The following is a 144,179-nucleotide window of genomic DNA, read 5'->3' on the forward strand; positions in this document are numbered from 1 at the left end:
GAGGACTATGTAGGTGCTCCTCTGAGAACTACCTGGTTAGCTGGTGGGCCTCCCAAGGCATCTCCTGTTGCCTTAGACACCATCACGATTGCAGACAAGACAGCAAAGCTTCCCGTCCTGGTTCCGGACAACGTACCTGCTAACATTTTATTGGGGAATGATCTAGTGGAGTTGGGGTTGATCTCTGATGGTCTGCCCCTGACTGCTGCTGCAGTCACTAGATCACAGGACGCACCGGGTCTGACTGCTAGTCAGGCACCAAAGACAAAGGGGAGACCCAAGGCAAGACGGAAGAGTAAGAAGACCACCTCTGCGAAGGGGGCTCCTTCTCTTCCTGCTGCTTCTGCAGCACCCACTGGGTTTCAGGCTCCGGACGGGCTGAGTCCAGTGTTAACCCGAGACTCAACACCTGAGGGAGAAGAGTCAGAAGACCCTCCTACGGGAGAGGTACTCAACCCGGAGGTTCACCCTGACCTTCAATGCCTTCAATGACCTTCATTCCCCTCGGGGAGACTTCGGTAAGGGTCAGAGAGAGTGCCACTCTCTCGAGGATCTAAGAAAACAAGCCCAGGCCCAGGCACAAGGTGAAGTGCCTAGGTCGTTCAGGATTTTATGGGACGGTGAGCTCCTTTGTAGTGAGCCCACTAAGCCTGAACCTGGTGCCTGTAGTTGGTGCATGAGGCGCCCTTAGCTGGTCATCTTGGGACCAAGAAGTCTAAGCAAAGGCTCTCTGCCCATTTCTACTGGCCCCAGATGGGTGTAGAAGTGGAGTCCCACTGCCGGACCTGCCACACTTGTCAGTTGTCTGGCAAGACTGGAGGCAATGTCATTGCCCCACTGCAACCTTTGCCAGTGGTTGGCACACCATTTGAGAGGGTTGGCATCAACATTGTCGGTCCCCTTGACCCTCCCACATCAGGTGGGCGTCGGTTCATCCTGGTCCTGTTTGATTATGCCACCAGGTACCCTGAGGCTATACCCCTTCGGCCCATTACAGCCAAGATGGTTGCCAGGGCACTCCTGGGCATTTTTACCAGGGATGGATTCCCTAAAGAGGTGGTCTCTGACAGAGAATCCAACTTCATGTCGAGTTACATGCAAGCGATGTGGAAGGAGTGCAGAGTAACATATAGTTTCTCCAGCTACTACCATCCCCAGACCAATGGTCTGGTTGAGAGATTGAATAAAACTCTCAAGGGCATGCTGGGTGCTTTGGAAGAGCCCCTGAGGAGGAAATGGGATCTCCTCCTACCATGCCTGCTCTTTGCTTACAGAGAAGTGCTTCAAGAGGGTGTTGGTTTCAGCCCTTTTGAGCTTTTCTTTGGACATCCTGTGAGAGGGCCCTTTGCCTTCATCAGAGAAGGTTTGGAAGCCACCCATCCAGGTCCTGCCAAGCAAGTGGGGGACTATGTGTTAGGCCTCAGACGGAGGATCACACAGATGATGTTATGTTATGTTATTTTGAATTTATATAGCGCCTTATGTACCATTGATATGGTCTGAAGGAGCTGGTAGGTTGAACGCCCTTGGGAACCGAAGTTCAAGTCAGTAGAGAGAGAGGAGAGAGTCAAGGTGCATGTGAGCACCGGATATGTGTGCAGCTGGTGTGGCATTCGTGTAGTAGCTGCTTCTTAGCGGTAGGTGTGGTGGTTGAGAGATCAGTAGTATGTGTTCGTTCTGGCAGGATTTATCCAGATCGTTTGTGGCTGCGTTAGGCCTGAGGAGAACGCCTGACCGGGGGTGTGTAACCAGCGGTGTTTAGTTAGAGTGATGGGGAATATGAGGCAGATGTTTGGTATGAGAACAGCTATACCGAATGGTGTCATAGTATCTCTGTGTTCTAGTTGAGTGGTGGTGTAAAGAAGAGAGTAAGCGTGGTGATGTGATATGATGGGTTACATGCTCTTCCAAACCATTCCATGCATTCCAAACCATTCCATGTCAGTCGCGCAATTCCATGCACTCCCGTCCGCTCCAATCACTCCCGTCCCCTCCATGCACTCCCATCTGCTCCACGCACTCCCGTCTGCTCCACGCACTCCCGTCTGCTCCACGCACTCCCGTCCGCTCCACTCACTCCTGTCCGCTCCATGCACTCCAGTGTGTTCCACGCACTCCAATCCGTTCTGTGTATTTCTAAGTTGTTTTATGCACTCCATCCACGTATTTCACCCGTACTATCCACATATTCCTCGTACCATTCACATATTATACCAGTACCATTCGCATATTAGACCAGTACCATTCACATATTACGTGTCAAACACGCAAAAAAACAAGCTCAATTTCCCCTCTTTTAGTCCACCTCAGACTTGGGTCTGGGAAAAGGAGATAAGGATAGATTATCTATTTTATCTAGAGACACATAGAACAAATGTTATTTTCAAAAGAGTAAGCAGAATGCAAAACACATTTTTAGTCGCATCAATTTAGTAACACAAAAAACATGGTGGGTGCTTTCCACAAGACACCTCCCAAGTTTAAAACACATTCAAAGAATTCAGATATTAAAAAGTCCAGCAAAAACACATTTTTCCTACTGTTGTAACAGATCACCTTGCTAAACTGTTTTCAAAATGTTGGTTATCTCACACAATATTTTAGGGGAATGAACTAAATATACACAGCGTGGCAGTTCTAATGCTGTAGGGGAGAGACACATAGATTGTGGTGTCTACAGGATGTCTACATATGTTTAGGCCCACAGATTTACATCAACACCATCCCTGGTGTTCTGCTGTTCTAGTTATGGCCCTCTTCAGGACAGTATATTGCTTCTAGGGTGACATAGAAGTTCACAGAAACAAATCCCCGGGTTTTTCACAGTTTTTCAGGTACTATAAAGAATGGAAAAACAGAATTTGTGTTAGTGCTAGGTCTACAGAAGTACATGATTAAAAACTCTTTTGATAGAGGTTTGTGTGTATTTGGGCTCTTTTGTTGCCCATCATTCATCTTTTCACTGACCTTTATAGACTCTTGTGGTTGGACTAAAGATCGATTACTGTAGCAGAGGAAATGAAGGATCACTTTCTCTTTGTGCGTTACGATACGCAACTTAAACGATCAAATTTTCGGCTTGTGACAGGCATCATGCCGTTGTTGTTTCCTTTAGTCAAGGGGTTTCCTTTTTTTCCGTTTTCTGGACCTATTTATGAGAAAGGATCATATATGTAATAATGGAATATATCCTAGGGTAAAGGGGAACACAAGTCATCTGACATGTGTACTGACCTGGTGCTTCTTAGGCTGTTTGTTTCTAAAGTTGGTGCCGGATGGACAAATAGCCTGCACGCGTAACCAGAGTACGGCTTTGCAATTCAATGTTTTTTCTTTCGTGGTCCGTCTCGCCCACCGGCCTGGGGGGACAAAGGTGGGAGGGACGTTAGTAGAACTCTAACTTCATTACTTTTGAGAGTTACATGCATTTGTCGAAAGCAAAAGGGAGGGGGCATGTGGCTCTTTCAATGCCTCGGTTCTCCCCACTTTCTGGGATCATCAATGTACTATTTTCGAAGTGGATTTACCTTGTGGTCAGTTCCAATGGGTTTGGTGATCCTTCGGTTCACAGCGGCTTCTTGCTGTCTGCGCGCAAGAGGAATGATTTGTCTTTCGCGATGCTGCAGCAAGTTATTTTTCTGTTCCGTGTTCGCGTGTCACGTGACTAAACGTAAACGCATCTGTTCTGCGTTTCACTTTAGATTTGGTGTGCGTCTGGTCCCTGTGGCCATCTTGAGATGGCATCAGTTTGTCTGTTGAGTGATAGTTAAACAATGCTTGGAAAAAAATACTTCGAAAAAATACTTAGAAAAAAATACCCCATTCAACCGCTGAGTTTAAGCCATTTTTTACTGTGTCCAAATCGAAAAATCCATTTCTGTTCACATTTACGTAGTGCCGGATCTCTATCTCCTCCTCTCTTTGAGATCTGGACTGTTTGGATAATGAACCAGAATATTTCACATGGTTTGTGTTTCAGACTGAGATAGTGAGCAGCCAGGGGTTTGTTCGGTGTATGATTTCTGATGTTGGTTCGATGTTCCACTATGCGTGTTTTTATATTTCTTTTTGTTTTGCCGATGTAAAGAAGTTGGCACGGGCACTGGATTGCATATACTACCCATTGGGAGCTGCAATTTGTAAAAGATTTAAGTTGCCATGTTCTTCCTTTCAGATCAACACTTTGCAAGTTTTTTGTTAATGAACAGACAGAACAGTGGTGGCATATAAAATGCCCCATAACAGGTGGTAGATTGCAAAGTGTTTTTTGTGCACCCACTTTCTTGGTTGCCTGTGGGTACGTATGGACAAGATTGTCTCTTAGGTTTTTTTGTCTTTTGAAGGCAAATCTCAGGGCGGCTGGGTTGAAGTCTTCTGTTTTTATAATGTGCCAGTTTTTTAGAAACAGTTTCCGTAAGTCGTGGCTGATAGGGCTAAAGGTCGTGACACATGTCAGCTTTTCCAAAGTTGTTTTGTTCGGTGGGTTTAGGCATGTTTCTCGATTTCTATTTTTCGCTCTTTTGTATGCCATATTTCTTTGTTTCTTAGGGTAACCTCTTTGTTCTAGGCGTTTCAAAGAGAGGAAGAGTTAGAGATCTGGCACTACGTAAATGTGAACAGAAATGGATTTTCGATTTTGACACAGTAAAAAAATGCTTAAACTCAGCGGTTGAATGGGATATTTTTTTCTAAGTATTTTTTCTAAGTATTTTTTTCTAAGCATTGTTTAACTATCACTCAACAGACAAACTGATGCCATCTCAAGATGGCCGCAGGGACCAGACGCACACCAAATCTAAAGTGAAATGCAGACCAGACGCGTTTACGTGTAGTCACGTGACACGCGAACACAGAACAGAAAAATAACTTGCTGCGGCATCGCGAAAGACGAATCATTCCTCTCACGCGCAGACAGCAAGAAGCCGCTGTGAACCGAAGGATCACCGAACCCATTGGAACTGACCACAAGGTAAATGATCATGATCCCAGAAAGTGGGGAGAACCGAGGCATTGAAAGAGCCACATGCCCCCTTCCTTTTGCTTTTGACAAATGCATGTAACTCTCACAAGTAATGAAGTTAGAGTTCTACTAACGTCCCTCTCACCTTTGTCCCCCCAGGCCGGTGGGCGAGACGGACCACGAAAGAAAGAACATTGAATTGCAAAGCCGTACACTGGTTACGCGTGCAGGCTATTTGTCCATCTGGCACCAACTTTAGAAACAAACGGCCTAAGAAGCAAGCACCAGGTCAGTACACATGTCAGATGACTTGTGTTCCCCTTTACCCAAGGATATATTCCATTATTACATATATGATCCTTTCTCATAAAAAGGTCCGGGAAACGGAAAAAAAGGAAACCCCTTGACTAAAGGAAACAACAACTGCATGATGCCTGTCACAAGCCGAAAATGTGATTGTTTAAGTTGCGTATCGTAACGCACAAAGAGAAAGTGATCCTTCATTTCCTCTGCTACAGTAATCGATCTTTAGTCCAACCACAAGAGTCTATAAAGGTCAGTGAAAAGTTGAATGATGGGCAACAAAAGAGACCAAATACACACGAACCTCTATCAAAAGAGTTTTTAATCATGTACTTCTATAGACCTAGCACTAACACAAATTCTGTTTTTCCATTCTTTATAATACTTGAAAAACTGTGAAAAACCCGGGGATTTGTTTCTGTGAACTTCTATGTCACCCTAGAAGCAATATACTGTCCTGAAGAGGGCCATAACTAGAACAGCAGAACACCAGGGATGGTGTTGATGTAAATCTGTGGGCCGAAACATTTGTAGACATCCTGTAGACACCACAATCTATGTGTCTCTCCCCTACAGCATTAGAACTGCCACGCTGTGTATATTTAGTTCGTTCCTCTAAAATATTGTGTGAGATAACCAACATTTTGAAAACAGTTTAGCAAGGTGATCTGTTACAACAGTAGAAATAATGTGTTTTTGCTGGACTTTTTAATCTCTGAGTTCTTTGAATGTGTCTTAAACTTGTGAGGTGTCTTGTGGAAAGCACCCACCATGTTTTTTGTGTTACTAAATTGATGTGATTAAAAATGTGTTTTGCATTCTGCTTACTCTTTTGAAAATAACATTTGTTCTATGTGTCTCTCAGATAGATAAAATAGATAATCTATCCTTATCTTCTTTTCCCAGACCCAAGTCCGAGGTGGACTAAAAGAGGGGTAATTGAGCTTGTTTTTTTGCGTGTTTGACACTCCATAACCAGTCCCTAGTCTAGCCCCCTGTAACAAAAAATTGGGACTCACCCTTTGCTTACGCCCATTCACATATTACACCAGTTCCATTCACATATTACACCAGTACCTTCCACATACTTCATCCGTTCCATCCACATATTTCATCCGTTCCATCCACATATTTCATCCGTTCCATCCACATATTTCACCTGTTTCATCCACATACGTCACCCGTTCCATGCACATACGTCACCCGTTCTATTCACATACATCACTCGTTCTATCTACATACATCACCCAATTCCATCCACATACTTCACCTGTTCCGTCCGTTCTACGCATTCATTCGCTCTAGGCACTCATCCGTTCTACATGTTCTACGCACTCATCTGCTCTACACACTCGTCTGCTCTATGCACTTGTCTGCTCTACGCAGTCATCCGATCTACGCAGTCATCCGCCCTACACAGTCCTCCGCCCTATGCACTCGTCCACTCTAGGTATTTGTCAGCTTTGTGCCATCGCATGCTCTACGCACTCATCTGCTCTACGCACTACCCGCTCTTACGCACCCCTCCGCTATTTAGGCGCTCATTTGCTCCATGCACTCGTCCGCACTACCCACTAGTCTGTTCTATGCATTCATCTACTCTACACATTTCTCTGTTCTTACACACTTCTCCATTTATTTATTTATTTATTTAAATTTATATAGCGCGCAAGCAGCCCAGGGGCATTGAGGCGCTGTTACTTGCAATAACTTAGTTACATGGTACATATGATAGCGATTGTTGACACATTATGAGTAGTACAGGAAATCATACTGTTGTTACAAATATTGCATTTGGGCGTAAATTACAAACATAAATGATAAGTATTTGTGCTGATGTGTCGGTCCTTATGTGAAGAGGGTAGTTTTCAGTGTTTTGCGGAAGGTGGTGAGGGAGTCCTCGCCACGGATGGTGGGAGGTAGGGCATTCCAGAGGGTGGGCGCGAGGTAGGGGAAGCTGGATCCACCCGCTTTTACTCTTTTTACTAGTGGCACAGAGAGCATGTTGGTGTACGGGGATCTGGTTGGCCTGGTGGTGGAGACGGGGTGGATCCTTTGAGAAAGGTAAGCATGAGCAGTGAAGTGAATGCACTTGTGGGTCAGTGTCAGGGCTTTGAATACGATCCTTTCCTTTATTGGGAGCCAGTGGGCTAGTTTTCTGGCTTCAGAGATGTGTTCTCTTTTAGCAATGCCTTGGGCTGCCCGGAGAGCATTGTTCTGTATTACTTGTAGTCTCACTAAGTTTTTGTTGGAGGTTCCTAGAAAGAGTACATTGCAGTAGTCTAGCCTGGAGCCGGTGATGGCTCTGGCTATGTTGGTGCAGTTCTCTTTGGATAGAAAGGGCCTGATTGCGTTGATAAGTTTAGCATGATATGCAGCTGCGGATGCTATTGCGTTGACTTGTCTATCCATGGATAGGCTGGAGTCCAGATAGACTCCCAGAGTTTTGACAGAATCGGAGACCGGGATTTTAATGGAGTCAATGGTGAAGTGGCTAAATTGGACATCTAGGTTTTTTAGCGTGTCGGGGGAACCTACCAGGAGGAGTTCCGTCTTGTCAGAGTTGAGGCATAGTCCGTTGTCAGCCATCCAGGCTTGGATGGTGTTGTAGAGGTTGTTTAGGGTCAGGGAGTCGGTGTCATAGTTACCTGTGAGAGTGAGGAGGATCTGGGTGTCGTCGGCGTAGTTGGTGTATGAGATGCCCATAGCGTCGAGGATGAGGAAGAGGGGTCGTGTGAAGATGTTGTATAGGGTGGGGGAGAGACAGGAGCCTTGGGGTACACCACAAAGTATAGTAGTTGGGGATGCGGCGGCTAGGTCAGAGAATACTTGCATGGTTCTGTCTTGTAAGAAGGAGATGATCCAAGCTGTGGCCTCTGGGGAGAATTTGGCAGTGGAGGAAAGGTGGTGGCATAGGACGCCATGATCCACGAGGTCGAATGCCGCGGATAGGTCAAGGAGTAGGAGAAGTGCTGGTTTACCCATGTCTCTAGCATCGTCCATTTGGTTCTTCAAGTCAAGTAGGGCGGTTTCGGTCCCATGTCTAGGGCGGAAGCCAGATTGGCGGAGTCCAAGGAGTTTGTTCTCTTCAATGAAATGCTGGACCTGCAAGTAGGCTGCTTTGTCCAATATTTTGAGGAGGAATGGGACAGTGGTGATAGGTCTGTAGTTGTTGGGGGAGGTGGGATCGAGAGTTGGTTTTTTCAAGAGAGGTCGGACCCAAGCTTCCTTGAGGGAGGCGGGGACTTTCCCTGTGGTAAAGGAGGCATTAACGAAGGCTGTTAGGAAGGGCGCTAGCGCTTCCGTGCAGTCTTTGATAATGGAGGCTGGGCATGCATCACCTTTGCAGTTAGAGGGCTTGATGTTCCTCATAATGTTGATGATGTCTTTTTCTTGGATGGGTTTGAAGGAGAAGGGTAGGGGGGGATCCGGGGCGGGTGATGGGATAGGGATATGCCTACTGGGTAGGGCTTGTTTAGTGGCTAGTATTTTGCTTTTGAGGAGGCTTAATTTGGTTTGCATGGCCGTTTGTATTTTGTCACACCAGTCTTTGTCTTTGGTGAGATTCTGGGGGGCGGGAGTGGGTGTCTTGAGCTCTCTGAAAATGGCGAAGATTTCTTTGGTGCTAGATTGGGCTTCCGAGATTCTGGATTCAAAGGATTTGGCCTTTGCTTGGGTGATTGCCTTTTTGTATTTGGTGGATAAGGCTTTAAAGATCATCTTGTCTTTTTCAGAGTGGGACGTTTGCCACTGTGTGAGTGCAGCTTTTTTCTCGTTGCGGAGTGTGAGGAGCTCCGGTGTGAACCAAGAGTTGGAATGGGTAGTGGGTTTGGATTTGCGTGGTTTGAGAGGGGCAATGGAGTTGATAGCTGCTTTGATGGCAGTATCATAGGTTGTTGCGAGTGTTTCTGGGTCTGATGAAAAAGGTGGTCTGAAGGCTGGGCCTTGGAGGAAGGGCAGTAGCCTTTCCTTAGTGAGCTGGCGGGAGCTTCTGGCGAGGCAAGGTGGGAGCGGTTGAGGCAAGGGGGCAGCAGGGGAGCTAGTGGTGAGGATGCTAAAGGTGATGATGTGGTGGTCAGACCACGGGGTGGGATTGTTACCTGTAATGATGAGTGGGCAGTTATGCTGTGCTATCCAGTCAAGCGTTCTGCCCTGAGTGTGAGTAGGGCTAAGGATGGTGTTCTTGTAGCCTAGAGCATTGAGGGCAGAGTCAAGGGATTTGGCTGCTACGTCCTTACTATCCCAGAGCCCTAGATTGACGTCCCCGAGGAAAATGGCTTTAGACTGTTTTTGAGGTTGTCAGAGAGGAGGTGGATGAGAGAGGCTTGGAAGTCTCCTGTTGGGCCTGGAGGGCGGTAAATGGTGTGCACAGTAATGGTGCAATGGGGAGAGAGGGTTATTTTAACTTGGAGGTAGTCGCTGTTGTTGTTGGTCAGGGATTTCTCTATCTTTCTGATAGAGAGCGAGTCTCTGGCAATAATTGCTACACCTCCACCTTTGGAGAGTCGGTCTTGTCTAGTTATGGAATAGCCAGGGGGTAGGGCGAGGGATAGTGCCGGGCCGGATGCCTCATGTAGCCGTGTTTCTGAGATCATGAGTAGATCTAGGTTGTGGGAGGTTAGGAGGTCGTGTATGTCTAGGGCGTGGGCATTGATGGACCTGGCGTTAATCATGGCGCATTTCATGTGGGGTTCAGTAGTGCCTGAGAGGGGGTTCATGATGAGAGAGGGTTTGGTGGAGGGGGGGGTTGAGCTCTGGGTGTTAGGGGAGATGCAAATCACAGATTTTACATTGGGGCTCACATTTTCGGAGGTGGTGGACACATGTGGTATAGCATTTGGCACACTACCATTCAAAATGGTGGTAGAAGAATTGCAAATCACAGATTTTACACTGCGGGTCACATTTTCAGCGGTGGTGGACACATGTGGTATAGCATTTGGCACACTAGCATTCAAAATGGTGGTAGAAGAATTGCAAATCACAGATTTTACACTGGGGTCACATTTTCGGAGGTGGAGGACACATGTGGTAAAGCATTTGGCACACTAGCATTCAAAATGGTGGTAGAAGAATTGCAAATCACAGATTTTACACTGGGGGTCACATTTTCAGCGGTGGTGGACACATTTGTAATCACATTGGTTATGGAGGCGGTATAATTGTACGAAAAGTTAAGTACTTTATTGGTGGCTGTGTAGGTAGTACTTGAAGTGGATGCAGGCTTTGAGGTTTTGCGGGGGTGCCTGGCCTTATCAGCGAGTGAGGAGGGTTGTACCATTCTTACACACTTCTCCGTTCATACACACTTCTCTGTTCTTACACATTCCTCCGTTCTTACACATTTCTCCTCACTGCGCACTCTTCGGTTCTGCGCGCTCATCCACTCTGCGCACTCATCCGCATTATCAATTTAGGCCATGTCACTTGTCATACGCACTGGGTCCGTTCCGTGCTCTCTATCTGTTTCATGCACTACACCCGTCTCATATACTTGAATTGTCTATTCTGCACTTTCCATTTATGCCATGCACTCATACAGTATGTGCCATCTGTCTGTGTACTCATCAGTCTCACAAGAATAAATTCATCTTTCCATCCTCTTCTCTTTATTAATTTCACTGATTTTGTACATTTTGTCCATTGCACTCATTACATCCATTGCTTTAATTTAAACCTCATTACTGTTGTTTTCGTACGATTTATTCCTTTTTATCCATTTCACTGCTTTGATCTACTTTGCTCGCTCTATTCTGTTTGTGCTTTTAGTTTACATTAGTGATTTTTAGTTGTCGATTTCTTGCATGGATCTTGATGTTGTATTGTTATTTGTCTTATTGTTATTCAAGATCTAGTGGTTTGTTGAGTCGGTGTCATTGAGATGCTATTATTCAGATTGGGTTAGTTTGCGTACGGGTTGGTTTTAGGGGAACACCCAAGTTTTCAGTAGTTTGCGGAAAGACTTTAGATCTTCAGTTAGGCAGATGTGGGGTGGGAGTGCGTTCCACAGTGTGGGGGCCAAGGCTGGGAATGATGACCCGCCTAACCTGACTGAGTTTGTTTTAGGTATGACTAGGAGGCCGGCTGAGCTTGATCTTAGAGTACGTGGAGAGTGATAGGGTTTTATCTTACCCTTGGAGCCACTGGAAGCCAGTGCAGAGTTTCAAGGGCTGGGGAGATGTGGTCTCTCGGACTGAGCGCTAGTAGCAGTTTGGCTGCAGCGTTTTGTGCTCTTTGACGTTTATTCAGTTGGTAAGCGTGGACTCCGAGGTAGAGGGGGTTAGCGTAGTCCAGTCTTGATATAACAATTGATTGGACCGTGGAGAGTCTGTTGGGAAAGGAGAGATATGGAAAGATGCACCTAAGAGTTTTAAGGTGGTAGTGGCAGGACTTTGAGACATTGTTGACTTGGCGTTAGGTCAGAGTCAAGGGTGCATCCAAGGTTTTTTACTGAGTTAGAGGGTGTCGGTGAGTTGCCCATGGCAGATGGCCAGGGTAGTGGGTGTGGAAGAAGTTCAGAGTTGCCAAATACCCTGATTTCAGTTTTGGAGGGGTTTAACAGGAGGTGGCTTTGGGTCATCCAGAGTTCTATGTCAATGAGGCAGGAGGCGAGGTCCGGTCGGTAGTTGGATTTTGAGTTCAGGAGTTTTAGAATTAGTTGAGTGTCATCAGCGTAGGATGTTGTTCACACACAGGATGTTGTGTGAACGAATTATTGGTGGGAGGGTGATCAAGTAAAGATTGGGCACGAGGGCAGATAGGCATGCTCCTTGTGGAACTCCCGTGTCGACTGGTCAGGCTTGGGAGGAATAGACGGAGAGTAGCGTTATTTGGTAGCTATCTTTGAGGAATGAGGCTATCCATTTGAGAGCGGTTCCACAAATCCCTAGGGAGCGGAGGCGGTCAAGGAGGATTGAGTGATTGATTGTGTCGAAGGCAGCAGATAGGTCAAGAAGGATTAATGCGGTGCAAGCCGCGGAGTCTGCCGTGATTTTAAGGTCATCCCAGATTGAGGTTAGGGTGTTTTCAGTTACGTGTCGGGCTCTGAAACCTGATTGTGCGGGGTCTAGGAGATTGTTGGCTTCGACAAAAGCATTTAGTTGGGAGTAGGCGGTTCGGTCAATGAGTTTGGCAAGGAACCTGGTGTTTGAGATGGGGTGGTAGTTTTTGGGCTTGAGAGGGTCGAGGGAAGGTTTTTTTATTAGAGGTTTGACATGGACTGATTTCAATGCGTCAGGAAAAATACCTGAGGAAAGGGAGTCATTTATGATGGATCCTGCATGTTCTCCTACGCAGGTAGAAGCGAACATTTCTTTGAGGGTTATTGCCGGGCAAGGGTCTAGCGGAGAGACAGATGGTTTGCGGGCAGAGAGAAGTTTGAGAAATTGGTTGGGTGATATTGGAGTAAAGGAGTCGAACATTGGTTGCGCAGTGGTCGCAGGCAGAGGGTTGGCCGGAATGGGGGTAGGGTTTCCTGGTGGTTGTAAGAGAGCCAGTTTGGTGGTTAGCGCATTTGTTCTTACGAGGGCTGTGGCGTAAAAGTGGAGAGAGAGTGAGTCGCTCAGTGATTGTGAGGGGGTCGGGACGGTGGTAGTGCATGCTGGTTTGGTGAATTCGTTGATGATTTTGTGAAGTTCTTTGCAAGGGTTTTTGGAGTTTAGGATTCGGGAGTTGTAGTGGGATTTTTTTGCTTTCCGGATTTCGGCCTTGTACTGATGCAGGTGTCGGGCCAAGGTGGCTCTGCTCTCTTGGGTTTTGTCTTTCTGCCATTTGCGTTCTAGGTATTTATATAGTTGTTTAGTGGTCTTCAGATCAGGTGTGAACCATCTAGGGAACAGGCTGCGGCGGCCTGATGTTTTGCAAGAGGGAGTGAGCCGCATTAGTGAGGTGTTGAGCAATGAATCAACGGTTTCGGGGGTTAGTTGTTTATTGAATTGGTAGGTAGGTGGAGGAGACTGGAGGAGTGCGTTGGCTAGGTCAGGAACGATTATTAGTTTTTTCCAGCATTTGCGTAGATTCAGAGGTTCAGGTTTGAGTACGGGAAGCAAGTCGGGTGAGAGAATGGTGAATGAAACAATGAAGTGATCGGACCAGATGATAGGGGTGGGGGGGTTTAGATGTATCTGGTTGTGGGAGCTAAAGATGGCATCAAGAGTGTGTCCTTTACAGTGAGTCGGGCCGTTTATGTGGGGTTGGAGGTTAATCGCGTCTAGGCCGTCAACCAGAGAGTGTGTCATAGGATTGGTGGGGATGTCGAGCCATATGTTGAAATCACCAAGAAGGGTGAGGTTGGGATGGTTTAGTTGAAGGGTGGCAATAGAGTCGCAGAAGTTGTTTGAGAATTGTCTATCATAAGCAGGGGGTTTGTAGATTATTAGGAAGCTGTGTGAGAACGACGGGGAGACGGATAGTTTAACGAGGAGTGATTCGAAGGCAGGAATGGAGGGTTGATTGTCAATGATTGAGGCATGGAAGTGAGACTTGAAGACAAATGCTATTCCCCCTCCTCTAGAGGGACGATTCAGTGGGGTGAGGGAGTAGTCCGGGGGGGAAGGCTTCATTGGTGATTTGGGCGAAGTCGTCAGAGAACCAAGTTTCGGTGATGAAAACCAGGTCTGGTTTGTCAGAGGCGAGGAGGTCAAAGATGCTGTGTCTGTTATTTGCTACGGATCGGGCATTAAATAGGATGCAGTTCACTTCGGTAGGTGAGGTTGTTGTCGACGCTGCAGCAGAGTGGGGTGTGATGGGAGAGGGTGGAGACTGGAGAGGGAGAGGGGTGGGATAGTTGATGATCGATGGGAAAAGTGGGCGAGAAACAGCAAATCTTAAGACCAGCCAGGAATTGAACAAGTACTGGCATGACATTAAAGCATCACAAGTGGATTGGACTCCAGGACAGGAGATCCTTGTGATGGAGCCTACCAAGCCTCGAGCTTTGGCAGATAAGTGGACTGGACCCTTCAGGATAATCACCAAGATGGGTGAAGTCAATTATCTGGTTGACATGGGAGTCCCTGGGGTAGCCCCTCGGGTATTCCACGTCAACAGACTCAAGCCTTTCCACAGGCAAGAAGAAGTCTCATGTCTTCTGCTAGCTTCGGAGCAAGTGGGGGATGAGAGTGACACCCTTCCTGATTTACTGCATAGCAACCCTCAGGATGGCTGAGTGGGGGGAGTGCATCTCTCTCCAGATCTGACACCAGAGCAGCAGAGGGCCAGCAGGGCTTTGCTCCGGTAGTATGCCCCTCTGTTCTCACTGACACCAGGCCTCACCCCATGGTGCAGGCATGACATTGACACTGGTGACAGTGTGCCTGTCAAAAGCAGGTGCTATCGAATGTCAGATACCGTGAAGAACCACAACCGGACTGAGGTCGCCAAGATGTTAGATCTGGGTGTTATTGAACCCTCAACCAGTCTGCGGTCCAGTTGAGTGGTCCTTGTCCCCAAGGCAAGTTCCCAGGCAGATACCAAGGATTGGTGTTTCTGTGTGGTCTAGAGACGGGTCAATGCTGTCACCAAAACTGACGCACACACATTGCCCAGGGCTGATGAGCTTGTGGACACCATAGGTGTTGCCAAATTTGTGAGCACCTTTAACCTTACCTCAGGCTATTGGCAAATAGCTCTGATGGACCATGCCAAGGACAATACTGTGTCCTCAACACCTGAGGGGCTCTACCAGTTTAGAGCCATGCCTTTTGGGTTGACAAATGCACCTGCCACCTTCCAAAGATTAGTCAACCATGCACTCAGTGAGCTGGAGGCCTTTTATGTGGCCTACTTAGACGACATTGCTGTCTACAGTTCCTTCTGGGAAGAGCATTTGATTCATTTGGATAAGGTGTTGCAGGCCTTGAAAAGGGCTAACCTCACTATCAAGGCCACCATGTGCCAGATAGCTCAGGGGAAAGTCACTTATCTTGGTCATGAGGTAGGAGGGGGTTCAATCCAACCTCTCCCCAGTAAAGTACAGGATTTACATGAAAGGGAGACTCCCACTACTCAAACCTAGGTGAGAGCTTTTTTGGGCCTATCTGCGAATTACCCTAACTTCATGGCGGACTATGGAACCATAGCTTCTCCACTGACGGCTCTGACTTCGCCCAAGCAACCAAGGAAGGTTAATTGGACGGAAGACTGTCAGAGGGCCTTTATTGGTTTATAGGAAAGTCTGCGCCTGACTACAGCAAGTCCTTTATCGTTCAGACTGATGCCTCTGACACCGGAATTGGAGCTGTCTTGTCCCAGTTAGTTGACAAATGGAGAGAATATCCTATCATATTCATCACTAGGCAACTCAAAGGTAGAGAATTTAGGTGGGCTACTGTTGAAAAGGAATGTTTCAGTATAGTTTGGAGCCTTAGGCATTTTAGGCCCTACCATACAGGGTCTACCTTCAAGGTCCAAAAAGACCATTAGCTCTTAAAGTGTCTTATGCAGATGAAGGGTGAAAACCGGAAACTGCTCAGATGGTCCATTAGCCTGCAAGTGCTAGACTTCACCATTGAGCATAGGCCAGGGAAGAGTCATGATAATGCAGATGGCCTTTCCAGAAGGTATGTTGACCATCTGGATGAGGGTGTCAATCTCGTGGGAGATTAGACCACCCTAACCTCAGTCTGAGGGGGATGAATGTGATGCTGGAAATGCACTGGAGGGACAGGGCCTCCATGTCCTTGTACTGTACTCCCTTATCATGTGTGTTCTGTGTTGTTTTCTGCACAGGAGTCCATGTGGGACTCCTCACAGTGCAGCTCTTCCTCTTTTTGGTTGTGGTGAACAGACCCTTGGGATACCCTTATGACACCCATGGGTTTAGGTACAACCCTGTACCCCTAGTATATGTGTTTAGGCACCTGTGTGTGACCCACACTGCAGGGTATGGGCTGGTGGCAGCTCCATGCTGAATTTGACAGGTGCTCTGACTATCCTCCATTTTGGTAATCCCAGGCCCTGCCATTGGAATCAGTTGATTCCTGATAGGAGACAAGATGGCCCCTGTGGCCTCTTGCTTTCTATTGCCTGTTACCTTGTTTTCCCAAAGTCCTAGGAAGCCCTGACTCTGTCCCTTCCCCTGACTGGCTGTTGGGTCGAAGTTCCATATATGGTATTCTGGGGAAGTCCAAGCCAGAATGGCTGGAGCCTTCCCAATGACTGTATGTTGTGGGTACGTACTTGGGGTGGAACCTGGGTGAATGGAGTGTGTGACCAATATAGATTTCATGTTATGGGTGTTTGGTTTCTGGTGTGACACAATGACTGAGACAGCCCTGCCCGAAACTGGTATGAATGCAGTGTGGTGTGCTGAAACGCTGGGTGCTTGCCCCAATCCACATTCCTTGTTGTGAGTGTCTGGATGGAAAAGAATGGCCTGAATGCAATGTGAGCCTGATTGGCTGCCAGCCTGCTGAATGGGCTTCTGAATGATTGGTTGCCTGAGCTTGGCCAAGCATGGTGAATGAGAGACAGAACAGTATATCTGGTGACCACTTACTCACTGGAATTGTTCAGACGCTGATGTCGAAACTTGATGCTTAACATTGAAGCCCAGCTAGAAGAAGAAGGTTTTGCTGCTGCTTTCCTTCGACGCAATCTGAAAGCTGTCGTGTCTCCAAGAAGTGATCCAAGAGAGGACCTGGCTAGGAGACCTCTTCCCGAGGTACGAGGGAACACCGTGCACCTGCTTATCTTTATCTTGTCACCCTGGTAGTCAGACACAAACAGGTGTCAACTGCAGACAGGGTCCGCCAAGAAACATTGAAGTAAGCACCAGGACGTCAAGGCTGTCGACGACCATAACCGTCGACCAAGTTTCAGAGGACTGCTGTAACCACATCGACCGGAGCCGCAACGCTCCATTGTCTAAGACACTTTGAAATAAAGGACTCCCTTGCTATCACTGTAACCGCTTTGTTCCGCTGGAGGAAGTCGAGGTCGCTGATGAACTGAGGATAATCTGCTGATGGGTTTCCCACCACCCGAAGTCCACAAAGATGCTGACGAAGATCCAAAAGCCAGCCGTGGTTGAGTACTGATCGTCGACGCCAACGACCCAACGCCCTTGCTGGGCCTACGTTCTTCATCAATCTGCTTTGTGGCAACAAACTCTCATAATCGAGGTGTACTGCATGCCTCATCTTCACAGGACGTCCACGACCGACCGTCGACGACAGGTCGAAACTGCTCTCTTGATAACATTGTTCACCTTTCCTTTGTAGGAATCTCAACGACCTGTGGCTCCTGGTTTAAAGGGAGTCCACTCAAGAAGGGCCTCTTTGACGAGCCATCGAAAGAACTCTGCTAAACTCAGGTACATTGGGGTAGTAGAACATTTTAGCAGGAAGCAAGACTATCTTAAACATATATGGAAAGGGCTTGTTGATGCACTTTATTTACAAGTTTCCCAGGTGGGGGGATCCTCACACAGAACTGTGTCTTTGGTGGGGACAAAGTATTCTGCCATTTGTTTAAGCCAACTTGTCTTCCTTCCTATGTCTATTGTTGATTCACATTACTGTTTGATTTGTATGCCATTGAGACTGTCATGCAGTTGGTGCATTTTAAAGGAGTCAAGAGAGAACTGTGATACCACATAGACATTGTACATATTTACCATAGTAGAATTGCCAGAGTACAAAGTGTATTATTGATATATATATTGAACCTTATTTATATAAAGAACTGTGTTATCACCTAAAATAGTGTGTGGACATTCCTTTGTGGGGGCTTGAGGACTACACTGTACATAAGAACCAGCCTGCATCCCCTCCTGAGAGCTAAGCCTTGATTGCTCGTCCATTGCTACCACAATAGAGAATTTTGTCTGGGGTGCTCTGTGCTTCTACTCTGCCATATAGAGGGCAGGAGTACAGATAGCCACCCTCCAGTCTTTACAACCTGACATTATTATATCTGACCATGGACCACAGTTCTTGTCACAATTTTGCAAGACATTGAATCAACATTTGGGAGTGAACATCCCTCTGTCTACCGGATACCACCCGCAGAGCAATCAGCAAACAGAAGGAATACACCGAAATCTTGAAGAATAGTTTGTTGTTACTACAGCCAAAGAAAAGAGGAGTGGACAGCTTATATGCCTCTCATAGAGTTTATTTATAATAATTCCATCACTCCAACACTGGTGTTTCACCTTTCTTTGCATATACTGCGCGACATCCTAAAGTGTTACCGATGGAACCATGGAAACCCACCAATATTCCCACTGCTGTTTAATGGATCAACACCATACGAAAAGAACAGCAACAGATCTCTGACCACCTCTATCAGATCTGGGGTCTGAGCATGTCTGCCAAAAAATATGCTGATCATCATAGAAGACGAGAGGCTTGTTATACTCTTGGGCAAAACATTTGGTTATCCATAAAAAACATTGTAATTCCAGGCACATCAAACCCTGTTAGATAGGGCCATATCCTATACAGAAGATTATCAATCCAGTTGTTCTTAAACTTCAACTACTCCACCACTACATAAAACAACATTGTAATCTCCCTGTGGGCTTATATTACACTGCTGACCACGTTTGCCGTTACTTGTTCCAATTATTCTCAATTGACTCATTTATATCCTGGCACTTCTAGGCTGCAGAGGAACAGAGAGCTTCAAGTCCAAAGCAGCCTGGCAAATATAACGTTTATTAAATTCTAACCTCTGCGCCAGTACCCATTAATTGAATGCAAAATCCAAATATTAAACTCACATTTTTAAATTGTACATTAGATATTTTTTAATTTCCATTTGTCATGTGGACATCATCAACATGTGTTTCGACCTTGAACACAATGGTCCTAACGGTAATTATTCAGTAAACATTGATAATTGGATCACACACAGGTGATTGTAGAATCATGTCATCAGGTGGAATGCAATAATATAATACCTTTAAATAATGGAATACAGAGAGTGCTGGTTGTGGACATTGATATAGTGTTAGGCTAAAACAGTCAAAGGTTTATTTCAACAAAGATATACTGAAAATGACTCAGACCTATATATGAAATGTAAGGAATTGTAGAGTTGTGGACTAACAGTGGAAATGTATTTATCGTTTCTCTGTATTCATGTACTATACATTTATTATTTCTTTGCTCCCCTACTTTGTGACTCATCGCTGGCTTGCCACCGGTCTGTATATAATTTTAATTTAATCGTGTTTGTTTCTAAATTGCGATTGTTTTGTGGGAGGTAAAGCCCTGATGAAGACCATTGTGTTCAAGGTTGAAACACATTTCGGCGATGTCGACATGACAATGGAAATTAAATAAGATCTATTGCACAATTTAAAAATGTAAGTCTAATATTTGGATTTTGCATTCAATTAATGGGTACAGGCCCAGAAATTAGAATATAGTAAACACTTCAAAATACACCCTGTATTGCATGTGTCCTTGTTCCATTCTTATCATCCTGATTCATTACAAACATCCATCTCTAACAATAGAGGCAGAAGAGGGGAATGCCATTTCTCATATCATAGATTCCAGTTGGCAAAGTAATACATTGTTTATCTAACTGGAGTGGGAAGGTTATGGCCATGAAGACAAAACTTTGGAACATGCATCTCATTTAAACAAACCTCAAATACTGAGAGAGTAGCACAACGAATATCACTGCTAACCTGGACCCCAATAGGGATCTAAGAGGGGGAAAAACTGTTAGGAATCCCCCACGCTCTTCTCTTAAAAGGTGGCTATGTCTCCTGCAACGAGGGCTGCATGAACGTCCCGTAGCCAGGTGTCTCTACCCATGATGATGACTGCAGGGACAGCACCAGGCTCTCAATCGCAACACGTTTTCCTGGAAGGAGGAGCTTGTAAATTCCAGGATGCCGGCTTAAAGACAGGTGGACATGGCGGGAGCAGCATCTGATTTATCAGATGCACCCCACTGCATAGAGTAGGCTTGCATGTGGATACCTTCTCCAGTAACAGCCAGGTTTCTGACTCACAACACCAGTTCATGTTATTGTTACTTTTAGATAGGGATAGCAGGAGATTTTAGTATCTAATAGAGAGGGTTTCACCCCTTCCACAGTACATCCTAAAGTAATTATGTTCCCCCAAAGTCCCCTCCTGCTATCCTCTTTGATATGATCTATGTTCTGCTTATGCTCTAATACACCTCATATTCCGAGAAGGGATCTTTGGGTCTTTTGTCTGGTGCAGATTGCTTTACAGTAAGTGTACTAACCTTGGGTACTGCTAAAGGGAGGGTTCTCTTACTTAACAGAAATAGGTTATTAACCCATGTCCTTACTCTTTTACAGCAGGGGAATCCCTACTCAAGTTTTGAATCCAGTGAGCCATTCCGACCTGCTTCCTCTTAGCTGTTGACCGAGGGAGGGTGTGTCTTCTGGTAGGTTGCCGGAACTGTTGCTCCTCGATCTATAGCCTATAGCCTATTTCACCTATTGCAGTGATCCACTATGCTACAGAATATCAGGTACTGACACCAGGTCTACAAAGTGTTAGATAGCGGGGGACCTCCGGGGACCCGCGGACACTCACACGCAGTCACACACGCACAGCTTAAGGAAGCACACGGGACGCATGTGGCCTGCTCAGGTCCCAGCTGCAACTGCCAGCCGGGACCATCTTTATTAACTACGCGCATGCGCGAGATTCGTTAATGGCCACGCATGCGCAACATTGCGTAATCACTACGCAACATCCCTCCTTTTTCCCCAAACAAGAAACGTTATAACATTTGCACACAACATTACCAACTTGAAAGTTCACGAACAGTTCTCCGCCTGTTATGAGGCAGGGTCCATGATAAAGTCCTGGAACCTCTGCGGTGGTTTACGCCCCGCTCGGCTCGGGTCCCTTCTAGACTCCTCTGGAGGTAGCTCTGGCATCACTGTCACTACTGGCAGTCCACTGTCCCTTGCTGGGGATCCTGCCCAGGGTCCGGGCCCGGCACATCATGCATCCCCTGAGGAGGTATCACCTCAATCCGCTTGAAGAATGACGCATTCAGCGTGACAGTGCCTCTGTCGTTTGCCGCAGTGATCGTGGAACCCTTGACGTGGGTCCCTCCCAGTGGCTGTGCTTCATATGGGAGGGACAGCTTCCCTTCCGGCCTGCGATTTCGGACCAACACAGTGTCCCCTACGGCGATCAACTTCTCCAGCAGGTTCCGTCGGGTGCTCTCTCGCTCATTGTGGATGGCCTGCTCCGCACGTACTCGGTTGTTGTCAATCACTCCAGGGCTGCGTCCTTCTACTTCGGGCAGCGATCCTCTGGGTGCAGCTTGAAAAGGGCCACGGCTGGCGCAACTCCGGTGGACTGATGCGGGGTCGTGCGGTACTCGCGCAGAAATTCGAACAGGTTTCGGCGGAGCTCCTCGCCTCCATTCAACGAGATGCGGAATACTTTGTTGAGTGTCCTCATAAAACACTCCACCGCCCCATTTGCCCTGGGCCACAGCGGGGTGATCTTTCGGTGCCTGATCCCCCTCTCCTCACAGTACTGGGCGAACTGCTGCCCCTGGAATGGCGATCCGTTGTCGGAGCAGATTTCGATGGGGAACCCATGGGTGGCGAACATCTTATCCAGGGCCAGAATGGTGGAATCACTGGCCGTGGACTCCACCAACTCCACCTCGGGATAGCACGACCACTGGTCAATAACAGCAAGAAAATACATTCCTCGGCCCATGAACCCGCAGTCGGCGTGCACCATCCCCCATGGTTGTTCACTTCTCTCCATCGCCTGGATGGGTGGCCCTCTTTCCGCTGGACTTGCCGCCTGGCACAGTATGCATGCAAGCACAAATTTGTCCGCCCTGCTCTCCAGGTCCGGGAACCACACATTTAGCCTTAGGCGTGCCTTTGTTTTTGCCGTCCCCTGGTGACCTGTATGGGCGAGCTGCAGCACCTTTCCCACCAGCACTCGCGGAACGACGATCTGACATCCCCGCAACAGGAGACCATCATCAGCGACCGACAGTTCGTTGCGCACCTTCCATAGTGCCTGGAGATCTCTACGTGCCCCACTATCCCTTCTGGAATTGTTCGTGAGCACTTCACACCATTCTCCACTGTCCATGTCTGCCTTAATGACCAGGAATACCTCGTCCACACTCGACGCTTCCGCTATCTCTTATCGCGCCAGGGCTACCGGCAGTGCTGCCTCCACCACGTGTTGCACCACTTCCACACAGTCAACCACCTCGTCAGAGTCTCGAGGGTGTCCCGCTCCCGGGTGACGGGACAGGTAGTCCGCCAGATTATGAGTGCCCGGGCGATACAGTAGTTTGACTCCGTACTCCATGAGTGATAACATCCACCTCTCGATGCGCGGTGGGGGCTTGGACGAGGCACCAGCCATAATTGGAATCAGTGGTTTGTGGTCGGTAATCACAACCACACGCTTCCCCAGGATGTAGATCCGGAAGTGTTTGCAGCCCCATAGGATGGCCAGGGCCTCGCGCTCAATTTGCGAATACCGCTTCTCGGTCTCCGTCAGCGCCTTGCTGGCATAGGCGATAGGGCGCATGGTCCCCTGCGGATCGGCCTGCATGAGCACTGCTCCCAACCCCACCGGGCTGGCGTTTACCACTATTTCCGACTCCCTGTCTGGTCTGAAATACGCCATGGTCTCCTGACCTGACAAGGCGTTCTTGATCTTAGCGAACGCCCTCTGTTCCTTCGCGGTCCAGGCCCAAGCGGCGTCATTCCTAGTCAGCGCCCGCAGTGGTTCTGATAGCAATGCCAGGTCGCGAATGAATCGTCCACAATAGTTGACCATGCCGAGGAAGCTCCTTATCTCCGCCGGAGTCTCTGGCGGGACCGCCTCTCGAATGTCTCTTACTTTCTCCGGATCCGGCGAGATGCCCCCTGCATGGAACACGAACCCGAAAAATTCTGTTCGGTCCTTCAGAAACTTGCACTTCTTCCGGTGCAGGGTCAGCCCCAGGCTCTTGAGTCTCTCCAGTGTCCGCTCGAGACGCTTGAGATGTTCTGCCTCCGACTGTGCGAACATCAGAATGTTATCCGACATGTTGATCACCCCTTTCAGCCCCACCAGGGACCCTCGTATGCCATTCTGGAAAACTTCCGCAGCCGACAAGACTCCGAAGCTGAGCCTCTTAAACTGGTATAGCCCTTCGTGAGTCGTAAAGGTGGTAATGTATCTCGACTCCGGGTGAAGTTCCAGTTGATGGTAGCCAGACCTCAGGTCCAGCTTGGAGAAGACCTTCGCACCTTGTAGTTCGCCGACGATGTCATCCAGCATGGGCAGGAGGTGACGCTCCCTCTTGATTGCGATGTTCGCCAACCTCATGTCCACGCAGATGCGGACGGCTTCTGGCTGTTTGGGCTTTGGGGCAATGGCAATCGGGAGACCCATGGGGTCGGGCCTTCAACCCTCTCAATATGTCCAAGTCAATGAGTGACTGAAGCTCCTTCTCCACTTGGGCCCGTAAGTGGAAGGGTATCCTCCGGTGTTTGAGGGCTGTCGGCCTCACAGACCCATCAATGTGAAGCCTAATGGATCCCGCTTTAGTTTTCCGACCCCTGAAAAACACTGTCAAAACGCTACAGGAGGTGGTCTATGTCCGTGTGGTACATGGCCAGTGTAGAATGTACTATGTCAAGGGCTTCTGAGACAGCACAGCTTAGGAGGGAGTGCGGGATTACACTCGTCACGAAGAATCTTGCCGTGATCTTATTCTGCCCATGGGACACTGACGTCACAAACACTCCTTGAATCGGTAGCGGCGTGTCCCCCCCAAACGAATATATCCGGGCCTTTGACTCCGGCAGCATGGGAGGGCCTGGGAGAGCTTCATAGTGTTCTGCTGCTAGCATGCAGACTGAAGCGCTCGTGTCTATCAGAACTGGAGTGGGCACCTCACCAATGTTCACTGTGCACGTCGGCTGCCTGCTTCCTCTGGGGCCAGTAGCAACACTAGAGATGAAGAAGGTCTCCTCTTCCTCTTCTTCCTCTTCGGCCAAGTCCAGATCCTGCATACCTTGATCAACCAACGACACGCCCCTCACTCTCCGGGCATTACTCCTGCCAAGCCTCGCTGGCCCCCTCGACGCCATCACTGGGGTGGAAGCTCTGCACACTCTTGCATAGTGTCCAGGCGTGCCACACCGACCACAGACCCTCGTCTTCGCCGGTCATTCCCCCACATGCAGCAGGTCATACCCACAATATGGACATGACTGTGGGGTACCAGTCACAGGGGGACCATCCACCTTCCTAGGTGTCCATCGTACCCTCCCTGGGGAAGAGCATCCAATTGCAAAAGCATCCTCGCCCTTCCCAGGGTGTCCATTTTCGCTCCTCTGGAGACTCCGCCAGTTCATATTCTCTTCCTGTGTCGAGGATCTGTTGTAGCGTCAGGCCCGGCTCCCTCAGTACCTGCCTTCTCAGCTTCTCCGAGCTACACCCTTGAAGCAGCTGATTCCGTACCATATCCTCTTCATTCACCCACCTGCAGGTGCTTGCGAGGTGCCTCAGCCATGCACATAACTGGTTCAGTGACTCCCCTTCCTGTTGCCTCTCCGCACACATAACAAATCTGTCGAAGTTGACATTCGCCATAGGAAGAAAATGGTCTTGGAGGGCCTGTTTTACTGCATCATACGTGACCACCTGGAGGTTTAGAGAGTCATAAATTCTGTGGACCTCCGTGCCCGCTGAGTACACCATGGTGGCAACCTTCGTATCATCATCTGCCTCCCCTGAAGCCCTGAAAAAACATTTCCAACTTCTTAATCCATAGAAGCCACTTCGGCCCTAGCTTGGATGGTGGGCCAGTAGTGTCAAATTCGGGCATAGGTGCCAATGTGCTGTGCACTCTGTGTGGTACAGGCGCAAGGGCTCCCTCTTCTTCTCCCCCCTCACCCATGGTGACAACAGGGTGGAGTACTCACAGTCAGGAAGCCAGCACAAGCAACCCAGTTCCAGGACATATGCACAGGTTCCCAGCACCAGACTGAAAGGGCTTTGGAATGTTCCAAAAATTGATCTTTCTATCAAAGGGTCGCAGCCGGTGCATGAGCACCCTCCTGGGCCACAACAGCTGCGATCCGCGGTGAAGATAAGATGGCCACCGGCCGTGTGTGTAGGTCCGTGCCGACACAGAGAATAGCCACTCTCTCCTATGCACTTGGAGCAATGGCTCTTGTCTCCTGTGCCGTCCTCATTGCCAGTGTTAGATAGCGGGGGACCTCCGGGGCCCCCGCGGACACTCACACACGCACAGCTTAAGGAAGCACATGGGATGGTTGTGGCCTGCTCAGGTCCCGGCTGCAACTGCCGGCCGGGACCGTCTTTATTAACTACGCGCATGTGCGAGCCTTGTTATCGGCAGCGCATTCGCAACATTGCATAATCACTACGCAACACAAAGCGCTATGAATGGTTGTACCGCTTGGTAACTATCTGATTGCATCTCTGTCTACTCACTATCTGGTTCCTGCTACTCTACACTCAACCTTACAGTCCATTTTCACCCAACCCTGTGACTTCTCTCACTTTCGGTCTTTCTCCCAATTTGCAGCACTCCATTGGAACCCTCTACCCATCACAATCAAAGCAGCCCAACTGTGGATCTTTTCAAAGCACAGCTTAACCTTTACCAACTTTTCAAAGAAGGAGCTACCATTCTCGCTAGCTAACCCCATTACTCCCTCCAGTGTCATGCAATAATGTAGTTTTGTATATTTGTAGAATACTCCTCTTCAGTTTGAAGCATATATTATTACAGGGTCGGTGGCAGCAACTCTCTAGTTATGGTTATGTTGTCTTGGCCATAGCAAGAGCAGTTTTGGGGCATTTTATAACTTTGGCACTGTTTCACGAATCTGCATGAAACTTTGCAAAAGAATATAAACCAGACGCTAAGTTATTTCACAGAGTTTGGTGTGGTTTTGTTAAGGAGGGGGGAGGAGTTGTAGATGGGGACTAAAAATGTATGCAAATCATATAGATTTTTACTTGAGGCTGCTGCCCAAATGGTGGGACGGATTTGCACCAAACTTGTACAAGAAGTGGCGTCCTCGTCTGAAAGTGTGCTTTTTCAAATTTGTTGTTATTCCGTCCAGTGGTTATTTTTAAAATGAGCAAATAATTGGTCTGAAAAATGTAGTGATATCTCGGACCCATCCGCTGACTCACTTCCTGATTTGGTGTCCCTGAACGCCTATGTAACAATCAGAAAACCAGGTAACAAAAACAGACATCCTACATGGTCGCTGATTGGTTAACCAAAGAACGTGATGTGCGTCAACGTGTTTTTAAACAGCTGCCATGTTGGATTTGAGATCCACACCGTATGTCTGTGGAGACCACGGTAGAAAGAGGGTTACAAAAGCGCAATTGCACTTGTCTTATTCGGGAAAGAGTCCATGGGAAGGTTAGGAGTGGGGGGGAAGGTGCAGATTGTATATGTGTTTTACAAAAAAACAGGCTTTTGTTTTCAGAATACTTTGAATACTTCACTGCAGAAAACATTGAGGACGAAAACCTCAAATTGTTTTCACCAAATTTCAGCACAAATATATGTGGGGTGTGTTAGGGTTTTAATTACTTTGGGGGGAGCAGAGTGAGGGATTGTGGGGGTTTCCCCATGCAGATACTTGCATTCAAATTACCTAAAAGGAAAAGGAACTTGAACTTTTCATCCTCATTGTTTTTTTCTGTGTAATCCCACCAATCCATGGTTTCTACGGTGTTCGCAGACTCATTTTCTGTCAGTGAGACCCTCGCTTTACTCATTGCGGGGGTGTGTGACATACTTATCGTGATTTATTTAAAGTATATTGATTATATGTATGTTGCCCTGGGTCTTACTATGTTATAGCTTGGGACAAGTGAGTGTTGGTTGTAGTTCTCTCCTGGGTGTGCTGAAGTGTGGGTATGCTAGTAGTCAGATTAAGTGAGACAGTGGCCGGCCATGCCTTTAGCAATCTGGCCACTGGCCATGGTCATGAGGGATGATATGTGGGATTGATGTTGGTAGTGGCCCAAGCCTGAATTATCTGGTCATTAGCCATAGCAATAAGGGATTATTTGTTTGATTGACTTTGGTAGTGGACCTGGGCTGTTGGCCATGAGGAAAGATATGTGGGATTGACATTTGCAGTGGGCCAGGCCTTCAGTGGCCATGGGCATGAGGTATGATATGTGGGTTTGTTCGTCTACAAAGAAAAGAAAATATAGTTAGTTGTAGAACATAATATGGAAAATACTTTACATTTTGTACATATGATTATTTTACCCTTCTAAGTAGTACATTATATGTATTATGTTTTCTGCAACATTTGTGTCTGCTACACTGTTGTTGCATTAACATATTCTATTGATTGGGCCTTTGAAAAAAATACAAGTTGGATAGAAAAAAACAATAATTTGTTTTCAGGTTTTGTACATTGTATTAAATATGGTAAGTATAATGGTAGATTATTATGAGCATACATATTAATGTGCCTCCTTTCAGAACGTCTACTGCCATTTTTATTTATTACATCCAAATCTTTGAAGTGTTTTTCTTTTTTTCCAGTCTGCAACATTTGTGCTAAGGGAAGAGACTTGTGAATAGTGAAGGAAATGGCACTATTAATTTCTTCAATGAATTCTGAAACCGATTCTGAACCTGAAGAGAAGAGAGACATTTTAGCAGCATCTACAATTATGGTATTAGTGATGTTTATTACTGTCTTTAATGGCATACTACCACCGTTAGAATTATGATTTGGAGGACATGGAGTGGGAATATTAGAGGCAATGGGATAATTAACGATGCTTGGTTTAGGAATTAGAAGAGGTTACGCAAGTGTTGCCCCCTATGTTTAAAATGGCAAAGTTCTAGCACCAATATTTGTTGAACGTTTTTGTGTGGGATAGTGTTGTTTTAACATATTTCTAATGATTGGATTATGGGACAAACAATGAGATGGATTTTAAAAGCATATATTGTGGTGTGAGTGTTAGTTTTATTTTTAGAGAGTAATAATCACGTATATGTTGTACACTATGTTTAAAGTAGCTAGATGCCTGATGGTGTATTTTAACTGTTATTTAAGAAATATATTTTGTTGGTATAAAACAGATTTTTTTGATTAATGCCTAATTTTGTGAGATTCGTTTTTTTGTGTCTTCCTTTAGGTTTGATACCCATAGGCATACTCTGACCATATCTCCATTACACAGCCCACGGTAGCGGGCGTGTAGTTATGGTTAAGTTGCTAAACTCATAGGAAGAGCACTTTTTCAGCAGCTTATAACTTCGCTCCCCCTGGACGAATCCTCACCAAACTTTGTAAAAAAAAGTATATGGCCGGATCTGAATTTTTTTGCCAAGTTGGGTAAGGTTTCATGCAGAGGGGGGCAAGGTGATAGTGGGTCACAAACATTTTTTTCCATAGACTGAATGGGGATAAACTTTGCGCACGGCTACAGGCCAAACGACTGGATGGATTTTCACCAAATGTGTGGCAGGAGCAGGGGCTTGGGTCAGAAAGCGTGCTTTTGTGTGTTTGGTGGGAATCAGACCAGTACTTTTGTTGCAAAGAACTGAAATGCATGTCCCAAAAAATTAGTGATATCTGGGTCCACTCTGTGGACCCATTTCCCTGTTCGCTCCGTGGACAGAAGTGTCATTGGCTGGCGGTACGGCGTGCTGTCTGAGAAGTTTTGACGCGGCCGGTGGTTGGCTGGAAGAAAGCGTGGTGTGTGTCAACATTTTTTAGGAAAGCCGCCATGGTGTTTTTTAGGAAAGCCACAATGGACAGTGTGGCGGCGGAAGGGTCTGGAAAATGTACCATACGGAATGCCTTGGCGGCAAATAAGGGAGGGAACGGGTGGGGGAGTGAGAAGTGGTTCATGTGACATATGTGGGTGAGTATTTTGTGTGGTGATTGGAGGCAGCTGTTGTAATGGCCACATGGCTTCTGCCGCAAGCTGTTTGCGGTGACCTCTTTTCATGGTGAGTGGTGGCAGGTGATTTGCAGGAGGGGACTGAATTGCACATGACATAGGTTGGGTGGGAGCGCAGGTGGTTGTGTGCTGCGGATGGAATGCGGTAGTTGGGTACATGGTTTTATGCATGGGTGAATGAAGGTGCAGTGGGTCTGTGGTAGGAATAGGCTATTGGATGCATGGCCGTAGGCTGTAGGCCGTAGGCCGTAGGGCGTAAGGCATGCACTGAAGAGCGTAGGGCTGCAACATACCCACCGCAGGAACGCATGTTTGACTCTTCATTCGGTAGAGGGTGATGCTTGCATAGTGTGGTGTGTGCAGATTGGTTGCAGTAGGGCCAGTGTTGCAAACAGAATGTGGGTAGGTTGCCAGTGGCACCATACATTATGAGTGGAAGTGAGAACGCCCATAGTATGTGATTGAAAGTGCACAGGGAGGCAGGAGAGAGTGTTTTGTTTGTACATTATGGTAACTGTTGCAATTTGTTGCTGCATAGCTCGATGGCGATGCACTGTGGTTGGAGATGCTGCAGTGAAAAGTCACACAGTGTGGGCACTGGGTGCAGTGTTTGCATACTGTCAGTATGGTAGAGGGTATGGTTGAAGGGCAGCTTATATGTGCTTGGATAGTGTGCTGTGTGCAGTATGGGCAATGTTGTAAACATTCTGTGGTTAAGTTGGCAGTGACACAATCCTTTGTGAATTTCAGTGTGTAGGGGTCGTGCAGGCTGTGGTATGTTTGTGGATTCTGCTAAGTGAGACACGTTTTTGTGAATGGGTGTTTTATGATGTGATTGAGTTGGGTGGAAGTGCCGCTATGTATGTTACATTTGTGCATAATGTTAGGTGCCCACATGGTTGCTTGCTTGGATGTATAGTGTTGTGGAGGGTGTGGAAAGGGCTGCAATGGTGTGTGCTTGGCCAAAGGCGTGCTGGGTGTGTCTTAGGATCTTTGTGGATGCTGCAATCGTGCATTATTTAGCAGAAGTTTGTGGTTGAGGGGCTTTGCAATCAAACGGAACGTGTACTGAGAGTGTTTAACGGTAAATATGGAGCAGTGTATAGAAATGACAGTGTGCAATGCAGAGGTTTTGTATGTGATTGCTGCATGCATGTTTGAAAATGTGACAGCACCCAATGGGGGAGTGCTGCAAAAAGTCACTGTGCAATGGGAAGAAGTATTGAGTGAGCTGTAGTGGGCCGTGGCCCTCATTGTAGATGGGAAAGCGCACCTACACATCCTGTCATTATGTGCCGGGTGGAAAGGCAAATGGAATTGTGGGAAATAGGCCAATAGGAGTTTAGGGCGTGGTTGACAGGAAGAGGCGGTACCATTTCATCCAAATACTGTGTTGTGAGGATGGTTGAGATGGAGAGACGCACAGTGCTTATCGTCAGTGATACCTTTGTGCGCCATCTGCACAAGTGTTGTGTGCTAAGAGGTGTTGCTGGTAATTTCGGTTTGGAAGCTTTCTGGGCCTGTCAGGGTGACGGCAGTTTCGTCGGGATGGTTTGCCTGTGTAGATATGTGGCATCCGTCACAAAGATTGACTTTGTTGTGCTGTTCTATGGAAGTCTACATTTGAGTTACATGTCGTGTGGACGATTAACCCGTCACCTGAAGAGGTTGCTGACCGGTGTGATGCGTATTTTTCCTACTGTCAAGGTCCTTTTCTTATGCATAATGCCAAGAGGAGTATGGGTCCATTACGGTGTCATTTGTCCCCAGGCAGAGGTTGGAAGGTGTGCTATAAACAGAATTATGCGTGAGTTTATGCAGACTGCTGGAATGTTCTCCACCCACTATGAGATCATGAGGTCGCAAAATATGCAGTGGTTCCGCAGAACTGGCATTTATTGGAGCGCCATTGGCAATGCTGTTTCCTTTACACTGTACTAGAAACATTGACCAGAATGTGGTAAAAATGTGAGGAGTGGCAAACAGAAACTCATATAACGAGAAAATACAAAACAACTTGCTCGCATGCAGGTCAGATAAAAACAAAAAAAACTTTATACAAGTACGCTGGAAGACTGCATCCCCTACTGAGTTTGATATTGTTTACCGCCCCCACCCCCCGCTCACTATCATGAAAAAGGTAGTGGATTGTGCAGTACTTTCATTGAACTTAGTAGTGGACGTGCTTTGGAATGGTACGACATTTGGACTGTACATATGTAGCGGCACATTTCAAGTGTTGTACAGGAGTGGCAGTGTTGTGTGATGGCGACTTCGATGCGATTGGTGGATGCGTGTGCACCAATGGACGCGCAACAAAATGAAGTAGAGCTGCAGAGAAGATAGTGCAAAGGGAAGAAGGACTGGTCCAGCTTTACAGGGTTGCGGCCATTTCCCTACTTTGAGAGGCACACGTGCCAAAATGTGCCCTTTACACCACCTTGCCCAATTGCCATGGCAGTGTGGGATTAGCCAATCAGGTAGTGTGGGTGTGGTTAACAGGAAGGGGAGGTGAAACTGTTGTACATTATACTCTGCATACTGAGGGTGGCTGACATGGCAAAATGCATTGTGTTGACTGTAGGTGATCCCTTTGTCATAGAGCTGCACAACTATGCCCTGCAAATACACTTTGATGGCAATTTTGGTTTGGAAGGAGTGGATACATTGTGGAACGCTGTATATGAGTGCAATTTTGGCGATATGCATGCACTTTGCAAAGACCTCGCCAGTTTTCCAGTAGTAGATGTTATCGTCATCCCTTACGGCGACATGCATATGGGATACCTGGCTTGCTTATATTTGTTACGTAGACTGAGGAGATTGCTGGATGTCGTGAGGATGATTTTCCTCACTGCAAAGGTGCTTTTCTCATCCATAATACCACGAAGAGTATGGCCCCCTGCTCATGGATGTTTTGCGAGCCAGGCACAGGAAGGTGCCTCATCAACAGAAGCATGTCTACTTTTTTGTCCTCTCGTGAAATGCTCTTCTGCAACAATGACCTCATTAGTTGTGGCAATGCAGAGTTTTTACAAGAAAATGGCATTTTGTTGTCACCCATTGGTGATGCAGTTTTACTTGCTCATCTACAGGATGTGGTGAAGAGTTTGCTGCACTAATGTTAGCACAAGAAAATACAAAAGCTAATAAAAACCGAAAAAGTGTTTCTGTAGAAGCATAAAAAAAAAGAAAACGGGCTCTTTTAAGAGTTGCCCCTTAACACGAAGTCCCCCTACCCTGGTTATTCTGCCACGCCCGCTCCCAGCCGAAAAGCCACATCCGAGGATTTTGCAGGTGGCGGCCACGAAAATGGAACTGTGGGGATTGTCCAATCAGATGCTTAAGGTTTGCGGCAATAGGAAGAGGGACTCCTGCTTCCCTCAGGCCCGGCCCTCGACGTACTTGGGGACCCGCACGTACCCCATTCCGCGCTTCTCACCATGCTGGCATTTGGAAATGGGACTGTAGCTATTGTCCTATCAGGTGGTGCTCGGTGTGCGTCAGAGGCAACAGCACCAATAGGGAGAAGGAGGCCTCCTGCTTCCCCGAGGCACGGCCCTCGTGGTCGTTGGAGAAAGGCATGTGGCACATTTTGCGCTTCTTACCATGGTGGCCAATGGGAATGGGACTGTGGCCTTTGGCCAATCGGGTGCTCTGGGTATACGTCACAGGAAAGGGCGGCATTTACTTTTTCAATTACTTTGTGTACTGAGGCGGGCAAACATGGTAAGACGCACAGTTTTCGTCGTGGGTGATGGCTTTGTGTGTGTGTGCCCTCCAAGAAGACTTGTCTGGCCATTTTGGTTTGGAGGGAGTGGACGCTTTGTGGTGTAGTGTTCAATCGTGCTGTTTCGACGGACTGGTTGTAGAATGTGACGCGTGGCCTCTTCGGCAAATGTACATTTTGTGATCGTGCACTTTGGAGCCTTCTTTTTAGGTTACATGCCTTGTTCCCGTGTGTTTATGATGAAAGCAATCCAGCGCATTTTTCCTACTGCCAAGGTGCTTTTATAATGTATACCCACGAGAATAGTGTGGAAGTATTCCAATGATTTCTTTAGCCAGCCAGAGGTCGGAAAGGGTCTCATCAACAGAAGCATGTGTGACTTCTTGAATGCTGCTGGGATGTTCTCCTGTGAGAATGAGAACATTGGTTCGCGATACATACACCTTTTCAAGGCAAATGGCATGTCTCTGTTGCACAGTGGCAATGAAACGTTGTTTCGCTATCTACAAACTGCACTGAAGACCCTATTGTAAGAATGTGAGCTGACATTGAAAACACACATTTACGTATGAAAATCACAAAATAAGTGTTTCTAGAGAAGCACCTTTAAAAAAAAAAAAAAAAAAGCCCCCCAAAGGCTCTTTTAAGAGCCACCACAACTAAGGACATCCGCTCCCCTGGTTGAAAGTTATTCCCCCACTCCTGCGCGTGCTCAACACGAAAAGTCTGCGAATATTGCGATAGTTTGTAGGGTGGCACGTGTTACATGCGTCCCTTTTGAAGATGACGGCCATAGAAATGGGCCTGCAGAAGCTACGGGATTGGGCAATAAGGTTTGCGGGTGGGGTGTGTACGGACAGACTGTGCTACACAGTGTATTTGTCGACAGAAATGCAGAGGGTGCGATTATGGCTGTGTGTTTCACGAGGCACAGCATGCAGGTTTTAGGGGATTCTGACATACATTGACTGAAAGTGAATGGAAAACACTGTGCGGTGGCTACTCATTTTGCAATCTATAATGTGCATGTGTAGTGCTATGGAGTACCTACAATGAAGTGCCTGATTTGGTTTCTCTGTGTGACTCTTTGGTGACACGCAATCATGCTGACATTATTGTTGTTCATTGTAGATGGAAAATTGTACAACATGTTACACAAGTTTCAGAGCTGTTTGCGATGAAGGAGGCACTTGCCCAGTTCATGCGTTTGTTTCCGATGTCTTGCATAAGTTTCTATCTTATTATGCAGCCACCGATGTGGCAGCGTCATTTCCTATTTGGTCCGTGAATGCAGACATCGTGGTACATTGCAAAGAGGTGTATTTGTGCCTTTGTTCGACATGTGCCTATGGCATACTTCGCCCATGGCAATATGACGTTGATAGCACAAATACTTTCCCCAGCTATAACGTTCATCTTACTATGCCTGCCATCCCGATTCCTGCACACCCCATCTAAATTGGCTTGGTACCCTTCTTGAAAGTAGTGATTTTTTTTATAGTACGTGCTGCACACTGACTCTCTTGAAGACGCTCTCCAACACGTAAAGAAACCTCTTTGTACAGCGACCCCCTTTGTCACCGATTGAACTACAGTGTACACTGCCACGCTTCCCGCCTTGCATGCGTGCATTGGCAATTCAGTTGTTGATCTGTGAAAGGTGCTTTCTTTAGTTACCTTTTTTCCTTTCCCAGTTCATTTTCATTTATGATGGTGTACTCACACAAGCCACAGACGGAATGGCAGGAAAGGTGAGGTACAGAAGGGGCAGCACCTGTATGAATACTATAGGGGACGTCCCGGGAGACAGAATTATTGGGTGGTCCTCACCTACATAGGTGGCCATCATTGTAATGTCCCCGTAAGGACCGTTCCCACGCACTTCCAAGTACCTTCCCTCTGCACAGTAGCGCATTGCAGTATATGCACAATACAATGTCCTTTGACGGGTAAGGGTCTGTAGCACGGCATATAGTTTGCAAAGGTTGTTTTACAGCTCTGCTGCACTACATGAGTGCCCCTCTTGTTGTCCAGAGCAGATGTGGCAAATGCTGTACATGAAAGTACCCTACGTAATTGTTGGAAGGGCGGTAGCCTGACCACTGGTCTCTTGTGCTTTCATTTCAGTTGTCGTGGCATGCACTACAAACTGTTTATGGTATGCCATTAGTGTTACGGGTAGCAATCACGGATATACATACATTGTGGAATACAAGAATCTTTACAACAACAAAAAACAGAGCTTCATTTGTGCAGCAGGAAGCCATTTATTGTGTGCGGCCCATGCAGCTACAACACTTTTGTAACCACCACTAAGATTGTTTGCGCTCTGCATATTCTGCTGTTTCCTTACTTGCCTTTACATGGACTAGTATGTGCGTGAGGAAGGTGCACCAGCTTTGCCATTCTGCAGACTTACTACAAACTGTTCCGCCTGTAGTTACATGTTTTCTTCAACTGTACGACCGGCAGGTAACCTCTTTATACTTTCCGTCACACTGCTGAGTGCAGACAAAATGTATCTGTTTCACGGGTCATGGAAAGGAAAGCAGCAGATAAATCAAAGTAATGCGACATTTAACACGCCCACGTCACACTGCAGGTTGCTGTTCCTTGTTTAGCAGTGGCCGTTATACAGTTAGGAGTGCTTTGCTTTGGCCATATCTGACCTCCAAAGGAAAGCCTTTTATGGACAGAATCCAGGAAGTAATTCTGGAATGACTCACATTCCCCTCCTGGATTCTGCCACGATTAGTAAAGCATCATGTCTGATGATTTACCAATCAAGTGAAAAGAATGCAAAAAACAAAATAATACTCCAGGAGAATACAAGATATACCCTGGATCTATTTTAGAGTAGTACTTAGCCTACTTTATATTAGTTCACATGATTGTTTGAATTGTTTTTTCGTCCTTTTGTTTTCGGTTTTTTCTTTGCCTTTTCCGTTTCAATTTTCCAAACATTTCTGTTATCCCAAATATATGCTTTCTCCTAGAACATTGGTTTTCGCCTTTATGTATTGTTAATGAAAATGCAAAAATTGCCATTTCTGCATTAAAACTAATTTGATATTCTTAGACACGATTTTCCTTGTGACGTCTGTGCACACAATAATATGCGAAAATAACAAGCATGAACAATGACAACAGATTGCGTTGTCTGTAACGTGGTTCCCCCAGTTTTTGTGAAATATTGCATGTTGCCCCCAGTCCAAGTTTACACTAGGGAGCAACCCTATGTTTTTGTAAGAATGGAGAAATGTTGGACTTCAACCGCCATTCCAATAAAGGTGTCCGCACCCAGAGTGATACTCCTAGGGTTGCTGTTATCCACCAATATTGGAATGGTGTTGTGTTCTAAGTCAACTAATGGTGTCAGGTTCAAATAGTAACCCCTGCTGTTGGAGATGATGATTTAAATTTACATAAGCGTCCGGTTTTTGGAGTGTCTGTCCTCTCTTAATTTTTAGGGAAATAATGAATTGTCGGCCCAGTCCTGGGATGGTGATCTCTTCTCCAATTTGAATTTCAACTGCATACACTAGCAATTGAGCTCACCAAAATGCCTTTCAGGATTGTCAAAGCCCATGGGGTTACCCCCAGTCAGCACCAGACTTTGAAATTAATGAGGTCCAAATTAATTGCGAATCGATTGAGAATGTCACTGCCTAAGTCGAAGGTAGAGGGGACATCTCGCACAACCCAACAATTATGCTCTATGCTTTTATCACCATTGGAAATTTGGAGCATGCACCCCAACATTTACCTGAATGGGTAGGAACAGCTGTGCACTATTCTTCTGAATATCAACCAAGCTTTGAGCTGGTTTTTCATCACCTTTTATCATGGGGTTTGGGTTCTCTTCAAATTGGGGATCAGTATAAAATGTCAGGGTATTTCCTTCCAGTGTGGAAACCACTTAAAACTGGGAGGAAGGTTGATTTTCAAGAATGGGGAAGGGTTCCCATCACCAGTTTGTTCTGCTACAGCAATTACAGTTATGTCGGGGACTTGATGGTTCCTAAAGCAGAATTTTGTCAGACCACTGCTCAACCATATGGCATGTGCCGTTTAGACTTACATAGTTGGTGCTCTGCTTTAATTTTATTGTCCGGTTAGTCTGTGTCCAGAGGACCTTGTTTACACAGTCTATTAGGGGTGACAACCTCCGAAGGAGGTCATTCCCTAAGAGATAGGGTGTTCCCTCTGGAGTAACGACTATTACCAGGTTTTTCACCTTGTGTCGCCCAATTTGTATCTCCAGATATGCACTCCCCTCAATGGGAATGTCATTTCCGGCCATGTTCTGGAGTTGTCAAGGGAGAGGTGTGAGGGGAATTTGGTTACTCTCCCACTTCCTGAATTGATTTGCTCAAATGCCCTTTTGGACAGGAGGGTTGCTTGGGATCATGTATCCACCAGCACTGGAAATGCACACTGCCCTTGCACCCGGGCGTGGGCATAAAACCTACCTTCTTTCTCCTCCAGGGGGCAAAGGAAAAGGGCATTTTGGGCCAGCTGGGCGGTTAACTTCCTTATTTTGAACTCCGACACTGTGTGACCTTGGGCAATTTTCTTGTGTCGGAGTTCAGGAATTTGTAAACAAAATTGGGCATCCTGAGATTTGGGGGATTTGGGAATCCCCTTTTTCCCCTGATTCTGTGACGTCACCCTTTTCCTGGAGACAGTCACCTAAACCGGTTTGGGGGGAGGATCCCTCATTTATTTCTGCGTTCTTGGGATGACATTTCTGGAGTTCAGGGATAGGCGGTTCTAAGTCAGTCCCCATACTTACGCAGTCTATGTTACAGTCTTTTGGGACCCATTTTTCTTTGCGAGGAATCCCCCCATCCTTGAAAGAGAAGACTTTCTTCCCCGAATCATCCAGGGATTCTTCCCCTTCAAACTGGAGGACGCAGACTTCCTCCACAAAATGGTTGTTCTTGATAACTGGGTTTCTCCTACTTACCCTCTGTTCCCTAGGTTGAAGTTTTTTAGGGATAGGAGTTTTGGGTTCAGGTGCATAGGTTTCTAGGGGCTTTTCATGGGTGAGGAAGGAAGCTTCCTCTAGGGCTTTGCATCCCCGTTCCTCCTGAGCCTCCTCCTCTTGTTGGTTGTCAGGGTTTTCTCCCCCTCATTGTTCCGGGGTGCCAGACCCTTGGTTTGAGCTCTGCTGGGCAGTCATATTCATTTGAGGGCTTTGCTGAGTAACGTGGGGTACCCTGCCTGGCTACCACCTACTTTGGACGGGTCAGAGGGTCTTCTCTGCCTCTCAGATGGTTTATTAGCGGGAGGTGTATTTTTAGGCATCCCATTTCTAGGTCCAAAATGCGGGTATTCTTCACCTCTGCCACGTTGGCAGCAGCGAGGGTGTTGGTTGGTTTCGGATTTTGGGGAAAATTCTTATTTTCCACAGGACTTTGGACCTCATAGATCTGGATGGCTTGTTCTATTACCCAGTCCAGGGTCATTTCTTTGTGGAAGTCCCGAACCAGCTGCGTCATTTTGTACTTAGGGAGTGCATGGAAATAGGTATTGATGAACTCTCTACTGTTGGTGCGCACCCGTCTAGCAGTTTGGGCAAATGCCCGCTTCAGTTCTTGGACAAACTCTCTCAGTGCCTGATCCTCTCCGTACTGCAGGTTGTAGGCCGCCTTGCAAGCCTACTGGGAGTTCTGGTGCTCGGAGAAGTGCTTCAAGATGGCCGCTTTGTAGGTAGACCACCTTGAATGATTCAGATCCTCCAGCCCCGCAAAGAAGCTGGAGTATTCTGGGGAGAATGTCAATTTGGCAAACTCCATAGAATTCTGGTCATTTTTAAGGCCAAATGGCGTCCTCATCTGGTCATATAGCTCCAGTTGCTTCCAGACTGAGTACTTGGCATTTTTATGGTAAAGGGTCATGAAGTTTCTAATGGCTTTTATCTGTCTAATGTGCTCTTTTACCAGAGTTCTCTTTTGTTTGGCAGCCTTCTTTTTCCACCGCACTTGAGTCCATTTGCCCTCAGACTCAGAGCTGCTGCTGTTTGAGGTCCCATCCCTATCGTCTAGGCGCTCCCTGATTCTTTGGGACTAGGAGTCTCTCCCAGAATGAAAGGGCCTAGTCTCGTCTCCCCTGTTATATTGAGGACTCTCTGGGTCACTTCCCTTGTACTCCCTCTTTCGCACAGGGGAGTACTCATCTGACTCCTCCTTTCTTCCAGGGTTGGTGTAGAACTCCCTCCAGCCCCCTGAACGGGTGGAGAATTTTAGGATGCTCTTTTGGGGCCTAAACTCAGAACCTTCTTTATCTGCAAAGTGGACCAAGTGGTCCCTTTGTAGCTAACGTCTCTACCATTCAAACTCCCTCATCTTCTCTTCATGGGGGTCCTCATGGTCAGATATATTTGCCAATATATTTTTAAACCTAAGCAAGGAGGCACGTCCATCTTCCCGCTCAGTCATGCAAGGCCTGCTTGGGTCCAGCTGCCTCATATTTCCTGGTTCTTGTTGACTCATAGGTAAGAAGTTATCCGCGCATTGCGCGTGCAAGGTGGTGAACTGGCTTGAGGTCCCTTGTACAGGGGGCATCCCACCATAATCAGGGGTCGCCCTTCCATTCCCTGACTGTTCGGGGTTCCACAGGCCTGATTAAATCTAGTCTGTTCTTTTTCCGCTCTATCTAATTTATCTTTCTCAGCCTCTGTTTCTTGGTGATATGCAGAGGCCTGAGCTTTGCACTCTGCGACCAGGGCTTGACTGGCTTCTATACCCATACCTTGGCCCACTACTTGGCCCTGGAGCCCATTGTTCTCTTCATTCAGGGCCTCACATTCTTTCTGTAACTCTTGTAGGATCTCGGAATACCCTGACCTCTTCTTTTGCAGGAGGTTAATCTCCTCCCTCTGTGCAGTTTTGGTCTGTGTTGTCTGCTCTCGGTGAAATTCTATGCGCCTCATATGTCCCATTAATTTTTCTAACTCTACTTTTAGGTCATTCAGCTCCTGAAGACCTGACTCTCCTTTCTCCAGGTCTGCCTTCAACTGCCACACTTCCTGGCACAGGGCATCTTTTCCCTGACACAGCCTACTATTCTGTTCACTGAGGTGATCTCGCTGTTGTTTTATAGCGCCCACATTCTGGTGCTCTGGGTGAAAATCTGCTTGTTAATGGAACTCCTTTATAACCCACTGATTATTCTCCTCTTTCAATTGCTTAATCTGCTTTTGGTATGCACACATATCCTCTAAGCAGGCTCTATTGTATGTCACTTGTTGGTTCAATTTTAGTTGACTCTCTTCCAGGGAGTCAACTGTTTCTTGGCCCTCCTCTTTCAGTGCAGATAATTGTGCCTCCTGCTCTGAATTAGTTTGTTGCTGAACTGCCAACTCCTCCTTAAGCTGCTGAATGAAGTTTCCTAATTCTAACTCAGAATGTTTTCTCTCTTGCACTTTCTCCTCTACTTGCCTTAACTCCCCTGTTACTTGCTCCAATAACTCGGATTGATTCTGCCCAGAGGTTACACTCGCCTGGTACTTAACTATCATGTGGAAGTACATGTATGCAGTGAGTTGGACCATTTTAGTTTGCTCATCTTTGGTGGTCTGCGTCATATAGAAACTGGTCAGGGCTTGATTTAATAGGCCACTGTCCTGCCACACATCCAGATTTGCAGAGGTTACCTGTTGCCTCCTCCTAGATTGACAGGCCTCATGTCCCTGCTCTGCCCATTCCCCTTTAATGAACAATTTGGACAGATGGTGCTTCCTAGCCATGTTAATTTCTACAGTGCTCATTATGATAAATGTTCTACACCTGATGGGTTATCTATGCAAGGGCAGAATCTGCACCCTGCTCCTTCCTAGTTTATGCTTACACTATTTTGTTTGGCCACACAGCTCTGATACCTAGGGTACAAGTTTGGCTTGTGCCTTCACAGTGTAGCACAATCTACCATCCCCTAAATGTAACAATACTTCAATGGGCTAGTGTGCTGTGCTACCCTGTCATGGGAGGAAACACTCTGTTAATTCCGGACTCGAGCCCCCAAGTTGTCACGAGATATTATGCAGCACAAACAAGTGGGGGACCTATTTCCCCTGCAATGAAGGTGTTGCACAATAAAACGCGTTTGATTATTATACAGAATTCTTTTGAAGAGGCCTCCACACCGTCTTGCACCCAACCTCCACCAGCACCCTTTTTCCCAATAGACCAGGAACCAGGCCGGTGTGTTGTCAATTATAAATGTATTAATGTATTATTTTAATATTTGATCAGAACAAAAATATGACAGCAGCCACTGATGTTGTGGCAACACAAAGCACAGGCTTCCAGAACATAACCGGGTTAAGAGAGACTTCAATGCCACACCAGTTTTGTGTTGTGAAAAGCAATGCCAAATAATTTCCCTCAACTGATTGCAGGGAGGTTAAGCACTCCCCACCTGTAACAATGGAAAACTGAGTTTTCAATGATTCAATACTACTGCTATGGAACAGCGCACAAGGACACTTCAGGCTGCTTACACTAGAGAACAAATAGGGCTTCAAAACAAACTAGCTAGCACACATAGGAAATCTGATTTTAAAACATGCAGCACATAAGAAAGAAAAATAAAAGGGAATAGAATTTGAATCTGTGATGAGGGTATGATACAGAAAGAAGGATAGAGTGGGGAAAACGATTTTTCAAAGGTGAAAAGAAAGATTTAGAAAAACGAAATTGCAAATCTCACTAAAATTGCTGGAACTGGAAATGCCAGTCAAGCTCAAAACCATGAGAAATGAAGGAAAGGCAATACCAAATCCGAGTTCAGAACATGAGAGGAAGGGGAATACTCTAGTAAAATCACTGTTTAAAGGGTGAAAAGAAATATTTGGAAAAACAAAATTGGGAATCCCATTAAATTTAGCTGGGGCTGCAAATGACACACGCGCTTTCAACAATGAGAAAGGCACAGAGGAACCACGGCTTTCAGTGAAAATGGCATGGGCAACTCACAGATATGTTTTGTGCAGAGAGATTCTCACAGTGGGAACAACAGTTTGGGTTTAATATGACAGATACAAATGGGGATTTGTTTTTAAACACACAATTTAACACATGGATAAACTTGGTTTTAGCTCATAATGGTAATAATTCTTTTGGGGTAAGGCTTTAATGACTATAACAATTAAATAACCACACTGGGCACAAGATTGTTGAATTAGAATTGCAACAATCTTGATCTGTGAATTTCAATGGGGGAATTAAGTGAAATACTAGGTAAATAACTTACTTAACTATGCCAAAAAACAAAGGACTTTTCAAGAGAAAGAGAACTATAATCAACAGATACACAATGGATGATTTTGTTCTCTAGGAAAAATGACTTAAATGCACAGATGAACACAGTAATTGGCAATGGGAGAGTTACCAAAATTCACAGACAAATAAAATACTCTGCAATAGAAAAATGACTACATTTCACAAACAGATAGAATAGAATATTTTTCTTTATGGGGACGCTCTGGGGTAGTGCTTAAATAGATAGGACTTGTTTACTCTGTGGAGATCTATACTTACAGAAGAAAACGACTCAATAGTCATCAATGGCCTCCCTTCTGGAATGAGGAAAATATCACTCATTTAACTTTTAGAAGAGCGCTTAAGACTACCCTCTTCTAGGTCTTTATTCTGTGGCTCAGATCTGACTGTTCAGATCTCCCTCTTAAGCGCCATGATGCCTTCGGGCGGCCGTGCGCTATATAAGTGAAGATAACATTACATAGCATCAATGGCGCCAGGCCTCCACTGCAGGGACCATCAAAGGGGTCAATCAAGGCCTCACTTTGTCCTCCCAATCAGCTACTACAGCTCCCTGCTTCCCTTTAAGACTAGGCCCAAATGTCTGCAAGGATAGCTCCAGATTTTCCGTCAGCTGCACACCTCGGATTTTGTAGAGAGAATCCCCAGTTGAGGTAGAGTAACCTATTTATAAGCCAAATGACATCAATGGTGCGTCATCCTCCTTGCACAACTGATTGGGCATTCGTCAGGGGTTTCCTCCCCCTCTGCCCAGAAAATGGAGGAGTGGTTTGAGCATCCAGAGGAGGATACCCCATCAATCATCTGACAAATCATGGGGTTGGATCTGGCTTTGGTACCAAGAAATCTCACATTTTAATAACTACCCTTTCTCATCATGTTATGTCACCGATGGCCACATTTCTATATACTATATTTTTCAGGCAGTCGCCTAAACTTTGTTTGACGACTGAGGGACCTACTGGTGTGAAGTTCCGGTTTTCCCTCGTTTCTGCCCAAACTATATTGCTGAAAAATTGGGCATTCGACGGGCAGAAAGCTATCATCTGTTACACATTTCCTCAAATTTTTATAATCAGCAACTTTATGCAGAGATCAAAATTATTTTTTTCTAATAACATTTCTTATGTTGGGGCCACCGAGACCATTTTCGGTTGATCAGATGCAGCTTGCGGACAGCTTTCAAGAAATCCGCACATGAATATTCTGAGATGGATATTGGGGAATTTACACACAAAAAAAGGCATATCTCCCCATTGTGTGCAATGGGACACCAAACCCCTCCATAAATTTGCCCCCACCTTCTTCCATGTGGGGCTGTGATGTCACAAGGGTTGCTGTTCCTGCTTCAAAGGGCTGATTGCCGACTACAGTAGAGTTTATGATGGCCTTAAGTGCTTTTGGTCGTAAAACTTGAGAAACAGAGGATTTCTCAGCCCATCTCCTTGGCAACAGGGCTTGGACAGAGCCAGTAGCACAACTAAGGAGCCCACAGCAGAAATTAAAGTGAAACTCCAGCATTTCCCCTACTGCAAGCATTTTATTAATCAACTATTATAATGGCACAATTTCAATATGTAAAAACCCTGGCACAGTGGTTGCCTGCAATCACTGATCATATACAGGCAACATAATGTATTTTACAAGACTTTAGCTGAACATGTGGAATCTCCAAGTGTTAACATTTAAAGCACAATTTCCATTTTACTGCAGAAAGTTCCAGTTGTGACTCTTCATTCTGGAGTAATTTCACATTACTCTACGTGGATTTTGTGAATTAGGTCTTTCTTTGATGGGCTCATGATGAACAAACTTACAGTTCCTTTATGGCAAGTTTGCACACAAATGTACATATGGGATACCGTTTTTGCCAAGATGGTCCCAGCCTTAATGGATCTTTCTCAGAAGTCTCATGAGATCTTCCCCTCATGTGTGCCAAGGGTCATTTTCAGGCCTCACTAGGCTTAGATGCCTAAATCTGCTCCTTTGTGTTTGGGGACGGGCCTAATTTTGCACATACTCATGCGCAGGCCTTTTGCTGAGGGACATATCTCCCCCTCTGACTCCGGCCTGTAGTTATGGAATTTTAGGGCTATTTCACCCCACACACCCATTCACCCTGCACAGGGCGGGGTCTGGCCCTGTGATATCAGTAGAGGCTATTTCAGGAGATTACTGTTTTTCGATTGTTGGCTCCATCCCCACAACAGTTGGTGGGTGAAATTTTGGCTCGAGGTCAGCATACCAGTCTGGGGTGTACTGGCTATAGTGAAGTCTGACCAACCCCATCCATTTGCCCTGCACAGGGCAGGGTCCGGCCCTGTGCTGTCAGTACAGGTGATTTTGGGAGATTGCGGATTTTGCGACTTTTCCAAAAATAGGAAGTTAGGACACAAAGTCGGCATACCAATCTGGGGTGTACTGGCGATGGTGAACACTGGGTGGTACTGCTAGAATAATTATAAATATGAATTTAAAGTATAATTTTATGATTGAATTTTGGTTTAAGGAATATTAAGTAGGCATTTTTAAGTTTACTGGTAACCTTTGCTTTTGTGTAACAGAAGTATATTTACATTCAAACCAATCCCTTCTTTGTTCGACATTTAGCAATATAGTTTGTTTGTTTAGTATTTATTGTGCGCGCCAGACCCAAGGGTATCAGGGCGCAAGAAAAGTAAGAAGTTGTACAGCTTAATGCAGAGGTTACATGGTTACAAGGAATCAACAAAGGCATGTGATTAACAAACCAACAATTTAACAATTAACAATGCGGTAATACAGGATCAGTATTTATATACAATCAAGATCAAGTTTGTGCAATCATTTGTCATCCATCTCTATTAGCCATTTGATCAAGTTTTGCCTAAATTTGGTGAAGGATTGTTCCATTCTCAGTGCGGTGAGGAGCTCGTTCCACAGTTGGGCTGCTTTGACTGGGAAGCTGGAGCCTCCAATAGTGGAGAGTTTGAATCGGGGTACCTGGAGGCGATTGGTGTTTGCTAGTCTCGTCAGTCTGGTGGATGTTTTTCTAGAGAATCTATCTACTAGATATTGTGGGGCTTTGTTGTTTAGACATTTGCAGGTACGGGAAGCAGTCTTAAGTCTGATTTTCTCATAAGTGGACAGCCATTTGTGATGCTTCCTTCTTGTTTCAGAGATATGGTCTCGCTTAGAGATGTTCAGTGCGGCTCTAAGAGAATTGTTTTGCTGTATCTGTATTTTGTTGATGGTAGATTTGGTGGCTCCAATGTAAAGGGCATTGCAGTAATCTAGTTTGGATATGATCAGAGCTCTGGCTAATGTCATGCAACTGTTAGGGGATAGGAATTGTTTGCCCGCTCTAATTAGTTTGCCTGTATATGCTACAGAGGAGGCTATGGTGTTTACCTGTTTGGTAAATGATAGGGTGGAGTATAGTATATAGGATGGATAATTAGAGACCTAACGTTTTTACTTCCTTGGCGACTTGTATAAGGTTCTCATTGAGAAGGGGTGTAGTTCCAGAATGAGAAGCTCTGTTTTGTCATCGTTCAGGCAGAGGCCATGGGTGGCCATCCATGCCTGAACGATGCTATAGATTTTGTTCACCATTGCTAGCTCCCTGGTGTAGTCCCCGGAGAGTGGGAGGAGGATCTGGGTATCGTCTGCATAATTAGTGTAGGTGATACCCAGATGGTCCAAGTCATCAAACAAAGGCTTGGTGAAAATGTTATATAGTGTTGGTGAAACACAGGAGCACTGGGGCACACCGCAGGTGATAGGGATGGGTTCCGCGGCTGCAGATGGTGAAAAGACCCTCATAGTACGGTCACTCAGGAATTATTGTATCCACGATATTGCCTCACTGGAGAAGTGGGCAGCTGAACCCAGGTGGCTGCATAAGACTTTGTGATCCACTAGGTCGAATGCCGCTGGTAAGACTAGTAGGAGGAGTAATGCAGGTTTTCCATTGTCTCTTAATTTGTCTATTTGGGTTTTAAGATCAATAAGTGCGGTTTCGGTGCCATGTAAGGGACGGAAGCTGGATTGACGAGAGCCTAATAGCTGGTTAAGTTCAAGGAAGTTCTGAATTTGTATATATGCCACCTTATCTAGAATATTCAGCAAAAATATTACGGTTGTAATCGGTCTATATTTAGTAGGTAGAGCCGGGTCTAAGGTTTGCTTCTTAAGGAGTGGGAGTACCCAGGATTCTTTAAGGTTACTAGGAATGGTGCTGGTAGTGAAGGAAGCATTAATCAGCTTAGTGATAAATGGTGCTAGATCCCTGGCGGTGTCTTTAATCAGTTGTGCTGGGCATAGATCATCTTTACAGTTAGAAAGTCTGAGTCCAAGAATGACTTTCTCAACCTCTAACGTAGAGACTTTAGAGAACTGAGATTGTGAAATAGTGTTGTGAAGAGGTTGTGGCACCAAGTATATAATGTCGACTGTGTTGAATCTTTTTCTGCCAAGAGAGACTTGTGCATGTGTGAATATAACATATTGTCCATGTGTATATATTGTTATTGTTGAAAGATTGTCTGAATTGCAAAATGAGCACAGCATGACAGGATTTGCATTTTTGAGTTGTTTGTTAAACTGGTATTGTAGCACAATTTGGTATAGATACATACACAATCATTCATCAACCCTGCTCTAGCTTTTTTAAGATCTCCACCCAGAGAGAGAAAAACACATGAAGTGGTAAGGGAAGGTGGGACTTAAACATCTCACAGAGGTCAAAGTTTAGATAGGTGTTTGCCAAGGGATTTGTCTGGAAGGCAGAGATCTTCAAATTGTTAGGAATGTGACAAGGAGGAAGGGAGAACTGGAGGTAATAGGTTTACTGGTAATTCATCAAGGCATTCCATAACTCCAGACATAGTGATTCGAAAATATGAAATAGTGCAGCACCTTCCGATTCTCCCAGTTCGATTTAAAGAAACAGTCCCGGATTCATGAAATTATTTGTGTATAAAACAGGGATTTTCGTGCCATTCTGCCCGCAAATCCCCATTCATCATACAGGAATTTGCAGGCAGAATGGCATGCAAATCCCCGTTTTACACGCAAATAATTCCATGAATCACGGCCACAGCTTTTTTTGCTGTAATGAAAAACGCTGAGTGCGAAATAAATCAAAACATTTGCATCAAAGTGTCGTCGGTCAGTGTTTCATCACAGTGAATCTGATACCCCCAACGCATGCCTTTTAAGTATGTAAGAGCATGAGCGCATGCGCAGGAATTGCCAGTATTTTTCTGTGGCGGTGCTGCTCGTCCATACAGAATCCAATAACCTTGGGAAGTGAAACACATTCCTCTTGCTCAGGCAGCTTGCTTCGCAGATTCGTGGCAGCTTATTGCTGTGTAGTCGGGCACCCCTCCACCCCTTCTCGCCCACCTCCCGCCTCCACCCAGACGTGCTCAGCCAAAGCATTGCATTAATATCAGGAAAACTAGAGAGAATGCCTAACAAAGGAAGGTCCTGTTTTTGAATTCCACTGTAAACAAACAGTGCTGGAGAGGAGCAGCGCCTCATCTAACAAAACGGAGGGTCCCAGAAAAACGGGGGATACTGCCGGGAATCCGGGATACTAAAATACCATGTACACACTGGAAATCCGCTCGCCTGAGACGCAAATCGTCATCTCCATGTTCCCTGCTGTCTGCGCAATGACTGCTTCCTGACACAAGAGTCAGGACTTGAGAGGAATTCAGGGCTCATAAAAGAGTGCATTACACTGAACTCTGGCCTTTAATGTTGCTATGGAGACCCTGGCACAACTGCTGATAAAGTGTGTCTGATGTTTTCAGAGGCCCTGGAAGCACGGTGTCTATAACCATTACGCTAAGGGAGACGCGTGGGGAGAATGTTCACTGTCCTTTGTCTTGTGAGTGGGCGAAGGGCGCTGATAGTGGCGAAGTAATGAAAGGGCATTCCTTGGCCCATTTGGAAAGAGTTCCCCTCCCCACCCTAGTCCTCCCAACAAATTCCCGCTCCAGCTGGGATCCTTCAACCAAGCAAACGCAGGCGTCAGAAGACACGATTTACCTCAGGCCCCATCCAAATACAAGCCTTTAATTGTTGATGAAATATAATTAGGCTACAGAAACATGAATTGACATTACAAACTGTCGGACACTTGATATAAACTGCCTGACACATCAGCCGTGTAGCTATGAAGAGAGTCAACGTAAGACGCTCGTTTCTGCTGTATTGTAATCATTAACACGCGCCTAGAACAAAGAGCACGCGCAAATCCTGCTGCTTCCGTTATCGAAATCACAGCGTTTGATCCGTACCGGTTCTCTCTCACCTGAATGAAAAGCACCCTTTGTTATGGACGGGCCCCCTAATTTCAATTGCATCTTTATTGAACACCGATGTGAACACGCTAATCTTTTTTTTTTTTCCATATCATGATTTCGCTTCTGCTGGCATTAGCCGGGAAGGCAACGCCGGCTATGAGCGCAGCCCCCAAACATGTTGACAATGCCTGCGCCCGCAGCATCCCAGGAGCAAAAATACAGTAACTAAGCAGAAGAGAAGGCTTTAGGGATGACATACCTCCCCCCGCCCTCCTACACATACACATATAAGCTCTGGGTGATTGCATTACGATCGTCGCAGAGCAGAACGCGTCCGCATAACAGCGGCCTATCCGCTTCGCAGAACTCAAAAGCGTGTCTGCAATTTCTGCATAGTTAACTTGTCAGTTTATAAATGACCACATTATGTTAACGCAAAACAGAAAATATATGCACAGCAGCCTTGAATATTTGAAGTGCTTTTTGTCCTATAGGGAAGTAATGTTGTTGTCAAGCTGTGGCAGATATAGCAGTGCTAGGGGGGAACACGGCCCTTTCCCCTCAGCCCCGCCTGGCGACGTCCCTTGAACATCAAAAAGGTGGTGATGGGGGGGTAGAGGGGGAGCGGTTATCATCCTTTATCACTACTGTGCACCGGGCAGCTCCAGATGGAGGATAAAACATGCATGAGTTGCCCGTAGCTCCGAAAATAATTATACTCATTTGCCAGACATGTAGAAAGTGCACCCAAGCAAGCCACCACCCATCCCCGTGACACCGGCTATGCATACTGATGAAAGCCAGAGACAATGGGGGTGATAGCAATAACAGCAGAGGGGGGGGGGGATGGGCCGCGCCGAGGGTGCACGATTGATAGCACCGTCGTGTTACATTATGCACCGTTTCACTTATGCCGTGTGCATGGAAAGGGCACTGGCTCCGAGCTTGCAGCCTCGTGCTGCTGTTTAGCAGACCTCGCTGTTGGCAAAGAGAAGCCTTGCATTTTCCATTTCAGGAACATGAAATGAGGCGGAGGCGGCGCCCGCAGCCATACACGACACATGCATGCCTGCACGTGCGAGCGTGCATTGGAGACTGTATGGACGGGTAATGTATGCCCGCTAAGCGCCCATGCTGCCGCAGAGTAATTGATAGATGGCTTCTTAAAGCGCAGAACGGGGATGGATACGAGTGGCACCCGGGAGAATACTCCACTATATTGCAATCAGCGCAGTTAATGCGTAGCTGGCTTAATCAGAGAAATCAGCAATAAAGAGGGAAGCCTTTGCTTATTTAATCCGTACCAAGGAAGACAAAAAGAAGTCAAATGGTTTTCATTAGAGTTACATCTATTATTTTAAAACATCCAATGGGTTTCAGTTATAACCCGGTTTTCATTAACCATAAACTAATGAAAAGATAAATGGGTTTATATTCTGGCTGCGCACTTCAGCTGCAGACACATGTGCACATGGAGCAGAGGAGCGGGCAACATGCCAAAACTGGTGGCACTGGTTTCATTGTGCATTGTTCATTTCCTCTAGTTGTAATATGTTTTATGATACATTGCAGCCGGCAATAACGTTATAACATCCTATACATAATGTACTTCTTACTGGCGAGTTGAAACATCACCAGTGACCTGTCCTGAGAAAATGACCCTGCTCTGTGCCCGGTTTTTACGCTTCTGGTGTCACGTCACAATGCCTGGTGCTTTGAGCTAGCAAAGGGCAGAGTTCTGGCTGTCACTGCAAATTCCTTTCTTCTACAAATCACATTCTGCGACACTTTACAGCCAACAACTGATAAGGAAGTGTTTATGGTAGCGTGTTTATTTTGTCTTGTGCACAAATGGAATTTAATGCATGAGAGAAATAATCCGTATCATTTGAAAGCACAAAAACGAAGAGTTTTAGACGCATTTTTTCGAACTGCTTATACTATTTTTCTTAAACACATTAGAAGCTGCATATTATTTTGTTTTTGTATCCAAATACATTCTGCACTGGTCATATGTATAAGCAAATGGAAGATCTCTTACAATACAGGACGCCCGTGGAGACAAGGGCGCAGGGTGTTGGCGTCCGGCAGGGGTCTTAGCGGCCTGCTGGGCCCTTCTTACCAGACTGGAAGGACGGCTGTAAAGACCACAGATACTGATAGTCACGTGGTGAGAGGTGAGAGGGAGTGGAAAACTGGGAGCCGGGCAGGGTGTGGAGTTGCCGTGCCACTTGCTGGATTTGGTGGAACTGCTGGAGGGCTCACAAAGAAGATGGCAGAGACTTCATGCGCCTCCCCCATTGCCCCCCTATTTCCCAGTGATTCTGCCCCTCTGTTCAACATACAACCTTATGCTGGCCCCGAAACTAAATGCTTGATCAAGGTAGCGAGACGAAAAGGTGGTGTGGGGGGCTGTCGAGTGATTATGGAAACCCCCCATAAGTCTGCCACTGACATTTTTTCTGACAGGTCCTCCGCCCCAGCAGCTATTTCCGCTACCATTCTTGCCCTGGGCGGAGAAACTAGGGAGTTGCCCAGTGAGATCTCAATTAGTATTGCCAACACAAAGGGGGGGCACACTGCCAAACAAATAAAATAATTCCAATCTTTAACCTCACTGCTTGGGGAGGGGACCCACGGGCTTCTTTGATTACTGTAAGCCTAAAGTGTAGGGTCTCTCCCCATTATCCGGCTAATTTCGTTGCTGCAAATCCCAGGGTTGGCTCTCTCTGCAGAGGCAAACAAAAGCTTGAGTACAACACAAGCTTGCCTTGTAAACCTGAGAGCCCCACTTGTATGACTGCTGATGGGATATGCAACCCACTGGATAATGGAACTGAGAAGGCGCTCACAGGCTTAGCAAAATTCCTCAAGGACTGCACCTCATTGGCTTCCCCCTTGGTTTCCACTGCGCCTTTGTTAAGGATTTAAATCGGGGGCGATACACCCTGGTCTCAGCCTGATATGCAGCGCACAACTGAAATGCTTATTTTGTTATATATATATGTTCAATATCTGATAGATACACCACTCATATCACACCCCCTTTTCAAATACTCTGGGTAACAATGGACCAGGAACCAGGCTGGTAGGTAAAGGTAATATGTATTTATTTATTTAGAAATTCAAGAAAATCGCACACTTTATAATATATTTCGGGCAGCAATCACCAATGGGATGATAAGAACAATATGAATGTAAGCAATGCACTTAGTTTAACCTTCTATTGACACAACTACAAAACACCAGGGAATAGGAGCACTTTTGATTTTAGGCAAGATAGTACCTGAGTTAGAATTTCCCACTGCAACGTTCCCTCAAACCACAAATAATCAATTTTCAGTGGATAAACAGAATCACCAGGTAATCAGGAATGACAAAAAAGAAACAGAATAGAAATCTGACTTTCCCTCCCCAAACAAGAGAGAAAAACTTATTTAAACCCTGGCAATGGTAAAATGACACTGGGAAATGGATGGGTAAACAATGAATGTGTCTAAAACTCTGGAAACAAAAACCGTTCTTTACTGGAGCAACACTGGAAAGATACTAGCAATCACAAGCAATGGATTGAGCAAAAGCATACCATTCAAAATTGAATGGAAGATTGAAAACCATTTATAACCAAAATGACACGTTGTAAAATTACACACTTTTGCAAATCCCGCCTGAATTTACCAAAATGGTTTTTAATAAAACCGGGTGAAATATTGTAAATCTGGATGCAGTTTTTGGGTTGGGGGGTATCTATGGTCCTAGGTGCAATATGAAAGTGAAATGAGGTCTCTAGCTGTTAAATTGAGTGAGTTATGCCAGATAGGATGAGGTGCGTATTTGGAAAAATAAAGGTGCGAAAAAGGAACAGAAATCAATTTTGACAAGGACAGTTTTACTTTACGCTAGGGCATTCGGGCTAGGCTACCAGCTTGAAACACAGTAAGCTCCGGAGTTGATCCACGGAATCAACCCTAGCACCTTCGCGCCCGCCCTGGCTGACCGAGTCCGATAACCCGAGGGAGGACTAAGGCCTTAGGATTTCACAAGACAAAATTATTAAAGAAGTTAGCACTAGCGCAAGGAATCAAAGGCAGAGTTTCAAGAATGATTGTGACAATATTACAGTTATCAGGATAAGGATTGGATGAGTTAGAGATTGGGATGGAACAAAGCGAGGTAATGTTTACTATGTTTCTATGGTTACTATTGTTACTTACAGTCCACTTTTAGTTTGGATTTTGGACAGTCAGTGCTCTGGATCACCACACGGATCTGGTCTAACACAGGGCAGCCGGACAAACTCATGGGGGCAGAGTCAGCTGGGCAGGGACTGGATACCAAAGGATTATTATTTTGGACTGGCTGTTCTAGTTACTGGATCCTATATGGCATTGGGATAGCAGGATAGCAGTGAGAGGCAGCAAGCCAGGTAAATTCAGGATGCTTCCCCAAAAACACCCCCAGTGCATCCTTTGGTTATGGGGATTATTTTAGAATTGAGGCCTATCTGAAGCAGGATTAGCAATTGGAGTTGAGATGGATAATGCAAGATAAAGACAGGAACAGACAGAACAGGACGCTGGCGTAGGAATCAGGAATCAGTGTGTGTCCTGAGTGCTAGTCAGGGGCCCTTATTTATAATGCCAGATTACATCATTACAGCATATGACAGGGGCAGGATTCACTACCCACACCCCTAACAATAGGATTGGGCAAGGGCATAGTCGCCGGCTTGCTCACAATTGGTTGGATATCAGAAAAGTGATGTCATGTTTATGAGGTGATTTTTACTGTATCTAGAAACTCCCACATTTCCTTTACTGAAAATCTGATTTTGTCAAAAACAGATATTTATGCAGTTGCCACCTCTTAATAAAGCAGACACACAGGTTACATATTTTGTGCAGCACAGATTAGTCCAAACCTCCAGTCTGTGCGAACTTGTTTCGTTTTTCTGACACATTTTGGTAATTTTACACATTAAAGATTTGGCCAACAATTCCCCAATTTTATACACAGATGCGAATTGTCCCCAGGGATGTATGTTATTTCGTACTGTTGGGGACGAGCTGCACTTTCTGGAAAGCCTCGAAGCAGCATTTCCATTTGTCCCTGCCTTGAATTGGCCGCACTGCGAGCATTCCGCTCTTGCCGCCTAGAGCCCGCACACAGCTGCCAGAGCGGGGAGGAGCCTCAGCGTGTCACGTGGTGGATCACGTGACTGGGAAGGAAGGATATCTTCCCGACACGGACGCCTGAGCCCGTTGTTATTTCGTACTGTTGGGGACGAGCTGCACTTTCTGGAAAGCCTCGAAGCAGCATTTCCATTTGTCCCTGCCTTGAATTGGCCGCACTGCGAGCATTCCGCTCTTGCCGCCTAGAGCCCGCACACAGCTGCCAGAGCGGGGAGGAGCCTCGCGTGTCACGTGGTGGATCACGTGACTGGGAAGGAAGGATATCTTCCCGACACGGACGCCTGAGCCCGTTGTTATTTCGTACTGTTGGGGACGAGCTGCACTTTCTGGAAAGCCTCGAAGCAGCATTTCCATTTGTCCCTGCCTTGAATTGGCCGCACTGCGAGCATTCCGCTCTTGCCGCCTAGAGCCCGCACACAGCTGCCAGAGCGGGGAGGAGCCTCAGCGTGTCACGTGGTGAATCACGTGACTGGGAAGGAAGGATATCTTCCCGACACGGTCACCCTCGCGGCGTAAGCCCTGGTGGTAGAAGGGCTGGTGCTGTTTGGCTGTTCGGCGTGGGCGGCAGCGGACTGCAACACAGAATCTGCAGAGCCCACATACCGAGGTGCTCTGGTAAGTGGCGCACCACTCGAAGGATTCTAATAACACTCAAAAGTGATTTGTGGACTGCTTTTATTAGTTTTAATTTTGCATTCATAATCAAACTTTCAGGATTTACTGATCAGCTTTTCTATCATGCAGTCAAGATTGCCAGCGATAACAATGGCCCTGCCCCCAAAATCTCAATTGGCACGCAACTCGTGCTCACGAAATTCTTTAGCACTAACTGTACAACATCCACCACTGTCTTTGTGCTCAACGCCAATAGCCAGTAGAACGCGCAGAGGTCGCAAGGCTGTTCCTCTCGGGCCTCCTTTGCAGGACATTCGACAATTTTATAAAGGATGCGCAAAGCCGCAAGTTTTAAGTCTCCCAAAACCTTTGCCCATGACTCATATGGTTCATGATCAAACTTTTGTTGATTTAAATGTTCATCCTGTTTTGTGTAATGATGCCAAAGATGTGCCAATAGTCACCAAGCTAGCAACACCTATTTTGCCTGAGCCGGTTCAACATGATTCCCTTTCGGATAGCATACTATTACATAACATACCTTATTCTGCTCCCATTCCACCGGTAGGAGCACAAACTCCTATTGTTGTAGCAAAAAAGGTTACTGCAAATTTAAATTTGAGTCATGCTGACCTGTCTTCCAAATTACTTTCTGTGGACGTTTCTCCTCGTCTTTCTGAATCTCCCATTATGTTCTCAAATTGTGAGTCAAATTGTTCTGCTATTGATGCCTCTTATCTTGCTCCCACCCCACGACAACATTTACAATCCCCAATCTTATCATGTAAGGCGGACTCTGAAATGACAAATAAAAACTTGGTCAACCTGACATTAGCTGCCATGCACACCTCACTCCAAACATTAACAAAACTATTTGACTCGTGGACAGATAAGTCCACTGAACATACCCAAAAATTAGATAAAATCTTGGAATGGCAGGAGCATGCACCTATTTTATTTTCTAAATATGCTAATGTGCAGAAAGTATGTGATCCAAGCGATATGCCTGTAGTATTGAAAGCTTCTCTAGGTACTCAAACTTCTGGACCATTGCAAACTCCGGTGATTCATCATACTGAACATAGTACACCTCCTAATTCTTCTCTATATTCTGCCGTCCCATACATTGAAGGCATAATTCACAGCGCCGTGGTTTGTCCAAGTGCTCTTGCACAAGGCCAACCCTCCACTCAGACTGACTCTGGCACCTCATCAACCGCCAATGTCCCTTACGAAATATTCACAGATAGAGCGCAGAGAGGCGCTGGTAAGGGGGTTTCTAACAAGAGGACGGGGTTAAAAGTAATAAAAACAAAAAAAACAAAAAATCAAACTATCACCAATCTAGATCATGCATCCAAAACCAAAAATTTTATTCGTCAGATTCATTTGCCTAAAAACAATGCATTGATTGCTGCTTCAGCAGTATCAAAAAAATATCAACAAATGGCTTTGTTGCGCACCTCGACCATTTCCCTGACTAATAACTCCAAGAGTGCGCCAACTGTGCCGTCTTATGCCCCTTTGGATGCTCTGGTGACAGCAATTAATGCACCTAAAGTATCAAACCCTATACCATCAAATGAAAGAGATTTTACCCCGGATCCCTCATCCCCTAAAGTAAGCAGTCCTTCATCAGAGTTTCATCGTATGGAACTTCGGCGGGCTGTTGATGCCTATATGTCAGATCAGGGTTTTCGCAAACACGAGACTTTTCCTGTAACTCAATCAATTCAGAACAAACAGGTAAAGACCGTGGTTGAACCAAATCGTCAACCTGCGAGGCACCCACTGTCTGCCTTTAGCGAGCCCAAGGCATCTTCCATTAAGCATTGTTCTGAAACTAATATTTTGCCCATGCCCTTATCTGATAAGTCTGAGAAATCACTCTTGGCTGAAATCGTCCCTGAATTAGTCACCTTACTCAAAGCCGCGATTTCTAAGGACCTTCAAATGTCACCTAGTACAGCTTTAACTAGTGACAAAAAATCTACCTCTAGTCACTTGGTTTCTTTGGATTCCAACAACAAATCCAGTACCATTCACCCCCCTCCAAAACGTTTAGCTAATTTCTGTCTAGTCCTAAAATGTAGATCGTTGCCATACAAGCAGTTCGTTTTGAACAGAAACTCTATTTTGAATATCTTTGCAGACATAGTGGCACTTGAGGATATTAGTTCAAACGACTTAACATTAGTAGATTTTTTTGATAATTCTAACTTACATATTGTGAGACTTTGGATGCAATCTCGTGTAATCCAAAACGCAATATGGTTAGCCAGAAAGGATCTGTTCGATCTTGGTTTCGAAGTATATTCTGAATTCAATCTTAATCCACAGGTTACTCAACAGCAACATTTCCTGAGTCAGTCAAAATATGTTACACATGAAAGTCATTCTCATGGGTTTAAAGATTCTAGACCTCTTATAGGATCCGAATACCAGCAGTAACTAGATCAAGCTCTGACCCCAAGTGAATTCACATGTCTAAGTTGGAACTCTAGGGGTTTCTCCCATCTCTTGAATAATGATCTGAGTTTACTAAGCAAATATAATCTGATATTGTTACAGGAAACCTGGCTGACCAACACGCCAATTTGGGACACACATGATGTTTTAATGAACACTGCTAGTAAGAGTACTTGTGGTAGACCATATGGTGGTCTATTAACAGCCATTCAAGCAAACACCAATGTCAGTCTCACTTCTTGGTCATCACCCAATCCCTTTATTCAAATGTCCCGACTCAATTTGGTTGCCACCTCGTATGCCATTATAAATGTATACTGGAATCCGGCGGGGATAACGGATGAATGCTTCCTGAATACATTGAGCGATATGATCAGCCTCATTTGTCTAGACAATTCAGTACACAAAATTTTGATTGCTGGTGACCTAAATTTGGATTGTATAGCTGGGAAAACCTCAAATTCCCAACTTAGAACCAAGAAATGGTTACAATTTGTAAAATATCACAATCTTTTTAGACTCAATGGTGCGTTTAAATCCGATATCCCCCCGGGTTCAACGTGGCATAGAGGGCAGTCTTCCTCCATCATAGATTATATGTATATGAATCTTAGTTGTTTCTCTGATGTGACAGACTTCGAAATTATAAAATCTGATGTGAGTGACCATAATCAACTGACGGCCAAATTTTTGTTTAAGGGTGTCCCAAACTCACAGAGAGATAAATACCAACATTCTCAATTAACCTCCAATAATGCAGGTAACAAAGTAAGATGGACGGACAAAGCTTTAGATCGCTTTTATACACAATTGAATCACGAAGCTAACAAAATCCAACTGAACGTGGTAAATTCTAACATCTGTTATTCCGACATGATTCAAGTCTCTCGACCTGCATTGCCGAGCACTTTATCTAAATCTAAGACCCGTCCTTCCTCTCTTCATAATTTCAATTTGGATGTCAGAAATCATAAGAGATTATTCAGACTTCAAAAAAGGGAAGCCATGAAATTACCTCATAGTATGCGTCATAGTCAGCTAACAAAAATTAAAACCAGTTACAGAAACTGGATTAAATCCAGGCGTGCCACATTATACCATCTTGACAGCCAAATGTTATTGGCCACTATTCAAAGCCAGAACATCGCTAACACCTGGTCCCTACTCAACCATGCCACCTCTGGACCACAGGTAATAGTACAAGCCAATGAAGTCACCGAGGCAGACTGGATCCATCATTTCTCAGCCTTATACAGTATTCCAAAAGGGGGTTCTGCACCATTATCTGACAAGTTCACGACGAATTTTCATCTAAATTTTGACTTAGATGACATTCGCCTGTTTATCAAGACATCCAGTCGATCTGGTGCTTGCGGCCCTGATGGTCTATCTAACAGAATGTTTAAAGATCATCCAGAAATCTGGGCCAAAATACTATTTCAAATCTTCTCCATCATTATCAAAACGCAAACTTTACCCCCTTCCTGGACTCACTCAATAATTATTCCTATTTTTAAGAAAGGGAACAGGAAAGATCCTACATGTTACAGACCCATAGCGTTATTGGACGCCCCCGGTAAGATCTTCTCTCGTTTAATTTTAAGAGAGTTTCAAAAATGGACCATGCAGGCTGGACTTAACGATCCTCTTCAAGCAGGCTTCGTGGCACAAGTAGGCACTATCCCTAACATTTTCACCTTAAATACACTCCTTGCTGAGCATACTGTTCAGAGACAGCCTTTGTTTCTAGCCTTTGTTGACTTTAAAGTCGCTTTTGACTCAGTCGACAGAGCGCTTTTATTTTCAAAATTAATCAAATATAATTGCCCCTCTTCTTTGACATCATTAATAGTTCTCCTTCACACAAATACTACCATGCAGGTGAGACTTGCTCTGGGGGGCGATTTGACGGCCAAATTCACAACACACAGAGGATTGAAACAGGGGTGTATCTTGGCCTCCTCCTTATTCAATTTCTTTATCTTTGATTTGGGTATTGCTCTCAAGCAGATAAGCAGTGACTCTCCGACAATGGGTGCGACCAAAATCCAATATCTCCTCTATGCAGACGACTTGATCCTCATTTCAAAAACTCAAAGTGGTTTACAAAATCTTTTAAATGGTCTGGAATCGTATGTAGACTCAAACCACTTAAATATAAACATGAATAAAACACAAATAATGGTTTGCAAATGGCACTTGGGAGCGAAAGTCAAACCATTCAGATGGAAATTGCACAATTCTGCCCTTGACAAGGTATCCACATATAAATATTTGGGGATTTTGATCACCGACACCCCTGCAAATCCCAGTCAAGACATCGAACTTAAGGGCAAACTACAGACTTTAGTTGCACAGGCCAAAATTCTAATGGGTAAATTCGGCAAATTTACAATAAAACATGTGGTAACTTTCTATATGCAGAAAGTCCTTCCTATCTTAACCTATGGGTCAGAAGCCCAAGCCCCCAAAAAAGAACTTTGGTGGGATAGATTGGAATCGGCCTTCTGGAAACAAGTACTACATCTGCCGGCAAGCACTCCGCTTCCATTGATAAGGTTTGAACTGGGCTCTCTTTCCATCTTCTCATACGTCACTTGGAAATACTGTGCATTTCTTCGAAAATGTCTCCTTTCTCTTAATCGTACAGACATTTTGGGCAAAGTGGCTGACCATCTTTTAAGCAGAGATCGAATGTTCACCCAAAAATGGTGTAAGGCAACTATAAATGCACTAGCTGATGCATCAATCTCGTTGGAGCTTTTATTAACAAATGAAAGCAGTGCAAGGAAAAAAATTCAACATCTTGATTGGTGTACCAACCAAAATAAATGCTTAAATTATAAAGACTTCAAACGAAATTTATTTGGTCATAAACGTCATAGTGTTATGGCTGATTATTTGGTCAAATTTCCATGCTCTAAAATACGCCAAAAGCTGCTTCGCTTTCGCTTGAATTTGTGGCCAACTCGAGATGTCCTGTCTCGTAGAAACTTAATCCCGAAGGCTGATAATTACTGTCGCTTTTGTAAAGTTTTAGACCAAAAAGAGACTTTGGAACATTGTATAGTGTACTGCCCTCAACTGGCGACCACTCGAATGCTATATTTTAAAAACTATCTGGAAGACCAAAACAGGTATATATACAAAGATCTGTGGCAATTTATCTTCTCATCACCTAAGCTAGTCATAAAGATAGCCACGATACAATTTTTGGATGCTGTATTTCCTGCTAAATGCTATAAGCTTCAGTCAAATCCCACTGAATATCAAAAAGAGTATCAATTGAGCAGCCTTGATTGTTGAATTCATTCACTACACGTGCTGCTGCTCTTGTATAAATCTGTTTGTAAATAATTATGAAATGCAATTCTTTTGTATGTTGAAAATTTGAAAGGTTGATTGTATTAACCAAACAAATAATAAAAAAAAAAAAAAAAAAAAGTATGTACAAAATGTGACATTTGCAACATGGATGCTTTTCTGGTAATACAACATATATCTATATCACCATTTCTGTCCAGAGTGTGTCACAACATTGTACCAAGTTTTCAAACACAGCCCACAATTCCACTTTAACGCTGGGAAAATTCCACATTTTTACCAATTTTGACAGCTGAAATGAAAGTTTTTAAAAAAATAGTCTTAAGATAATTGGGAGTCATTGTCTGTCATTTTTTCTTCCCAGCTAACACCAAATGGCAGTTTCTTCCGAGCAGGATGGGGGGCCTCTCTCTTAATTGAATGTTTTATTGCCCTTCACACTTGACAGGTGAGTGTCCCAGGAATGCTATTGTCCCAGCCTGGAGCAAAGACGAATGTCTGAAGAGCATGTGACTGTCATTGTCCTATCCCATTCAAAGTTTTTCAAGCTGGTACTTTGCACCTAAGTGTCCTGGACTTAGGGTGTATTTCCCTTCCTAGGAGGAGTTTCATAGCTGGCAACAGGAATTACAGGTTTCTGAGAGCTTGCAACTCTAGCCCATGTATTTTAAACTATTTTCTTACTTTGTCTTGAATTAAACCAATCTGTAACAGAATATATCCTATGTATGTATTGTCATCACCAACATAACTCCTTTACATTGCTAAGTAAGCAGGCTTTCATTAACAATTGAGTTTTAAACAGGTCATTTTATTTCTCTTCAGTCAGCACAGCCCATTTTTCCACATGTGTCAAAAACAGCTTTCATTTCTTTCTTTAATTCGGTTTGCAGCTCCTCACATTACCACTGTCTTGGAAGCTGTGGTCATTTTCCTTGCAGCAGGACTCTTATCTAAAGTATTGATACAATTCTCCTTGACCTGGCTCAGAGGGCAAAAAGTCTATTTGAACTGCTGTGTCTGGATACATTTTGTCAAGAAATAAATGCGTGTTTCCTGTGCAAGTGAAGTTGCTTTTGATTTCTCTGACAGTTCGTTTTAACTGGGCCTTTTTACTCACAGTAGTTTCAGAATGACAGATGAAATTGGCATCAAAGCAGCATTTTGAAAGGGTGAAAACGGTTTAATTTTGAAGGGGATTTTGGCTTTTGCAGCAATGGCAGGCTTTCCGTTTCACCTGATTCGATATATGTTTCAGAACACACTGGCATATTTTCAGTGTGTCCCCTTGTTGCATTTTGCCCGAAGTGTGTGAGGCGAAATGGTGCAGCCATTTTTCTGTTGTTGCTGCCAAAAGCAGTTTTGAGGTCCTGGTGCGCACAGGAGCCACTGCAGCCAGGTTACTGTTTCTTGCGCACAGGCAGCTCAGTGATTTAAGGCAATGCTGTTGAGTAGGTCAATATATCCCACTCCTTGCGGTATGCCACCTAGTCCGCCTAATGGTACTGTCCACCTGACATCTGATTTACTGGACCGTGCTGCAGCTCACCTCCCGGCTACCTTTGTACCCCGTGCCTCACACCTTATCGACATGGACACCAAAGGATCTACAGAAGAAAAGCGTTCCCCAGTCCCATCAGCAGTTCCACTTGCAGCTCCTGGAGCGAGAATATGTTGGCAGCAAACTCAGGGACTAGTTCCTTTCTCTGACTAACCCCCCTCTGGGCATCTAATCCTCCTACACAAGGAATCTCACTTCCGTAGGTCCCCTGCATGCAGAGGGACAAACTTCCCAGGGTTGTTCCTGAGACTGTCTGATGTTAGAAAATGCAGTTATCAAACAACTGCTACTAGACCGAAATTGAGGCCCAGGGAAGAGGAGGGAGACAGGACTGGACTGGCACTAGAGGGAACTCTGGAGATTTCCCAGTAGGCCTCTGCATCCTGGGCCTCTTTTGAGTGGTATTTCCAAATGTTCCCATAGAAAAAGGGTTGGGCTTGCTGAAAATATGTAATATGGGACCACTTTGAACATTATTTCTAGGGCCTCTTTTGGTTCCCAGTCCACCCCTGGAGGGAGAGCGAGGGTGGGTCAGAGAGGGCCCACTGAGAGGGACTCAAGATATTACCACTGCCGCTGTGGAGTTAAATTCTTCACCCCCCAATAGGAACACTGCTCCTGATATTTTCAATGTCCCTACTCTGATGAGTCAGCCCCAGTCTGATCAGCCACTAAAATGTAATGCTCCTGGAGAGCCCCCAAACCCCACATCCCGTGTAGTAACACCCTTACCTTGATGCTTGGTGCAACTAGTATTGAGAGCATTATGCGCCCTATGGTGAGAGTAACTGGTGCCTGTAATCTACGTCCTAGGGGGCATTTGCCCAAGCACCAACTACAGGGGAGGCCAAGTGGGCCCATCGTATTTCTTTATGGGGTATCTAAATTGCCCCCCGACAGGTGAAAACCGAGGGATACCCTGTTGAACAAATGTATCCATTGGCTCCATTCAGTTGGGGATTGTGCTTTTGTGACTGGGAGGCCATGGTGGGGTGCCATAGACTGATCAGCGATAACCCTGAGCCCTCTGTTAAACTAGTCTTTAGGGATGGTCAAATGATCAGGGAAGTACTAGGAAGACTGAAGCGTTATGGCCGATCTATCATTGATAGTAGTTTTGTGAGCAGCCTGTCCCCTGACCCTGGTACTTTGGCTCCCACTAAACAGTTCTTTACCAACAATACCCCATCTGGTTCAAATCGTATCCCTTTCGGCACCCCGAGATCTGGCAAATATTGTGATACTTGAATTCTGGAGCTAAATTTAGAGAAACTGGGCCTCATTACAAGTGTGCCGGTCTGGAAATAGCGTTGCCGGTATATCCGTACCGGCACCTTTTTCTGGACCGGTGTAGTCCGAGTTGCCATGCCGGTCACTAGGGACCCACTGCATCTGGCAACATTGTTGCCGGTATCTTGGGAGACAGACTGCAGCCGTGCCTGTGATACCGGCATGGCTTAAGTAAGTGCACATTCGGAGGTGCATGGAAACGCAACCACCGGCATTGACATGCCGGTAAAAACTTGAAAATGATGCCGGAAACACTGGCATCGCGGACCAGGCGTTAAGTGGATACTGTTGTGTAGAAACATGCCACAGGTACTCAAAATATGCACAGGTGGACCCAATGGGCTGTTCCACAGCACAAAATCTGGATCTGGAGGACATGCCTGCAGAGCTACTGATTGAAGAGGCAGTGAGGCAGAGGATGCAGCGGAGGCGCATGAGGAGAAGGAGGGCCATCATGGCCCAGCAACTCCCCAATGTGCAGCAGGTTGTACCCCGCAGGCAGCCACCAATCCCTCGCCTAAGGGCCACCACATTTAACCTGACCCCTGCTCAGATCCACACCCTGTACCGACTAGACAGGGACACCATCACCACCATAGTGGACCTCATATATGATGACCTGGTCAGCCTCATTAATATCCGGGCAGCCATCCCCCCTTTGCTGAAGGTAGTATCTGTGCTATACTTTATTACCACAGGCATAAACCAGAACACAGTGGGGCAGCTGCATGGTATCTCCCAACCCTGTTTCTCCCGTGTGCTCTTCCAGGTGCTCGATGCACTCCTCTACCACGTACGCTTACCACGGACTGCTGAGGAGGTGAATGCCACAAAAATAGCATTCCTTGCACTTGCATGCATGCCTAATGCAATTGGTGGTGGACTGCACACATGTGGAGCTGGTGGTCAGGCATGCTGTGGAGGTAGTGTACCGCAACAGGAAGTTGTACCATTCCCTCAATGTACAGATATGTGGGATGCCCACCAACTCATCACACATTGCTGTGCAAGATTCCCTGGCTCTACAGATGACTCCATGGTGCTGCGGAACTCCACGCTGCGCCGGTACATGGCACAACACTCTGGACATCAGACCTAGCTACTAGGTGAGTCTAACTACAAGGCCATGTGGAGTGTTGAATTGGTGGGTGGGGCAGTGAACAGCTTAGCATACCTGGCTGCTGGGTAAGTCTAACTACAAGGCCATGTGGAGTGTTGAATTGGGGGCGGGGGCAGTGAACAGCATAGCATACCTGGCTGCTGGGTAAGTCTAAGCACAAGGCCATGTGAAGTGTTGTATTAGTGGGGGCAGTGAACAGCATAGCATACCTGGCTGCTGGGTGAGTCTAACTACAAGGCCATGTGGAGTGATGAATTGGAGGGGGCGGCAGTGAAATAGCACAACATACCTGAATGCTGGGTGAGTCTAACTACAAGGCCATGTGGCGTGTTGAATTGGGGGGGGGTGCAATGAACAGCATAGCATACGTGGCTGCTGTGTGAGTCTAACTACAAGGCCATGTGGAGTGTTGAATTGGGGGGCGGTGGGCAGTGAACAGCATAGCATACCTGGCTGCTGGGTGAGTCTAACTACAAGGCCATGTGGAGTGTTGAATTGGAGGGGGCGGCAGTGAATAGCACAGCATACTTGGATGCTGGGTGAGTCTAACTATAGGCCATGTGGAATGGTGAATTGGGGGGGTGAACAGCATAGCATACCTGGCTGCTGGATGAGTCTAACTACAAGGCCATGCAGAGTGTTGAATTGGGAGGGCAGTGATGCAGTTGTATTGTAAGTCTTGTTTTGTCACTGGCCAGGAGTGCTTGTTATTAGAATGTTGATGCATGAATGATGACCATGTCAGGAGAATGTTGTGTGGGTCTGTGAGTGAATGTTCCACGAGTGTCAGTTGGGGGTCTGGGTTGGTATGATAGGATGGCTGGTGGGTCTAAATGGTTGTTGCACATATATTAATTATAAAAGTGAAGCAAGTGATGTTGCTATGGCAACGTTGTTTGGAGAAAATTATCAATAGGAGTTCAATGTAATGGAAATAGAAAAGTAATTGATATGGAGAGTATATAAAATAAAAATGAAAATACCTATAAGTTGTAAAGGTTTTAGCCGGATAGCTTTAGATATTGTTATGTTATACGTGAGATAGTTATAGTGATTGTAATAATTCTTTGCTTCCAGGGGCACATTTTATGTTATATATTGTATTGTGTGCATGATTGTGGCAGTGCCTGGGTTTGGTGTGATGCATGTGTGGGAGAATGGTAACATTTAATGGATGTACGTGGCACGGGTGGGTATGTATGTGCTCACCTGTTGTGAGAGGATTCAGCTCTGAATGAATGCTGCTTCGTTCCACCGTCCCTCGTGTATGTTTGGGTCTGAATGCATGCTATGTGTGTAGTGGTGAGATTGCGATGTAGTGCATGCGCTTGGTTGAACATTTGGTTGGAGGTTGTTTTTCTATGTCATTGGTTGAGATTATGTGGGATGTTTGTTGGGTGATAAGTAGGAGCGGATTGTAGGTGTTTGAGATGTGACTGTGAGAGTGGAAGAGTGCGGACAAAATGCCCCTCTGTATGCCATCCTGGGTATGGGCAACACCACTTTCCCTGTATTTTAGTATGCTTGGACTTCCTCGGACTAAGGTTCCGCTTTGGCTCTGCTTCACGGTTGTGTGTAGCATCTGTGTCTGCCGTGGGCCAATCTGTGGTCCCCCCTCCTGTTCCCCACCTGTATGTATGATTGATGTTCCCATGTTTGTTTGGTTGTGTGCTAGAGTGTGGCAGGCTCTGTTTCTGGATGTGGTGGGTCCAGAAGAAAGGTTGTTAGTTGTCGTTGGAAGGCTTTGGTGTGAAAGGGAGATGTTGTGGTTGTGTCTCGGTATGAAAGGGAGATGTTGTATTGTAAGTCTTGTTTTGTCACTGGCCAGGAGTGATTGCTATTAGAATGTTGATGCATGAATGATGAGCAGCTCAGGAGAATGTTGTGTGGATCTGTGAGTGAATGTTCTATGAGTGTCAGTTGGGGGCCTAAGCTGATATGATAGGATGGCCGGTGGGTCTACTCCTTTGTATGTAATGCAATTACCTATACCGGTTACTGTCCAGTCTTATGTGCCACTGTAAATACATCAAGAGTAACTGGTCTATGTACATTTGTACATATGCATAATAAAGCTCCACCTGGACAATACAATGGCTCCATAGCTGGTCTGTGTCTTAGTGCTGAGCCAGCTTGAATGACAACGCGGAGAGTTCACAACAGAGACTATGTGGAGTGTAGACGAAATGGCCCAGTATGAGACTCATGACCAGTCGATGTGCACACTGCATGCATTAATCCATCATAACTCCTATTGTAAATTCCTGATACAATTACCAAATCCCTGTGAAAGCGCAGAGAGGCCGGATAGGTAATTAAAAGGCAAAGGTAGATGAGGACCAAGAGCAAGGAACATCATTACCCACAATTGTAACAATAATAAACCTCACACATTGAAGGGGATATTACCCTACTCAACATTGTGAGGGCATGAAATGTGCAAGTGTCTAGGTGCAACTGAAGGTGCAACACAGTAGTAGCATGCCAGAGTGCAAGGCCTTGACAGCTGTGTCTCCATGCATGTAAAATATGCAGTGCATACATAACTATTTGGTCCAACAATTAACCAAAACCACATGTACCAGAATGCACCACACCATAGTGACAATGATAGGCAAATATACAGCCAAAGAAAAACACAACACATGATGCCCGGCCAGAGAATCCAGAAGCTGCCACCCCAGAAAAACTTGCGGATGCCCACACATTTGACAGGTACACTGCCTGTTAGTACCCGTGTCATGTATTCAAAAGTAACACCTTTAAATGGAATGCTTTTAGACCAAAACCACTGAATTGGGAACATTGTTCAATACCACTAATATATGATTTCAAGGTGGCGGCGTCACCCGATCTACCGTTTCACACCCCAAAATACCCCCACCTTATAGCAAATATTTAACCCTTTACCCCACACACACATATTCCATCAATATGTCCTTCGTCATATGGGTTACGATATCAAATCATGTCTATATAAAGGATTCGTAATAAAGACTGCATACCGGTACTACCACTAAATCACAAATGCATACCATTCAAATGCTAAAAGTACCGTTGTACTAGGACATATAGTTGATTTTCATATGTGACACATTAATGACATTTACATCCATTTCTGTCAGTTGCTGGGAAATTGTTAGAGGTAATCTTGTGTGTGAATGGTCCATGGGAATGCAACAGCACAACACACACCCCACATGTATCCTGCCAAACTTCCCTTCTGGTGCACGAAAAAGAACTTATGTGATCTAAACTCAATTCTGGTCCATGGGAATGCAACAGCACAACACACACCCCACACGCATCCTGCCAAACTTCCCTTCTGGTACATGAAAAAGATCTTATGTGATCTAAACTCAATTCTGCCTGTGCATGTTAGTCTTCTCAATTTAACACCATACAGCCTGTGCCAACATGGAATGACCAGGAAAATGACATGTACCCTTTCTGTTAATCCTGTGCAGGTGATGCTGGGTATCCCCTGATGCCATGGCTAATGACCCCGTCAGGCAACCCCACAATAGGCACGAACAGGCATACAACCGCGCCCAGATACGCACTGGCTGCACCATTGAGCAGACTTTTGGCCTGTTGAAAGCCAGGTTCTGCTGCCTCAGCAGATCGGGAGGAGCCCTCATGTACAGCCCTCAGAAAGTGGGAAAATTGTGCTGGCATGTGCCATGTTGCACAGCATGTGCATCAGGCGCAATGTCCCCCTACCCCCCGACATGGACATGCTGCCACCAGAGGCTAAGGATGAGACTGATGGGGAGGATAATGCCCAGCACCGTGATGGCAATGATGGACGTGCCACACGTGCAGACCTTATACACCACTACTTTTGAGCACCTGCTACACACACAGCACTGGATATCGAGCACACTGGGCACTGTATACTTTACATTAATAAATGCACTCACACTGAAGATCAATGTCCAGGCATGATTTTGTTTTGAACACCATATATATTGTGAGAAAAATAACTATTTACATTTCTGATAGGCCTTAACTACCTCTACAATCACACCTAACTATCCCTCCACACACCCCCGCCCCACATACCACTCCCCACAGCCCTTCCCCAACTATCCCTCCGCCAACACACCGAGTCTGTGTCCTATTTTCGTCCACGTTTATGTGGAGGGGTGTGCACTCCTGCAGAGTGAGCCAGCCGCAGTGATCTATGCCTTGGGCTGCTTTGTTGTGAACTTGTGGGAGTGTTGTTTGAGGATGGTGCCAGTGACAAGGGCATGTGCCGTTGTTCAGCAAGTGTCTGCACCAACACACCGATGGACTCAAGCAGGGTTGAGATTGACCCATTCCCCTCCCTCACACGCCGTGCCAGATGGTATATGCCTTGTGTGGTCGGACCAGCATCTATGCGGCCCTCCTGGAGGTGTCCTGTAGTGTCTCCCGCATGAGCTGGGCCTCCTACAGGTATTGTGGCACCATTGTTTGCATAGATGTTTGACGTGCCTCCACCCTGGACAGTCAGCCCTCAATGTCATGAACATTGCGTAGGGGTGGTGGTTGTATGGGTTGGGGGCTAATTGGGCCCACACGACTGAATCCCTCAGCATTGGCATTGGTGTGGTCACTGGGTACATTAGCAGGCCCTCCGTCTTCCCCAATGTCGTTGGGTAGACTCCCTTTCATGAGGGGTGCAGGTTTCTCCTGTCATGGGGGGTGGCTGAACAACAGGTGGCTCCTGTCAGGGGGGTGGCTGGAACACAGGTGGCTCCTGTCGGGCGGGGGGGTGGCTGGACAACAGGTGGCTCCCGTCGGGGGGGGGGTTGCTGGACAACAGGTGGCTCCTGTCAGTTGGTGGCTGGGCAGCTGCAGTAGTAGCCCACTCCTGTCTGCTGCCAGATGCACTGGATTCCTGGGTGGAGGAGGTGGTTGTCCGGAAGTGGCGTGCCCTGGTTTTCCACGATGTGTGTCGGCTGTTCCGCCTAATTGCTAGATTATGTGCCTGTGTGGGCGATAAGTAATAGTGATTTCAGATGTATGTGCGTTGGCATGGACATGCTGATGACAGGTATCGGGGAATGATGTGTGGGTGCATGTGAGGTGTGCGTTCATGGTGTGTGCAGTGCGTCTTGCCTGGGGTACTGGTGTTTTTCGTTTTGGGTGTTATGGGTGTGCCACACAAGCTGTATGACATGGGTTTGTCTGATTGTGACACGGATCTGTTACACATGTGTCTGCTACCTATGGCATTTGTCTGTTTAGGTCTACCTCCAAGACTCTTTTTTTTTTACTCCTATGAGATGTCATTTTAAAGCATCTTCAAGTATCATTTCTTCATTTATTCTCATAACCAGTGATATATTTTCCTCATACAGACTATACTGAGATTCAAATAAGACCTTTAGTGAAATTGAATTAATTGGACCGGTCTGCCCCAGACCCCCAGTGTCTAGCCCAGTCTGGGTCAGAGACACAGCTGCCTTGCACAGGGACAACATATACTCAGAAACACTCAGGGGATGTTTAATTGCTTTGTTATTTTTTCATATACCTTAACTAATGCATTATGGAGTAAGTGTAGAGCCTGTAATGGGGAAGCAGAGCGAGTAGAAGCCAGTATTGTGCTTTCTTCCCCCTTGTCCCCTGCAAGCATACTAATTTGACAACCATGCAGAGACCCCATGACTCCTTTTCTCCATTTCAACCCAGCACTCCCTTTTCCAGAAGGAAACAGGTTTCCAAGAAAGAATCATCCACAAATTGAGTTTCTGACATTCTGCTATCAGTCAAGGATGTCTTAGTGTGAATCTCAAGTGTGACATGGCAGTGGGAGGTAGCAACGGATAAGGCCGTGGTTGCCATTTGCAGGGGACAATTCCCCTTGCCACGCATTTCTTTCACGCTGCCTTTTTTGTGTTACGTTAATAAAATAAGACGTTGAAAATAAATACTCTGGGAGTTTTAAAAGAATCTATATTTTCATTGTGGATGCAAATATCCAGGCCTTTTACATTTTCTGGCAGAACTGTTGACAGGGCAGTCACTTTTGTACTGTAACTTCTCAGATGTTAAGTAGGGGCCACACAGGAGTGTTATCGGCCATATGTGGGTGTTAGCAGACCCAACATTACTTTCCAACATTCTGTGCCGTTCATACTTAGGGTAACATGTATCCATCTCGTGCTCGGCGCGTCAGTCTATGTCAATTCTTCATGCCAAGCTCCCATATACCTGCCATTAGGCATCGCATTGTATGATTGCACGATTCACACACCACCACACTTGCCTGTAACTACAGTAGAGCTCTGAAATTCTGTGAGTTTAAACGACCACCTCACAGCATTGCGTTAAAATTCGGCTGCACTGTGCACCCTGTATTCTGTATGAGTGCACTGTGTCCCAGCCTTATCTAGACTAATGCAACCAGTTCCCGCATTGTGCTGATTTAGCCAGTACTGTGTGCCCTGTATTCTGTATGATTGCACTGTGTCCCAGCCACTGATAGACTAATGCAACAAGTTCCCGCATTGTGCTGATTTCGGCGGTACGGTGTGCCCTGTATTCGGTATGATTGCACTGTGTCCTGTGTCCCAGCCTCTCATAGACTAAAGCAAACAGTTCCCACATTGTGCTGATTGCACCGATAGTGTGTGCCCTGTATTCTGTATGATTGCACTCTGTCCTGTGTCCCAGCCGCTGATAGACTAATGCAACCAGTTCCCGCATTGTGCTGATTTTGCCGGTACTGTGTGCCTAGTACGTTGCCACCTCTGCCCACTACCATGCTAGCCCATTACCTAGCACTGTGTCACAGCCTCTGCTAGACTAATGCAACCAGCTCCCACATTGTGCTAATTTTGCCAGTACTGTGTGCCCTGTATTTTGTATGATGGCACTGTGCCCCAGCCTCGGATAGACTAATGCAACCAGCTCCTGCATTCTGCTAATTTCGCCTGCACTGTGTGCCCTGTATTTTGCAACCTGTGCCCACTACCGTGCTAGCCCACTACCTAGCATTGTGTCTCAGCCCTTGCTAGCTCAGATGTCACAAGTCCTATTACTCAAACCCAAGTAGTCACCTCAACCACAGTATTGAGACTTCCATGTCAAGCCTCTTTCACTATAAGCCTTCACTCACCTTTGACCCTAGCATAACTCCCAGGCGTCTAATCATGCGTATGTTACTCCCCCTCATATTCTGCATCCAAATTTGCCTTACGAGTACTTACTTGTCCACCTCAGCCATTATGAAAAGCTCCTACCTATTGCCACCTACAATGGACCTTATCTCTACACCAAGTGTCTGCATATCTATGTCACTGAGCCTACCCTCATCAGATCTAATACCACCCACTAGCTTCCTACAACCATGTCATCAATCAGCACACATAGTCACACTAATTACACCTCTGGGTTTGCATTCCTCAGTTCACACACCCCCACCTGGAATCCCACAGCCTCGCCCACAAGCGACTCCCGAACTCCTGCTAATTGCACCACCAGAGATAGACGACAAGCCTTCCCACACTACACCTACACCTAGGCACAACCAAGCCATCCAAACACCCAACCGTCCTTGCCAAACGAAAAACTGAAATCTTTGACTAGGTTCCAGATTCCACACCCCTCTTATCTTCAAACGCACCTCCAACGTAAGTGATCCCTCAAAGAAGTCAGCATTTAATGCTCCTTCATATCCCAAATGCAAATTGGACAACACTATCTCTACAATCAAATGTGCTCTAATCAATGCCAGATCTCTACCAGCCCATGCGCTAGACATTGCTGACTATATAACATTACAAGACCTCGATTTTCTAGCAATTACAGAGACCTGGCTCCGTGCTGCATCAGGACTGTTACTCTTCCTAGCCATTCCTGCCAAATACTCCATCATCCAACATGACAGAGACTCGAATCTAACCAAAGGCGGAGGCATTGCCTTCATCTACAAAACAACATCACTAGGCTTAAGGGCCAAGGCTAACCACACTATGCCTTCCGCAGAACTTCTATCCGTCAAGCTTCCAACATCACCATCCCGCACAATCACCATCCATGTTATCTATAGAATCCTGGGGCCCGCCTCTACTTTCGAAGACGATATCTCCTTACTCATATCCACCAATATCAAGACAAAATCACAAGTTATACTTATGGGTGATCTCAACCTAGGCTTCCTAGACCCCAAAGACTCAAAGGCTTGCTCCCTCGCTAATACAATCACAGAACTAGGCTTCCTACACCGCATAACTGAACCAACACACAACAAAGGCAGAGCCATAGACTGGTTAGCTGATCTCAATTGCGATATAAACATCTTGTCCAACACACCATGCACATTGTCAGATCATCACATGATCCCCTTCACCATGAAGGAAGATAATCAGCCGAGCCTAAAGAACATTGCTCCACCTATGAGTACCAGAAACAAACAAAATATTATAGTAGAGAATCTACTGCCCTTACTTCAGCCGATCATCAACTTCCCAACAACACTCACGGATCCCACTGCCTTAGTTGTCCTCTATAATCACACTTTACTCAATGCCATTAATACTATCGCATCAATAAAAAAGCGCAAATCCAAAACCTTGAGCGCACCTGAATTCATGGTACACACCGCACCTTAGAGCTCTATGAAAACTTAAAAGAAAGGCTGAAGCCCTTTGGAAAAGTGTCCCTTCTACAGCCAACAAGGACAACCTCCTACTAGTAGCCGCAAACTATAAAGAAGCCATTGTCCAAGCCAAAAAAGATAACTACAACGACCACATCTGTAAAGCCAAATCCAGTACCAAGGAACTATTCAATATTCTCAAAGAACTTGAATCCCCAGCCCCACCTCCAGACACCTGCACCAAAGATATCTCTTGGTGCACTAATATTCAGAAAGCAATACAAGAAATGCTTCAAGGTAAAATAGGGTAAAAAAACTACACATCACTAACGTAACCCCATCACCAGCCCTCACTACACCAAACCGAAGCTCCCACAACCAATTCAACTTCACCCCCCTTTCTATTAAGGAGGTAGATAACATCATAATGAAGCTAAAACCTTCTAAGTGCCAGGGTGATATCTGCCCTGCTCCTATTATGAAAGAGGCAGTGAAGGAACTTGCCCTTTTCATCACATCCCTCATTAATGCCTCTTTCAAATCCAGCATTGTACCCAACAACCTAAAGGATGCCTGTGTACTCCCACTACTAAAACAGCCAACTTTAGATCCAAATAATCCATCCAATTATAGACCCATTAAAACTGTACCATTGCTGTTGAAGATATTAGATCGAGCAGCATATTTGCAGATTCAACAACACCTAGAATCAAACAATCTACTTGGCTTCAGACAATCAGGGTTCAGACCCAGACATGGGATTGAAACAACCCTGAGTGACCTTAAGACCCAAATTCAAGCCCTAAAGGACAAAGGCAAACTGGCCCTTCTCCTCCTATAAGATCTGTCTGCAGCGTAGGATTTAGTAAACCACAAAATCCTTTGTAACCATTTAACATCTACTGCGCACTTCTCGGATAAAGCCAAGGCATGGATCCAGTCATTCTTAAACAACAGATCTATGAGGGTCTTGCGTGTCCCCAACACTTTACAATGTGTTTACAAAGTCTCTGTTCGATGGCCTTGACCATTTGGGTGTCACCTATACCAATTACTCTGAAGACACCAAAATACTCATCCCCATCACAGGAGACTATGCTATGGATAGCAAATCCCTTAATGACATCTACCTCATTATTCAAGCCTGGATGGCTAAGCATGGACTCTGTTTTAACGATGATAAGACAGAGCTGCTCCTCCTAGGCTCCCCAGCAAACCTTAACAAACTAGATGAACAATTCACCTCATTCAACATTGATGGGAACACAATCAAAATCTCAAATGATGTAAAAACCCTGGGCATTTACATAGATTCTGCTCTCTCTTTTACCAGACAAACCAACATAATTGCCTCCTCATCTGCCTACACGTGCAAGCTAATTACTGCCTGTAGAACATTCATCATGACGGCAAACTGCATCACAATAGCTAGAGCCCTAGACATGTCAAAACCGACTATTGTAACACACTATATCTAGGAACCACCCAACAGAACCTAAATAAAATGCAAGTCATACAAAACAATGCCATTAGATCAGCAATGAACATAACCAGGTCACAAACATCTCCAAGACCAGGTGCAATCTGAACTGGCTATCCATTAGGCAAATAATTGCACTGAAAACCTTGTCACTGACACATAAGTGTCTCGCCAATGTGGCTCCTAAATATCTAACGACCATCATCTCACGAAACATACCAACACGCCCTACCAGAATCGCTCAGACCCACTCCATCAAAATCCCCAGGTTCAATCTACAAAGAGCAGGAGGGATTAGCTTCCCAGTCCTAGCTGCCAAAAGTTGGAACGCCCTCCCCATATCACTAAGATCTGAACCCTCCTATAACGGGTTCAGAAAAAATGCAAAGCTATGGCTACAGAATCAAGACAGCAGCACCCCTGGATGACTCTGTCTTTTAACTACTCTACATTGGCACTGTAATTATTGTATTCATAGTTCTGTATATAACTAACTATTCTGTATTCTTGTAAATATGCAACCCACTGTATGCATCCTAACTATTTCTATGCACCCTTTTGTAAAAAGCAATATAAATGTATATCGTTTTGTATGTAATTTTTGTAACTTGCAAGATAAGTGCCCAGTAGCCCCATGGCTTGGTGCACTCTAAAAATAAATAAACTAAACTAAACTTTCTCTATGACCCTCGCACCACTGACCAAAAAATGTGTACTCCCTTCATGGGTTAGCAAGACGACTGCTGACTCCAGTATGTGTCCCGCGATGCACTGCTCAGCAGTCATGGCTTGTTGAAATATTTCAGACCATGGGCATCAGATCTACAGGTACCTCCTCAACACATAGGCCAACATATTTCCCCCTCGCACAACCGGGCTCACTAGATGCCGCCCACCCCTCTCTTTTCCGCCACCCAGTACAGCTGTACCTCTCCTCTGTCCCCCTCTGTATCCTACCCCCGCTGTATATCTGTACAGCCTACAGCTTTACCACTGAAAAGCACTCTGTTATGCATCGCTAATGTTGTACACCTCTGTAAATCGCTCTGTTATGTATCTGTATTGATGATTAACTCTGTAAAGCACCTTATTGCTTCTCGAAGCTAGGTCCGCACTCAATAAATACCATAATAATAATAATAATAATAATAATAATAATAATAATAATAATAATAATAATAATAAGAGTAATAATGGGTCTCCTGGGCCACCGGGAATTATTGGGACTGCTGTGACTGCTTCGCCACACTGCCACAACACCTTGTCATGCCACATGTCGGCAGTTGTAGATCTGCCCTAGAATGATGAAACCAGTAGATAGGCTTCCCTCCCCCACACTTGGTAACCTCCTGCTCTGACTGTCTCGCTGCAATACTGAGCGGCTGGCACGCCACAGCTTGACAAATGCCGATCCACTCAACAAGATGAAATCAGTAGACAGACTACACTCGCCAACAATCGGAACCAGTAGACAGGGATGTCATTTAGGGGTCGCCAGAGGTCGCAACTGCGACCTCTGAGGTCTCCCTTGCGACCTCTGTGGTCTCCCTTGCGACCTATGAAATAAAAATTTCCTTTTTTTAAATTAAAAAAAAAAATGTTTGTAATGCAAGCTCCTGGGCTGTGGCCTGCACCATGTGGGTCTTTACTTCTAGACTGGCTGGCTTTCTTGTTCAGGCCCCTTTAAAAAAAAACAAGAAAAATAAGAACGGGAGTGCCACAAGTCTAACACTTTCAGCACTGACCCTAAATAAGAAAGAATAGGAATACCAAATAATGTGTCATTCTGGAATTCTATACAATAATTTCTAGACTCATTAAAGGTTTATTTCAGGCACACTTCATGGGGCGAGTCACTGATTTAGTCTGTTCTTAAACGCCTTAACTCAGCCTTTCATCCTTCTGGTGTCGATAAATGAGTACCAACACAGATTGGGTGATATTGGGTGTATATTTTTTCTATATAAAGCACTTAAGCGTAAGTGCTATATAATAACACATCATTATCATTTGGTCATGGAAGTCTGCTTGCAGTCACAGTAATTTGGTAATATGGGCCTATACACACTGATCTTAACAATACGTATGGCCATCCTTTCTTGTATGAAATGTACATCACATTATAGTGATATCGTAACCATATTTTTCACAGTGTACAATGCTATGTGATGTCACTTCCTGTTTTGTCAACGGGTGAAAGGTTGTGTACCACTTCGGGGTGGGGTCAAATGACATCACTTCCTGTGATGTCATCAGGGGGTCAAGGTTCACGTGATGTCACTTCTGCTACCCCTGGCATTTTGTTGAAATGACGTCCCTGCCAGTAGACAGACTACACTCGCCAACAATCGGCCAGCACTTGCTGTGACTCCCTCGCTGCATTTCCACTATTTAGCCAGTTGAGATTGATGCCTTCTGTGTATTTTGTAAGCACTTGGTAGAGTATGTAGACATGCCGTTATCATGGTGACTCTGGCGTGGCAAAGATCTAGACCCATGGAGAGAGAGTGCATAGTTTTCAAACTGCATTCAGGAAGACTGAAATAACCCCATCCTCTGATCTGCTTATAAAGTGCTGTGTTTATTGGCTGAAAGAGAAGGAATTCACAGGTGTACCTATTCCATTGAGTGATCCTCTGATGACCTAATCAAAACAGAACCCTGGGATTCACTTAAGTGAGTCCATTTGTAGACATCATGCCCCTTCTTCCAGGACCCAGGGAGTCCTGGAGTTTGATAAATGGGCAGAAAATAATTAGAGTTGAAAGAATGAGGACTCAAATAATAATAATGATAATCATATCACATTGTGCAAATTGCTTCTTGTCGAATTCCTACCACTTCGAAGTACTGTAATATTCTGATGATAATGTGCTAGGTGAGCTGTACTATCTGCTAACAGTCCCCCATAATGAGCTAATGGCCCAAGTGAAGCTATGGGCATTGTAGGGGGTGGCAGCACCATTACGAGCCAGACCAGCCTGCCCCAGATCATTATATTACCATGAGGCAAAACATCTGAGGGTGCTAATGGCATACTAATGGCGTCTCCCTTTGGTGTGGAAAAGGAACAAAGGCAAATCAACGAAGACGGCAAGTTATGGTTTTCTTTTTCAAAGCGGAAAAGCAGGATGAAAAGTGGAAAGAGCGAAGAGGAATCCAACAGCTTGCTGGGTGTGAGGGCTTTCAGCAACAGATACAGCACACGTTCTAAGCAATCTAATTCGATGCCATGCCAGCCTCAAGTGCTACTCATAGTAAGGCACATGCCCACTGTTGGAAAAAAGGAAATGTGTGTGAATTATTAATTGAGGGCTGAACTAAAAAAAATCATGACCAACACAACTCTTTGGCATATTTGATATATCAGTTCAAAGGGGTGGCTTGGGAGTGCAGCACACTAATAGGCGTGAGGGAGATCTCTATAGGTCCTAGTAACACAGAGGAGCCTCAAGAAACATGGACCCACAGCTGGCCACCTGAGTGTTAACCCTGCAACCATGGCCCTATTTAGTTCTTAGTGTTACAGCGGTTGTCAGAAGCTTCCGTTATGGAGTCAAATATGTAGGGTAACTTCATTATGTAATATAATCTGGGTACTTCCCTCTTTTTTGTTCAGGAGAGCCTGTATCGACAGGGAAGGAAACAACCAATAACCACAATACAAGGGAAACAGGCTACCCCACCGTTATTCACGTGGTTTCATGGACAAAAACTATGGGGAACACTGAAAATACACATAGTCAGAGACAGTATAAAATAGAAATTTAAAAAACTATAATCTAAAACTGAAAAACAAAGGAAAAATCATGTGCACATAATTACACTACAAAGTACAATACATACATGCACCTAAAACAGACGTCGATGTCCACATTAGGATGACAATTATAAAAACTGTAATGAGCCCCAAAAAATCTCTAATATTCCAAGGCCACAATCAATTGAGAACAACAACTTCATTATTAATATGGGGTTAGTAAACAAATTGTAACAAAGTTGCCACAATTGATGTTTCTTTGTCCCTCTAGGGTCCAAAAAGGACTAATAGACGGTTTGTTTTTTTCTTATCCACACTAAACTGAGGGTGAGGTGCTGTCTAATTAGACCGTGTCTGTTCTCTCAATTAGACAGTGCAGTCAGGTTTTGTTCTGTAAAACAAACAGTTTCATCAATCAAAAGGCGGACGGGGATTTGACCTATCAAAAAACTGTGTCGAACCCTAAAGAAGGGCAGTGTTTACAGGTCAGTAGTAGATCTTTCAAAGGTTTTAGGATAGGAAACTATCAGACATAGAATATGATAACTAATCATGCCAATTATCCTATCTCATCTTGAAATACAAGCCCTTCATAGTTTTCAGGATGTCCTTTACGTTCCACATTCCATTTCTATGTCTATTTCTATTGCTGGAATCAGAAACCATATATTTGACAAGAAAGAGACGAGCGATTTGAAATTGGATCAATATTTCACTTTTGTCACAGTTGAGTCTCGACCAGTTTGCATGTGCCCACTGTTTATTGCTTGTGAGGTAATTGCTGTGATTTTTGTTGGAGTTTGTTTGACTCGGCTGATCGCATCTCTGTGTCATGAGCATGTGTATACGGCCCTACCTTGTATATGACAGTTAGTTCAATAATTTGGATTTTGGAGAGGACCTCTGTAAGTGCTGAGCCCTAAGATACATCACAGTTTTCCATAATGTTTATTGGTTCCCAAATCAGGACTGAAATAAATACCCATCCCGAGGCACCACCTTCTGATACAGACAATCGAAATACCCTGTATCTGTGAGATAAACGCCCTGAAATTGGCATCCAAACAAACAGCTCCATTTGTTTGGTCCATGATTGTTGGCCAATTTTCTGATCAAATTAGGGACACCTACATAGCTAATATATACCCTACAAAACAATATATATTTCTTCAATCTTCATTCCATTATTACCTTTCGGTTGTAAACAAGATAGCAAACAGATTCCACTACGCCAATCATTTCTAGATGTAGTCCTCAGCACTTCACATATTCCTGGGTTCGAATAACCGCCACAATACCGCCTGTAATGCCTCCCTACATACAACCATCTTTTGAAGGGAGTTAAGTAGTCAAACCCTAAGTGAGCTTCACTGTCATCAAAATATTTACAAAAAAAACATGAGCTTTTTGCAACACCTCACCACATAAAAGTAGCACATAAGGTCAACTAACAATATAATTCCCTTAGAGTAATCGTAGGGCAACCAGTTGGCAATATACTGTGTACATGTGATTCTGTACACAATAAAGTGGAGTTTACACCCAGTCTTAAATTTGGAAAGGGGGTATAAGAGTGACAAGTGAGTAGATCACCTTCCCTTGACAGTGTTTATTAATTGGGTGTCAGGAGTACATTCCATCAGCCTGTACATGAGTAATGCAGGCATTCTTTTGGAGTCATGAGAGACTGAAACAGGGCCTAGGAGCGCCTGAGAGTGACTTGCTGTAAAATGTACAGAATATGAGTTTGCAAACAACATGTGTGTTTTTGTTTTAAATGGAACCGAAAGTATTTTAAAAGTCATGTTTGTTTGTTTGTTGGGAGTGGTGCTCCAACCTGTGGGCACTTGACTAGTATGTTGAGGATGACAGATAATCCTTCGAATTACTGAATTCATTTGGGGAACCGATGGGAGGTTGGAATCAAAAAGGACTCCTGAGGTCTTTCCTTTTTGTTGCAACGCTATGGATATCCCAGAGAGTTTGTGATGGTCAAATCTGGAAAAGATGCCGTTTTTTTTGTTTATTGGATGAAACCAATATCTCTGCTTTGTCTGGATTAATCCGTAGTGAATTTTCTGTCATTCACGATTCAATGTTGTGAAAGGTTGCTTGAAATTCTATTATATGAGCATGTGGATCTTTAAACGAACTGGTTATCAATCACAAACATTTGGAATGTGATACACAGGCAGACAAAATGTCATGAGGAGGTTTTAAGTAGATGTGAAAAAGTAATGAGGACAAACATGCTCCCTGTGGGACACCACATTCTACTATTTCAACCCATGATTGATGTTGCCCTATATTTACCCTAGAATGTCTATTGGTAATAAAGAAGATAGCCAATCGAGAGCTTCATCAGGCATAGTTGGGGATAGCTTTCTGGGCCTTCCACTGCACCTTTTGGCCAGTGGCTCAGCCTGAGATGACAGGGATGCTGGGGAGGCCAAGCCGCTGTCCTCCCCAATGCCTTGGCTACCTTCAGACTGAGTGCACTCATGTGAGTGGTTGGCCTGTGTGTAGGCTGAGGCACACAAGGCAGGGTGCTAATTTTCCTGCATGGCCCTGTCCACCAACTTGGGACTCCTCTTCGCATCATGACTCATCACCAGCTCTGCAAGTCTGACATTCAGTCCCATGTGTGACTCACTGGCAGTGTCCACACTGGTGACCAGCACAGCTATCTTCTGTCATATGATGAGCGCAGTCTCGTTCATGGTGCCAAGCCTACTGGCTGCTGCAGCGATCTGAAGCTGTATGCAGCACTCTACCTAGGTCGATTCCCTGCCCACATTGACCATTGTCTGGACCACCAGCCCCTGCGCATGATTAGGCTATGTTCTTGACCAATGTGTATGTATGTGCATGGGTAGTATGCAGATGTTGGAACACACCGGAATGGATTTGGTATACTGCAGAGCTTTGGATATTACAGTAGGAATCTGTAGATGGAATGACAGGACATATGCCTACTGCCATTTCAAGATGTACATACACAATGGAAGTGTACATATGAGTTCCATCAGCGTTCAGACATATTGCAGTATATTGTCATGCATCTTGCCCTCGCGCATCTTACCATTCAGCCATCCTCCCACTGTTGTCATAAACGTGGGATTGAACCCTGAAGGCATATTGATGCTGCCTTTGGTAAAGACTGGTGAATGTGAAGGCAACGTTGGGATGTGCTTGGTGGATTTGTGCGTTGGTATTGTGCCAGCCCCATGATTCATTGCATGGCTATGCATGTGTGGAAAGGTGCTTTGCATGTTGTTGTTTCCCCCGTGTGCATGTATCTTGATGGAAGATGTTGATTATGTCAGGGTGCTTGTGTATATGTGTGTGCAAATGGTCCCTGCTGTGCAGCGTGTTGTTCTTTGCTTTATGCAGTGGTCACCGTATGATCTGTGTAGGGGAATATTGATGGCGTTTTCTCCACCGTTGACTTGCATACCTTCTTGCACTGTCCCTTCTGTCTCCTGGGCAATTATGTGGTGGCTCATGTACCATGGCTTGCTTGCTGGTGGTGATTGGGGTCTACGTAGGGTAAAGTGGGATTGGGGCATTGTTAGCAGTGCACTATTTCTTCAAGTGGTGTTCAGGAATGCACCATTTGGGTGGTTCAGGGATGTCATGGTACTGAGTTGGCTGTACTGGTATTTACTCAGTTATGCATGTGGCTGTGTCATTGTGGGCTTCAGTGAGGGGTGGCGACCTGTGTGTGGTATAGGAATGGGTGTTCTGTGGCTATCTGCATCCATGTCCACATGAGGCGTTGTGGTGTCGCGTGTCCTTCTTCCCCTTGGACGATATAGCCTAATTGTTATGGGCCATGGGGTGTGCGTTTAGTTCAACATGAGCATTGTGAGTGACATGTGGGTTTGTCAATGTGTGTCAAGTGGGTAGAGTCGTTGTTGCTAGTGGCAATGGTAAGCAGGGCACATAGAATTTGTGTTGCAGATTTGCTCACTGTGACCTGCTCTGATGCATAAGCGTGCATGTTGTGTGGCTTGGGCTTGTCTCGTGCTGTGTCCCAGTCTGGCAAAATGTGCATCTTCCCTTGAGATGTGGCTGTGTGATGTTTCATTTTTCATATGGCGTGCAAAAGGTGTGCATGGTCCTTAAGTTCCTTAAACAGGTGTTTTTTTCTTGTTGTGGGGGTTTGCGTATGTCATTGTGCTTGTGTCATTTTCTATTGGTTTGTGTTCCTTTGAACAGCGTGTAAGGTTGGGGGTTTGGCATATGTGATGGCTTGTCACATTGTACTTTGTGTGCCCCTTTAAGTTGTAGATGTGGTGTTGAGGTGTGCAGTGGTGCACAAGTGACTTTTAGCTGGACTTTGTCCTTCTCCTTCACAGTTGTGTGCCAATGTGCTATGGCAAATCCAGGGACTTCATCCTTTCTCCCCAAGAGGGAGCCACCCCCCTTGGAACTACGGAGGTGAGCCCGCTATGTAAAATATTCCCTTGGGAATTGAGCAAAAGCGGGATCCCACTGGGGGTGACTCCCCCGTAGTGGACAAGGACTCCCCAGTGAACCAATCTGTAACACCTCCCTTATTACCAGTGTCCCAATGGTCCTTGATTACATGGGGACTGATAGCAATATTAAGGACAAAGGCCCTTTAAATGTTCTTGGCGGTGCTGATCACCCTCCTGGAGGTCTGAACTCAAGACCAACTGGAGTCTCGCTCTCTCTACAGGGAGAGACATATAGCAGACAAGACCCTTACCTGGAGAGGAAGAACCGGCACGGAGTGAGGAGTCCACTGGGAAAGTGACAGTAGGAGAAGCGCTGCACCTAGTGGAAGTCCCCGCTATAGCGTGAAATGGATGCATCTTGGAGGCAGGACATGAATTCATGGTTGGTGGAAAGTGTTGGAAGGCAGTGGAACTCTACCAATCCCAAGTACAGCGGAAACCCTGAGTCCCAGTGATACAGAGCCGCAAACTCCAATGGCAGAACGCCAGGCCCCAAGCAAAAGTGAAGCAAAAGATAACCGAAGAATCGTGTGGTTAACGAACAGAAGCTCCTCCCCTGACTGCAAACACCAGGGGAAAACAGATACACGGTTCCCCATAAGGAGAGGGAGGAGGGGTAAGAAGGTGAATACGCAATCTACTGGGCACAGTGGGGCCATAGAAAAGCAAAGACTGAGTGAAAAACCTTGAGAGGGTGAAAACAAAGTTAAGATCTCAAAGAGGGTTATAAGAAAGCCCAGAGTAAGCCGCACATGCCAAGTGGGTGCAAGTGAGAATAATAACCCATGAGGGGTTACCGAATTTCCACAAGAGAGAGCAATACTTTAAAGGGGTGGAAACAAGAATAGAAACAAACGATGGGTGACCGAATATCTTCAAGAGAGAAAAACACTCTGAGGCGGTGAAAGCAAGAATAACAGCCCACAAGATTTATCGAATACCAAAAAGAGAGAAGACTTCAAGGGTGTGAAGCTGAACATAATCACCCACAAGGCGTTACGGAATACCAACAAGAGGGAGAAAGATTCCAAGGGGGTCAAGCTAAAAATAATTGTAGACTAGGGACTTCTTAATACTGATTAAGAGATACATACATAAATTAATCTTTTAATACACACTTAATACCGTAGACCAGTCTCTAAGCCGGACTGGGATTCAAACCTGTTTGCTCTGTGCTGTTTTGTTTCCAAGACAAATGTGTTGCCCCTGAGCTATCCTCCCAGCTATAGAAAGACTCCAAGGGGTGAAGCTAAACATAATCATGCACTAGAGGTTACCTAACACCTACAGAAGGGAAGAGCACTCAATGTGGGTGAGTTTAAACAGAAGCCCACCTGAGATGAGGAACTAGCTAGTAGATTGGCTCATAGCTACACTGGGAATCACATTCACCCCACCGCCCCCACCCCTTTGCTGGAAATCCTGAGAGCACACCTAGTGGGTTTCAAAAGCTTATCCCACAAGTCAAAGCCCAGACCAATAATCGACTGCCTCTTGCATTTCACACAGGTGACACAAAAACAAAGCCATCTGCATCATCCAGAAGGGATGACCTATCTTCATGATGCAGGACTTCTCTAAGCGCACAATGGTGAAAAGAAAGGAATCAGAACCTAAGAATGGAACTCTGATGCAGGGACTTGTGATACAGCTTTATAGCCTCAGCAAAAATGATCATCACCAATCAAGATGGGCTGTTGAAATTTTTTGATGACCCGGCAGACCTCTGGCACTATTAGGACATCATTTCAGAAGTCCCCATGAAGACATCCCCCACTGTCGCTTCTTGTCTGAAATATGATAACCCAAACACCAGGGAGAACGAAACATCTGCTCCATCAAACGGTGACATTGTGCACCAAGATCCATGATGAAAGGTCCTGTGGAGGCAGTCGACATCTTTTTATCTGAAGGGAGATGGTCCTATATGTGTGTTCCACAAAATATCCAGCTATATTTCTGGACCTTTGGAGCTGGGATTGCAGCGGTCCCTGTGGTATCGGCCTCTCCCCACCATGTCCCCCTTGCGAGCCAGATACCAGGATGGATCAGGGTCTCGGGGGGGTGGGGGGTACTCAATGCTGAAAAAGCACTTGCCTCTAGGGGTCATCCATGTCAGCGACCAACATAAGGCTATCTCTCAGAAGTTATCTTTTCTTGTTGTCACTTTGTCTTTAGTAGTCATGATTTTCTTTCATATTTGCTGTTACTGTATAAATACTCAATTTTCAGCATCATAAAGCAAATTACACACAATGTGATTCACATCTCAAGATGCATCATCCCTAAAGATCAGTATGTGGAGACTTCTTGAGATGAGATGCCATTATTTTATCATGGAGGTCCTCTTTGAAATATGTTTGCAGGTTGAAACTCCTTCCTTGACCATAATTTCCTAAACCACCATGGTTAACTTTATCACATGGAATGTTAAAGACTTAAGAGCTCCCATTAAGATACAGAAAGTCCGGCCTTGCCTGAAGCAATTGGATTGCACATAGCCTTCCTACAGGAAACCCACCTTTCATATAAGGAGGTTCTGAGGCATAAGGGTCAAAGGGTAGAATAGTTATGTCCATCAGAGAAAAAAACCTCATAAAGGAGGAGTTGGTTTATTGTGACACAAAAGCCTTGCTGTGAATATCTTCAGTACGGTTCACTATAGTGATGGCAGATGGGTTTTGGTAGAATGTACATTGAAAAAAAGGCTGACATGATTGCTCAGTATTTACGGCCCCAATGAACAAGTAATGGAATCTGGGTGGTCCTCTGCCGGAAGGTACAATCATTGTAGTATCAATCTCTTATAGTAGGGGGGATAGGAAGTCACAATGTAGATTTGTCTCTACGAGAATGCATAAGAACTTTGAGCAGTTTGTAGAAGGAAACACACTAGCAGACGTATAGAGATTGTGCAACCCACCACTCTTGAGAACATGTTTTATTCCAGCATGTACCTATCACATTCCAGAACCGACTACCTGCTAGTTAACAGTCAACTCATGACACAGGTTTACCAGGTTGAACAGTTTGGACGCCTATAAGGAGACTCGCTAGGGGCATATCATTTGTTATGCAGCGAGGAAAAGAAAAGTAGCGACAAACAACACGCTTATAGCGCTTCAATCCATTAAGGCCTGTTGGGGAGCAAGGGCGGAAGTCCCAGGCCCCTCGGCACATTAGGACGAGGCGATTGTAGAAGTAGGCACTGTAGGGGAGCCAGGAGAACGGACGGAGGAGGGGGGTCACCCGTAGGAGTTGGATTATGGTGGAAACCTACTGAATCCTGGTGTTAGTATTACGTGTGTAGTGAGAATTCACTTTAGAAGGTAGATGCCATCTTGAAACTGAGGCCTAGTGTTAGAAATATGTCAGTATGCTTATTACCATCCCAGGGTGTTGGTGCATTCTTTGCTCGCAGCCCTGGTAGCTTTGCAGAAGGTTAAATTCCTTAACATACACACACACAGTTGTTTATTGTGTCTTACCAGTAGTGCATGCAACCCAGAAGGAATGTGCCCTGCAAAACCAAGAGAGGGCCGTAATGGGTCTTTGAAGAAGTTATTCCATGAGAAAGTGTGGTTGAGGGCATCTTTGCCTTCACCGTCTAGATCTATAAATTATAGCAGCCCGAAATCCCCAAGTCCCAGACACAAACATCTGAATACAATGACTAGCCTTAGACCGCTGGCCATAAAACTGTCAAATGACCAATTGATCAGCAAGATCAGAAAGCAGGGGTAGGTTGCCCCCACCATCAGTTCATGTGATTTGTGCTGCGAGGTGCCAGGGGAGAAGGTAACACATTTATACGGAGTCCTAAGAAGTTATCACCACCTCGAAAGTATCCGGCTCACTCATGTCCTTGTTACCAGGTGCACTGTAGAAGCTATGAAATAATGAATTGTGTAATTAAATTGCCAATTAGGGCCTTTGTATCCGATGACGGAAGACGAAGATACCCATGTGGAAAAAGATGGACAGACGATGCTGGGACCGATTGCCTGGCATCCCTTTTGGAGCAGGCTATATGTGTATAGGGTCACACCAACCAGCTACCTGGATTTGTAACCTATGTGAGTTAAGTCACTTGTGACACTGTGCACCTTTATAACCAATTGCTTGTGCTGCTTTTGCCAAAGCAGATTATGGCAGCAGATTTCTTTGCTGGCCCCCATTTATATTTCTATGAGAATGATCTTGGTTCTCCTTTCAAGAGGTGTGCTGGACCTTTTTCCCTAGCAGGTTGCATTTTTTCTGGTGTGATCTTTGAGGGGTTACTCTACAAATTTGGTGACCCCAATGTGATCCCAGATTTTGCGCACCACAGAGGATTCCTGACCACACATCTGGAGGGGCCTTTACCCACCTGCAGTGACCAATCCCAAGCGTGCAACCCATAGTGGTGTGCAGGAGCGCGTTTTGACAGAATTCCTGTCTGCTCTTTGAAGCGTAGGGCAGCTCCTAGGATGGTGCAGGCTGTTAATGGAACCCCGTGATGGAGGAGCTCGGGTGAACACGCAGAAGTAAGCATACCTCTTGCGAGTGACTACAACGAGGGGAATGCCGAGAGGGAAGTGGCGGAATTGGGGAAAAAGTGTGTGGGTTTGTGTGCGTTAAAGAGGAGACGGTGAGAGTGCCTAGTGGAATGGTGTGTGATTAAAGTGAGTAGTGTGTAGAGACCACGTGGCAAATATATATGTATATTTTTATTATATGAGAAGAGGAATGGAGTAGTGGAATCCTTTCAGAGGAAAGGAAGATTATGGCGTCATATTTTGAAAAAGGATAAGCGGATACAAAAGTAGGGGCTCTGTATAATTCAGAGGGTTCAAATTCCTGTGCCCAGTATATTTCAGGTGGGGGAATAAGGTGAAGTAGTAATTGTTATTTTAGTTACTTGCTTTAGCTTGTTATTTTCGTGTTTTTTGTTTATACTGTGTAGTAGGAGGGGGCCAAGGGATGGCCTGTGGAAGAAGTAGTGTGTGTGTGTGTGTGGTGTGTGTGTGTGTGGAGTGATTGGGAGAAAGGGAAGTGTGGGTAGTGCGTGGCGGGGTAACGGGAGTGAAGGACTGGTAGGAATGCTTAAGACAAACTATGTTTTGGATATGGTGCGACATTTTTATACATAAAGTTCTTTAACATGGTCGAAGCTACATCATTAGAGTATATGTGTAGTGCATTGCCGTTGTACAAAGTTAAAATTGAGAAATACCATAAGCAGTGGGTAGCAGAGACACAAGATGATATGTTTCTCCCATGGCCTGAGCACGGTACGAATAACAAGGATTCCGGAACACATGTACACATTTTTGGCAGCAAAATATAAAGGTAAAAAACTTCAAAAGAGGAAAGAGATTTTAGAATTATGGAAATTGTGAAGGACTTAGAAGGCAATGATGAGTGTAAACCTCAGTGTGACAACGGCCCAACCCGAGTGTAGTTAAAGCAGTAGTATCTGAGGAAAAGCAGTAATCTCTGCCCCCAGTAGGATGCTACCTGACAGTTCCCACCACAGGATATACCAACCCAACGTATGTGTCTATTCCGACACAGCACAACCTCTATCTGTGTTACTGCTCCCATATCAAACGAATACTAATGCTGCCATACCAGTGGATAGGAAACCACAGAAGGAGTTAGAAGAGGATTTAAATACAGCGCTAATGGAATTGGCATGGTTGACAGCCCTCAGGGAAGAAGGACGCAAATCGGGGTGTGGACTAGATGAATGCCGGGGCGGAGCCATTTTGTCTAGATTAGATAGTACCGTGATTAAAGATGTTCATATTGAAAAGGTGACGGGGAAGGGTGATGAACGAGGGGTGGGGAGTACAGACTACTGGGTAGTGAGGTTGGATGGAAATGCAAAAAGGGAGCTGTGGGAGGATGAGTGGGACACGATGGATGAATTAGAGGATGAAGAGGAGGCACCAGCAGTTACCCCTGGGTTATAACTTATAGCTTGTGGGGTCCACAATTGAGCAACAGATTTCGGCGGGCAGCTTTGGCAAGGAAAAAGATGAGCGATGACAAGAAGGGGAGAAGGGGAGTGAGTACACAATTGACATATTTGCATAAAGGCCCCAGGAGGGCACAATATGGACCTTGGGCTCCGCTGCACAAAAGCAACCTGATTAAAGCTCTCCTGCCCCACACTGCAGGGGCTAGGAAATGGATATATGGTTCTGAAAAACAAACAGCTGGTATTCCTTTAGCAGTGGGAGAAGTAAAAGGTATGCTCATTGCAATTGTGGGGGACCCGGTAGGACATGTTTGGGTTAAGGCTGGATACCCAGGAGTTAAGATAGATTATGATGTACATGATGGGGCACATTGCAACGACATCAGAGCGCAGGTGTGGGCTGCACTTTGGGAGGCATACCCTGATATGCCATATTGGCTGTACATAATGCAGTTCCCAATGGGGGACGATGAAGACCCTGCACTTTGAAAATACAAGAGATATGAAGGGCATAGACGGGGGAACAGTGGGACCGGTCGGTTCCGCTCTTCTATTTTGCAATTATAAGGGGATTGCCCAAGGAAGTACAGAAAACTCTTGATAAGATTGTGGATATTGAGTCAAAAGACCGGGCGGAGATGCAGACTATAATTATACACCATTGTAAGCGGATCAAAAAAAGAGATTTGGAAACAGCACAAAGGTTGCAGGCTTAGGAAGCAAAACTAGTACATAAGAAATTTGCCAAAAATAGCAGTGGAAGGGGTGGTCATGGCAGTTACTCAAATGGACTCAGTAGAGCAGGCAGCAGTGCAAACTGATGCAAGAATAGCAGTGTTCTAGCCAGGTGGAGGGCAATGGAATGGTGGGTCTTAGTCACAGTACCCTCAGTGGTACCAAGGCGGAAGGGGAGGCAGGGGTGGATTTGCAGGGATTAGCCCAATACAAGTTGTACCACCAGGCCAATCATATAGCATTACAAATGCCCAGAAGCAACGCTGTTCCTAATGGGACAGTGACACATTATTCAGGAGTAAGTTCCCTGGGAGGCAACCCTTTCGCTTTCTCAGGTACAAATACATATCCTTACTAAGAGAGCTCACAGAAAGCTCTTGCGTGCCCAGTCCAGCCTGTGACTCGCCACCCAGACGGGGAACCCTTGGTGGGCGCTGAGATAGGAGACAAACAATTAATTCTTATGGTTGATACAGGTGCCACTAAATCATGTATTAGTGAAGGAGACTTCCCGTTATCAGGTAAAAACTCTCAACACGCTGGGCTTCTCTTGGGCTGTAGAGACGGTTCCTTTTACAAAAGATGTATCCATCAAAATAAGAGGTAAAGTGGTGCATGCACCTCTACTGTTTTTGGAAACCTCACCAGCAAATTTGTTATGGTACGACCTCATAAGCAAACTTAACATGACCATCTCCTTTTCAGATCGAAGAACAATATGTGCTACCCCAGGAATGAGTGCCATGAGAGCAATGGTAATAATACATGCCAGAATAGGGGAGTTGCTGGTTCCTGTTCACCCCAATATGTTCACCCCAGATCGGGAACGTGCATTGGCGGATACCATCTGATGTTATCTTCAGGCCCGTTGCGAACCCAGAGTTTGTGGCAGTGACAATATGTTCACTGGACCTGCAGGGGTTGATGGTGTCAAAGAACAGGATTGTGGTAAATGGGACCGATTTGGATGGGTGCACCGTATTTTGTATTGAGCCAACAGTATCCTTGAAAGAAGTAACTGATGCAGAATTGTTTGCGGACCGGGTTATTATAATTATAGTTTGTTATTTATAACACACTTAATACCAGAGGTTTCTAGGCGCGGACCCTGTGATTGAACTTGGGTGCTCCACGGCATCTTGCTCCCAAGGCATGCGCGTTGCCCCTGAGCTATCCTCCCGTTGATGACAGAGATTGTGCTGGCTATGTACATTCTGTGTGAGATAATGGTCCAATACTGCAAGGTACAGTGTTCTATGATGGCCCTTGCAACAGTACACTCTTTCATTAAAAATGAACTAGAACAGGTTCCTGATAGGCTAATGACAACCAGTGCCCATGATGTTGTGTCGGCATTTTACAGGGAGTGGCATCCGTTTGAATCATACTGAAACCAGGTGCAGTGTTACCCTGTGTGTAACAATACCCACTGTCCAAAGAAGTAGAGGAGGGGATAAGGGATACGATTTCTGCATTCTTAAACCAAGGAGTTATCGTGCCCTCCAGTTCCCCCTTGCAACATGGCCATATAGAACCATTGCAAGACAAAACAAGTATTAAAAGTTAAACCAAACCACATTAAAAGGATCCACTGCAACCTGATCACTGCAAGATCAATGTCCAAACATGTCCAAACATGCCACAGAAATTTACTATCCACTGTGCGATGGAGACATCAACATCCTATTCATAATAGAAACATGACTAGATGACAACTACAAAATCACACTCCATAACTGCCTTCTCGAAAACTTCAAGTGCTCACAAGCAAACAGAAAAGACAAGAGAGGAGGAGGAGGACATTTAATAGCATACAAGGAACACCTGAAAATGAAAACCGATGCCCCACTAAGCACCAGAAACTGCCAATCTCTAATCCTTCACTTGACAGCAAAATTCCAAAACACACCTCAAATTCGTCCTGGTCAACAGACCACTGACATACGATGCAACCTTCGTAGACATGTTCACAGAAGTCATTATCAACCTAGCTATCAAGCAGGAAAACCTGATAGTCCTCGGGCCTTCAACATCTGGTTTGACGAAAGAAACCGCTAAATCACCAAAATTGTCTCGGGAGGATAGCTCACGGGCAACATGCTCACCTTGGAAGCAAGACGACATGGAACACCACAGGTTCGATCCCCAGGTCCGTCCACGTTTAGAAACCTCTGGGTATTAAGCGCGTTATAAATAACCTATCATCACTTGCCAAACAAATGAAGATCATTAAACTGCATCAATTAGCCAGAGGAGCTACACACACGGTGGGACATGCACTAGACGCCAACTAAAACCTCATCACCATGACACCACCAATACAGATTCCTTGGAACGACCACCTCATCATTCTGTAGAGAAAGAGCCAAGTACCCCCACCTCAATCGACATGTCCCTTTTACCTGTATGCTGGAACCCAAAGTATGAGACATATACAGAGCAGCTGAATAGACAAAGAGCAGAATATGGACTCAGTCCAGTCCCAGTGAAAGGATCAATACCTAAGAGAATCTGGGAGCTAATGTACCAATTGAGGAAAGCATATGTACATACAAAGAAATATGATGGTCATTTGAACTATATCCCTGCAGAAACAGAACCAATAAACAGCAAGGATGAATGGTAGGGGTACCAGCAACTGCCAAAATATATGTTATATGATGCTGAGATGAAGTACTTAACACGATGCAGTGATCAGAGAATGCAGATATTCTATAAAGCATCAAGAAAGCAATAAGGATAAGTAACATCTTGGGCTCAAGGTGTGGAAACATATGCCACAGAAACGGATGAAGATATTAAATCATTTTACATGTGTAGAGATGCAGAAGAAACGCAAGAAGCAAAGTAATCGTGAAGCTAGCTCTAAGCTTATAGTAAAGTAGATTGCGGCAAGCACCAACGTATATATACATAGGAACAAGAAGAGTATGGATGTTTCCCACTAAACGTATTAAAGCAGTTCGGAGATTATCAAAAGGCCTCAGTTCAGTGTGTCGCAGTTTTAAAAGCAGACATTGAATTACAGAAGTAGAACTCAGAAAGGCAAGGTGGGACGAGCCCCAGAAAGCTAAGGTCTTATCAAACTGGAGTAAACTGACATTTGATACAAATCATGTGAAAGAACAAACCTCCTGTTCAGGAGAGTGAACATAACAAGGAAGCCATCAGAGGACTATTGGAATAAAATATTAAATACATGAAAAGGCTTAATTTTATGGACTCTAATCACATGGAAGCATGAAATAGACGAACAAGATGATCGCACCTACGCATGGAGGCAGACTGTGCTGCTCACTCCCTAATTTTCTTAGAGAAAAGAACACTCTCAAGGATGAAGTTCAAAGGCCTGTAAACCACTGAGGTGATTATGTATGTATATGCTAACTGGTGGGAAGCTAAAGTTAAGGCAACCTCACCAGAATATGGACGCTAGCCTGCAAGCTGCTAACATAGGTGGAAACATACTGAAGATAGACAGAGTGGCAACCAATTGTAGAGGACCTGTGTCTGTAAGGTTCCTATAGTGTGAAAACCAATAGAAAGTTGTGTATTAGTGACGTTAATAGTGGTCATTTTTAGAGGAGGGCTTAGTTGCCCACATTATGTTAAAAACCCAATCACATAGTTACACTTTTTTAAACTAGTATGGATCATATACTTAGATGTACACGCAAACCCAATCACCTCCTCCGTAAAGTTTCTGTAGTTTGCCACGTAGGATGACATTGGCAACACATCGGTTATACGGCAGCGATGACACATTTTGCTTATAAAAATACTGTTTTTCTTAAATGTGTTGAGAGGTGTAGATTGAGCATTCACATTGTTGATCATTAGGCTCCCTGTTTTAGATACTTGATATTAAAACAGTTTCCCTTTTGTCAACTTCCTGAGTCGGCGCTATTATTTGGTGTATGAGTAAGATCTGCATCCCCATCCATCTCAAAAGTAAGTGCTGCTCATCAAAGGAGCTGGAGAGTCCAGCTCAATTCCATTTGTGATCATGCTACCCACCAATCATACAAAAAGTTAAATCGGGGTAGTCCCTTAAAGAATACAGTGGATTGGGACTTTGTGAAATGTATTAAATGTTAAACCAGAAGTATCCACTATGCTGCGTAAAAGAAAAAGTTATAGTTGAATTCAAAGCAACTTAATTTGTTTTGTATCCTGTACCACGGATATCAGTATTATTTCTTGCCACTAAATTTTTTCTTCTGAGAACATTCCTTAATTTTGTCAATGTAAATTATTTTGCATTTACAAAAAATGTACATAAATGTGAATATACAATCTCAAGTCAGAAAAAAAGAAAAGAATTAAAAGAGAGACATTTGGTTCAGTTTTTACAAATAATTGAATGAAGACAGTGAATAAAGCAATACGTCATTGAATACAAATAGTACAAAAATGAAAAAGCAAATTTCCAGAATAACAAAGGGAAATCCTAACAGCCCAAAATTCAATATAGCAGGTGCCGCTAGTTCATGAAAGCAGGTCTGCCGACGTGGTGGTGTTTAGAGATAGGAAAAAGACACCCGGAGCGTCTGCACAAATATATTAGTGCCTAGATGGATGCATTGTACACCATTAGTATGAAATGAACTTTGAAATAAGTTCCAAAGGAAAGGGAGTCTTCCTACCATGGATGGAGTTAGAACATCCACTGTACGGTTCGGATCAGCCCCCTGCTGGGCATGTACATTTTTTCTGAAGCCTTCCTCAGGGCGGCAACACGAGAAGATAGGGAACCAACTTAACCCCTGATTCTGGGCACGGACCAAGTCGGAAAAAAACCCACTTAGGCAAGGGTTGGGGTCTTCCACTGGTAAGAAAGGTGCATCATGGAATCCGAGGTCCCTAGGGCGTAACCACTCGCTGTCCTTTATACATTTTCTCTGATGGAGAAAGTCACGTCTGAATTATCTGTATTTCAATTGATCTTCAAACGTAATGAGTACGTGTGTGGCATTGAGTTCAGCTGTACTCGCTGTAGTGCACAGGCTGGGGGGCCCTAAGAACAGCGTGCAGAATCGTAAATGCCTCACTGTTACAGCACGCCTTCGCAGTGACCGCAAGTGAATTCTGCCGAGGATATGTTCAGCGTCCTGAATGCTGAGTCATGCTACCCACGAAAGCAGCCAAACAACCTGACAAACTGCCGACCATCATAAAAAGAAACCTGAAGACCATCAAAACTAGCAACCTTGTACAACAACTAGAGTTCAACATACCACCAATCACAGAACTGAACGAAGATGACCTTGAAAAAAAAGCAAAACTACTTCATCAATGGATTACCAAAACAATTGATGAAATCGCCAAGCAAAAACCTTTCATCGCATCGCACAAGAGAGCAGCAGCAAAATGGTTTACCCCTCTCCTTGGCGCCATGAAAAAGAAAAACAAGAAACTTGAACTAGAATGGAGAAATAACATAACCATGCAAAAAAATACAATTCCAACGTCAAATCCGTTCATACAAAAAGAAGTACCATGACAACCGAGTCAACCGCAAACACCCAAAAAGAACTGTTTAATATCATAAACGAAATGCAAAACCCCCAGGCCTGCATTCCAATACCCTCACTGAAACTATGCAATGACCTTGCAGACCACTTCAAAAACAAAATCAGCGAAACCCACAAAATCATACAAAGCAGACCAGCTAATCAAAACACACAACCCACCCTCCCAATTGAAGATTGTCAAAACAAACTCAAAAGCTTTCTCCAAATATCAACAGAGACATTCATCAAGCTGGTAAGAAATAGCAGCAAAGCAGGCTCCCCAATGGACCCCTTCCCTCCAGACATATACAAGTCAATCCTCACACAAGGCACACCTATGGAACAATACAGAAACCTCCTCAACTTGTCACTTTCAACCGGAAAACATCTGCGATAATTCAAATCGGCGTACATTAAACCACTCCTCCAGGATACAGTGGGCAACTCGGAAGACTTCTACAACTACAGACCCATCTTGAACATTCCCTACCCAGCGAAACAACTCGAAATCCACGTCTATAGAATAACACAAGAAAAGATAGCCAAACACCAACTACTGGACCAAGCACAAGTTGGATTCAGTCCCATGAGAGGTACGGAAACAGCTCTCCTCTCAATCTGGGATGATCTAAAGGCTAATGCAGCCTCAGACACAAACACAGATCTGATACTTATGGATTTCTCTGCAGCATTCGGCACAGTCAACCACAACATCCTCATCAATCGATTGGAAGACATAGGACTCACTGACCTAGCACTACTCTGGATTAAATTATTCCTAACAGATAGAACAGAAATCATCTAGATTAAACCTTTTAAATCCATGCCAAGGGAAACCACCTGTGGAGTTTCACAAGGATCCTCCTTATCTCCAATGCTCTTCAACATTTACTTGACTCCTCTAATCAAGCTCATCAAAAGATACAACTTCACATGCTACAACTAATGTGGATGACACAAAGATCATCTACAAAATATGACACACCTGAAGAAAACACAATGCTAGAAGACTGCCTACAAGAGCTCTACGGCTGGATGAATACAAGCAGCCTCAAACTCAACCCAGGCAAAACTAAAATAATGATTATTTCAAAAAACGGGGCAAACAACCACTACATCCCATGGCTGGCAGAACTAGGAACAGCACTGTAGAGAAGGAGGTAAGTACCAGCACTTCAACCACTTTACCCAGAAAGCCTATATGTTGGAAAACAGAGTATGTGACCTATGTAGAACAATTGAAACGACAGAGGCCAAAGGAAATCCTGCAGGCGAGGTTCCCATTGAGAAAACAATACCTGCATTCAAGACAGTATGATGGCTGTTTAAACGAAATCCCAGAAGAAGAGGATGCCTGACTGACGGAGAAGATTGGTGACGTCATGCAAAAGTCGAGCTGACGTACATAGAAGAGATGCAGAGATGGGAGAATGCGGTATTCTATAAAGCATCAAGAAAGTATCAAAGATAAGCAACGTCTTGGGCTCAAGATGAAGAGGCTTTTGCTACAGAAATGATGAAGATATTAAGCCAGTTCACACGTGTACAAACACAAAGTAACGCAAGCAGACAAGGTTTTCATGAGGTTAGCTTTATAGTGAATAGATTGTGGCAAGCGCCAATGTATGGATACATAGGAATGAGTAAAGAATGGATGGTCCCAGTACAAACTATAAGTAGAGCTGAGCTAAAAGAGAGAGGCCGTTTTTTCCAGCATGGCGCAGGTAGAAAACAATTGGATTACAATCAAAGTTCAGAAAGGTGAGGTTGAACGAGCCAAGAAGCCATGGTCATATTTGGCTGAGAAGAACAGAAATTAATTACAATCTTATGAAGGAATGAACCTCCTGTTCCGAAGCTTGGAGAGCACAAAGAAGACGTCAGAGGCTCATTGGAAAATAGTCTTTTTAATACACTGAAAGCTCAATTTCATGGTCTTCAGTCACGTTGGGAGGAGTTGGACGAGCAAGATGGTCGCACCTACACACAAGGGCAGAGCGTGCCTTTACTCCCCTGTATCTTCCAGAGCAAATGAACACTCCAGGGACAAGTTCAAGGCCTTAATTGACAACCGACCACTGAGGTGATGATGGATGATTTTCTAATTCTGGAGAAGTGGATGTTTAAGACGAACTGACAAGCACCTGGACGCTTGGCCTGCGTGTTGCTAGCATGGGCTGAAGGATGCTGACGAAGGTTAGAAGCCAACCAATGATAGAGGATTGCATGATTAGGGGTACTATAGTTAAGTAGCCAATAGGACGTTGTGTATTTAGTGACGTTCACAGTGACCTGTTTTGAGGAAAGGGCTTAGTTGCCCCACCTGATGTTAAGAAACCTATCACCTTTCTCACTCCCATTAGACGAGTATGGATCATATACTTAGATGTTTCCTTAGACCCTATCATTCTCTTCAGTAGGTTTTTGTAGTTAGCCACGTAGGATGACGTTTGTAATACGCAGGTTATACGTCACATATGAGGAGATTTTAGTATAAATGTTTGCTTTTTTATAAAGTTTGTTGAGACCTTGACATGATACGTCTAATGAAGTACATTGTACTCCCTGTTTTAGATAATTTATATTAAAACAGTTATCTTTTTGCCAACTTCCTGAGTCGTTTCGTTTATTGATGTTTGAGTAACCTCTGCATCCCCATTCCTCTCAAATGTATTGCTGACCCATCTTACAGGGCTGGAAGTTCTCCAATTCAGCACCAACACCATCAACCACAGTAAAAAACCTGGGAGTCCTGATGGATAACAAACTAACAATAGATCCGCAAGTAAATGCAATAATCAAGAAATGTTTCTTCCTCCTGCAAGTGGTAAAAAGGATCCTACTGTTCCTCTCCTTCACCCATAAGACACTCACCTTCATCTTACTCGTCATATCCAGAATAGTCTACACCAACAGCTTATTCCTCAGAATGCCAGAATGCCTACTAAAGAAACTACAACGTATCCAAAATAATGTGGACAGATTCCTGCTCAGACTACCATGCAGAAAACACATCGCCCCTGTGCTGAAAACGCTACACTGGCTGCAGATAAAACAAATGTGCATAGCCCACAGAGCAATCCATGGCGAAAGAACAGAGTTCCTACAAAAGAAAATGACCATCTACCTTCTGGCAAGACCACTCAGATCAACCAACAAAGTTTGCCAAGAACCGAAAACATACAGCAAAAGAAAATGTGGTGGGTTATCAATGACAAGTACTGTTCCTGGGTGTTTAGCTGCAGGTTATAGCGATGACAGAGCGAACAATGTATGTATGGGCATATTATTGGGTAGCGCTCGCTTCATAGCCACAGTTGACATAGAACACACTATGATAAAAGAACATATATTCTTAGAGGAATACATTTTAGGAACCTTTACATATTAGATTATGGATTTACACTTTTGTCATGATAATTTGCAGAGATTCGCCACTTGATGTCCATATATGTTTATAGTTCAATGTGGCCTGCTCCAGGGTTATATGGGCCTGTTGAGAAGCATCTTGAATGGGCTTTTGTGGCTCAGATTACACTGGCAATTTTGCACATGGCATTGGCTCAGGTAACATAGAAAGAACAGGGACTGCTGTGGACATAGGAGGCAGGACAACATGGGGAAGGGCATGTGAGGGATCCCAGGCAGGGCCACAGTATGGGGACAGGGAATTAAACCCAGTGAGGGTGCGTTGTGTATGTGGATTTGGTCCCCCCTCTGGCAATACAGAGAAGTCGACACATTACCAGCACAGTAATTTAGGCACACTGGACACAGAGGATTGACTGAACTGGGATGTGGGCACAAGGCAGGCCATTGATGGCAGGCATGCTAGCTAGCCACACTCACTGGCCTGGAACCTGGGGACCTGGGGAGTACCCTTGGATGCAGGGTAAGAAGGGGCCCCTTGAGAGGTAGGGAAGGGTTGAAGAGAGAGTACAAGACAGGGGTCTGGTAGAGACGTTAAGGGCGGAGAGAGGGAGGAAAGAAAGGGAGAGAGTGCGAGTGAGAGAGGCACACAGTGAGAGAGGCGCACATTGAGATAGGCACACGGTGAGAGAGGAGCATAGTAAGTGAGAGGCACAGTGAGAGAGGCACACAGTGAGAGAGGCACACAGTGAGTGAGAGGCACAATGAGTGAAGGATGCACAGTGAGAGGCACACAGTGAGAGAGGCACACAGTGAGATGCGCACACAGTAAGGGAGGTGCACAGTGAGGGAGGTGCACACTGAGAGAGGTGTACTGTGAGGGAGGTGCATAGTGAGAGAGGATGGCAGGCACAGAGACACAGTGAGGGAGAGGCAGGGAGGAGCAGACACAGAGACACAGAGAGAGCCAGGGTGGAGCATGGCAGAGAGACAGAGAGAGACAGAGGGGGAGCAGGGCAGAGGGGCCAGGAGCCCTACTGGTGGAAAAGTAGAGCAGGTTGGGGTCGGAAAGACAGGGGAAGGAGGAAGAAGTGAAGACAGGGTCCCTGTTGAAGTAGCCTCCTGAGCACTTCTACCCCCCCCCTCCCCGCATCCAGCACACCACTGCAACCAGAAAAGGGAAAAGAGCCCTGGTCCTCTGTCCACTTATAAGGCTGTAGCCTTATAATCACAGGGTTAGGATGAGACATGCAAGCACATCCACCCCCTCCACAGCTGTCCCAGGAAGGGGATGACAGGACCAAGGAGGAAGGGGGCAGGGACCACATGGTGTAGGATGACATTGAAGGCATAGGTTCCCCCTTCACTACTGTCACTCCTCCCTCCAGAGCCTTCAGGGATGACCAGGCCTGAAGCTTGGTACAGGAAGGTGGCAGGGACATAACAGGTGGGCAAACATAGGAAATTGTACCACGAAGTAAATGGAGGGGCTAGGCTCCCTGGTTGCAGATTTTACACAGCAAGGGAAGGCAGGTGGTAAAACAGGCCACATGATGGATAAAAAGATTCCCACATGGTTTTTCCAGGGACCACCTCTTTGTTTTTGCTTTGTCACCCCGATTGGGACAGGTATGCCCAGACGTGGGTCCGGTGCCTGCTGGTCCTAGAGACCCAAGCTACTCCTCACTGATGAGCCCAACAAGGCCGAAACATGTTTGGGGATGCTTGTGGTCTCGTGCAGAAGGGAAGTAACCAAGCAGTTCAGGGCGGACTGCCCCTTTTGGGGTGGGACCAAGCCTGATTTGCATATGGTCTTTCCCCTTTTGTAATGGCTTGGCAGGCAAAGAACGATGGTCTGGAGGGATGCCCAGAGCAAAGCCAGGGGTTAAGATTAATTTAAAACCCTCCAGCCATCACCTCTTTTGTGTTGCTTTAATCATGTATGCAAAGCCATAATGGAAGGAAAGCAGAAACCGCAAACATGCACAGGAACAACTAATCACCTGTCATAGCACATGAATGATAGCAATGCACAGGCACAATACAGGCAACATGCACCCTGCAATGCCAATTATAGACCATAGAAATGACAACTGCTGGCTGAGAGCTCGGTGTAACACAACAATGCATATGTAGCCCCATAGTATATGACACTACATTCCATTACTGGGAGGGAGAGCCATGTTATTCAACAATGCAGAAATAAATGCAGGAACAGAGTGTCCATCAACATGCCTTTTGAAAAAGAAACCCATCCACAATGCACTGTGACTGACACGTGACATTTGCCCTTGCAGATGACTCTGGATACCACCAGCCATGATGTCTAATGAAACCTGTGCACAATCCATATATGCCACAGGAGGTACCAGGATGTGCATAGAGCAGACCTCTGGTCTGCTGAAGGGTCGTTTGTGGAGTCTCCACTGGACCCGAGGGGCCTTGATGTACAGGCCAGAGAGGTTGGACACATTTTTCTTGCCTGTACCAAGATGCACAACATCTGTCTCAGCCAAAATGCTGCCCTGCCCCCTCATGAGGACATGCCAGCCCCAAAAGACAATGACTCACTGCTTAGAGGTTCAGTGCTGCCACAAAGGGATTGTCATCTGATGTGGCAAGAACAAATAGACTAGTATTTCTGATCACATCTATAACCACAGGCTGCTGACCTTTGTACATAGCCACACATTGGATAAATCTCAATCACACAAAAAGGAATATCATTGCATTGCTTTAAGTGAACTAAAATGTTATAACCAAGTGTGAAAAATACTATCCCAAACATGCCCACCCCACCCACATCCCCCATCCCCAACACACCATCACCAACACACACACCACCCACCTTCACCCTCCACAACTCACCTCCCTAACACACCATCGCCAACACCCACCTCCTCCCTACCCAACACACCATCCTCAACACAAACCCCACTCTCCTCCCCCTTCCCCAACACACCAACCACAACACACACTCCCACCCACCTCCCCTCTCCCCAACACACCATACCCAACACACACCTGAGCATATTGCCCCTGGAACGTGCATTTATTACTGGATGGGATTACACCAGAGTAATTCTGAGTCCAAATTACCAGACAAACTCAAGAAGATGGCAAGTTGCTGTTTTATTAGCAATTATATAAAACAGGGCGTTTACAACGAACATCAACTGACGTACGCTCATACTCTCAGTGATTTCCAATGAAATCATGCTACGTGACAATAGTGAAAAACCTATCAAGGGTTGGGATTCGTTAAGGGACACATCTAGATATACAATCATATAGGAACTACATTTGTTATTGGCTGTCTGATATAAGGTGGACAAATTATGCCTACCTCTTCACACGTGTCATTTAAGAAAAATCAGTAACACAGTGTTTCATTGGTTTCTTAAGCTATAAGATCCTTCGTTATATGGACTAATACAATTGGTTTAGAACGCTTGTGCCATGTCTGGAACATTCGGCTCAATTAGCAGCACGTAAGCCAAGACCCAGGTGCAGGTAGATAGGACATGAGGCTGCCCTACCACCAAATTAGCCCAGCATCTCTCATCACCCATGCCTTCTGCCAGGAAATTCTCTTTGTACTTGGCCCTGCAGAGTGTTCTCATACTGGGAATGCAACGGGAGTGAGGGAATTCCCTATCGTATCTAGAACTCCATTTCAAGCTCTATTTCCATCCTTGACTCACGTGACAAGAGACCACAATTCTGCTCATTGTGCAAGATTTTAAATGTTTTAAATGAATTAAGACGTGGCATCCTTTGTGTTCTTTCTTGCACCTTAACGTGAGAGGGTTCATCATCCGCACACATGTCCCTCTTCAACGTAGATAGCTGACCTCGACTTCTTAGTTCTTGAATTTAGGCCAGGCAGCCTCCCAATGCAGCTCCAATAACCTGCTATTCTGCTGTGACACAGCCTTCCATTTTCTCTCCATGATTCTTTGGCTTATTATTTCATGATACCAATGGCCAGTTTCTGTACAATGGTGGTTCCGCCTGCATTTTATTTACTACTTGTAGCTAGCCTATATGATGACTTGATTTATCTTGCATTTCAGCGTCTGTACATTCTTCATAGTTCAAATTTCGGCAGCACTTTTTACTGTATAATCTTCTTTTACACCTTAAGGTTCACTTGATTCTTTACTTTGTAATTTCTTCTCTAGAATTCATAAATCGTGTTCATTCAGTATTTCCGGACATTGTGCACTCTTTCCTTATGACATCATTAGTTCATTTTCTTAGCTCTTTCTCATATTCCTTCAGGGAGTTAGTTCCACCTGTAGGCTGTCATCAACTTGAGGGTACATTCGATATGGTCATCTTAATGCATGCCGTCTTCCATATAGTCGCTGCGGTATCAGTACAGTAGCTGGTGTTAGACAGGGCACAGCCTCATGGCTCCAATACAGGGGTGGTAGGGAGTATGATCTGCGGATATGTGCGTCTGTTCCTCTACACACCCAACTCAACTCCGCCTCCCCAGCAAACCACCCCCAACATACACATGCCCTCTCACCTCCCTTGTGCCTATGTACACAGTGCTCTGAAAAGTCACTTATCTGACCTCTTTCAAGTCTGCTGAAGTACCATTGGAGTTGGATGATGCAAGGAGCGCCGCCTTGGTGTGCTAGCCACAGATCCCTCCATGGGGTTGATGGAGGTGGAGGGTTCAGACTCAGGGCCCTGGATGTTCTGCAGTGTTTTGTGCAGGAATGGAGGTACTCTGCAAATGCAGACATGCCCTCTATATGCTCCCTCATTCGTTGCCCAACTGTGGAGATGAAAGCGGTGGTCTGGGTGAGCTGCTGGCACTGGCGGTCCAGGGTCCGGGAAATCCTCTGGGAAGATCCTTGGGCGCCGTTCCTGTTGGCCTGCAGATTCTGCAGCTGCTGCCCTGGCAAATGCCTGCTGCTGCTCCATGGCATCACTCTTCACCCATATCGCTGCCAGTGGCACTGGCAGTGGGCTCTACAGAGGGTTGGGGCTAAAGCAGGGCGAGTGCAAGTCTGTGTCTTCCTCTTTCTCCTGGGGCGTCTGGGGTGCCATCACTCCCTGTGTCTACCCCAGCTTTGCGATGGCGATGCCAAGCCAACACAGGTGACGAGGGGGCCTCAGGGGGAAGCTGGGTGGGTGCAGGCATGTGGACAGCACTCTTGGAAGTCTCCACAGGAGCCGTCTGTGGTCTGGCTATCGTAGCACCTCCATCACCTGGTGGAGGGGCCACTGGGCCCTTATATGGGAATGGTGGGTGTCTCCATGACTGGCACAGCTGGCTCTGTGGAGGTCTCCTGTGGACTTGCTGCCTCTTTCCTGCTCCTCCTCCCACTGCTCTCACGTCCAGCCTGTGCAGAGATGGAGGTGGACGAGCTGCCAGCTGTGAAGGTGTCCTGGGCAGTGGAGGGTCCAGCCTCTTCACCGTGAGCGATCTTCCATAAATATAAGTGGACTAGCAAGACACTTATTGAACATGAGGTGTGTTCTTCCTACACACATTTGTATGGTGGACATAGGTGGTTTCAGTACAATGAGTATAGCTAATGCTAGGTGGGAGTGGTGCCTACTGAGGGAGTACACGGCACATGCATGGGCAAGTCGCCTGTTGGCCTGGGCCTGCCAATGTTGCTTGTTATTATGGCAGTGCAGGCGGTTCACTTGGCAAGATGGACTATCACAGCACAGATGCATGTGTCTCATGGTTCCATGGCTTCAAATGCACATATGAATTACTAGATAATCCCATCTTCCCTATCACATGCGTGTAGTTACTGTGTTTTTGTACTGATTGTCATGTGGTAGCCCATTCTCCTGCCCATTGTTCTCATCTATGCTTGGGGATGCTTTTGGTCAGGTCCCATTGGTGTTGGGACTGATGACACACCGTCTCCCCTTGGTTTGCTGCTCCTACTTCCGTGCTGCTGATCCCCTCGATCCCTTGCAGGTGAAGTATGGAGCTGGCCTTCTCCTCCGACAGTGTCATGGCGAGGGGTTCCACAGTTCCACCTCCTGTGGCTGTGCTCTCTCTCCTGTCCTCTCTCTCTTCCTCTCTTCCTCCTACCTCTACTCTCCTCTCTTCATCTGGTCCTTCTGTGGCCACCTCTCATCCCTCCTTCTCTGCCTTTCCCCTGTTCTCCCCAGATGGGGTTTCTAGACAAGTCTGATCTATGAAAGTGTCGTCGAAACAGGTTCTCCCCTGTTCCTCTAAAACCATCAAGGACTACATTGACACCCTGGCTCCTGCTTTGGCTGACTTCTGCAACCATTCCTTCACCACTGGAGTCTTCCCATCCCCCCTGAAGCACTGTCTTGTGCACCCTCTTCTTAAGAAACCCTCAGCCGACCCCTCCTGCCCTGCTAACTACCGCCCAATATCCATCACTCCTTTCCTGGCAAGCTCTATCTATTGGCCACCTGGTCAGCTCACCTCCTTCCTCTCTGAGTGGGCAGACCTCTCCTCCTCCCTCCTGGCCTTGCCCACTCACCTCCTCCTTCTTGGAGACTTTAACATCCACCTGGATGCTTCCTGTCCCTCCTCTGGACTATTTCGCGATCTCTGCGACTCTCTCTCTCTCTTTCTAATCTCCCCTTTCTGGGCCGACTCACTCTGAAGGGCACACTCTGGATGTTCTGATCTCCTCAGACCTCCCCCTCTATATCCCCCACCACTCATCTCTCCTGGAGTGATCACTTTCTCCTTTCTTCCCATCTCTCCCTCTCTACTCCTCAGGCCAAGCCAATTCCAGCGCTGTCACTTACCTTCTCGGTCATCCGTCCCATGAAGCTTGTGTCAGTTGAGGCTTTCGCCGCCACTTTCTCTCCTCCTCCTCCTGCTCTGGCTGACTCACATCCTGACACATCCCTTTCCATGCTCCAACCTGCTATGTCTGATACTCTTGATATTCTTGCCACTGTCACGAGGATCCGCTTGAAGCCCAAAGCCAAGAGCAACTCCTGGTATGACTATGACCTCGTCACCCTTAAATGCAAGTGCAAGGTGGCTGAGAAGAAATGGCTAGCTTCTTGCTCATACTCTGACAAACTGGCCTGCCGCCTGCTCCAAAGGCAATACCGGCTCTCTGTACACACTAAGAAGAGACCCAACATCCTAGCCTGCATCTCTGCGGCTTCTAACAACTCGTTTGAACTCTTTAAAATCTGCAAGGAGCTGGTCAATCCTGCTGCAGTCTCTACCTCTCATGTCCCCTCCCAGGCTCTCTGCATGGCCCTTGCTTCTCATTTCATCTCTAAAACCCAGGACATCCTGTCCACCCTCTCGTCCTTTCCTCCTCCCTCTACTCTCTCCTTGACCTCCGGCCCACCTGTGACCATGTCTCCTCCCTCTTTCTAGACTAGTCTGATCTATGAAAGTCTTGTCAAAACAGGTTCTTCCCTGTTCTTCCAAAACCATCAAGGACCACATTGACACCCTCACTCCTGCCCTGGCTGACTCTTGTAACCGCTCCTTTGCCACTGGAGCACTTCCCTTCCCCCCTGAAGCACCCTCTTGTGCACTTTCTTCTCAAGAAACCCTCAGCTGACCCCTCTGGCCCGGCTAACCTTTGCCCGACCTCCATCACTCATTTCCTGTGCAAACTCCTGGAAAAACTGGCCATCTCACAGCTTAATCTTAACACTGAATCTATTGGTTGTCTCAATGACCATCAGTCTGGCTTCAGAGCTGCCAGAAGCATGGGAACTGCTCTTCTGAACATCCGTAGAGACCTGCTCTCCAATCTTGACTCCAATACCCCCTGTGTCCTCATCTTACTTGATCTCTCTTCTGCCTTTGACACGGTCAACCATGCCATACTGCTCAACCGTCTCCGTGATAACCTGTGCATCACTGATCAGGCTCTGGCTTGGCTGACCTCATTCCATCTCAGATCAACCCTCCCAGGTCCAACTTGGGTCCTTCCTCTCCTCCATCTCTATCTCTACATGGGGCATTCCCCAGGGATCTAACCTCTCTCCCTGGCTACTCAACCAATACCTGGCACTTCTTGCCCATTGCATTGCCGCTCTCTGCCCCAACTTCCAGTGCTATGCGGACGACACTCAGCTTGCTTTCAGGCTCCAATCCGCCACCTCTTCTCATTCTCTCATCTCTGACCTCTGTCTGCTACTGCCTTAATGCCAGTAAGACTGAGATTCTCCTCATCGGCACACCTGCTCCCTCCTTTCCTGTCACTCTCTGGCCTGCCTCTCTTGGCCCTCTTCCTTCTCCCACCTGTGAGGCTAAAAACCTCGGGGTCATCTTCGACTCTCTCCTTCTCTTCTCACTTCTCTGACGTCTCTAAGAAGTCACACTACCAGCTTCACATCTTCAGAGGTATTCTTCCTTTCCTCTCCTTCCCCAGAAGCTCACTGTCTCCAGAGCTCTGGTTCTATCTAGGCTGAAATACTGCAATAGCCTCTTTCTAAATCTGCTTGCTTCTACGCCCTGCCCTCTGCAACTCTTCCAGAACAGGACTGCAAGACTTGACCTTGGCCTCAAGCCGAGGGATCCTATCTCTCCAGGACTGAAATCTCTGCACTGGCTCCCCATGGCTGCAAGGATTAAGTTCAAAACCCTCTGCATTGTCCACAAGGCCTTCTGGGGCCTGGGGCCTCATTACCTCCAACTCTCTCTTTCTAAATGTCTTCCTTCTCAAGCTCCTCGCTCATCCGCCTCCTACTCCTTCAGGATCAGTCACCTGTCCAAGCAACGAGTTGGTGGTAGATCTCTTTCTTCAGCTGGGGGCTTACGTCTGGAACAGCCTCCCTGCCTCCCTGAAACTTGAGGAGAACCATCTCCGGGTCCGGAAGCACCTCAAGACCTTCCTCTTTGCTTCTAGTTTCTCTCTTCCTCTCCCCTGCTGAACTCCTGACTGAAACTGCACTGGTCACCTGGCTACCCTCTGATCTCGGGCCCAGGTCCCTTCCCACACCAGCTGTACTCCTGCACTGCCTCCAAGGTAACTCCTGCACTTGGGGGCTGTTTTCTGTATCCCTACAGTCCCCACCAGCTCTTGACACTTGATGCCTGCACTTACCCCTGCACTTGCCACTAGCAGGCTGCACTTTTACCTACTGTTTTTATTTAACTTATTTATTTTGCTGTTGGTCGTGTGTTTGATCCTATGTTTTGCACGCCCTCTCTCCCTCCCCCGCACGTTCCCTTCCCCCCCTCCCCTGCACCTGCGCGATCTCAATGTCACCTGGCCTCGTAAGATCGTTGTCTCTGTCTTCCCTCTGTTCCCCCTCCCTTGCCTCGTCACGCCTCGAAACAGTTGTGTATAGGCGCATTGTAAATGCATTATCATATCATATCATATGCTCTGCCTGGCAATGAGACTGCAGACCCTGGCTTTTATGTCATTCCATCGCTTCCTACGGTCTTTGGAGTCCCGAGGAACAGTTCCCACTGCCACCACCTTGTCTTGAGGACCAGATGCCAGTCTTCCTCTGGCCAGAGGTCTTGCACTGTTTGCTGCTGTATAGCTCCTCGGCATGGCAAACTACCTCATCTTCTAAGACCTGGGGCCTCATCACGACTTCGGCGGTAACCCTTAAATCCGGCGGTAGCGCTATTACCGCCGGATTTAAGGGTCCGCCAAATCAGGGCTTCGGCGGATTTCACCCCAGCTCTGAGCTGGGGGGAAATCCGACGAAAATTTGCACTATTACTGCCGGCGGGAAATCCGCTGGCGGTATTAGCGCGAAGATTTTCCATTGAGCCCAATGGGGAATGGGGCATTCCCGAATGGGCTCAGTGGGGAATGGGGACTTCCATTGCCGCCGAACTCGTGATCCGGCGCTATTAGCGCTGGGGAGTTCGGCGGAAGGGCTAATACCGCCCGCGCTAATAGCGTTACCGCCCAAGTCGTGATGAGGCCCCTGGAGTTTAGCCAATGTGAACTTCTGCTTTTGCATTCTCATTTCAGGGGCTTTCGACTTTCCCTTTTCCTGTGACATGTTTTGCCAAGTATGGTGTCTTGATGTCAACTGGAATTATGAGATTCATAGTTGATTGCACTTTTCAAGATGGCCGCCACTGTGCTACCCATTCCGTCAATGACGCTATTTCCGCCGGTGGTAATTAACGCCAATGGCAGTAACTGTAATTCTGCAAATTCCAGGTGGAATTTTCAGTGATAATTCTGCTGGACAGAATTCCTGTTACTGCAAGTGGTGTATGCACGCTACTGCCAAGTTGTAATACAGCGGTAATTCCACTGGACACCACAGCCGTAACGGAAATTCTGCCAGGGTGGAATACTACACCAAACTCATGATGAGGCCCATCGTCTTGCACTGTTTTGTACATGTGTGGTCGCCAATAATGACAATGTTATAGGGCCCCTCGTTGTACCGCAATAATAGGATCGTCAAACAATACCATGTAATTTTGATGTGGGGCAGAGTGGGCTACATAAACCCTGATGATGGGAGTGTAATGTTTGCTTTATCTCATTTGCCCGATACATTTCTAACCATTCCTGTGCTATTTCTGGTGTAAAGGTATGTTTTGCGTCTGATGCTAAATCCAGGGCTTCACTACTTCACACCAATCTGATCAGCATGTACTTTGGGCACTGACACCTGTCTGATATCTTGAGTAGTGAGATGTCGACAGAGTGCATCTGCTTTTTTTGTTGTTACTGTCAGAATGGTACGTAATAATGTCACACTTGTAAAGATGCAAATCCAGTCTCCCAAAGGGGGATGCAAGTACAGGCTACCAAAACTACTTTAGGAAGGCCTTAAGCCTGGGTAGTGATGCAGTGGTCACATACTTTGGTGACGCCACAGGATAATTAGACTATACATATAGTTAAACCACACATCAGAGAGCTGTTAGGTTGGGGGCTGTGCAGAAAAACACACGTGCAGAGGGCTCTATTTACAGTGAACTTGGGTCAGCACACCTATATTGTTAGGTAAAAGGGCAGTAGGTGGAGCTTGGTTTTATTATGTAGGTTGAACTGTATTAAGTAGCATTGTCAGTTGCTGCAGGGAGCCAGAGGTCGGCCATATTGGATCCGGTCAATGTTGAAAGTTGCAGAGTATCATGGCTTAGCTGGCTGTGTTTCCGTTTAACTGAATTTTATTTTCACTGTTGGGCAGAGAAGCTCATGGAGAGAAGGTCAGGATGGAAAGGGATGCCAAACTGAGTCCAGTTAATAGTTGCAAGGGAGTATTTTCTCATGGGCATGAAGTGGCTATCCAGACAGTAGTTGCCTTCCCAGAGGATAAATTAATGTATACACAGTGATTGTGAAGCACACAGTATGATGCACGAGGGGGCTCAGATTGCGGTAATGCCAAAATATAGAACTAAGATGGGAGCAACAGCACCCGCACTGACCACAGGGCATTTGGGTCTGAAATAAAATTGTGTGGTATAATGAATAACAGGAAGGAAAGCCTATGTAGGACAGTATTCATTTGACAAATGTTTTCCAGATCTGAGATGGCGCAAATTAGAATATCATCAAGTATACGATGGTAAAAACATTGAGACACTGCCTTTATACTTAACTTAGGAAGTGCTAACAAGCAGCTGGAGTGTTACACAGCACGAAGGGCCATGCACACGTTTTTTTTTCTTCCATGCAGCTGTTCATTATGGGAAGATAACTAGAAGGTTGGCTACAGAGTTGGCACCATGTATCGACACAGGAGGTGGGGTGTGAGCAGGTACGGATAATGGTTCCAATCAGGGCTAGGGGATTGTGGTGTTCTGGGGAAAGCAACAACGTTTTTCCCTCGCTGATTTCCACTCATAAGGTCATTGGTCCTTCTCGGCGGGCTGCTATTGTCTGACGCTGTCTCCAACATAACTGCCCAATCAGCAACTAGCATTCTATCAACTTGCGCTCTGAACAATGCCAACCAATCAAAGTGCAGAGTTCTGCGCTATCACATTGGGTAGTGTTCAAGGGGAAGTATATATATCCATCACAAGAAAGGAAACCACCAGTTATATTTGTTAATGTATAGCGTTCTTTAGGACCCTGATTTCGAGCGACCAATCACCATGTTAGAATTATACTAACAGCTGCAATTCTTCACTTTAAAAGGTGTAGCCCGGAAGTATGCTGTTGAGAAAATGGTTTCCAGTTAAATTCCACAGAGCTGTCTGTTTTATTCTCCCAGCTCTTGTACACTCCATTTTTGACTACTTTTGATTGTTTCTTGGATTACTTGGGGGATCAAACATTTATGTCCTGTTAGAAGAATGGATATTCCAGCTCAGTTTCTGAGTGGAAATTGTCTTTATCAGTTTTAAAGTACTGTAGGCTACGATGTTACAGGAGTAGAGTCACTCTACGGTAGGCGACCAGTTAGGTAAGGCTTGTTTTTACACCAGGGGATTATCTCCACAATTGGATTATGTCTCCAGTGGCCCAGTTTGAGGCATCAGCTTCCAGTAGTACAGGTTGCAAACATCCAGAGAAGAAAGAACTGGTGAACAAAAAAAAATATTTTTTAAAACTTGGAATCTCTGTTCTTTGGCCGAGACACCCTGGGACTGTAAACTTTTTATTATCAGTAATCAGAATGGGGTGACTTTTTCCTTAATAAATCTTCTGTAAAAGTTTGTGAATGCCAAAAATGACCAGACTTCCTTCATAGATCGTGGGGTTTGACCATAGAGTATGATTTGAACCTTCTTTAGATCCGTGATTATACTATCAGGGGTTATTATAGAGCTTAAAGATTTCACAGAAAACACATCAAACCTCCACTTTTTCTAACTTCACAATCATGCAGAGACTGTGATGGCAAAGACTATGTCGTCAAGCCTTCATTTGACAAATGTGTTCTAGATCTGAGATGGCGCAAATTAGAATATCATCTAGTAGACGATGGTAAAAACATTGAGACACTGCCTTAATAGTTAACTTCGGAAGTGCTGAGAGGCAGCTGGAGGGTTACACAGAAGGAATGGCACTACCCACAGACCAGATTTTTTAATTTGGAATGCAGTTTCCCATTCCTGCTCTGAATGCTCAGTCACACTAGATCGGGGTGAGCGTAAGTGACATAGGCCCTCATTAGGACCTTGGCGGAGGACCATGGCGCTATTAGCACCATGGTCCATGGCGCTAAGTTGCCAACTCCGCCATGGTGGTTGGCGGACTTACCGCCCCATTCCGACCTTGGCGGGGCGGTAAGTCCCCAATCCCCATTTTACCCTTCCACATTCCCATTTTTGCCCCATAGGGCATAATGGGAGTGGGGAAGGCGTTAATTACGCCACCGTAAATTACGGTGGCGTAATTAACAACAAGGTCCCTTAGCGCCATGGATTTTAACGCCTGCAAAAAGCAGGCGTTAAACTCACCATGGCGCTAAGGGAACTCGTACTCAGGCGGTAAGGGTCGGCGATGTTTACGCCGGCGTAAACCCCTTAACGCCTGGGTCGTAATGAGGGCCATAGACTTTTACAGCAAAGACATCTATAAGTTTCCTACAGCAGTCTGTTAAGATTACAAGCACTGACAATGAGAACCCTACCTTTAAAGCCATGGCACAAGTTAGCAACAGTGGCACTGGGATGGCCATGTTCACTTGCTATTGTAATAACTAAAGGGAATGAAATTTAGCAATTGAAAACTCCCTATACATTTCACTGAAATGAAAGAGAAAATGAAGAAAATGAAAGAAAAATATGGGAATCGTCAGGGTGAAAATTGTAGGAAAGATGGAAAGAAAAATTAATAGCAGAGAGTGGATTAATGTAGACAAGAAAGAAGAGGCCCAAGATTAGAGCCATAAGGAACCCCAAAGTGAAGGGGAAGTTCTAATGAAATTGACCAGACCAAGAAACAACATAGATACGATCATTAAGATAGAACAAAAACATTTGTGGGCCTACCGAGAGAATGCTCAGAGAGCGTGGAGGAGAGAATAGAGTGGGTGACTGTATCAAAAGCCACAGAGAGGTCAGGCAAGATGAGAAGAGAGGAGAGCTCACCATGGCGAACAATAAGTTAAAGACTAGAAACATATAGTACTGTCCTCTCTGTAGAACTGGAAGAATGGTCCCAGATTGGTGAAGAGGGAGAAGAGAATGTTTATTAACTTGCTCAAGAACCTTGGAGATGAGGAAAGGGAGAAAAGACTTGAGTGAGAAAGAGAATCAAGGAAAGGCTTTTTCAGAATTGGCATGATAACAGCGTGTTTGAAATCAGAAAGCAGTAGACAGAGAAATGTTGCAGTGCATAATAAGACAAGCAAGCAATGAGGGAAACCCTAGAAATGGTACAACGTTCATTTCTTTTTTTTTTTTTTTTTTATTTACTTGTATATAATCAAAAAAATAGATTTTTACAAGGGCTGAATCCTAACGGAGCAAATCCCGTTGACAGTGTAGAGAGTTTTGACGGTAGTATGAGTCACAGTTTCAAGTTTCTGTTGACGACTGATCAGCGGCAATGGTGGTTCTTGTCTTTTCGATTGCCAGGTCCAGAAGTTTGGCGGCTGCTGTGTGCCATCGGGTCTTTTCGCCATTTATGATTCGGTTCCACCAGATATCTTCATTACCTGCGAAGGAGGTGGCTGTCAGAGAGCTGAAATAGGCGATTCTAGGTAGGTGCAAGGCAGGGCAGCACATTAATAGGTGCCTTATTGATTCAGTCTGTTCAGGGTTTTGGCAGAGTCTGCAAAATCTTTCTTTAGATCTCGTTCTAATAGCTAGGATTTCTTGTGTAGGTAGCACGTTCAGACGGGCTTTCAGAAAGGTTCTCATGAGAGATTTGCTGGGGTATCTTTTGCAGTAGGCCATTGGCTCTTTCAATTTATTTGTGTTCATTGGGAGGTCGGCTAGAAGTTTGTAAGAGGTCGCTTTATCGATGGTGGTAATCCAGTCCCAACATTCTAGTTTGGTTTTGACCCTGGTGGGGTTGTTCTTCAGATCCTCTTCCGTACAGGCGATCAAGTGGAGTTTTTCTTTTTGTTCCGTGGCCCACTTGTTCATAAAGTGGTTTTTGCCCATTTCAATTTCTTCGGCTATCAAGTGATAGATTTTCAGGCTGTCTGGATGAATGATTTTCCTGTAGAGCTGTAAAGTACTGTGATCTATCGTTGCTTTGAGAGATGTGAGGCCAAGTTCTCGCCTTATCGGCGCTACTGGTGTAGAGTTAGGAAGTCCTAAGACTGCTCTCCAAATTAGGCCTTCGGGTCTGAGCCAAAGATGGGGGGGAATTGATGGTGTGGCGTCCATGGCATAGGTCAGAGAAGGGATGATTTTTGCTTTGTAAAAATTGATTGCCGGCTGAAGTGAAAATTTGCCATATTTGCGATCGACTGCTTTTAGTTGGGCGGCAAGGTTCTTTGCCTTAGCCCAAAGGGTAGCTTGCATGTTCAGGGCGTTCTTTGTAGAATCAAGTTGGACTCCTAGGTATTTAAATGAGTTGACCACTTCGATTTTTGTTTCGCTGAGATGCCAATGAAAACGATCTATCTTTTTGCTCCCTGGTTTTTGCAAGATCATTATTTTTGTTTTGGATTTGTTGATCTCTAGGTTGTTGTTGGTGGTGTAAGTTGTGAGATTGTTTAGTTGGCGTTGCAGACCGACCTGAGTTTGGTCGAGTAAGATCAGGTCGTCCGCATATAGAAGTCTAGGAACCCTTATAGAGCCTATTTTGGGCGGAAATGATCGTATCTGTTTCTGGCTGTCTTTGAAATCTCCAAGGAAGGATATAAACAGGGCGGGTGCCAGGGGGCAACCTTGCTTCACTCCACGAGATGTTGGTATAGGATTCGAGGTGAGGCCTTGATTGTTCAGCCGAACCTTTATACTGGTGTTCGTGTGGAGACTGATTATTGGATCCAAAATGTTTTCCGGACAGTGCCAAGACCTCAGTTTCGACCACAGTTTGGGCCTGTCCACTCTGTCAAATGCTTGGGACAGGTCGACGAATGCTAGAAAGATTTGAGGGGCTCCTGCCAGAACTCTTTCCTTTAGTATATTCAAACACATTATGTTGACACTCGTGCTTGCGTTTTTTTGAAATCCTGTTTGTAGGAAATCAAAACACGTCGAGGTAGAGGTCCATTTCTGAAAATGTAAGAGGAGGAGAGAGGCGAACACTTTCCCGATGACATCGAGAAGGGCAATTGGCCGGTAGTTCGAGGGGTCCTCTCTTGCTCCTTTCTTGAAAATCGGGACGACCACAGCAGTCGCCCATGAGTCTGGGATCGTTCTTTTATCCTGGCAAAGTTTGAAGATTGAGCTAATAAGGGTTGACCATTCATCTGGATGCTGTTTTAGATCAAAGTTCGCTAGGCCATCGGGCCCGGGCGCTCTTGATGACTTCAGTTTTAGGATTTTGGACTTGATGTCACTAATGTCAGTCTGGTCCACCCAGGTTGAGAGCTCTGTGCGCTTTGGTTCTTCAACATTGCCTTCTGCTGGATGAAATAGGGTCGTAAAATAGGAAGCCCATTTTTCTTCTGGGATTGGATTTATCATATGCGAGTTTGGGAACTTGTTGGATTTATTGATGAGTGACCAAAAGTCGCGAGATTTTTTGTTGGTGAGGGCTTTCATCATGTCTTCGGCATCTCGTTGATATAGCCCACTTCTAGCGTTTCTCAGCCATTGCCTGAAGGTCCTCGTTTCTACTTCGAGGGCGTCCCAGTCGTTAGGTAGATTTGATGATACTGCCACTCTTCTCAATTTCCTGAGGAGTTTCCGTTTAGCTACCAGGGTCGGATTGTATTTATGGGTGTGTTGTTTGCTTCGAATTTTAGTGGTCTTCCCTGGTTTTTTGAAAGCCAACAGAAGAGGAATGTAGCTTGATCTGGCCACTCCGTTTTGGGATGCGGGTTCTGAAGTCAGGCTGGCAAATTGGTCTGTTAATTTGCGAATGTCGGGAACGATCATTCGAAGACGAGTTTGCTTCGAATTGGTTTCAATTTGAGTTTCGTAGAGTTGCGAGAAGGTCTCTTGATTTCTGCAGATCAGGCTTAGTAAATTGTGATCACTGTGAATTGTTTTAATGACGTTGAATGACACTAGGTTGGAATACACAGGATCTGAGACGAAGATGTAGTCCAGGGTAGCAGATGATGAGCCACGTTCCCAAGTTGGTATCAGGGCATCAAGATCTGTTTTGGTGGCTGAGTTGTGGAAGTTTTTAGATTTCATAATGGCGTTCCAAGCGAAACCTCTATCTGAAGCAGAGCCATTGGTAAGGTCTCGTCTAGCTGGAGCGTTTGCTGTAAGGCAGTTCGCGTTAAGGTCCCCGCAGATCACAATGTTCGAAGATTTATGTTTGATGGTGATTTCGTCGATTATATTTGACACTTTTTCACACATGTTCGCGGTAGAGGTCTTTTGAGGGTTCCAGTAGACGTTGATAATTGCTACCGAGTCCTGGGTTATGGGATTTGTTGATGAGTTTTCGGTGCTCCAAGAGGTCAAAATGGCCAGAATTTCGTAACAGCGGGCGATGACTTGTGTGATGGTTATACCGGATCCAATGCGGGTTGCTATTAGCAGTCCCGACGAGGGGCGACCCAGTGGTCCTTTAGAAGCTGGAGATATTTCAATGTGGTAGCCGTCAAGGGCCGGTTTTTCACATAGCCACGTTTCTTGAAGGCATATGATGTCGTACGGGCTCAGGTCTTGGCTGTCAGAGTTGGTAAGGTGGACGTGGCCTCTGGTGTTCCATGAGGCTATATTTATGTTTGTTCTCGAAGATGGTTGTTGGAATGCTTTAGATGTGGGTGACGCCTCTACAACGTCGCCCAATGGTTGCTATTTCTTTGCCCCTAAGGTCAGGACGTTGCGGAACCAGTTCCATTTGTTTAGCTCAGCTGACTTTTCAGGCTCGTTTGGGGTCTGCTTTGTGGTTTTGCTTGGGGTTCTGTCGGTCAGAGGGACCTCTTTGCTGGCATAGTATCTCGATCGTGTGGTTGCGGGGTGTCTATAATGCCGGTTGGAATTGTGATTTTGTCTGCGGTCTTCGTTGTGCTCTGTTTCCTCTGCTCGCCTTGAAGTTTTCCTTCGGCGTGTTGTTGTAGGGCGACCATCTAAAGGCGATCTGTTTTTCGGCGAGCGCTTGTTAGACGGTGGTGTGGGGCTTCTGCCCCTTCTCGCTGATCGGTAGAGGTCTTCAGTGCGTGACTTAAATCTATAGTTTTTCCTCGGAGACGATTTGTAACTGTCTTTTGGTTGTTCTTTGGGGGTCGAGGAGGGGATCTCGTAGAGGTTGAAGCCCAATAGGGCTAGTTCGGCAAATATGTCATGATGTAATTCGTCCAGTGCAGATTTTTTGATATGTAAATAGGCCTTTGCTTGATTCTTTCTGTGATATGGTTCAATTAGTGTAAAATCGACCGATTGAAGGTGCTGAAGAGTTTTCACCTGTTTGAGTAATCTCAAAACTGTATTACGGTTTAAGATCATGTACCGGTCGTTTGAAGTTTTTTTGTTCGATTTTGAACAGACGGGTTGGGGGAGTGATCCTCCTGCTTGAAGTAACCCGGTTCTCCAATCCGTGTCTCGATATACTCGGGTTCAGATTTGTCCGTTTTGATTCAGGAGATGGTGCTGTTTGGTGGTTCGATGTCGTTGTAGCCAATGGAGGCTTATTGATTTTGTGGACAGTTGGGATTGACGTGGTGGAAGAAGTCTTTTCGGTTCTGAGGTCTTGGTTTGGTGAAGGATCATCAGTTAGGTCCAGATGTTGGCTTATATTCATCAGTGAGCTCTGAGCCAAGAATTCATCGATGGATTTTGGGGAAGAAGAGATGTAGATGGCTGGGTTGTTTGAACTTGATTTTTGGTGTGATGTAGTTTGTATGTCTTTTGATAATTCTTTTTGTTTTGTTCTTACTGCCATCAGAGGGTCAAGGGCCGACACTGTTTGAGCCACAGAGGAGGATGTTGCGTTTGTCGTAGAGATTTTCAGCAATGGTTTGCTGTTTATGCTCTGTATTGCCTTTTGTTGGTTTTCTTCTGGTCTCTGATGTTTGGGCACAGCTCGATTTAGTTGTGTATGCTTTTCCGTTTGACTTTTAAAAATCGGTGCTGGTTGGGGAGGATGTGCCACGAATTCTGTTTGGATCTCTTTGTCCAGTGCAGCTGGCGAGGTTACTTTGAGGTGATTTAAGATCTCTTCTATTCTACTCAACTTTGAGTCCATCGTCGCATTCTGTTCTCTGTTTCGTTGTTCTAGGGCTGTTATGAAACCTTCAATAAATATCATTTTGCTGTGCATCATTGCGGTAAGAACATTGCTGTCCTTCAGTGAGTCGTTAATGGCTTCGTAAAGCTTTCCAAATGGGGCTAAAGCTATTGTAATGGCGGACATGAGGATTGGGAGATCAGGTTTTTTCGAGGGTGATGGCTTTGCTTCCGAAGTTGTGATTTCGCTCAGTCTTCTATTTTTTGGCGGAGATCTAGATCGTGGGGTAAAGATTGGCGGAGGGTCTGATGGTTGCTGAGGGTCGTCTGTTTGAGATGAAACCTCGTCTGAAATGAAGAGGTGATCAACCAGAGGTCGAGTTGTACAGGGCGTTGGCGGTGTGTTGTCGCCCAAATTGAGCGCGCGTAAGGGAGTGGAGAAGACTTGGTTAGCTTGTGGTCCCGGATATTTAGGGGATGGGGACTTGCTTGCATCAATGATGTTGGTTTCCAAAACTGAAGAGGGGTAGGGGCCCCTTGGGTTCGGGCTCATTAGATCGGGGGTCACTCCTTTTGGATCGGAGGCTTTATTCACAGGGACGCCTGAGGGCACTTCGTTAGAGCTGTCTGGTGTTTGTCTTTGGGGGTCGGGGGTCCCATTGTGTGGTTCTAGAGCAGCGTTCACTTCTTTGTGCTGGGGGGCATCATTGCTTGGGTTGGTCAAGGCCTTTAACGGCGTCGGATCAGAACTGAGCAGGGTAGATGTGTCCATTTGTTGATTTAGAGGTAGTGGTTGGGACCAGCCGTGGGTTGGGTTCCTCTGCGTTAATTTTCTTGTTTTGCTCATAGGTTGGAGGTCCTGGATTGCCTCCAGAATTTCAGCATCAGAAAGTTCTTTCGATTGGTCCAATTTCCTTTTGAATTGTTTATTTATGAAGTCTTTCAGGGCACTGGACAAAAGGGGGGCTGGTAGGGTCCGCTTCCCTGTTTTCATTTCTATGGTTGCTTTTTTGTTCGTGCTTGTTTTAGACTTTTTGTTTCTTTTGTTGGTTTGTTTACAAGCTTTTTTCGAGTCAGAAGTTTTAGGATCAGGCGTAAAGTCTGTCTCTAGGATGACGTTGGATTGGTCTGAACTCCTTTCCGGGGTGAGAGTGGTAAAAGTGCCGCCCTGTTTCAGAGAGGGGGCTTTACAGGTGATGAACAACGCTGCGTCAGCTGTTTCCGCATTTGGCTGTATGGGTGTGGAATCCCGGTCTGAAGGTGAAGCGGCCCGGGTGGTCAGAGCAAAGGCCGTATTGCTTTGCACTTGGGGTGGGGCATGGACTAGTGCCTCCACCGCGATTGACGTTATGATCGTGGCCGAGATTTCGTCCGTTGGAAGAACCTTCGAAGGACCCTCCGACACAGATCGCGTGATTGAAGGAGGGATTTGGTCTGACTGAACGCCGGAAGCCGACGTCGTGGTGAAGTTCAGGTGCGGCTTGACGAGCGCCAGTGACAAGGGGCAGCTGTGCTCGTTTACTGGCCCCCCTTGGCCGAAGTCGACTCACTCCTGGAGGAGCAGATCCCAAAACCCTCACCGTTGGCGGACAGCACAGGAGCCTCGACCGGCCGTCCTCCGACAGCCGAAGCCGAGGTGTCCCTCGTCTCGCTAACGAGGCGGTAAGGCAATGCCCGCCCGGCGGGGGAAGGGCTGCAGAGCAAACTGGAGCCGGACGCCGGGCAAGAGATCTGACGGTCCGTTTGGTGGAACGTTGCAGCAGCTGACGGTGAACCGTAAGTCCTAGTTGCAGGGAAGGACGCGGGAAAAGAATGGGTTGGGGAGGTTGAACGTACGTCCACGTTACTAGACTGTGCTGTTTTAGACAGTCCAGGGTTGAACACTTCGTTTGCTGGGAAGGGTGTAAATTCATCCAAAATGTTTGGGGGGTTGTTTGGGGGGTTGTGGGGATCGTTTGATGAATGAAGTGCAGCATTAAGTACTGAGGTCGTAGCACCGGGGGGGTCTACAAGGTTTTTGACCTTTCGGTGTGTATGATTTTGGGGTCGGCTCGGGAGAGACACAGAGCAAGCCGTGCTCACTGAGGGTGCCGTAGGTGCCGTAGGTGCCGAAGGCAGAGTGCACGAAGGGATGTAATTGATGTAATTTGATGCCGTCGAGGGAGGTCTAAGCTCCTTAGTTTTTTTTAAGCATGTCGGTAATTTTGCACTCTTACCGTCGGGTGGTTTTGCGGAGCTCCGTAGGACTCGCAGAGAAGCCTCTGAAAAGAAGTCTGTTTCGATCTGAGCAGGAAAGGCTACGCTTGTGTCGGGGAGCTCCATGGCGCCTGCAGCAGACTGCAGATGACTGCTCACCCTCTGCTCACGCTCCGCTCACCGCTCCGCGTTGGTATGGGTGTTTTTAAGCACCAGTAGAAAAGACAGAGTGGAAAGACTGCAGACGACTGCTCACCCTCTGCTCACGCTCCGCTCACCGCTCCGCGTTGGTATGGGTGTTTTTAAGCACCAGTAGAAAAGACAGAGTGGAAAGACTGCAGACGACTGCTCACCCTCTGCTCACGCTCCGCTCACCGCTCCGCGTTGGTATGGGTGTTTTTAAGCACCAGTAGAAAAGACAGAGTGGAAAGACTGCAGACGACTGCTCACCCTCTGCTCACGTTCATTTGTTGGCAGGGTTTTTTTCACTGAGGTTTTTGCCGCTGATTATTGGCTGAAAAAATACATTGTAAAATATGGGGGTGGGGGGAGGTGTAAAGGGATATAAGGGGTAGTGGTGTGGGAAATAAGTAGTAAATAACTGGGAATTGGGGGGAACCCCATACATTTTTAAAAACAATTAAATTCGTTTTTTCGGCCAAAAATCAATGGCAAACAAATTAGTGGAAAAAAACCACCTGAAGAGGCAGAAGAGGAGGAAGTGGGATGGACACAAACCAGGTAATTAGCAATGTATGATTCAGTGAGAAAATCTGGAGATAGTAGCAGGTGGAGGGGAGAAAGGGAAATTAGTACTTTCCAGGATAGTTTGAGAACCTGGAGAAGAGCCACTTTGGAAGTCAAATACAATGCCAAGGCTGTAGCAGAAAGAGAAGAGGACAGGGCTGGATCTAGAGGTGGAGGAGAAAGAAGACGATTTTGTCGCTGAAATAACCGGCAAGAATGAGTACAAAGCGTGATAAGCAGATCAGCATAATGTTTTCTGTCCTAAAACAGAGATCAAGTTAAGATAAAGTTTCAAGATCAGTGGGAGAACACGTTTTCTTCCAGCGAAGCTCTGCACGATAAAGAGACGAATGGAGAGTATGAAAAGCACGATAAGCCAGAGGTGTAGCCAGCATTGTCTAACAAGTGGGGCCTGAAGCTAATGTAGTTGGGCCCACCGCAGTGACATTAACATCTGTAAATGCCCACACAGCGCTGCAGAGTGGGCATTTACAGATTTTGGGTAGGCCTTGCCCGCTCTGGCCCTACCCTGTCTACACCTCTGTAAGCCAAGACTGGGAGAGTTTATGCAAAGGGAAAGTAAGACAAACCAGGACAGAGGAGATAAAGAGCAGAGCGAAGACCAGAGCTAGAAGCAGATGTCGCTGAATTTGCCAAAAGGACAGACAATTCAGCGAGGGGTGGTGAAGAAGAAACAAAAGAAGATGCAAAAGCAGTAAGATCAAAGGACCATACATTACGATGCAAAGAAATGTAGCTATTGATGGGTGAGCGGGAGCATGAGAATAGAGAGTCAGAGAATAAGAAAGTAGACGTGATCAGAAGAATAGATGGGGAGAGCAGAGACAGAAGAGATTGTGGGAATAGTAGAAGTAATTAACTCAAGAGAGGAGTCAGACAGATATTATGGAGGCATGAAAATAGTAGTATTCAAGACTAGAGCAGATGAGTTGAAATATGCACCTAGTTTCTGCTGCCATAAAAGTACTTCTTGCTGCTGCAGGATCTATTTTCCGACTTTGCTCTCAATTGAAAGTATAGATAAAGCAAGTAACCTCTCTTCAGATATTAAAGACAGTACTTATTTGTTTTCTCAGTTTTAATTTACTGAAATGCCTCTCAACAATCTGCAACAGCAACCATAACCAAGGTCCTCAGGGCAACTTGAAACACTTGTGTATAGGCGCGTTATAAATACCATATCATATCATATCATAACTTACTTGTAAACCACAAATATGTATTTATATGTTGAATGTGTTGCAACAAAGAAAACATTTTCACTATTCACAAGCCATAACATTTGGCATTGTCAATGCTAAAATATAGTTGAACATAACTTGAGAGAAGCTTTATTTAATTAATAGCATTAACTGAAAAGTGAATCACCTTTGGGACTCACCATAGGGAGAGCTATGGAACAGTGAGATTAAATGATTTGTGCAGGATCACACACTCTCATTATGTGATTAAGCTCTTATTCGAGCCTGATCTGTATTTAGGTGAACCCGTGGGTCCTTAAATCAGTAACACGTTATGCATGGATGGGATGCAGAATAACTCTTACACCAAATAAGACCAACTCAGGAAGTTGGTAAAAATACTCCTCCAATTGTTTTATTATCAGTTGTCTAAACACAGGGAGTTACAACGGACATCAACAGACATTCGCTTAAGTTCTCTCAAAGCTTTTCATAAAAAACAACATTCATATAGCAAAAATTCTTCATACATGCCGTCATACTTCGTGGAAAACAAGAAAAACCTACAGAAGGTTGTTATACGCTCAAAGGGAACATCTAAGTATACTTTCTATATAGGGACGGGTTGTGATTGGGTCTCTACAGATAGGTGGGCAACTTATGCCCATCCCTGGTGCAAGTCATCCTCATCATTTATTAGGTACATGGCATACTATTGGGTCTCGAAATATACAGCCTTTTGTTATATGGTTGGCACGCTTGTACGATTCTGGAACCTTCGGCTAACTGGCAGCACATGATACTCCAGGTGCCAGTGGGTGGACTTTGACCATGTCTCCCCGCCCAATTAGCCCAACATCTCTCAGCGCTCATGCCTTCTGCATTCATATTGTCTTTGAACTTGGGCTTGCAAAGTATCCTTGCTCCTGGGAATAAAAAGGAGTATGGGCACACGCCATCTCAAGTCAGAGCAGCATGCGTACCATCTATTTCCATCCTTAGCTCACATGACAGCAGACTGTATTTCGGCCTGTTTTGCAGCATTTAATTGTCTTTAATTAACAAACTTGGCACTCATGGTGTTCTTTCCTTGTATCTTAACACGAGACGATTCAGCATCTCACGGTTACTGTTTTTCAGATAGATAACCAGTACTTGGCTATTTTATCCTTTGACACCAGGCCAGACAGCTCTTCCAGGCCTTTCCATGCTCTTAGCTTCATGTTGCTGCGACACAGCTTTTCCAATCCTTCCTTCTTTACGGGTCTGAGCTTACTAAACATGTGACACAATGTCCAGCTTCTACATAATGGTGGCACCGCCTGCAGTCTATTCATTACGTATAGCTAGACTTTAATGTTAATGAATCTACTTGCGTTGCTGCACCGGTAAACCTATTGAACAGCTTGCATTTTCTGCAGTGCCCTTCACACGTGCAATCTTCATTCTGCATATGAACGTTTACTTTATTCTTTATTTCGTGATCAGATTCCATAAAGACTATACATCTTCTTCTTTTGGCATTCTCCTCAGTGCGTCAAGCTTGCTTCTTGTGTTGTCACCAACATCTCTTTCTCTCATCTTCATATTCCTTTGGGGATCTCCTCCAAGAGATTTTCATCTCTACAGGGATAAACCATATAAGGTTTTCTCAATGGACACCTTTTCTCAAAGGCTATCCCTGGAATAGGCACAATCACCGGTGTCATGCATGTTGCAATTTCTGGCTTCCAGCATATAGGAAGGATGGGGCGGGACTTCCTGTCCTGCAGAGGCATTCAGCCGTTCCTCTACATAGGCACTTAACCATATATCTTCCCAGCTGTAGGTGGTACAGTGTCACAGGGCTAAAGTAAAATTCTTCTTTATGGAGAAAACTATACAAATCACATAACAAACAAACCTGACAATGTTTAAATGATTATGCAACCACGTTGAGCAAAAAGAGCAAGATTGTAGCTTTATTTTACTCATACTGAAGAGACGTAAAGACATGAAGGGAAAGAAAATACATGATTGGGTTTCCTGTTAGCAGGGGCACGGGGTATGCATTTGCTTCAGTGTCCAGGCATCCATGGTGATAAACTATTTGGGACAGGAGTGACACTGTATGAGGTACTTACAAATGAAGGCACTCCACAATATGGTGATGCCTGGTTCTCTGGGTAGCCTTTCTCGTCATAGTGCAGTTTTTTGCTAAAATGAATAAGCCCTCTCCACCCCCGGTCTATTGTTGTGTAAGGCGGCCTGGATGGCAGGGTTTAGGGGCAGGGCTAAGAGGTAATGCAGAAGCTGCTGCCTACAGCTGCATCCATTTTCCACATGCCCGGATTAGCTCATGCTACCTACGCATATCAGATAGCCGGCTCAGGGGGAGAGATGACAGAGGATGCAGACAGGGCAGCACCCGCATGACCAGGGAGTTTGGTGCGGTGGCAGGAAAACCTTCAAGGCACCATATTGGAGAGTACAGCCTTGTACTGCCTGCCTTCTCCTCCACATTATCACTAGGACCCTCTGAGCTTGAGATCCAGGAGGTCTGACGCCATTAACAGCTTCACCTCCTGGGTTACCTCATGAGCCGACATGCACCCTTTGTTTTCCTCTCTTCTCCCCCAATTCCCAAGATGGCTTCCTGAAAGGGAACTGAAAGGCTTAGGCCTCATTTTTACTTGACTTTTCTGTAAGCAGTACATGTTAGCCAATGTTCCTACTGTCAGACTTCATTCGACTTTGCGTCATTTAAGTACAGAAAAACATTTGATGATTCGAAAATAAATGCACCAATTAACATAAAATATAATTCAGCTAAACAATTCATAATAAGGTAGAATATAACAATCTATCATTTTATGCAGAATCTCAATACTTACTGCTCTCACCCCGCTGCCTACTTCACCAAGAAAGTAACGAAGTGAAACATGTCTTACTACTTCTGTTGACGTCACTTCCCTAAAACATGGTCAGCCCCTGGAACATTCGTAAATTGGCTCCCCTGTCTGCTTGTATTCATTGTTTCACAGTGCATGCATCTTTATGCACTCCTCCAATTTCTAATCAGCCATCCTTTGCACCTCTTAAAGGACAGGAAGATCCTTCTAAAAGTCACTGACAATTACCCAATTAGATGCCCAATATTGTGTCTGCACCCATCTACTTCTATTCACCCGTTCAAAATGCGGTGTCTGTAACAAAGGGACACTCGTTTCTTACTGTGAAATCGAAATACAAAGTGAAAAAAGGAAGATGAAAAGTGACAGAGCTCTCATAGGGGGAGGGGGGCTGGGAACAGCTGATGCTGTGCCCTCGAGTTACCTGTTCCCAAGGCAGCTACGCCAACCCGAGAAACGGTCCTGCAGAGCCTCCGAAAGGTGGAGGGCGGTCTCCTTTCATGTTGATAAGCAGCATGTGACGAAAAGAATGAAGACTCGGTGTGAAAAACGTAAAGCAGTGTCTTGGCACAGAGTCAGGCACATGATAATGAAGAGTGAGACACCCCTCATTGGTCTGCAATCTTGAACATTCTCCACGGTATGTAACTTGAAGGGCGACTGACAAGAACCAAGTTGCATGGCAGCCTATGTCAGCAGTGTCGGCATTCCTTCTGCTAGGATACAAAGAGACATGCTGTCAAAAATAAATGAACAAAGAGCTTTATTTTTAGTGTAAACATCCTTTGTGTTTTACACATATGTTGCACGCTAAGAAAATATGCAATTTTATTAATTGATAAACACGTTGCAAAAATGCATTGTATAATCCAGCTGTAAATAAAAAGAAATTACCTCATCCTCACTCTTCTGCGTCCCAAGACTATAATCTTGAAGGCGGTAGTACTGGGACAGACCTTGTGCACAAACAGTATATTTTTTCTGGGTAAACACCCCCAAACTAGTACCTCCCCATAGAGGTTGGAATACTTATGTCCTCCCCACCCTCTACTCATTATCAGGGCAGGCCTTAGGGAAGGGCCGCCCAGACAACCTCCCGGGGACCATTAGCTCCTGCCACCCAAGCTTGGGGGAGTCTTCTACAGTCTCCCCTGAGCTAGCGGGGTGAGAGAAGGCGCGGCAGGTGCCCTATTGAAATTAAATATGCCCCCTCTCGGGAGCAGAGCGCATTTAATAACAATAGGGCGCTGATGTGGCTCCTCTCCTCCCATGATCAGGGGCGCGTGGTGGACGAGGGGGGTCACCACATATTTGTTTTGCCGCCCAGAGCCCTGCCGCTGTTAAGGCCGGTGTGATGCTGCAAAGGTATTGGAGACAGGGCCTCCATGCCCTTGTCATGTACTCCCTTATCATGTGTGTTCTGTGTTGTTTTCAGCACAAGAGTCCATATGGGACTCCAGGCAGTGCAGCTCTTCCTCTTTTTGGTCATGGTGAACAGAAACCCTTGGGATACCCTTATGGCACCCATGGGTGGGGGTACAACCCCGACTCAAGTGTTTGTTTTTGGGCACCTTTGTGTGGCCCACAGAGCAGGGTATGGCAGCTCCATGCTGAATTTGACAGGTGATCTGAGTATCCTCCCTTTTGGGATACCCAAGCCCTTCCATATGAATCATATGAATCAATGGATTCCTAATAGGAGGCAAGATGGCCCCTGTGCCCCCTTAGTTTCTATGACCTGTTACCTTGTTTTCCCAAAGTCCTGGGAAGCCCTGACTCTGTCCCTTCCCCTGACTGGCTGTTGGGTGGAAGAACCATACATGTTATTGTGGTGAAGTCCAGACTGGCTGAGCCTTCCCAGTGACTGTATGTTGTGGGTACACCCTTGGGGTGGGATCTGGGGGAATGGAGTGTGTGACCAATATACATTCCATGTTATGGGTTTCTGGTTTCTGTGTGTGTGACACAATGAATGAGGCAGGCCTGCCTGAAACTGACATGAATTCAGTGTGGTGTGCTGAAAGGCTGGGTGATTGCCCCAATCCACATTCCTTGTTATGGGTGTCTGGGTGGAAGTGAAGGGCCTGAATGCAATGTGAGCCTGATTGGCTGCCTGCCTGCATGACTACCCTTCTGTCTGATTGGCTGACTGAGCTTAGCTCAGCAGTGTGAATGAGGGTCCGATGTGTATATCCGGGGACCTCTCACTTCCCAATTTGTTCAGAAGCTAAAGTTGAAACTTGAAGCTGCTGATCCTTGAAGCCGAGCTGGAAGAAGTAGGTTTGCTGCTGTTTTTCTTCGACCAAATCTGAAAGCTGTCGAGTCTGTCGAAGGACTGATCCAAGAGAGGACCTGGCTAGGAGACCTCTCCCCGAGCTATGAGGGAACATCGCGCAGAAGCTGATCTTCATCGAGGCGCCATGGAAGTTAGTCCCGAAAGGCTGTCGATTGGAGACGGGGTCCACTGAAAAATCTTGAAGTATCAGAAGAAAGAAAAGAGGACACTTCTGCATGATTCCTTTTTCCTCACACAGAAGCCACAAGCACAAGGACTCCTCCTAAGACTGTACCATTCACTCAGCTGCCCCTTTGCTCCTTACTGCAGTGGTTCATGCTACTGTGGTTCTGGCTCGGCTGTGCTGCGCGCTCCTGTGGTGCCTGCCTCTGGTATCCCAGCTCTAACAGCACCTGTTCTGCCACTCTCCTCAACAGTGGTGCCCACAACTATGCCCCCTACCCTACTGCCTCATGCTCATGCAGACAGTGCAGCTCTTTCTGTCCCTGCGCCTGTATTTCCCCTTCACCTGTCACAAACCTTCACTGTGGAAATATTTCAGAAACTATTGGAAAAGGCAGGCAAGACGGCCACCAAGCCGTGTTGGATAGAAGGGTGACACAAAAATAACCCTTGACTAAAGCAAGGGTTTAGTGGTGGAGAACCTTTATGATGGTTCTGTGGTAAGTCCAATAAAAAGGGCCTAGATGACTCTGTTTTTGCTAAATACACTGCAGGATGTTTTATGACCCACAGGAATCACATGAAGGCAATGATTTACTTGTAGGAGGTAGAGTCTTCTCCCAATTTTCCTACAGACGTCTAGCTTTATTTTCATTTGTGAACATGTTGGGACATTTACATCATTGTTTGACATTGGTTAACCATGTTGTTTTGATCTAGATACCAGAAAGATCTATTCAGATGCAGGTAAAACAGTTATATAAGCTTTTTATCAGTACCATATATTTTCTGTATCTTATGAAAGATGCCTCTAACCTTTTTACTTTTGTTTTTTTGCTCATCTTTTTCTGCTTATTTTGTATCCATTTAGGTTTTCTCTTTTAAGTTTCACTGTGTTTTTGGATATATACACACTCATTGTTTACATGGCGTACATACATAGATTTCCCTGATGACGGACTAATGTCCGAAATGCAGTGGCAGACCTGACAACCACTTTGTCTGTTCTCCTTGAATGAGATGTTGTGGGATATTTCAACCTATGCCTATGTGCCATATTACACCCCTTTGCCAATGGGGAAAGAAAACTGCCAAAAATTGATGCACTAACCCCTGTGTGCACCAAATCTGCAAAACTGCACATGGTTCATGAACCACAAAAGAGCTGCACACCCTGCCACACACAGGCAACGTTGATGTCAAAACAAGAACTCCCTGCAGGAGGATGCCAGTGGGTGCTGTTAGCTGTCACATGATGTCAAAGGCCACAAAAGTGGGCTAAAATCCGAAAATGCCTTTAAATACAGCTTCCTAATCAGTGGCAACCTTCAAAGTGCTGTTTTGGTGCTAAATTCAGTCATTTTCCCAGTGAATTATTGAAAGGAAAAGTGTGCTGAAATCATAGATACTCCAGGCAGTAGAGGAATCCAGGCCTCACTGACTGGCAGCTGCATAAGGAAATTAGCTATCAAACCCAGTTTAAAAGTGTTTCTTTTTCCTGGAGCAATTGCAAAATGTGCCTATGTAAAGCATGTTTGTGAAGGGCTTCCTTCTTTTAAATGTCCAAATCCCTTACACACCATGTTTATTTTATATGTGTCAAAGAAAAGACTCTATTGCGAATTTTAAAAGCAACCCAGTATTGGAGTTAAGTAACTGCTTAATTCTGATTGGGCAGTGACCAGCCTGGGAAAGTTTGAAATCTCAGTTTGACACTCCCTTGCTACAGGAAGGCTAATGGCTGCTTAATGGTTCCTGCATATTGACATTCGTCTTGTGACTGAGCCAAGAACATAGGACAGGCTCTGCTGGGGAGGGACAGGATGCTTCCCCCTACATCCCACCCTGATCAAAGGGATCTGACAGCTGTTGTTTGTTGAAAGGAAAATAAAAAAACCTCTGAACTTCTTGTTGTTTAAATCTGTATTTGTGGTTAAGTTTGAAACTCTTTAACTGTGCAACCTAAAGAAGGATAAGTCTGAAAATGTGTAACCTAATTTTAGGCTTTGGCTTTAAAGACATTGATGAAACCTGTATCACTTAAGGAACCAAAGTTATGAAAAAACTCTCATTGTAGCAGAACTATTCATGTTGCAAGCTTAAGATTGTATGTACATGATCCACTGATAAACACCCAGAGATGTTCCGAATTAGAAATTATTAATCCAAACTGTTATGATTAAAATGGATGAAATCCCATAGAATGAGAAAGACAGCTCTCACAGAGATGGGAATTGGACGCCAGGATAAACCATAAAAAAATCTAATGCATGTGTCTGATTTTAGTAGAGGGCATACTTGTAGAAATGTAAATTTATGGGAAAGCTAAATTGTGGTCAGAATCAATGTGGGAGTTCCTAAATCGCATCATAAAGATGGCAGCTCAGGTCTGACTGCCAAGCAGGATAAGGCAAGTGCCTGTGGCCCCTGAGAGCCGTGGGGGTGTGTATTTGAAATTCTGCCCACATCATAAACTTGGTGATGTAATTTGGTAGTATAAATATAGGAACTACACAACTCATAGGACACACTGTTTCCAGAACACATCTAGATTTCCGTGCAGCACCTTGTTCCAGAACTCTTCATCTTGTAGCTGAATCCAGACTTCTTTGACTCCAGATGTCTTTGCAGAATCCAGACTCTAGCATTGCCGAACTCTTTTTAGCTAGGCCCAAATTCAACCATCCCAAAACATAAAAGAATAATTCTGATTCAGTCTGGCTTTCTACCATTAAGGCTTGCCCGCTGAAACTTGCATCCTGCTATCTACCGTGTCCAGTGACCAGAAGGGCCCATCCAAAATCCAGTCTGAGGTGCAGTCCAAAATTGACCAGAACCGTGCCGCTGATCCAATACCTCCAGAAGTGTCCTGTTGCCAGTAGACCCGACCCGATCCATGACCAGAACCTTGACGGTCCATTTTAATTACAAGGGACTGTAAGTATTGATAGGAAGAACAGTGACCCATAGTATATTTGCATTGTCTTATCCCTATCTCAACCCATCCCATCTTTAAATTCAGAACCCTAGTATTGTCAAAACCATTCTTGCGCTGATTTTCCTCATTTGTTTTACCAAACCATAAATCCATAGTGATTTTGAGTAACTAAGCAGTTCCCAGAAAGAATCAGAGTATCCACTACGTGAAGGGTTACTCTGGCAACTTAACTGTGAAGATTCATGTGTGGCATTCTCTTTTTCATAGTCATTAATATAGTGTAATGAAACCCATCTGTCATTTTTTAAACTGAATTTCTGTTTTCATTTTCGTGCCTATTTTGCAAAACAGCTTCTCACTAAAACCTCCACAACTTCTTCACATTTATAGCTAGAAACGAAATTTCAGCTCTCACTGATACCTAAGACCCTTAGCTACATCCACAACCAAAAACCGGAACAGTGTATTTGACCCGTTTATTTAAATTATTGCATAGTGAAATTTTGCCGCGAATTTGCAGTTTTCTAAAGTTTACACATGTCTATTTCCCATTCAAAGTGTTTCTCAAATCCCATACTGATCTAAAGTGTGTACTGTTATTTATATTGTAGCTCATATTTGTTAGGATCTGTTTAGTGTTGCTTTCCTAATAAATTTTATCCATTTAAGCATTTTTGACCATTTTGCATTGTTGCACAAAGCCATTTTTCACCTTTCATTTTAAAAGTGTCAAATTCTAAAAAATGTTTTCTCTCTTGTTTGGAGAGGGAAGATTGCATTCAACTCTAGAGAGGGAAGATTGCATTCAACTCTAGACATTATCTTTCATTCCTGAATACCAGCTGATTACTTACCTCTGTGTAGGATTGCTCATTTGTGCTTTAAAGTACTTTGCGAGGGGAAATATTAACCTAATTGCTATCTGTTCACAAACCAAAACTGTTCTTTTTCCTGTGTTTTACATTCTGCATTATTATAAGTGAATTCAATTGCTTGACTTATTTTTGAATTGTATTGTCACACCTTGGTGATTGCTGCCCCATATATATTACATGGCCACAGTAGTGGCCATGTAGTTATGGTTAAGTTGCTGTTTCCATAGGAAGAGTACTTTTTGGGCGGCTTATAACTGCGCTCTCCCTGGACGGATCCTCACCAAACTCTGCAAAAACAGTATTTGGGTCACTCTGAATCTTTTTGCAAAGTTTGGTGAGGATTCGGCCAGGGGGGGCAAATTTATAGGGGTGGTCCCAAAACTTTTTTTTTCCCATAGACTGAATGGGATTTTATTTGCTTGCGTCTACAGCCCAAACCGCTGGACGGATTTTCACCAAATTTGGACCAGGAGCAGCGGCTTGGTCCGAAAGCGTGCTTTTGCAAATTTGGTGAAAATCCGTCCAGTAGTTCTTTTAAAAATAACCAAAAAGTAGGTAAAAAAAAATTAGTGATATCTGTGTTCGGTCCGCGGACACACTTCCCTGTTCGCTCCGCGGACAGTGTCCTGATTGGCCAATCGGCATGCGTGATGTTCGCAGACATGCAACATGTTCGCTGATTAGACGGCGTGGAGCGTGAAGCGCATCAGATTTTCGGTAGCGCCCGCCATCTTGGATTCGCGGTCGTCCACGGACAGCGTGGTGAAACTTTGTTCAAAATTTGTATTTAGTGGAGTGTGTTGGTGTGTAGGAGTGTTTGGGGAGGGTGGGAGTGTATGAGATAGGATGAAAGTTGTGTTTTTTATGTGTTAGACGTCCTTTTTGTGTTCGATTTGTCTTCGGACATCACGGGTGTTCTGAAATATTCTAAATAAACTGAATGGGGGGTGTTCTGAGGACTCAATATGTGTCCGTTTTGTTCGCAAGCAAACTGAAACTGTTCTAAGAACACTCTCAGTGTCCTGAAATGTTCGCAAATAAACAAAATGGGGGTGTCCTGAGGATGCTGTCCGTATTGTTCGTTGTCAAGTTGAATATGTTCTAAGAACACTTGCGGTGTCCTGAAATGTTCGCAAATACACAAAATGGGGGTGTTCTGAAGACGTTGTTGAACACTCGCTGTGTCCTGAAATGTTCGGAAATATGAATGGGGGTTGTCGCTGACAAGTTGAATGTGTTCTAAGAACACTTGCGGTGTCCTGAAATGTTCGCAAATAAACAAAATGGGGGTGTCCTGAGGACGCTGTCCGTATTGTTCTCTGTCAAGTTGAATGTGTTCTAAGAACACTCGCGGTGTCCTGAAATGTTCGCAAATAAACAAGATGGTGGTGTTCTGAAGACGCTTTTAAGAACACTCGCGGTGTCTGGGGAATGTTCGTAGGGGGTGTCCTGAGGACACTGTCCGTATTGTTCTCTGTCAAGTTGAATGTTGTGGCGCTGGCCGATGACGGGCACGCACGCGACGGCGTGACGTTGCACGTCGCCACGTGCAACATAAATAAACGGGGCGCAGAGCAACCGGGAAGCCCGAACAGTAAGGACGCGTGTGAGGTGTCGTCCTTGCTAGCTGGGGCTACGGGACCGCATGGGGGCATGGACGAACCCTCAACAGTGGCGACGAGTGGGGGAAACGATGCCCGGACCCGGCGGTGACTATTAATCACAATTTTTCACCGAAACGAGGTGGATGCAACACTTCGTTTCTTTGCCGCGTGTAGTGCGTTACCCACGCGGCTGGCGGCCATTTTGGCAAACAAGCTGTGGGACTTCACGAGGCTCCGGTTTCGGTTCGGAAGCGGCCCCAAGCTTAATTTTTGGAACTCCTGACAGCAGGAAGGCATACCTGCAAGGATATATGCCTAATTTCAATTTTGGCTTTTCCTTGGGTTTCCTACGTTGAGTGAAAGCAAGAAAGAAGGCTTTGGGCCTAGGATCTACATGACCCACACATTTTCTTCTTTGAATTTTTGGAACATTTGAAGGCTGAACAGTTCATCCTCATCTCTTTCATCATCAGGCTGGTGGATACACTCTGTTTCTTCCTCTTCATCATCAAGGTGGTGGCCACACTGATTTCACCCTCTTCATCATCACAAGGTGTTGCAGTGACTGTGGTGTTTGAGTTGCGGCCCCGGTGTTCCATGCTGGGGTGCCTGTGTGCTCAGACTCATGAGTGACACTGAGGACCAAGGTGGCGCAGCGGCAATTCAGCGGCCTCCTCCACCCCCGTCACGTGCGCTACCTCAGGGGCAGCCTGTGCAGCAACCTCCACTTGTTCAGGCAGCTCCTCAGGGTCTTCCACCTCTTGTACAGCCAGCGGTGGGGCCCGTTGCTCCCCAAATCCTTCCGGTCATGGCCCAGGTGCGTACCCAGGCGGCTCTGCAGCCCATCCCCGAGTTTGATGTGTCGGGCCCACCATCTAGCCTAGGGCCCAGATGGAGAAGGTGGGTGGACCGTCTGGACATGTACTTTCGAGCGGCCCAGGTGGTGGATGATGACACCAGGCTGGCAACCATGCTGTATTCGGCAGGACCGTCCGTGCAAGAGATTTTTGAATCGCTGCCGCCTGGGAATGGATCATATGGTCAGGCGAAGGCTGCCCTGCAGGCTTACTTTTTGCCTCTTGCGAACGCGGACTAGGAGCGTTTTGTGATGCTATCGGCCAAGCAGAAGGACGATGAATCTCTGGACTCCTTCTATGGACGCCTGAGGCGTCTCTCCTTAGCCTGCGCCTGGGGAGATGCAGAGGACATGATTAGGACAATGCTTATCCAGGCGTGTTCATCGGGCAAGCTCAGGCGCCAGGTGCTACGAGAACCAGGCATCACGCTTCAGCGCATCCTTGAATTGGGGAGGTGCCATGAGGTGTCAGAGGCGAGAGCAACCAAAATGGAAGCAGGGTCGCGCTCCATTAAGACTGAGGAGGTATGTGCGATGTGGCGCGGCGGCAGGGGTGTCAGAAGGCCTGGAGGTGTTCCCCGAGAGAGGGCCGGAAGGGCAGGGGAGATTTGAATAAAGTGTGGATACGACCTGCCCCACCCAGCAGAGTGCCCGGCGGCTGGAAAGACGTGTGGGCGGTTGTTCTAAGAACACTCGCGGTGTCCTGAAATGTTCGCAAATAAACAAAATGGTGGTGTTCTGAAGACGTTTTTAAGAACACACGCGGTGTCCCGGAATGTTCGTAGGGGGTGTCCTGAAGGCGTAGTCCGTATTGTTCGCTGGCAAGTTGAATGTGTTCTAAGAACACTCACAGTGTCCTGAAATGTTCGCAAATAAACAAAATGGGGGTGTACTGAGGACACTGTCCATATTGTTCGTTGTCAAGTTGAAAGTGTTCTAAGAACTATCGCGTTGTTCTGAAATGTTTGTAGGGGGTGTCCTGAAAACGCTGTCCGTATTGTTCGCTGGCAAGTTGAAAGTGTTCTAAGAACACTCATAATGTCCGCGGACATTAAAAGTTTCCATAGACCATAGTTGAAATGTTTGACTCTATGGATGTGATATGCTGCGGTGGTTGTTGCCAGGGCCATGCACCCAAGACTCTATGCCCTGGTAACAACCACCGCAGCATATCACATTCATATTTGCTTATAACTTTGGGTGAAAAACAAATGTATAAGGAACAAAGGTATTAGATACTATGGATGTGATATGCTGCTATGGTTCTCCTTATATTTGTATACTTACTGTTTGGTCTAGTAACCGGAGTACATGCATTTCTTGTTAATTTCTGTGATAAAAGAAAATAGCATGTTAGTATTAGTATTTTGTAATCACTTATTACATTGTATAATCAATATACTTTTTTTTTTTTTTGGACCCTCATATTTAGTAGATTACAAATCAGAGTACTGTGCAATTTGCTCAGTTTCTGTATTTGTTGCTAAAATCATTGGGTCTGTGGGAGAAAATAAAAATCCATGTTGGATTAAAAAAAACCTTTTTCTGTTATGCTACAGTTTATTTGTTTGTTTGTTTTCAGTGTTCACTTGTTGTTTCTGGCTAATCATTTATACTTTGGCTTGTTGTATTTTTTTGGAGCAATAACACATTATTTATTTGTTTTGATATTATAACATTTTGGAGCAGTTAGATACCAATTGGCGTATTCTAACTGTGTATTTTTTGGTCTAATTTAGTGGTATTCATTTATCTGATTAGTTGTTGTAGAATCTTTGAGCAGTTAGATAGCTTTTGGAGTATTCCAACAGTTTATATTTTTTTAACACAAGTTTACTTAGGGTTTAAATTCAGTTTAGTTATCAAATTTTGGTTTTAAGAACATCAAATAAGCATTTGTAAGATTTCCTGGTAATCTCTGCTTTAGAGTAATGGTACTATCATTACATTCAAACCATCCACAATTCTTTTTTATATATGCAGTGTAGTAACCTGAATTGGTTGTGGCTCCTGCGTGGTAGATTATACCTATTGTTGTGAAGGTTTTCTTACCAAGTGATATTTGACCATGTGTGAATCCAGTCAGCTTGCAGTTGTTTTTGGTACCATCTGCATTGTAACGTAGAAGCATTAGTATTATGTATTTACTATGTGTTTGTATTACTAAGGTAGAGCGATTATCTGAATTGCAGGTAGAGCATAATCTACCATGGTTTGCATTTTGTACAAGTCGCTGAAATGGAATGGATTCACAATTTGGTATTGATATATATATGAAGCGTTCATTGGGGATTTCTTCTTGTGTCACATTGTTGCAGAGAGTGCCTGTATGTTTCCACATGTATGAAATCTGAAAGATTTCATTTATAGGTATGTTTTTGTTTTCCAGTACTTGTAGTAAGTACATTAGAAATTCTTGTGGATCTTCCTGTGAGTTTATAGTGAATTTCACCATTCCAGCACAGTAGTCCAATTGTTGTCTTATTCCATAAACACTATACGTGTTGTCAGGATTGTTTGCTGCATTTCTGTGAAGTACTAACATTTGCAAACACAATGGGTCTGTACTGTGGTGGTAATTGAAATAGAATATTCATTGCTACATTTGCGTAGCAACTTACACCAACTATATTTGAGAATTTAAATGGTCCAGGTAGTTCTGTATCTAACTGCTTTTTTTGGAGTTTGTCTTCCTTCTTTAAAGAAGTACCTGGTTTACTTTCCCTAATTGATTCTTTTTTGCTTGTGGTACTTGATGAAGTATTAGTTTCTTTTACTCTCTTTGGAGGATTTGCAGTGACATTGTGTTGCATTTCTGTTTGATTTATTTTTCTTTTATAACGTTTTACTTTTTGTGGAACAGAATATGTGTTTAGGTGGGGGGTGTATAGTGAGCGAAGTATTTTACTTGCATCAAAGTTGATTAGAAATAGATCGTCAAGTGTACGTAAGCGTGATAGTGCTACATAGCCTTCCTTAAAGACTGTGTTACCAATATCTGTCATTGCTTTGTCTAGGGTAAGACCCTGTGATTTATGAATCGTGACTGCGTATGCAAGAGTTAGAGAAAATTGTTCTCTGCGTACATACATATCATTGAAGAGAAGGAATCTAGCTGTTGAGCGTCCTATCCTTTTTACTTCTGAAAGTTTGTCAAAGAGTATATTGACAAACTGAATTTTGTTGTTGCGTGGGTATGTTTGAAAGCCAACAACTGTACCCAGTGCTCCATTAACTAGTCCTTGGTCCACGTCAAGGTTACGTTTAAGAATTACTCTGCAATTTAAGGATAATTTTAATATCTTTTCTAAGCCTGCTGTGTTTGAGATTGATTTTTCTAAACTATTTAGTCTTGTTGTGGCTTGGTCACACATGGGTAGTGTCATACCATGTACATCTAGTTTGTCTGTGGCGCTAATTTCCATGATTGGTTGCATTTCTTTACTTAGCATGATTTCATTGAATTTGAAACAGCTTGCAATATTTGGCATTAAGGCCATACAATTGACATTTTTGTGGGCTAATTGTTCCATAACATCTGTAGCACATGCATTATCACCATAAAGTGCATTAATGTGCCGGGTTTTCAATATTGCTTCTGCTTCTTTAGAAAGTATACCAACTCTGATACTTTTTAAAATGTTGGCATAAGTGAGATCTGCAGATTGCTGCATGTTTTCTGTTAATTCTCTGTATTGGAAATGTTGCCAAAGGTAGACATTTCCAATGCTGCCAACAGTTTTACGGCAGAGTTTGTGTCCTAATGTTTTAAATATAGGCTCACCTTTTACTGGTGTTAATTGAAGCAGATCTCCAAAAACAATAATGTGTTTTCCTGCAAAGAGCTCTTCATAGTCTGTTTTGAGTACTTCTTGTAATCTGAGGTGAATCAAAGCTAACATCAGGTTGGAGACCATGCTCACTTCATCTATTAGTAGCATTTGCATTTGTTTCAATACTCTGCGTAATTCCATTGCAGCTTCTGCAGAAAGTTTGTAATAGTCTAATTTGTTCTGGTGTTCTACTGGTAATAGTAGTAATCGGTGTAATGTAACACCACCTATGTTGTAGGCAGCTAAACCTGTGGGGGCAGTGACAACAGCTGACAGTTTGTTGTTTGTGAATTGTTGAAGGAACTTACTAATGATTTTGATTAGGAATGTTTTGCCAGAACCAGCTTCACCACTGACGTACAGTAGTATAGGTTTATAATTATGGCAGGAACATTCTTTATTTTCATGTTTTACACCATGTGCAATTTGTTTGTTACTTCTTGAAAAATGCTACTTTGCTCATTGTTTAGTTTTGATTGTAGTATAGTTAAGTCTTCCTTATCTTCATACTGACACATGGTGTTTTCTACTTCTATCATAGCTAATTCTGCCTCCTTTATTATTAGTGGTTCTCCCAGTGGTTCTTGGCTTCCTGTTACAGAAGGTTGACTACTGCCAGGAGTGTCCTTATCTAGTTGGGCTTGGAGTTCTTCTTCGTGTTGCTGTTCATTGTGCAACATTGTTTTGTACTGTGTAAAGTTTACATCAGTTATAGTGCTTTCATTTGCTTTGAAAGCATCCTCATATGAGTCATAGTTATCTAGTAATTGTTCTTCTTTTCTCCATGGTTTGAAGAGTGGTAGCAGGGACATGTAATATACTTCTTTATGTTGAGGAGTCTTTAATGACAATTTGATATGATTAATTAAATTTGGTTTAGTGAGTTTAACTAAGCTGCCTTCACAGTTTGTCACTCTATATTTACCTATTTTTTCATCAGGTTTCATATTATTTTTGTATGTGTAGTTTTGGGCTATGTGGTATAGACACATGTTTTCCAAAGTATTACTTCTGTTTGGGTAGTATGTGTCCAATAAATTGTTTTTTAAAATGTCTTGGCTGTTGGGATCATGTTTGGCTATTGTTTCTATATCTTCATATGATTTTAGAACTCTTTTTCTAGATTTAGCTGGACCAAGACTTAGCCATACTATATTTTCAGATTTACCATACAATGCAGTACCAGTTAAACGATCAGCTGCTTCATATGATCCACATTCTCTATGGGTGAGCATTTTTATGCCCAAGCTGTATAATTTCTGAGATATTGTTTTATCTGATGACAGGTCATTCCAGAGGTCTTGGAGCTCTGTCTTTTCTGCTTTAGTTAAGTATGCTGTGACATATCGTGCAACTGCAGTAGAATTGTCTGCAATGTACTGCACACCTATGTTTGCATTCCATACGTGGGCAATGATTGCATTATAATCATTGATATATTTTTCTTCTTCTTTTCTTTTTATGTAATATGTATTTTTAGGTGACTTACCTTTAACACTATGTCTAACTGAAGACATGAGGTTGTTCACTTGACCTGTATTTGTAACTGGTCTAAGGAAACCAAATCGGCATTTGGTGTAGTATTTCCCTTTGTTTTTGTATATGCGACGACAATATTTTCCACATTTGTGTCTTTGAAATTGTAAAATTTGTGAATGAAGATCACTATTTGTGGGGATCCGAAGAACAAAGTTCTCCAGGTGTTAGTATATCTATGTTTGTTTTGTTTTTATTTGATATGCGTAGGAAATCATGTAAATCTTCCCATGCATATTCTGCACAACTTAATGTAACAAACCAAGTGGGTGGGCCAAGGTTTCTGATCATACAACGTACATCTCCATGACGTCGAAACCAGTACTCTTTAGTACCACGCATATTTGCTAATAGATTTGTAATATTTGATTGTAAAACCTCATCCTTTTGTTGCACTTTTTCTAATAATTGTGTAGCTGTCATATTTTGAAAGTGTGATCCTGATTTTAATATGTGTGCAACTCCGTAACATAAAGTTGCTAGTTCACTTTCAAAGAGTAGGTGGAATATGTATTCCACATTTTGTCTAAATCTGGGATCTTCCGATAACATCCGTAATGAGCGGTATTCTGAAGCTGATATTTGAATAGGTCTATCATCATACCTTCCTCCATTGCCAGTAGGAAAGAGTAGAGGAAAAGCATGTGCTTCTATACTTTTTTCCCACATGCTGATTGGCGATCCTTTTGTTTGATGCATTTGGTAAGTTTCCAGTACATCTTCTACGGTGTCATTACAGTGAAAAGGATGAATTGTATAATGGTCTAAAGTATTTGATATTGTAGCAGGATCTAGTAGCTCAAATTGACCAGCTTCTTGTGTTTCTTGAATTATTTCAGTTGTATCTTTCAAGTTTTCTTCAATATTAATTTCTTTGTAATATTCACTATTCTCTTTAAGATATTGGAAGGCTTGTTTAACGTTATATAAATCTACCAGCTGTTGCCATATTTTTTTGTCTTTTGTAGGTACTCCATTTACCAAGATAATTAAAGATTGCTGCATTGGACGTTGCACTCCTAGAGTATGCACTTTTTCTTTTAGATCTAATGGTAAATAAACTACTTTTCCACGAATGCCTTTTACCAATTCAGAGGGAGGTAATTTTGCTGTTTTTGGTTGAAGGCGTATTATTGCTTGAAATGGGTATACTGTTTGAATTATGATGCTCTCATATAAATTAAGTTGTTATAGGGGTTTTGGTACTGGGGATAATTCCAAATTATTTGTCAAGTTTTGTAGTGCAGTAACTGCAAAGTATTAAGGGCTCAGTTATTTCGTATTTGTTTTCTGCTACAAGGTAGAGAGTTAATTCAAACCATTTAGAATCTTCATTGTCTTCTATTTTGTATGATAGGTCTACAGTTTTTATGTTACTTTTATAAAAAGTTCTACGGCAACATACACATACATGGTTTGGTACTTCAGCTGATGTACTTTTAAATTTTAGTATTTCTTTTTTGTATGTGTTTAGCAAAAGGTTGCCATGTGTAGAATTGTTGCTTAATTGGTTTAAAGCTATTTCATTCTGTAAATGGCTTTCACTTTCAAAATATTTTTTCTGGATATAGTGAATTTCTTCAAGTAGGTCTTTTGCTGTACCATGTAGAAGGATGTTATTTAACTTTGCTAGTGCTAAAGCAGGACTTTTAGCATAGTACAGTTTATAGACTAGATTTCTTATAGTTGAATGATGTGTTGATATACTTTTGATATCATGGAAAGTGGTTTTACAAGTAGGTCCTATAATGCAGGCCAATGAATGTCCTTGTAGTCATGTGTACTTGCGCACTGGACAGGTATCCATATTTTGCAGTAATTTAATTTTGATTTTATCTTTGGTTTTTACATATTTATTGAGGAATTGGCGTAAAGATTTGAAACATTGTTTGGGAATGTTACACATTGACGTGCATGGCCATTTGTACACTAGACGTTCTGATTAAGTTGAATGGAGGGGTTAATTCTAAGTTTTCAGGGCATATTTTTGTAAGGAGGACTTCTTGTTCCATTATGGTATTATTCACTTTTTCATAACCTCGACCACTGCTATGTATGGCAATTATATTTGTTTGCTTTTGTTTGTACGCTTCTTCATTAAAATATGGTTCTGTGCTCGTAGTGTAATTCCATTCACCTCCGCAGATACTTAAGAAGTTCTTTCTGTTGACATTTCGCTTATTGAGAAGTCTTTTTTGTAATTTAGTTATTAGTTTTGTTAGTGGTTTCATTTTGTTTAACAGTAAAATAAATAACTTTCTTTTGAGAAGAATTGCACTGTCCATCAACGCTTCTAAGATTAATTTCCTACGATACGTTTTAAGCATTGAACCTCATTTCTCTCCTGTTTTTATAAGATTTTGAAGGACTTTGTGACGGTACATTTTGGCCAAAATACTTTTCTTGGTATGCTTACTTTGCACTATATTAAAATTTGAAGAAGTAGTTTTATCTGTAGTGATAGCTGATTTTCTGTTAATTGTTTTTTGGTTTGTTTTAAATTTTGATAGAGGAGGCAAAGTTTTTGTACTTGAAACTTCTTGTGTTTCACTAAATGACTGTATTAGCTGTTTTGTTTCAACTTTTTTTTACAAATTCTGCTAGAGATGGATGCTTATGTTGGACACTTTTATTTTCATTTGCTCTACTTTTGCGTTGCTTTCTACGGACTTGACTTTTGGTAGGCATTCTTTAGGGTCTGTTGAAAAAAATAAAGAAGAAATGGGTTGGGGTGTTCTAGAATGTATGTGTGCATGAGTGTTTGAGTAAGATGATAAAGATGTATGTAATATTGTGTGATTGTGCATTGGGAACTACAACTAGTAGGGATAGGTATTGTTGAATTTATGTGTTACTAAACTGGGGTTCAGATGACAAAAAAAAGTAAGCTAGTGGTGTGGAAAAGTACAAATAGTAAATCTAATGTATACAATTTAAACAGTTGTTTGTTCTATAATATGAAAATTTTAGTGGTTCAGTTGGGTAATTTGTGTGTCCAAAAATAGGAATTTGTGGGCCATTCTGGCTGTAAATCGCTGTTTAAGACATGGAAATTTTTGGACAAAATGGTACACAATCTCTATTTTTAGGCACAGAAATAGCTTGTATTAACGTTATAGTATGTTTGATTAATAATACAAATATTATGGTGATATTCTACTTACTTTTTTTTCTTAAATTAACAGGTAACTTCTTAGTTCTTCTTTGTTCTTCGAATTCGGCTGCTTCTTTTCAGGAGACTGGTCTTCACTGCAATTGTAAAAGCTTCAAATTAGTAACTTTGTTTGTATTTAGCGCTGTTTTTAATTTAGATATTGATTTTTTTAATTGAAATCCTCAATGCCTTCTTTAAAACCATTAAACTGATTTATTTACATAAGATACATTGCATCAGTTCAGTACATATGATATGTTCTTAATGAACAAATTGTATTGAATGACTAACTGTAGCAAAAAAAAAATATCTTTACTATGTCTTGTGAAATTCATAATATACCAGTGAATACCACTATTTCGGTAAGTAAGATGTTCTAGGTAATAGCGCCTCAATGTCATGTCTAAATTAAAGTAATTAAGTAAATAAATAAATAAAAACAAAAAAATATGAAATTGTATAAGTATTTTTTTAAAGATTTAAACATAGATTGTGCTTGCATGCAATATTGTTTGAATATATGTAGTCTATATATTTCATTTAAAAAATGTTAGTTTAACATGATTTGAGTGTGTGTGTATAAAGAAAGTAAATAGTATAAAGGTTTATAAGTGATAGTTGATTTTAGGAAATTGAAAAAAATATAGTAAATTAATTTTACAGATTACACAAGCTAAAAGTCTGTTTGAAAATGTGTTCATCTATTGTACAGAAAATATGCATACCTGACGTTTGTGTTCATGCATATGGATATGCATGGAGCTGCAAGTAGAAATCTTGGAGACTTGTACAGTATTTCTGGTAGATGGTGCTTGCCAATGATATGACACTTGTACTCAGAGAGATTCACAGTACATTTGCAGTGCTGATCTATGATGATGCAGTTAGATGTAGATGACTTGAATGTGATTGGTGCATGGTCATGTGATTTCTTAGCTACATCCAATGAGGGAATGGCAGAGAGAGTCAAGTGGAAATGTTAGAAGGGCTGTTCATGTTACGATATGTCCGCGGACATGGCTGTAGTTCGCAGACATCGGGAGTTACATCCGGGGATTTTTGGTTTCAGAAGTCATGCAAATGAGAATAAGCAGTGAAAGGGATTGGTCAGGAAAGTTTAGTGGGTGTGTTGTGCCAGGAGAGAGTTTCTCAGATACTCTTTTTGCTGAGAGAACAAAAGATAGCTATGGCTGTGTGTTTCAGAAAACAGATTGTTTGGATTTTGGGAGATTCATGGATACATTGGTTGAAGGTGCATGCAGAAAGCTGTGGAGTAGCTGTAGATCTTGGATTCCCACATGTGGAAGTACACTGGCATGGAGTACGTGGAATGAAGTGGTTGGACTTGCTACCTCTCTGTGCTACTTTGGAGACAGAGCAACATCCAGACATAATTGTAATTCATTGTGGAGGGAACAGTTTAGGACATGTGACTGGAATTTTTTTGCAATTTGCTATGAAAGAAGGACTTGGGAAGGTTATGGGCATGTTTCCTAATTCTCAAGTGATATTTTCACGGACTGCGCAGAGACAAATGTGGCTTCGTTCTTCTTCATTTGGTCCACAAATGGAAAAAGCAAGGCGCAATGTTAATAAGGCTGTTTGTGCCTTTCTAAAAGATTTTGGCATGTCCTCTTTTCACAATGAAAATATTATGTTTCGTAGTACATACATTTTTCGCAGAGATGGAGTCCATCTTACTTATGCTGGCAATCAGATTTTTCTGAGAAATGTACAAAATGCATTGCGACCTTTTTTGGAATTACAACATCCATTTTGAAGTAGGTGTTAAGCATTTATAATTTTTAATTTACAAACACCTCCCAAAGGATCTTTTCAGAGCCACCACTTTCTCCCAGAGAAAATTGCAATGTTTGTGATGGGGTAGCAACCCAATTTTTTAAATGTTCGTGAACTGTCCGCAGACTTCTAAAAAATACAAAGGGCCCTGCTTCATTTATTTTCACTTCTATTTTTTAACTGTGAAAGGCGGCTCTAAAAAGAGCCTTATTTTTTTTTTTGATTTTTGATATTTTGTATTGCGTTTGGTTTGTTATACACAACACACTAGGAGAGGAGGGGAAAGGAAGGTAAAGGGGGGGACACCAACCACAGGGATAAGAATGGGCGAGCTGAGAGAGGAAGATGTAGAGTGGGTTTTATTTGGATAGTGAGCAGATCTTCTCGTGCTCTGAGACCATAGTCTCAAAAGCACTACGAAGTCGCTCCCCCCTGCAGAGTACTGTGTCACAGAACATACATACAACTGTGACCCTCGAAAGGTAAGGGTCATCAGCATTCTGTATGGCCTGTGAGGCAGCTTGAGGAAGACGCTGTCCCACAGAGGTGGTCCTTGTGGTGACAGGATCAGAAACAGAGGATGAAGTAGAGGAAATCAACCTGCTACGTTCTTCGCAAGGTACAACCCTGCGAATAGCCCCAGAGTGAAATGACCTCAGGTGTCGCTTCATAGTAGTGGTCCCAAAGCTGTACTTACCGTGCTTCCCGCGACTGAGTATCATTTTGCACTCTTTGCAGGTAACACGGTTTGCACGAGCCTTAGGAACATTCCCATGATTGGTAAATAACCACCACACCCAAGACTCACGCCTAGTGCGGGTAGTAGGGTTTTCCTCTACCTCGTTCTCATCATCCTCTTCTTCCTCCTCCGCATCCTCACTCCTGTTCCCCTCTTCAGGCCCTTGGGGAGGTGGTGGTGGTGGAGGGGTGGGGGTGGTGCTGAAGCAGGTGCAGCACCAGGTGGCAGTTCAGCAGCCAGGG

This window comes from Ambystoma mexicanum, chromosome 6p (assembly GCF_040938575.1).
Source record: "Ambystoma mexicanum isolate Mex_15411 chromosome 6p, UKY_AmexF1_1, whole genome shotgun sequence".
In the NCBI taxonomy this organism is placed as follows: domain Eukaryota; kingdom Metazoa; phylum Chordata; class Amphibia; order Caudata; family Ambystomatidae; genus Ambystoma; species Ambystoma mexicanum.